The sequence below is a fragment of the Telopea speciosissima genome, chromosome 2 (genome assembly GCF_018873765.1).
Source record: "Telopea speciosissima isolate NSW1024214 ecotype Mountain lineage chromosome 2, Tspe_v1, whole genome shotgun sequence".
Taxonomy (NCBI): Eukaryota; Viridiplantae; Streptophyta; class Magnoliopsida; order Proteales; family Proteaceae; genus Telopea; species Telopea speciosissima.
The window spans coordinates 56,867,031-56,973,305 of record NC_057917.1 but is presented as its reverse complement, the minus strand read 5'-3'; the positions used below and the strand labels follow the sequence as shown (position 1 = coordinate 56,973,305).

At 39.7% G+C, this 106,275-nt stretch overlaps 1 protein-coding gene across 2 annotated transcripts; it reads left to right on the top strand.

The window, feature by feature from the left end:
- The first annotated feature begins 13,688 nt into the window (after positions 1-13,688).
- LOC122650237 (probable serine/threonine-protein kinase SIS8) lies at positions 13,689-100,630 on the top strand. 2 transcript variants are annotated; one of them, XR_006331400.1, is made up of 14 exons: positions 13,689-14,415; positions 49,284-49,721; positions 55,916-56,019; positions 56,594-57,963; positions 58,070-58,110; positions 61,904-61,972; positions 80,190-80,290; positions 92,304-92,382; positions 92,499-92,597; positions 92,688-92,756; positions 93,683-93,732; positions 93,827-94,003; positions 94,720-94,832; positions 100,170-100,297. XR_006331400.1 is itself a non-coding variant. In XM_043843586.1 (13 exons), the coding sequence occupies exons 1-13, from the start codon at positions 13,924-13,926 to the stop codon at positions 100,321-100,323; spliced, it is 3,243 nt and encodes a 1,080-aa protein (XP_043699521.1). In that variant the 5' UTR covers positions 13,689-13,923; the 3' UTR covers positions 100,324-100,630. The 2 variants fall into 2 exon arrangements, 1 of the variants encoding a protein (XP_043699521.1); XM_043843586.1 differs by lacking the exon at positions 94,720-94,832 and having other exon boundaries at positions 100,170-100,630.
- Positions 100,631-106,275: the final 5,645 nt, after the last annotated feature.

Below are 106,275 nucleotides of genomic sequence, written 5' to 3'. Positions count from 1 at the left end.
GAGAGCAACTCCAAAATCGATTTGGAAGGGGGGTTTTATCCATGGGTTGTGTTCTTGATACTGTGAATTCTGATTGTGGATCTTGGTGATTGTTTAATGAAGATAAGTACCTAAACCACACCCTATGACATGATTTTAGATTGTTGTGCTAAAACCTAGATTTCAAAAAATGAGATGTTTTATGATTACAGATTTTGGAGTGATTTAGATTTTTTTTCTCCTAAATTTGTTTATTGGGGTCATTGGAATCATGAATCTGAATATGGTAGTGAATTGTGTTTCTTCTTCTTCATAAATCTGTATATTGTATTTGCTGAAATTATGAATCCGAATATGGTGATGAGCAACATTTCTTTTCTTTCATCAATCTGCACACGGTATTGCTGATAACTCTAAAATTGATAATGTTTATTTCTCTATGAATTCATGTGATTCGAACTTGGAAAAGTTCAATGAGGGTTTATGACCAGTGGATGTTTTGGCAAAGCCCCACCCGAAACGTCGGTTGTGGGTATGTCGTATTGAGCCCCACCCGAGACGTTGGTTGTGGGTATAAGATTCTTTTTATTCGATTATGAGTATATGTTGAGCCTCACCCAAAACGTCGGTTGTGAGTATATACTAATCCTCATTTGGGACACTTGGTTATGAGTATATGTTGAGCCCCACCCGAAGTGTCGATTGTGGGTAAATACTGACCCCATCCAGGATATGATTATAGAAATATATGTATATTGAGCTTGTTTGACTTGTCAGTGGGGTGTGCTTGTGGGACTGGGCCCTCTTTTGATGCATCGATGGGGTGAGCCCCTAGTAAGGTCATCGTGCCTTCATTTGATTTGTCAGTAGGTATTGAACCTCATTGAGTGTTTCCATGTGGGTTGAATTGATATGTAAATTGAATCCCTATCCCCTTATAGGAAGTGAATCGTTGATATTGACAAGTGAGTTAAATCTTTTTTCCATTGATGTAATTGGCAATTGAATGAATATGTGAATTAAATCCCTATCTTTTTATTATTATTGAATCATTATGATTGATGTATGAATGGAATCTTTTCTTTTCTAGATCTGTAATTGGAGTAAATGATTGAATTGTGTCCCTTGTTGGGTAATGGTAAATAATTTATGATTGAATAGTTGTTAATGATGTGAACCAGTGAATTTAGGTAAACATGTTTTGGATTATTCCTATTGTGAGAATTGAGCATTATAAATGAAACGAAAATCCAAAAAAATGTGTATGTATGTGAATAGGTCCAAATCGGTTTCCCTATTGAAATCCTAGGTCTAAAAATCTCTCATCATACTTGAAATCACGTTGATGCTGTTTAAATGTCTTTGAACTGCGATTCTATCTTCCAAAGTGAGATTTATCTTTCAGGCCACAATTTTATAATATACTGATGAATATGTAGTTTTGTGGTCTGTGAATTAGCTATTTACTGCGCAAGTTGTGCTCATCCTTATTGTTATTGAATCTTTTTCAGATTGATGACTAGAGCTCTTAGAAGTGATTAGTTCTTTGAGATAAAACTGTGTGGAGATTTTTTAGAAGTGGTCATTTGAGATAGAAGTATAAATTTTTGGAAGACAAATATATATATATATATATATATATATTTATGGCAAGGAAGAAAAGTTTATCATTAGTTAAGAGAAGCAGATGTACAAGAGTCTATACAACAAGGGGTATGAGGAGCAGAAGCTATAAAATACCTAAACAGTTAACCAGAGAAAGATTAGTAATTAACTTAAAGGAGACATCATGAGTTTTCGCCGAAATCTTCAAAAAATAGTTTAAAACTTCAAGGGGCCATGGGGAAAGGGATGGAGTTGGAAGAAGTCCTGGTAGCACATCATTAGAGCACCAAACTTCTTTTAGCTTCAAACCTCTTAAGGCAGCAAAATCTAGTCCGTTGAGAATCTCAGTCGGCTTAGGTTCCAAAAATGGTTGTTTTTACTTCGGCCAGCAGTCAGAAACAGAAGTTTACCATCTACCAAAAAACCAAAGACCCAGCCAGGCTTACCTAAATCTTTGCAATGAAACCCTGCGCATAACAAAACAGGAAAAGCAAGGTTAGTAAAATCCGAATAATCCAAATGAGAGGAAGAAGACACAATATTTGAATTAAAAGAAAGGGGTGGGGAAATATTCAAATCCAATAACCACTGGTTTATTCTTCGAAGAATCTGAGTAGGGTTAGGTCACATAGAATTAAACAGAAAATTGTTTCTAGCCTGCCAAATAACATAGCAAGTAATAATAAAAACAGAAAAGAACCAAATTAGAGAGGGCTCCTCAAGCTGTCGGTCCAAGAAAGCAGAGATGCAGAAATGTCTGAGAGAAGGAAATTAAATGAATTCAGTCCTCAGACCCAAAGGACCAGCTACCCAGATGTGCTTAACCCAGTCACAAGAGAGGAAGATATGCCAGAGGGTCTCATTACAAGTGCCACAGAGAGCACAAGTGGGATCGATCTGAGTCCATTTCGAAATAGAATCCTCAACCAGAATCCCTGCATTTAATACACGCCAGAAGAAAAATTTAAGCTTAGGAAGAAGTTTGAGTTTCCAAAAAAATTTCCACCAAGCGATAGAAGAAAAGTCAATTAAAGAATTAGTAGAAATAAAAGAATCCGCTAATTTGGTTTTAAAGCGACCATCCCTAGCAAGCATGCACCACCAAGAGTCTGGAGACTCGGAACAGGGAATTTTAAGAATCATATTCATCAGAGATGGAGAAGCATCTCTAATAAGGTCCACCTTCCATGATCGATTTGAGAGAAACAGATTAACCTTCTCAGCGTAGACTCTATGAGAGGAGCCAGGTATAATGGTGAATCCTGGAATTGAGGGAATCCAGGGGTCAGTCCAAAAACATGTGTCCCTACCATTACCAATCCTTCGAAAGCAGAAAGATTGGAGGGGTCCCATGATCTTGGAGATACTATTCCAACACCAAGAACCTTTTTTCAACCGAGTAGCAGGGTCAAAAAGGGAGGTCTGAGGGTAGTTCTTAGCTTTCTGAACCCTAGCCCAAACAGACTTATTCTCAAAAACCAAACGCCATCCCAATTTGAGAAGGAGAGCCAGATTCTGGGTACGGGTTGGGTGAAAGCCAAGGCCCCCAAGATGGATGGGAGCACTCAAAACCTTCCAAGAAATAAGAGAACTTTTTTTATGCTAATTAGTCCCATCAGGCCAGAAATTGTAGCTAACAAAATCAATTTGCTTACAGATGGATTTAGGAAAATAAAAGCAACTCATGAGATAAGCAGGTAAAGAATTTAAAACAGATTTTATAAGAACACCACGCCCTACAAAAGAAAGATGATTAGTTTCCATAAAGATAGTCTAGAAGAAATCCTATGCACCAGAGGGGTTAGTTGTTTAGCCTTAGATCTCTTAGGAAAGAGTTTAGTTCCTAAGTAGGTGGAATCAGGCTACATCTCAGGAATTCCCAGAATTCTACTCAACTAAATTTTCTCGGTCTTGGAAACATTCCTGCTAAAATGTACACCACTTTTGGTGAAATTAATTTCCTGGCCTGAAAGATCTGAAAATAGATCCAAAATGGCCTTAATAGTAAGTAAATCCTCAGAAGTGGCTCTGCAAAAAATGAAGATATCATCAGCAAAAAGTAGATGAGTAATCTCAGGGGTACCTCTGGCAACCTGAATACCTCTAAAAAGATTAAGATCTCTATAGCCAGCAATCGAACTGGAAAGAACTTCCATACCAGTGATAAACAGATAAGGACTCAAAGGGCAGCCTTGTCTCATTCCTCTTGACCCCTTAAAAAACCCAAAGGGAGTCCCATCAAGCTTGACAGAGTAAGTCATGGAGGAGAGAATTCTCAAAATGAAGTCACACCATTGTTGACCGAAACCAAGGAATTTGAAAATGGCAGAAATGAAAGACCATTCCATGAGGTCATAGGCCTTAGACATATCAATTTTGATAGCAACCCACCCCCCCCCTTTCCTTTCTTGTGGTTAAGGTAACGGAAAATTTCATGGGAAATGATTATATTATCAAAAATTTGTCGGCCCATAACAAAGGCACACTGAAAAGGGGAAATAAAGGAAGGGAGGGGATTTTTTAATCTATTACCAAGCAGTTTAGCAATAATCTTGTAAAGAACAGAACAAAGACTGATAGGCCGGAATTCACTAACAGATGAGGCAGAATCAGATTTCGGAATTAAGCAAAGAAGTGTGTGATTGATTTCAACAGGGATAGATTGAGTGGAGAAGTAATTACAGACAAAGCACAGAAGAGAATCCTTGATGTCCTCCCAGAACTTTTAGAAGAAATAGGCTTGAAAACCATCAATCCCAGGTGCTTTAAGAGGCCCAAGAGAGAACACCACAGACTTTAATTCCTCGAGAGAGGGGGGAACAAAGGGAGGAAATAGCTGAATCAGGGACACAGGGGGAAAAAAGACACTCAACAAAGTCAGCATCCAGAGGGGAGGAAGAGGTGAAGATTTTAGAAAAGTGATCAACAAAGGCCAGGGCAATCTCTTTGGGGCTGGTAACCCTCTCTCCATTTTCTAAGCTGAGAAAATCAATTTTACGTCGCCTGGTATTCTGTTTAGCCATGGCATGAAAGAATCTGGTATTTCTATCCCCAGATAGGCTATAGTCCTGCAACAATTTTTGCAACCAAAAACACTCTTCAGCATCTAAAATCCATTTAAGCTTATTAGTAGAAAGAAGCAAATCATCCTTACAAAGAGGGGAAAGTTCTTCCAACTTACCAATTTCACAAACCAGTTGTATTTTAAGAATATCAATATGCCCAAAAATGTTACGGTTCCAACATTTCAAAAGATTGAAAATGAAGATAGCCTGCAAGGGAAGGAGTCAGAGGAATTCATATTCCATAAGTTCGAAACAAAGTTATTAAACTCAGGATGGTGAACCCAGGCAAGTTGAAAGTGGAACAACTTTTTAAAGGAAGTCCTAGAGGGATAGGTATTCAAGAGAATAGGGTGATGGTCTAAACATAGGGCAGAACCTTTCCTCAAAGAGGTCAAAGGAAAGAGGTTAAACCAGGTGGGAGAGCAGAAAGCCCTGTCCAAACATTCCTTAATCAGATGAGGGAGGTTTATGGTGATTAGACCAAGTAAATGGTGAACCATGGAGCTTAATTTCCTCAAGTGAAAAAGATCTGATCAAGCTAGAGAGAAGTGAAGAGGACGTGGTAGGATGAAAAGGGTTTCCACCCAATTTGTCACATTGCCCCAGAATTTCATTGAAGTCACCTATAACACAGAAAGGTTCCAAGATAGAATAAAGGAAGCACCTCGCAGGTGGTGTTGGGGCGGGGCATATATAAAAACACACCAAAAGGCACCCAAGTATTTGTCCATAATTTTAACGCCAATAAACTGAGTATTAGTAACCAAATCCACCACAGACACATCATGCTTAACAAAGGGGCAAATGCCCCCTTTACCCCGAGCCCCAGCAGGACTATCAGAAAAAGTAACAAGCTTATAGAGGGGAGAGAGCCCCGGAATTCGAAGAGCAAGGTGGTTCTGACATTTAGTCTCACACAGAAACAAAGGTCTGGGGTAAAAATTTTAACATTTAATCCAATACAATGCCGAGAAAAGGGGTTGTTAACACCCCTGATATTCCAGTAAAAAATAATCATCAGAACAAGAGAACAACGAAAGGAAATCAACAGAAACATGCAAGATTAGAAAGCAAACTAAGAAAGCCCGAGAACCAGGTTAATAAGATCTTCTAGGAACAAAAGCACGGGAAAGAAAACGACAGTTAAGTACACAAATACTCACAGAGGCACAAAACATTAAGGTAAAAAGGACTAAGCAAAAGTTAAAAAAATCAGAGTGGAGAAATGGAACCTATACCGAACTAGGGATGCGCGGCTCCTATGTCACCCCAAGGTCACAGCTTAGGGACATGCCATCCAAAAAAAGAGTGTCAGCATTGGAGGACGCATGAGACGGGAGATCATTCATCCATTCCTTAACCAAACATATTTGGTTTATATATTTGAAGGTATTGTAATTTTATATACTTAAAGGATAATTGTATAACATAATCTAGCTTGAGACGGATCCTTGAATCCCAGATGAGTTGCAGATGTTTTATTTAATTTTCCCAACTTTCGCTATAGATTGATTAGTATTTCAAACCAACAGCTTTGGGCCTTGCTTAGGTCAGTGGGGTGTGACATATAAATTCATCATTATTGTCATTATTACATTTATTTATCTTATTATATTTTTCTTTTCTTTTCTATCAATTTCTTACCAACCAAAGTACCCTATAGAAAAAGAGCCCATGTCACTCTTAAACTAAAATGAATTGTAATTACATTTTTATGGGTTTGGAGGTTTGGACCCCTCTTCCCTCATATGTTGAAATCTAAAAATTTTAACTGCATCCTGGGTCTAGAACTAAGTGTTTGAGTTTAGATGAGAAGCAAAGATTCACAATGAAAGAGAAAGCAAAAGTTTTACAGTTAAATTTACAAATTGTGTTTAGGGGAAAGTTTTCATACACGACTGTGTAAGCCGTGTATGTGAGAGAATGAGAGTTTCAAGGTATTAATTAATGGGTGGGGGTTTATGATGTTTCCAACTCTTTGTGAGAGGGGATACGACCGTACATGCTTACACAGCCGTGTATGAAAACTTCCCCCTTGTGTTTAACTATACATATATAATACAGAGAAGGGTTACCTGAGAAGATGTAACTAAGTTGTACTATTATTTATTGCCAATGCAAAATGACTTGCTGATTATGACAAAAAAAAATTTCTTAGTTCCATACTTTTATAAAGCATTTTTCATCAAGCTTGTATTGCGTCTTGTTCGAATTTTACCTATGATTTCAATCCAATAAGAATGTCACACGGTAACACAAAAATTCAATTTAAGCTGACAGTTTCATTTTTTTTTTCTTCCAATGGATAACAGTCAAAATCCTTCTTTGCTCCCTCCTCTCTTCCTCTTTTATAAAGTGAGTTGCCCACTATGAGTGGGCTGCCCTTTTACTGTGTCATTGGGATTCTTAATCCCAATATAATTCTAAATACAATATTTGGTTAATTCCTTTAATGATAAGTGTCATAGTCAACCCTACGATGACAAGTGTCATTGTCAATACACATATTCTTGTTTGCTACAAAGTGGGAAGAAGTACGATCCCATTGGATATCTTTCCTAATCCAAACATCTCTCTAATATAAATAATCTCATAAAAAATAATATAAAGACATTAATAGATGAGTTAATATCATTAACTCCCCAAAACAATAGATATTCACAATTTAATCTAATTAATTGCATATTAATCCCTCCATTAATCTATCACATAATGGATTATTTGGCCATATAATTTAATTACTATCAAACCCTAGTCCATCGAACATGTTTGCACAAAGATTATATGTCGATGATTGTAACCAAAACATTTTTTAAAAACTTAATAAAATAATATTATTAATAAATAATATTAATTTTCAAAATAATTTGTAAATACTTTACAAAACTGTTATTGGATCCAAATTCCCATCAAATCATACACAAACATTCTCTCTCCTTGATATTCTGCAAAAAGGCATTGGATTTCGTGTTGAGCATTTCTTTCGTTCACGATCAAATATTATGAGTCTATTACATTGATATATAGTAAGATAAAGACATCAACCATTGATGTGCCAAAACCCATGATTCATAACCACAATTACAAGGACCTCTTAGGTCAAGAGACCAATCAAGTTCTACTAACAAGAATCTTGTTCCATACCAACATGCAGTAACACATGCAAGACTCGAGTGATCTTGTACAATGCACACACCGTCACACCGTCACACCGTATAAGCACTCACACTTATGTTTTGGAATCACCATTGCAAAGAGTACATAGGGTGACGATCATATGAACAAGATGTCCAGTTTTATCCTACTCAAGTATGATTTTTTTAGGTGAAAACCTAAGGACAACCATAACCTATTAATGATCATGCAAATTAATTAAAATCAAATATTAATAAAAAATTCCAAATTTAATGGACACATATCCAATATAATAGTTTACCAAAAAATATATCCAATATAACTTACCCCCCAAAAAAGAAACTCTCCAATACATACTGAGTTAAATGGTTGAGATACACAATTGTTTCTTCCTTTCAACCAGTATTAGATCTTTTTATTAATCGAGTCCTTTAGACAACAACATTAAATACAAAAAGTCTCTCATCTCACGAAGACAGGATGAAGTCTAAGAGGCTAAAAATGAAAAGTGATATGGATAATTATTCACTATTCTTGAATAGCCAACACATGGCACAAAGGCATGTGTCAAGTACTTTTCTTGATTCTCGAGATCAATGACATTCCATATTATACCAGGTTTCTTTTCCGTCCTTGTCGGGCAGTTCGGCCATATCAAGAGTTCAGGACCTTTTTTCCGAGACTTTCCGTGATAATATTCTACCACATCAGACTCTTGCGAGGATTCTCCTTACTTGAAGAGACAACATGACATCATTGGACTCCTAGCACCGCCTCTCGGTAGGTTACAAAGGTTTTCTCTATAAACACAAAGGTAATCCTCCATGTAAGGTGATCGACGATTTTATTTTTTTATGCTATTGCTCTGCAAATTCATGTAATTGCTTTGAGAACTGACTTAAGCATCAGAAAATCCCCTTGGAATCCGTTCTGGTGCTTTCTTATGTCCTTTGTTTCCTAGTCTTACAGGAACTTTCTTCTATAATAGCTCGATCAGTTTTCTACTGCAATAAGAAAAAAACAACCCATTTAGATAAACAATGGATCTCTCGATTAGCTCTAGGGTTAATGTAAGCAAAGCTATAATTTGAAATGTCCCTATTCCTAAGGATGATCATAATGAATTTTCTTTTGCGTGAAATTTTCCTCCATTGCCAATATAAAAACCTTTCTTTGTTTTTCCCTACCTTTATATTTTCTTTATTAACGCAATATTTGCTTCTTTTTAGTGTAGAATTGTTTGGCTTAAAAGGGGCTTGAGGATCCAAAAGCGAAAAATGATCGCATTCTATTGAAACAATAAAGAACCGAAATTGCATCGAACATCTATAATAGACCTAAGAAGACATGATTCTGGGCAGATTCTCCCCTCTTCCAAGTCCATTAAAAGGGAAATGAAAACCAAGATTTGCTTTATCGGGATCCATTTGTGGATCATTAACCCCTCCAATTCGCTGCCCCCTCTAATTCCTCCAATTCCTAACATGGGATCATAAATGACCACCCTACCCCCTGCCCGAAAACACTGCCCAAGGTGGGGTCCACTTCCTCCTATTAGAGGAATTGGAGGTGCCCGCGAATTAGAGATGATAAGTAATCTCCATTTGCCAACTTATTTGGCACTCAAACTTTATAAACATTTTGTCCACATCATATTTATTTTTAAAATTAAAAAAAATGATGGACCATATGGTTGAAATGGGTCTAAAAATTTAAAGTAGGAATAATTATGAATTGTGTAGTTTGATTTTGAATAGAGTTAAATGGCAAAATCGAAACCATATAGCCGAATCATTAGTTGGGATACGGCTTAATTGAGTTGTAGTTGTAGGTACTAATACATATGTTGGACTACCTTGATCCAATGGTTCATTTATTGAGTTCAACCCTTGATGTGACTCCAAATATTTGAATAGGGAAAAAGAACTCTGTCTAGGAGTGCTGGTGTGTGGCGTACACCAGCACTCCCATGAGTTTATCTCTCTCTTTCCCATATGAAAAGACATCTCTGCCCCTTTGCTTTGAAGAGGAGAGAAATAGACACATGGGTGTGTTGGTGTAGGCCACACTTCTGGACAGAAAACTACTTCCCATTGGAATATTATCAACAAGTTCATTGAGACGTTGTGAATTAAGGAAAAACTCACTTAAAATATTAATATGGGATTGAGTTCTTTGTTTGGGAGCATAGCGTATGTTAGCACTCCCTGATTCTATATATTTCCCTCCCACAAACGATGGCAGTTTCATAAGGCTTAGGGGGGGAGGAGAGAGATAGACATAGAGAGGTGCTTCTGTACGCTTCACTCCCAAACAAAGAAAGAACATTATCTCTATTAATATATCGAAAAAAAATTCCCAGCCAATGTATTACACCCTCTCACAATGAATTTGAATTGTTTTCTATATCCTCTTATGATCATATGGACCCCATGTAGATAGATATATTCTTCTCCAAACCGTCATTGATGTGGCGTGGGAGATTCCCCAAGATGATGGAGTGGGGAACCCTCTCTCTATATTTTAAATATGATTTATATAAACTAATAATTTTAAATAAATTTACAACAAAGAACTTGTAACATGGAGGGCCATCACTGAGTGACATCTAAAAGATCAAGTTGGTAATAAATCGCTCTAAGACTTCATATATCAGATGGCCACAATTCATATTATAATAGATTAGGAGTGGTTTTGGTTCTTTAATTCTTGAAGCTGCTTAAGTGTGGATGCATTTTTTTTATTTTTTATTTTAAGCTTCTATCTTGGCAACATTTTTTTTTAATGAATTTTCTGTTTATTATAAAGAAAAAAAAAATCAGATGATCATAGCAAAGCCAATAATTCGATTAAGATAGGGTCTTGTGCTTATGAATTGAAAATTGTAGATTTTTAAGATGAGAGATTGAAGGTTATGCAATGCCATACCAAAAGCCAAGACGATTCTTTTTTTCTTATTATGTGGGCAATCATCAATGAAATAAGATAATGCCTCTTTTTCTTCAATAAATACTACAAGTTGAGAAACAGATAAGGATGGGTGTTGGACTGCTGTTATGGGATGCACCATACATGATTATAATTTATACAAATGTTATAAATCTCAGTTGACTTGAATTCTTATCATCTCATTCATCAATTACAAATTTTCTTCAACCCTTAATTAGTCTTCTTTGCCTAAGTTCTTCTTGCCCATTGAGGGTTTTAAAAATCGGAATCGGATTTGAATCAAAATTATTCGAGCTCGATTTTGATTCCTGTCGATTTGAGTTTTGATTAATTTATACTTGATTTTTAGGGTTCAGATTGATTTCGTCTGATTTTATTTGAATCGCAATTGACTTAGGTCAATCGTGTTGCCAATTTCCGCTTACTTGAACCTTAAGCCCACTGTAATGTAACTGTAATAGACATGTTCACACCCTAAAAAAAAGGCAAAAAAAAGAAAAAGAAAAAATGATTTACAAGAGAAGGTGAAATTAAAGATAAATATAAAGTACAATTTCCTAGATCTACGAGACAAGAAAAAGTATTACAAAACAAATAGGTTTACAAGAAAAGCAAACCTAAAACAAAATCAAATCTACTTGATTTGTAATTAATTTTCTTATCTAGTAGATCTAGGTAATTTCCTCAATAATAGGTCAATATTTTGTGTGGGGAAACGTGGCCCTTGCATGCATGGGGGCCAACGAAAGCGCGCGTTGGCATCTGGGGTGGGATTTCCGCCTTTCATTTCTCGAGAGGGGGGGCTTTATGTCACCCTCCTCTATGTCTGGGCTTGGCAATATATTCCCCCAAAGAGAAATTTTATCCAATAAAAATTCACTCTCTATTTTCCATTTGAACTTTCATGAGTGAATCAGAGTTAAGGCTGTCAATCGGTTAGGTTTTGGCTCGGTTTAAGAAAAAAATGTAAAAATCAAAACTGAACCAAACCAAGAATATTAATACATTTTCAAAACAAAAAACGAATCAATTTAGTTCGATTTTTATTTGATTTTGTATTCAGTTTCTTAGTGATTTTAATTTGGTTTCATATTCGGTTTAGGTCCTATTTTAAATGTTTGGGCCAACTTTTTTTTCATCTTCAATAATAAAAAAAAAACCCTTATTTATTAGGATTATAGTCCAACAAACTTTTCCCAAGCACTAAAATAGAAAAGAATTTATCATCCACATTTGATTAAAAAATAAAAAAGAATATAATTTTAAACGGTTCCTTATTTGATTTGAAAATAGGCAATACGATTTGGTTTAACTAAAATCAAACTGAACTTAGAAAAGATTCAAGCTTTGGAAACCAAAATCAAATCAATTTACTTCGATTTGATTCAGTTTGGTTTTAAACGATCGTTTTCGGTTTCAGTTATAAATTGACACCCTTAATTAGAGTTTTAGTATATGGTATAGGTCACTGCCTATATTGATACCGATGTGTCTATATCGATACCAAAATACCCTTTCTCAATTCAATTGTAGGGTCAGATCCCATGATTAAGTTGTTCACTCTTCACCATAGATGAAGGGAAACTCGGTCTTTTTGTTTTTTAAATGACTGGATGAGAAGAAGAATTTTAAGAGAGAGAGAGTTCCCCAATCAACACAAGGGCAATGCTATTGACCAGACCAGTGCTCAGTAGAGAGAGAGAGAGAGAGAGAGAGGATGGTAGTCCCCCTCCAATCAACACTAGGGCAATGCTATTGACCAGACCAGTACTCAGTAGATGCAGCATTTTAAAAGCTGAATGATCCTTATCACTTGCTATTTATTGGCACTCCAATTTTAGCTCCAAATACACATCTCTTTTGTATCTGAAGTCTGAACACAGGTAAAGGGTGTATGTACTGTTGCATCCAGAGTGTCAATTGTGGCCCAGCTTTTCTTACTGTAAACAACTGGCCCTTCTGTCCTGATTCCATTTTTTCTCCAACTCAACCTTCCAGTGCCAACTGCCAACTTTAAAAGGAAGGGAGGAACCTGCCATGGAATCAAAACCTTTCTATTTATAATGAAATGAAACCAGAAAATTTAGTGAGGTCAAGGACAGTACTTCCTAATAGCCCACCTCCATGGTGTTAACAAAAAGCATTATCACTAAACTTGGTTATATAGTTGAGATCTTGAAATAGCACAAAAGAGAGTTACAGTAAAGGAAGGGAAAAGAGCTTTTACTGTCCAGAAGTAAATTTGATTTCCTGGTTTGGGTCTGAAGAAAGAAAGAAAGAAGAGAAAATTGTATTGCTTATTGGTTCAGTTATCCCAAAGGCCAATAACTGTAGGCATTTAAATACTAATAACTTGACTATGTTAGTTAGAAAAGTTATCTTCTATTCAAAAGATAAAAAACATAGGAATTCTTAAATTTTCTTCTCAAATGGTCCAATCACCAATCTTAATCCACCACAAAATTCCAACTCATGTCTCATGCGGGGTCATGCCCACCCTTGAGACTTGGGAGTCTCAGTTGCCTCTCTGCCCTCTCGCACTACACAATTAAAACACTTTTTTTTTTGGGAACCGTGGAGCCTCTCATATTCAAGTGGGTCGTCGTCGTCTTCAGGTCCCACACCAACTTGTTCGCTTTGCGGTGTGTGTATGTCTGTATTACTCTCCTACCTTTCCCTGTTGCAGACTTCCCACTCAAGAGTTTCCTCTGGCCCATCTGGGCTCCCGCAACAAAGGCTGAAAAATGATTCCTAATCGAATAATCGATCGGTTTCTGTCAACCTTCAATACAGATAAGAAAAATTAATTTGACCCAATCCCGATATAGATACCTTCTGATAGTTTTTGCTCTTCGAGGTAAGAAGATTCAGTTATTTTTCATCTCTTCTTCATTTCAAAGTAGCTGTTCTGTTAATCTTCAACTCCTCTTCCGTATGTTAGTATCTCCTGGTTTGGTGTGATGGGTTCGTCGGTGGAAGTCTTTTGGGGGTGGAGGTGATGCTTGAGGGAGAGGGCTTTCTAGGTTGGCAGTAAATGGTTTTTTTGTCTGTGCTGACAGTGATTGCTAGAGTTTTGAAATTTTCATGTTGGTTGATGAACATGGAGAGGGTGCTATGGCTCCACTGTTACTGGCTTTTCATCTTCTGACATCTACTTTAGTGAGCCTCCCAGAAGCAGCCCAGAAGCAGCATGAAGAACATTCTGAAGAAGCTCCATATCGTGCCTACCCAGTCAGAAGATGCCGAAGGGCCTCCATCGGTGAGGGGTAATCGATCGAATGATGATTCCTCTTGCAGATCATCGCCTCGCTCATCTCCATCCCATCATTCTGAGCAGAAGCCGTTCTCTAGTATCTCTGGATGGTTGAATTCTGTTACTAACAGAAAAAGTCCTAGTCCTCCCTCATCTTCGAATGTAAGAGGGAGAGGAGAGGCAAGGGACCCTTCGGATTCATTGGACAGCAACACTTTGGATATTGTATTGGATGCGGTGAGACGGGATTCAGAGTCGAGCAATTCAAGGGATCCTGAGATGGAAGAAGAATATCAGATACAACTGGCTTTGGAGTTGAGTGCAAGGGAGGATCCTGAGGCAGTTCAGATTGAGGCTGTAAAGCAGATTAGTTTGGGCTCTTGCCCTTCCCAGAACACTCCAGCAGAGGTTGTTGCTTACAGATATTGGGTCAGTTTCTCCCCCCTTCTCTCTATCCCTCTTTGGTTTGATTTGTGGTTGTTACATTTGCTTATTCGCTTTTCTTTGCGAGCATCTCTGGTAAGTGTCTGTAGTCTAATGGCCAACAAATATGACACCTGCATTCATGGTACACACAACTTAGAAGCTGTAGGGAAAGCATTGCAACTTCCAACTTTGAAGGGTATTGTTACAGCGTGGATGGTCTCTGTAAAAGCATCAACTTATCCGAGCGATTGCTTAAGGCGTGCTTATGGAATGTTCAACCATACAGCAAATTATAAAATCTCAGTCACCTTGTAAATGTTGCACTGCATGCACTAATCAAATCCACTTGCAAGAAACATATCACTAGACTAGTGATGGTTAATATGGTCACTTCTTTACTCCTTGAAGCAAGTTGGAAGTCCCCAATGTTTTAAGATGAAGAAAGAGGGATGAAGTTGTCCTAGTGTGGATAACTATCAAGCTTAACTTAAATGGATATTCAATGGTGAATCTTGGGCCTTCTAGAATTAGTGGGGCCTTAAGAGATGGTATTGGGTCTATCTTTCAGATGCATTCCAGTCCTATTTGGAGAGATCCAATTCGAGCAGAGATCAAGTTAGGGTTTGACATTTCCTAGTTCTTTGAAGCTTCAAAGTTTGGAGATTGAAAGGAACTTGGCCATTTTCGTTGTTTGGTTATCTTTGACTATTGGTGTCCCCTGGCAAATTGATTTTTTGTGTAGATAGACTATATAAGCTTGTAAATTTGCTTCTGCCATATTCAGGAGACTCCCCAAGGTGGCCATAATGTATGATTAGGTGCCCTATTGAATAATGAGCTCAATATAGATTCTGGGTGTCTCTAAATAGCACCCCTAAAGAACTTCCAAGTTCCAACACTGAACAAACCAGAAAATCCAGAACTCTGTAGGCTTTGGTCAAACTCTGTAATGGAATTAGTGAAAATTTTCTGCGAGTAATCTAGAGTTAGAGATGAAAGTTGATGAGGTTCACCTCTTCAAATCTTCAAATTCATTTGGACTTTAGGATGTTGTCAAAGCAATTTCCACTACAGGTTGACTATTTTGATAGTAGATCACTGATAGTTCGCCTTCTCTGAAACTTTTAAGGATGTAATGGCAATTTTTACAATGGTTTTAATCCAACAGATTTGGCCCAAGCCGATAAGTCAAAATAGGTCTATGTTGTGGTCATATTATAGTTATACAATTTTGTTTTCTAAAAATCAACAAACTGTTGAATTTTTCTTAAAATCAATAAATCATCCAAAGATATGAAGCTTGTGGGTTTGATAGAGGACTTTTAGAGTGTCTAATCTTAGCTTGGTCTTACAAACCTTGGTAGTGTTGACCAGACTATTTTTTTTTTTGGGGGGGGGGGGGGGGAGTGTGGAGTTTCTTGTATTCAGCGAACAGTTTGTTCCTTTTGGCATTAATATAACTCAAGGTTTGAAAAAAACCCCACAGGTTTCTGGTCTTTCGGTCGTATTAAGCTTCTTCACAAAGTTTGAGTTTGAAATAGAAGGATTTGATGCAGTTTGAAGACCTTACTCATTCGCATAAAAATGAAATAACATAGAAATGTCTATTGAACAGCTTGTAATTGATCTAGCGGCAGCAGTAAAGAGGCAACAGTGACATTACATCGACAGTAGAGAAAATATAAGAAACAACAATGAAGCGCTTAATTTTTCAACTCAAACTATGGTGTGTGTATAAACTCTTACTTCTACTTTCTAAAACACAATTTAGAAAATAAGAAAGTTAAGAAGACTGAATAATTAGAAAGTAACGTACTATAAATAACTCTTCTAGCTGGAACTTTCTAAATGAACATCAAACCAAAACAAATCCACCTCAACTAACAGTGGGAGCCCTTGTGTGTCTTTTGGATTATAACAATTAAACCCCCTAAAAAGTGAGTTTTACTGCCTAAAATATGACTAAAAATTCTCTTCTTCTTTAAAATCTTTGCAATTTAGCCATTCACCATTGAATTGAATCCAAATGGGCTATTTGATCATGGTGGCAACTAAGTGGTTTCTTAATCAAATAGCATTTTTCATCCCAAAGTGCATAAATGGCCTTGTCTTGGCGTAATAATGCCTTAAATTATACAAGCTGCATGAAGAAGAGTTCAAGATGATGGAGAAAATTTATGAGTACTCTTAGTGGAATAGGATGGTTCTGCGTGAGGCCACTGTTGATCATCTAGCTAAGGATGTTACCATGGAGAGTAAGTGTATTTGGAGACAACTATTGTCTTTTGCTTCTATATTTCTGCTCTCACTGTTGTACTTTTTCCTTGTAAATTGTTTTTTGAGCTTGGCCACTTGGCCCCTTTTTATCTCTCTTTCTCTCTTTTGGGGTTTCTATTAAATGTTGTTATTTCTTTGAAAAAATGTGTTGAGATGAAGAAAGATGGAAAGGGATTGATGCTGTTTCCAGTCACCTAAAGATTAGGTTAAGAAAACCAGCAATAAGCCAGAATCGCAGACTTAACATAACTTTCCAGAATTTGAGAGAAATTAAGTGTCAACAAATCAACCACTCAGATGTGGCCATAAGTCTGGTCGAAGATACCATTCAATGGAGATAATAATAATAAATCAAAATTTAGGACCAATCCAAGGGCTGGATCACTATCTATTGAAGGATCCTGCGGGAGATATGAAGCTTCACCAACCAGAAATCAATATCTGATTTGAAGGAATTCAATGCACAGTAACCGATCAATAGACGAATGAAGTATTATCAGCAGCAGATACTCAATAGTGATAATAGAAACAAAAATCTGAAATTTAATTAGGGAAAACAGTTGCAAAACTGAGACTTTCTATGAGTCCTATTTGAAGAATGACTCTTAGAAATCGATGGGAATATCTGGCATTCAATCAGAAAGCAGCAGCATAAAAGGAAGTAGAACTAAAAATGGGATTGTGGAAGTGATTAACAGATTAAGAGAAAGCAAACAGAACCAACAGATTAGAAGATTAAAACTTGCCCAGGGATAGTACTGACTTGAGTTTTAGGATTTTAGCAACTAAAAGAGAAGAACAAGATGGGAAGAAGGGACGATATGAACTGGGAAGCAGCACCCAAGGCCTAGGCTGGAATCACCACCAACTAATCTATTGAATCGCTACAACAGAATTCTGATTCATCTCAGAATTTGAGGTAGCAAATCTAATGTAGGGCTAGGTCACTGGTGTCCTATCCTACAGTATAGGATGATAGTGTTAACAGTATGCTTAGAATGTAAGTCCAACAGAACGGAAACAAGGAATATTCTAACTGTTAGATATATGGCCAGAATACCGTGGGGGGTATTCTGGTTATGAATTAGAACCATCCACGATTCCCTCCCCTTCTCTAATTCTCGATCTCTCTCCTGTTCTCTTCTCTCCTCTTCTTTCCTCTGTTTTGCATTGTTCTTCTTTGTCCCATAGGGCAGCACTGATGAGATGATCTATTGTTCCAGCTGCTGCCCTCCCTTGTTACCTCACTTCATGATATGAAGAATTGATTGATAAGGTGCTGCCCTCCTTTGCTGCGAATATTGAAGACTTCAGCCTTCATTGGACAGATTCACACTATATTACAAGGATTTTGTTCGCTATATTGGAGCTTCAGACCTGCGGCAGATCAGTATTCCAGCACCTACATCAAGCTACATCAAGTTCCAGCCCTCAAGATCGATATCTCTTCACACTTTCAAGGTTTTTTCAAAACCCTGACAATTGTCGATCTTGGGGTTCCACTTATCAGTTAATTCTGATTTTTTGAGGAGTGCTTCACATCTGTTCAAGTGTCCTTCGACTGCAATTTCAGCCTCATACAGTCATTTTTCAGGCCTCACATCATCTTATTGATTTCAGCAATTTCAGGGTTTTTTTCAAAACCCTGAAAATATCGATCTCAAGGTTTTCTCTGGCTGCTGTTGCTGATTCTTGGAGACACTTATTCCTTCATTATTAGAGGGCTTTCATCCTTGTTTCAGCCCTTAACTTGGAGGTGTTCTTGGTTTTCTCTTCACAACAGCCCTCTTCTCCGATTTGGGATTCTTCACTGTCTCCATGGGTGACTCTGTGGATTAAACTGCTACTTATGTTGGTGATGGAAACAGCAAACCAGAGTATCATACTTTCTCTCCAAATCCAATCAAGTTGGATGGCACCAATTACCTACTTTGGTCTACGTCTGCCTCCTTTGCCATTGCTGGCCGTGGCCTTACTGGTCATATTAGGGGATCCACTGCTATGCCTACTGAGGTTGGGGCTGCTCAAGACAAGTGGCTTGCCAACAATGGAGTTCTTATGTCCTACTTGATTGGTTCTATGGTTACAGATCTACAACACAATTTTCTTCTCTTTGATACAGACCTCAGAAATTTGGGCTGCTTGCAAGGAGACTTATGGACAGCTTGGCACTGATGCCCAGGTATATGAAATCAGGAAGAAGGTCCTTCACACTACTCAGGGAGAATTGACAGTCTCCAAATACTATGCTACCTTGCGCAGCCTTTGGCAGCAATTGGACCATTTTTCTGATTTTCACCCAAGTACAGCTGCAGATATTACTTCTTATAAGCAACACATGGACAAGATCAGGGTTTATGATTTCTTGGCAGGATTAAATGTGGAGTATGATCAGATTCGGGTTCAAGTGTTGGGTCACAAGCCTTTTCCCACACTTGAACAGTCATATGCCCTAGTCTCCTCTGAAGAAAACCGTAGGGCTGCCATGTTGCACCCTCCTATTTGTGAGATCGGCTCTTGTTGCTGCCCCTGCCACTCCCGCACCTAGTGGCATTGCTTCTCTTGGTGATTCTACTACAGGGTCTATTGTTTGTGAGTACTGTCACAAACCTTACCACACCAAGGAGAAGTGCTGGAAACTTCATGGGAAACCGGCTGATTTTGAAGCTAAAAGGGCTGCCAAGACTAAGATAAAGACAAAAACCAAGGCCCATCAGACTGAGACTGTTACTGCAACTCCTGCTACCTACACTGGTCTATCCCAGGATGATCTACAGGCCCTCCTACGTATGCTCAGGACTTTCCGCTGCTGCTGCCTCTACTACATCAGCTACTGCCAATTCCTCAGCTCCTTCAGGTTCACACTTTGCCCGGTCAGGTATTTCATTTGTAGGTCATTGTGCTTCTGTGGCTTCCCATCCTTGGATCATAGATTCTGGAGCTACAGATCATATGACCGGTTCCTCTAGTCTGTTTCACAGATATTCTCCCACTTCTGGGAAAGATAAGGTCAAAGTGGCTGATGGGTCCCTTTCTTCAATATCTGGAAAAGGACTCATCAACTGCACTTCCTCTTTTCCCTTGTCTTCTGTTTTACATATTCCTAATTTTACTACTAACCTTCTTTCCATTAGTAGTATTACTCGTGATCTTAACTGCAAAGTCACTTTTTTTCCATCTCATTGTGTGTTTCAGGATCTGGACTCTGGGAAGACGATTGGATTGGGTAAAGTGCATGGTGGCTTGTACCTGCTTGATGACGGTCGCTTCTCTCCACCACCATTGCCTTCTCCGCTGCATCAGAACTCCTTGGTCTCTTCTGAACTTTACCAGTGGCACTCTCGGTTAGGTCACCCTCCTTTAGGAATTTTAGCTCATTTATTTCCTAGTTTGGTCACCCTACATACTAAGGATGATTTTTTTTGTGAGGCTTGTGTTCTGGCCAAACAGACACGTTCAACTTATCCTATTTCAAATAAAAGGAGTTCTTCTTGTTTTAATTTGGTACATTCTGATGTTTGGGGCCCTAGTTGCAAGCCCTCTATTTCTGGTCATCGCTGGTTTGTCTCTTTTATTGATTGTCATTCTCGGAACACTTGGGTATATCTTTTGCACACTAAAAATCAGGTTTTCTCATGTTTTCATCATTTTCATAAGATGATTCAAACTCAGTTCCAAGCTACTCTCCAAATATTGAGAAGTGATAATGGAACCGAGTTTACTGAATCACAATTTCAAAAATATTTGGCTGATCATGGCATTATTCACCAAACTAGTTGTGTTGATACCCCTGCCCAGAATGGTGTGGGAGAAAGAAAAAACCGCCACTTGTTGGAAATGGCCCGGGCGTTGATGTTTGCGAGGAATGTTCCTTCTCAATATTGGGGGGATGCGGTTCTCACTGCCGCCTATCTCATCAATAGGCTCCCTTCTCGGGTTCTTAATTCCCGTACCCCCTCTGATATTTTACTGGGCCATTCCTCCTTTATTGTCCCTCTCAAAGTATTTAGGTGTGTGTGTTATGCTAGGAATACCAGATCTCCAGGTAAGCTTGAGCCTCGTGGGCTCCGTTGCATTTTCTTGGGTTATTCTCCAACCCAGAAAGGCTATAAGTGTTACCATCCCCCTTCCCGTCGTACCTTGGTGAGTATGGATGTTGTTTTCCATGAGACCCTTTCTTATTATTCTTTACCACCTCTTCAAGGGGAGAGTTCTAGTGAAGATGTGCCCTTTGAGATTCCTCCACTAGAGGTTCCTCTGGCTGCTGTCCAGCCTCCTTTGACGGCACCCACGGCTGCTGCCCAGCCTCCTTTGACTGATGCCCAACCTCCTTTGGATGATGTCCAACCTCCTCCGGCTGTTCCTCCCTCACCTAATGGGAATCCTTTACAGGGGGAGACCATAGAAAATAGAGTTGTTAATGTTCCTATTCAGGGGGAGCCGACTCCAGTCCAGAGAACTATTGGTGAATTTCAGAAGAGAATTGACAATTCCAACATACTCACCTACACAAGGGGCAGAACCAACAGAGGGCAGTTGCAATCCACTTTAGCACCAATACCCATCCAATTGCCGGCTCCACATCCAGATCCCCCATCTCCTGGTAATCCCTCTTCTTCCGACCTACCTATTGCTCACCGCAAAGGTACTAGGACTTGTACTTTACATCCCATATCTTGTGTTGTTTCTTATAGTTCTCTTTCTCCATCTTTTCGTGCTTTTGTATCTTCTCTTTCTTCTGTTTCGATTCCTAAAACTTGGCAGGAAGCATCTACAGATGGAAAGTGGAAGGCAGCAATGTTGGAAGAAATGAGAGCACTACATAAAAATAATACATGGGAGCTTGTGACTCTTCCTCCGGGAAAGAAACCAGTTGGATGTAGATGGGTCTTCGTGGTCAAACAGAAGGCTGATGGTTCTGTGGATCGATATAAGGCACGTCTGGTTGCAAAGGGGTTCACTCAAACTTATGGAGTTGACTATCAGGAGACCTTTGCACCAGTGGCGAAGCTCAACACTGTCCGGGTGCTATTATCCTGTGCTGTAAATCTTGGGTGGGATCTTCAACAGTTAGATGTAAAGAATGCCTTCCTCCATGGGGAGCTTGAGGAGGAGGTATATATGGACATTCCACCAGGCTTCTCTGATGACAGGACCAAGGGCAAGGTCTGTAGACTGAAGCGTGCACTTTATGGGCTGAAACAGTCACCTAGGGCATGGTTTGGCAGATTTCACAAGGCTATGATTTCAGCAGGTTATAGGCAGAGTAATGCTGATCACACTTTGTTTATCAGACGAGTTGGTGACAAGGTAACTCTTCTCATAGTCTATGTGGATGATATTGTGGTCACTGATAATGATGGTGATGCTATCAGGGATTTGAAGCTCCTCCTTGACCGTGAGTTTGAGGTCAAAGATCTTGGTTCTCTGAAATATTTTCTAGGGATAGAAGTTGCTCGCTCTTCAAAGGGCATCTTTCTTTCTCAAAGAAAATATGTCCTTGATCTATTGACTAACACAGGGCTGCTAGGCTGTCATCCTTCGAGATACTCCTATGGAAGCTACTACAAAACTTAGGGAGAAAGAGGGTGAGCCTTGACAAGGGTATTTATCAACGGTTAGTGGGCAAGTTAATCTACCTTTCTCACACACGACTGACATTGCGATTCTTTGTGAGTTTGGTGAGCGATTCATGCATGATCCCTATTCCTCTCATATGGATGCAATCAGTCGTATTTTGAGGTATTTGAAGTCTCGCTCCGAAAGGGAATCCTTCTATCTCCCACGGGTCACCTTAAGATTGAAGCCTATCTGATCTTGATTGGCTGGTTCTCCGACAGAAATCTATCTCTGCAGTTCTTGTTCCTTCGTTGGTGGGAACCTTGTCACATGGCGTAGCAAGAAGCGAATGTTGTGGCAGGTCGATCTTGAAGCCGAGTTTGGTGCGATGGCCCAAGGAATTTGTGAACTTCTGTGGCTTAGAGGGTTATTACAGGATATCCGTGTTGCTGTCCATCTTCCCATGATGCTTTATTGTGACAATAAAGCAGCCATTAGTATTGCTCATAACCCGTCCCAAGATGATCGTACTAAACACGTGGAGGTTGACCGACATTTCATCAAGGAGAAGCTTGAGGCCGGCCTCATTTGTGTTCCTTTTGTGAAGTCTCACCGATCAACTAGCTGATGTGTTCACTAAGGACCGAGTAGCAAGTCTGTTTCATCCTATCTTAGTCAAGTTGGGCATGCATGATATATATGCTCCAACTTGAGGGGGAGTGTTAGATATATGGCCAGAATACCGTGGGGGGTATTCTGGACCTTTTCTTTGTTATTTTATTAGTTTTGTATTATGTGGTTTAGTCCCACATTGCTCATGTACATATTTTACTATTCTATTATTCTTATAAATAAGAATGAGCTTGGGATGAATTAATCATCCAAGCATAGAGTTCTAATTCAGATCCACTTAACACTAACAGTAGGTCAATACTAAGGACTGTAATAGCCTATTCTCAGGTCTAAACACAGGTTGATAGGGGTACTCAATCACAGAAAATAATATCAGAATGAAACCCACTGTCAGCTGCTGAACAGAAAAGGTTAAAAAAAACTCTGGAATACACCAGGTTCCCAAAATAGTAAAGTAGTTGACTTGGATGGGAAGATCCTTCCAGTCGAAGGCTGGTAACTTTGGATGGATGAACTCTTCAAAATTCCAGCCAAAGTTAATGGCTAGGTCAGGAGATAAATTAGTGACTCAAATTAGAAAGTAAAGGATCAGTTCAGAATCAGAGTTGGGAGAATAATATGACTTGTTATTAATGACAGAAGTCCACTTTATTTATAATGAGAATTACAACCTAAGGGTAAGCTAGTCAAATAGGAAAATATTAATAAAACAAATAAAACCCTAAAGTAAAGAGAAATTATTCCAATCCCACGGTCCTCAACACTCCCCCTCCAGTTGGTGCAAATATATCAAACTTACCCAACTTGGAGACCAGTGGGTGGAACACCTTACAATTCAAGCCCTTAGTGAAGACATCAGCTAATTGATTGGTAGAATTGACAAAGGGAATGCATATGACTCCTTGTTCAAGCTTCTCTTTGATGAAGTGTTTGTCAATCTCGACATGTTTTGTCTGATCATGCTGGACAGGATTGTGAGCGATACTGATGGCGGCCTTGTTGTCACAGTAGACCCGCATAGGAACTTTAGAGACAATTCCCAAATCACTCAATAATCCCTTGAGCCACATGAGTTCACAGATCCCTTGTGTCATGGCACGAAATTCGGCTTCTGCACTGGAGCGGGAGATGATTGACTATTTCTTGCTACGCCATGTGACAAGATTTCCTCTAAGAACAATAGCCAAAAGTGGATCGTCTATCATCAATGGATCCAGCCCAATCAACATCTGTGAATAATTCCAATTTTAAGTTCCCATTGAGATCATTCCCCATCCGGGAATAGGGATCTTTGGCCGCTTTCCAGATCTTGGCAGTAGTATCCATCAACAAATAGGCCCTTGGAGTGCATAGCGTTGAGAAGAAAAGACATTACCAGTGAGTTGTCTAAACTCCATTTCCTTTGAGATGGACCATCAACAGTAGGTTTCTCAATTTCACTTGTAAGATACCCGACAGACCCTCAAAAATCAATAGATAGGAAACAAGAACGAAACCACATCAGGTAATTGCTCCCATCCAACTGTGGCATAAGGGTTTGGATCCCAAGGTGGATCCTTGCTTTGATACCATGAAGATTTTGGGGAATTGTGACTTGTGTCTATGAGACACCTGTTAGTTTTATTTATAATAGAATGATATGAGGTACAAGTACAATAATGCCCCTAGGGTAACACTAGAGAAATCTCAAGGAAAGTTCTACCCTTATACTCATATTTCAACAGATCTGAATTAGGGCTTTCAAACCCGTGGTCGCATCATAAAACGATTAAACTACTTATATTAAGACTAATAAAATAAATCCTGTAATCCTACCTCCTACCCATAGTTGTCACGGTGTCTAGGTGACCCAAGGCGTTGCAGAGGGTCCAAAATCAAGGCGAGACCAACAAGCCGACCTAGGCGCCGAAGTAGACCAAGGTGCCTAGACGCCTAAGTCGACCAAGGCGCCTAGATGCCTTGACAACTATGCTCCTACCCATAATTAGGCCCATTAAAGTGGCCCATTACAATGAAAACCCATTGGACCAAAGGCCCAACATGTATAGAACCCAACCCAAGGTTAATTTCCACAAAACTAAGCCCACATCTGTGATTTATCTGCATCAGGGATTGCTATTGAAGAATCTCCTTTTGCTTTCTGTTTGTTGGAGGATATGGAAGGAAGGTAATCACAGAATTTCAAAATATAGTAGTTATGAGGCCATGATCTCATGGACAATGGTGAACTGTTTTTCTTCTGGTCTTCTATTGTAGTGAGATTTGATGGATTAAATTTTATGAGGTTGACTGGTGCCTGTGATGTAATTTTTGTAGATTCAATATTTGTTTAAAATACTTGGCTGGTTCCTTTCCAGGATCTGCTTTGTTTTTTATGTTTTTATTTTTGTGTTTTGGGGTCTCCCTTTCTCTAATGAATTTTTATCCTTAAAATGTCAAAGGGGGGGGGGGGGGACAAAGAAAACAAAAGATGGAAAGTGGATTAAGCTTGATTTTGCCTTCATGTTTCTGCTGCTACATAAGCCACACTTCAAAAAGGGCTGGTCAGTGTGGTTGTGAGTTGTGTGATGATGGAGAAGGACCTTCCAACTACCTTGGTGAGAGGTTCAGATCCTCATTTTGATGTACTGGTGTTTGATCTGGACCATTAGGCATCACCTTCTTGTGATGTAAAGGTAGCTCTTGATGGCAGCTGTGTTTGAAAGTTGTCCCTAATATTGCTGTGCTTCCAGTATAGACTGCAAGTTTTATATGATGATTTGGATTATGTTAAATGCTAATTGTTGCTTGTGGGTACATACTTTGGTCCTGGACCATATTGAATTTACTGTAAAGGAAAGAGGTGGTAGAGGTTAGGGACACTGTGGGGTCAGTGTAATGTTCGGCAATATTCTGATAGAAGGAAAGAGTTTCTCCTTCTCAGGTTTTGACTTGGGATGATCCAAAATTGTAAAGTATTGAGTTGGATGGGATTGTTTAGCTGGAGAGATAGAGGTATTGGAGCACAGCTATGAGGAGTTGCATGAACAGATGGAGATTTGCAAGAAAGTTGGGACTCAGATTAATAAAATGCTAAATAACTTCTCAACAGGTTGAAGAAAGGTATGTTCTTGGTATCAAAGACTATAGCCCTTTGGGGAAGGCCGACAATTTGCTGATGATGCAGATCGGTTGATGTGGTTGTCCAGATGCAGCCATTGATGCAGTAGACTTTGCTTGACCACTGGAGGTACTTTATCCAGACGCAGTTGAAAGGGAGACATTCATGTAACAACATAGAACTAGGTGCTCCTTTTATCTAGGGATTTGAGTGGGAAAACCTGTAATTTTTATTTTAGGTTTGAGTGCTACTATATATGTTGTCAAATAACCTAATATTTGGAAATGTAGATGACTCTTTTGCGGGGGCTCTTGTTGGACCATCAGTGGATCCAGCTTAGCACTTTTCTTTGAAGAGAACTGAACTACTGCACTGCTTGGATCTTTTAGTCCGTTTAATTTATTTATTCAAAAATCTTTGATTGTGAATGAAAGAGATTTTTGTTTATCAATAAGGTAGTTTGTGAAACAGAAAACTCTACATATAATTCTGTGCCTTGAAGGTAATTTTGTAAGGGAGTGGGGTTCCTATATGCCTGTTTTAGAAACCCTTTCCTTCACGCCTTCTATAACTGCCACTTGGAAATCAGGTAAGAACCCAAATTTGAGTCATGTTCAGTTCTAGGATAATCGTTGTCTTCATATGGTTATAATGCTCTGATAATTGTTTGAAGAAGTGTGATTATTTAAATAAAAAGTACCATTAAGAATACATGGAAAACCCTATGCATGGTGGCGATACGGTCGAGATACAACAACAACAACAATAACAACAAACTCAGCCTTATCCCAACTTAATGGGGTTGGCCACATGGATCCATCCAAAACAAAGTAGGTAAAACTGAGGTCTAAACAAAAAAAAGGGATGAGAAAAGAGGGATGGTAAAGGAGATGAGAAATGAAAAATGGAAAATGACAACTGAAAGGTTGAAAATAAAAAGGAAAATGAAAGATGAACATAAGAGGAAAGAGGCACAGCCCAACATGGTTGAGATATACCATCAAATTTGACATGTGGCATTTCTAGGGGATTCCCTGCCTATCCAACGGTCAAAAGACTAGATCATCTGGTCCACATGGCAAAAGACTAGAGAGTGGCTGGAAAGGTTCCTACAACGAGCGTGTAGGAACACTTTTTCCATTTGGCAACTTCTCAACTTTGGGTCATTATAAGTCTATGTTGGAACCGCTTCCTCTAAAAGGCCAACCTTATAGGAAAGGGAGGAAACAATATGTATATCATACAGGAGCTCTAACACGACGGACTATCCAAAGGGGGACACAGGTGAATAAATAATTTTTTAACACCTGCCCGTTCCCAAGGGGACTGGATACCGTGACCCTTGCCTGCTTTGATACCATGTTGGAACCGCCTCCTCTAAAAGGCCAACCTTTGGGTTAGAAAGAGAGAATTAGAGAATAGAATTTGTTAGATCCATTGATAGGTAAGCCCCTCTATTTATAATAGGGGGGAAAGTTACAAAGAGACTGAAATAGACATAATTACCCCTAACTAGTAGACTCTATAAGAGCAGCAACTTAATCCTAATATCATAAGAATAAATCTACCCCAAAAGGACCAGAATACCCCTACAGTATTCTGGATTACATATTCCAACATTCCCCCTCAAGCTGGATTATACATATAAGTAAAGAAGGAGGATCCAGCTTAAACTAATAAAAAAAAAAAAAAAACTCCATAATAATGCTAACACTCCCCCTTAAGTTGGTGCGTACAAGGCACTAATGCCCAACTTGAACAAAACGGGAAGAAACAAAGTTGCAGTTGAGTCCAGCTTGACAGATGAATGCAACTCCTAAATAAACCTTCAAGAACTTGAAAAATAGATCTTCAAAACCTGGGTAGACTTGATCAGTAAACCGGGACTGGAATGTCTTCCAAAAAAGGCAGCTTTTACCAATTTTCTATAGCTGTCCAATGATGAATCTTTGACTGATAATCTTGAAGATAAGCAACTAGGCAGCAAGCAGCGGAAACAAATGAATCAGGCAGTGGAAATGATCAACCTAATTGTAGATCCTCATATAGGCACTGTAAATCTTCAAATAGGCAGACAATAACCAAACATCTTCAATACTCTTCATCTCCCCCTTACGACAAACTCAACCCAATAATGAAGGATACCCAATAGCAATGGTGGAGAAGACTGACCTTCTGTATTTTGCACCAACGTTCCTGCAAGTTCTGCGTTCTGCAATGGCTGCAGGTGTATTGTATATAATCTCACCCTCACGTGTAGTGGTACACGTGGACAGATAATGGAGATGATGTAAGAAATAGTGCAAAAGTATAATACTTCAGAATTTTCCAAAAGGTGCTAAGGGTAATGGAAAAGGAAGAAATGGCAATTTAGAGAATACGATAAACTTCCAAAGTGGTTATGGGCAAGGTTTAAAGTATCGGTATCGGGTATCGTATCGGTCAGGTGATTTTAAGAGACGTATCGTATTGTATCGTTTCGAAGATACGTATCAAACAATACAAATACGCATAGAAATGGTCAAGATACACATGGAAATACATTTTTGGAACAAAAAACAATATAAATAAGCAATATATAATAAGTGTCATGCATAAAACTTAAAATGGTGAATAATGTATAACCAAACAAGTGCATTAAATTGAAATTATTATAAAAGATGAAGTTTCTCACATGTTGTAATCGTCGATAGCTATGAAGAGTATTGGATGATGCAAAGGATGATGTCGTAGCACTCCTTCATTTGTTTTTTAGTTTAAAAGTGTGAAAGACCAAAATTAAATGTAAGATTTTAGACTCTTGGTTGAGAGTTTTCCTTCATTTTTTCGTTAGATTAGGAATTGTATCGAATCTGTGATTGAAAATGGCTTTTTTATGCAATGTATCGATGGTATCGATATGTATCGGTATGTATTGGTGCGTATCGGTATGTATTAGTACGTATCGGTATGTATCAAGCCGTATCGATACGTATTAAACCATCCACTGAACCCTTTACTGGACGTATCCATGGTATCGATACGTATCGGTCGTATCGTATCGTATCGTATCCCGTATCGGTCGATACATTTCGATACAATTCGAGACAGTTCATTTTTTTTAAAAAGGAGACGTATCGGTATGTATCGTATCGGTATCGATCGATACCGATACGTATCGGTCCGTATCGTATCGGTCGATACTTTAAACCATGGTTATGGGTATATGCCAAAGGTATGGTATGGGAGGTGGTGAAGTGAAAAAGAAAGCAGTGGGATAATGAATTACGGAGAAAAACAATGCAACATATAAATTGTCAACCATCTTCAAATGATCAAACAAACTCCTTAGATGGAAACTTCCGTAGGGGAGAGACATCAAACCCCAATATTAAATCTGATAAGTAAACAAATCTGATTTGAAGTAAGGAAAGACTCCAATCTTCAAGGCTTGATCAATCTTCAAACAAGGAAGAACCAGTTTGCAAAACTCCAATCTATAAACTCCCACATGCTAAATAGAACTGACGAAGATATCTGGGCAGAATTGATGTAATAAACTGCTCGAAAACTTGGATCAAATCTAAATAAGAGAACAATAATGCTTGGAGCAGTCTCCCAAAGTATGCTGAATATAAACTTGTAGAAAAGCTTCACACAACTGAATAGATTCGTAGTCGCAACCAATAACCATGGATCAACTGTCGTAATCCCAAATAGAAACTGACCTCCAAGTAGTAGATTCAATTCTTCAATAAGGTGAAAGAAATTTCATCTCCAATATTAGGCAGACACAGTCTCAAGACCAGGGCAGCAGTAGTCCTCATAAAGGCAGCAATGACACCTTAACCAATCATGCTTACAGTGGCCAATCAACAGAACCAGCAAGGGATGAATGAAAGCTCAATAAAACCAGCAAATAGGAGACAATAACTCAGCAGGTCCAATAGTAAGTGATGCAGCCAGCCACATAGGAACTAGGAAAAAAATAGGTTTATAGTTGGTGAAATCGAGCCATAAGAGTGAAACCTGAATTTTTTCAAAAATAACTCCATAAATGATGCTGAAACGTGGGTCAAATACTCCTCTGATATGTATAAGACTCTCCTAAAAAAATTAGCGAGAGAGGACTGTCCTAACCCTTAGATCGATTATAGTCAGGGTTTGTAAAAAACCCTGAAACTTGAGTTCGATTGTAGGAAGGGGGGCTTCGTAAAAACTGATGATGACTTGTCAAAGTGATGATGTCTTGGCATAGATGCTGTCCACAGTTGCTTGAATGGATCTCCAATACGAACACCCAATCTCTTGTAGGGTTTGAGACTTGATCTTCAAGTGAGAGAAACACCAAAAAGTGCAGAAAAAATTGGGCAGCAGCTATCTTGTGTAAAAGAACTTCTTCAAGCCATGAATAATTGAAATAAATTGCCTCTCTTGATAGTAGAAACACCTCTAAAAAATTCCAGAAGCAGCAGGTAACCCTAACCCAAAAAATCGATTAATGTCAGGGTTTTGGAAAACCCTGAAAAGTAGAGATTGATTGGGGTAGGGGTCTTCTAGAAAACTTGGATAGGTGCAAGATTGAGGTCGAGTGGTCCTAGTAATGGAGGGAAGCAACCCACAAAAAATCAGCATGAACTGAAAGGAGGAACCCTAAAATTGATTGGAAGCAACCCTGACAAGTTGAGATCGATTAGAGTATCAAGGCTGAAAAGGTGAATGAAAGTTGGAAAAAAAGAAAAAAAGGGAAAAAGAACAATGGAATAGGGTAGATAGGTGCTAGAAAAGAAAGCAAAGGGAGCTCTAATGGTGGAAGATCAACCTTCAATAGTGGTAGAGATATGATCTTCAAAAAAATCTGGAAAACTCCAATATCGCAGAGATGGTTCCAGCAACCATCGATCTGAAAAAAAGGTAATGAAAATAGGTAGGATGGAGGGAGAGGGCAGCAATTAAATCATTGGTTTAGGTTTTTACCTCATTAGTGCTGCCCCCTTACAAGGATGAGTAGAAGAAAAACCAGTAGAAGGTGAAACCGAGAAAGAGAGAAACGAGGGAGAAGTCGATTGAAGAGAAGAAGAAAAGGAGGGTTTTTTTTTCTTTCTAGCCAGATCAGACATACTTTGATACCATGTTGGAACCGCTTCCTCTAAAAGGCCAACCTTGTAGAAAAGGGAGGAAACAATATGTATATCATACAGAAACTCTAACACGGTGGACTATCCAAAGGGGGACACAGGTGCATAAATAATTTTTTAACACCTGCCCACTCCTAGGGGGACTCGATACCGTGACCCCTGCCTGCTCTGATACCATGTTGGCAGAACCGTGGGTTAGAAAGAGAGAATTAGAGAATAAAATGTGTTAGATCCATTGATAGGTAAGCCCCTGGAGAAAGTTACAAAGGGACTGAAATAGACATAATTATCCTTAACTAGCTGACTCTATAAGAGCAGCAACTTAATCCTAATATCATAAGAATAAATCTACCCCACAAGGACTAGATTACCCCCACAGTATTCTGGATTACATATTCCAACAGTCTATCTGTGGTTCTGGCCCTATTTTATGTTTAAGTTTAGTTTGTGGTTGATTTGGGCTAGTCTTAGTCATTGTTCTGTAAAGGCCCATAATTATAGGCCAAGTTTCATTAGGTGTCACTTAAAATTGTGTGAGTGGGAGAAAAAGGAAGCTTGATGCAGATAAGTCACTTAAAGGGTTTATTTTATTGGAAATAAAACTTGGGGGTTATGTAGGTGTTGGGCCTTTGATCCCATTGGTTTTATTTGTAATGGGCCATTTTAATGGGTTAAGAATATGGGTAGAAAGTAGGACAACAAGATTTACTTCATTAGTCTAATAAAAGTCTTGTTTTGAGTCTTTTCTTTCATTATTTTAATTTCCTAGTCAAATTATGTTACCTTATTAGTTGGATTGGGTTAGGCCTTTTCTTTTAGTGTTTGAGTATGTTTTTGAGTCTTTTATACAAGTTTGTAAGGGGCTACAGCCTTGTACACTAATTTGATTAATGAGATTTGGCTTGAGCCTTTTCTTTTATTTTGTGAGACTCAGATGGCGGTGAGATGTAGTGATATGTGGTGGGATACCATTCATGGTTGGTGGGATTCCAGTCGAGCCTAGGTGTGATGCGTAGTCATATCTTTTTCTTGTCCATCAATACTCAAGTTAGTAATCCTTTTGTTTTCTGCAATTCTGCCATTGTTGCTGCCTGTGATTTGTCAATCCTATTACTACTAGGATTGGAGTTTGAAGGTGAATCTCTACTCTGATATATATTCTGATTTCAGTTTCATCTTCCTCATACTGTATACTATCAAAACCTATTTTTAATTTCTTATTCTGTTGGCAAATTAGAACAGCCCTATTCATACTAGGAATGCTTGATTTTTAGAGTTTTATATTGCTGATTTCAATTCTGACTTCAGAATTATTCTGTCGACATTATTAGCTTTCATATTCTATAATCAATTTTAGATTCTGTTAAGTATTTGATACAATCCTATTCCAAGTAGGACTACGTCTATGGGCCTTGAACCTGAAATCAATTTATCTATTCTGCTGGTTTGTTTGATCTGAAATTAACACTGTTTACTGATATTCTGCTGGGTTAACTAAGTCTGTAATCTGTTCTTTGATCAGACTCATAGTTTGACAGATTTGCCCTTGTCCTAGTGTCACTAGGATTCCTTGTTATTTTCTGAGCTACCCGTTGGATCAGTCTGAGATTTTCAGCGAAGGTTTCTCTTTTTGAGAAGAGAACTTGACCTGAATTTTGGGTCCATCTGATTGTCTGATTTTATTATGAGTTTTCTCCTATTGCTGGACTATTTTTCTCTGTTTTCAATCCTGCTTTGGTATTGTTTTGATTACTCCAATTCAGTATTACATTAAAACTCCTATCTAAATTAACTGACCCAAAATTGTTGGGTTGGGTTATTCGGGTGTTGTTTCACTGGCTGTCTGTGTCGTTTTCATTGGGAGGTGTTATGGTTGATTAGGTATTTGGTGTCTCTTTTTGGGTAAACTTTTTTTGGCTCTTATCAGCTCTAATTTATTTGGGATTCTGCTAGAGCCCAAAGAAATTCCCTGAGTGCTGCATTTCTCTTGTTTTCACTTTCTTTTTACTGAATTTTTTTAATGGGGACAGGTTAGTGTGTGTGGAAAATATGGCTTTGAAGTACTATTTTAAGAATTTTAAGGTTATGGGATTGAGATTAAGGTTCAATTGTGTGAAAATGTAGGGTTCTTACTAGGAATTATTTGCTTTCGTGACATATCAAAATATTGAACTGACAATGAAAGGAATAAAAGATATGAACATTAGAACTGGAGGATCTGAGCTTTTACCCAAGGTTTAAGATCTCGTGATATATTGGTATCTCGGGCTGGTCGAGATATCTGAAATATCCGAAATTTTCTGAAATTTTGCCGAAATATGGTATTTTTTCTGCCATATTTCGGCATTCCATCTCGGTGGGTTTTTGGCCATATTAAGGCCTGATACTTCCATAGTTGTCATGGCGTCGCCATGGCGACGCCATGGCGTCCTGGCGCTGGAGAGGGCTGCATGGCGACCTACGCCATGGCGACCTACGCCATGGCGACCCTCTTTGATTTCTTCTTCCTGACTCTCTTTCCCTCTTCGATTTCTTCTTCCTGTCTTCGATTTCTTCTTCCCTCTTCGATTTCTTCTTTCCCTCTTTCAATTTCTTTCGATTTCTTCTTCTGTCTTCTTTCCCTCTTCGATTTCTTCTTCCTGTCTTCTTTCCCTCTTCGATTTCTTCTTTCCCTCTTCGATTTCTTCTTCGATTTCTGAATTTTCTTCTTAAAACTTGAGAAACAATAGAGAAAAAATAAAACATGGCTTGAGTATACATCTATTAACACATTAAAAATAGAGAAAATAAAAAATAAAACATGGTCGACATGCTCGCCATGGCAACGCCATGGCGGGCGACATGTCGATATATCGACGTGACACCCCTCCACCGACTTGGATCGCCGTGACGCCGTGACAACTATGGATACTTCATGGACACCCTTATTTAAGCTAAATAAACACATTTAAACCTTTATATTGCAAAAAAATGAACTCAAAGTGGTGTTTTGGGTATGCACCCTTGATTGACAGCGGTCGGACCCTGAGGTATAAATTGTTAAATACACATTGTATAAGTACTCAAAGACATAATAACAAATTGAAACAAAGTTATGAATAAAAAATAAAGTCAAATGTAGCCTTTAGTTTAAACCTTAAACTAAAAAAATCAGAAGTGCATAAAGTCATTAGTTCAATACTCAATAGTTAATACACAATGTCAGAAGTTCACAACTCACAAGTCACAACTCATAACTCACAAGACTCACAAGACTCACAACTGTCATGAAACAAATCCTAATAATAATTGCTATGCCTTCCTGGATCGATCCCACTCATGCTCCGCTGGAGTCGACGTCCATTGCTCTCTGTCTGAAGGACATACGTGGACCACGGTATAGTTTCGGAGAAGAAACTTGTGTAGTCGTCCACTATTGCCATGTAACTGGAGTCATCAACATACTGAAGGTAACCTATCCTAGGATATTGGTTACCAATCTGTGACTGTGAAGAAGAACCATGACTACCCACTGATCTAGTATGATGTGATGTCGGCGTTGGCAGCATGTATGGCTGGTGAGTTGGGTAGCTAGGGTATGAAAAGATGTTGTCCACAAAAGATGATCCAGTATGTCTTTGGGGCTGGTACTGGTACTGGTACTGGGACTGGGAGTCTTAGTTCCCAATGAACTGCCCATATCTATATCCATATCCACCTTGAGGTTGTGATGCACTATAATCCGATGACGATGGAGTGGTATGTGAGTCAAAAGATGGGGCACGCCAATGCCCACTCGATCCTCCCTCCCTATTACCTATACTTAATCCGCCAACAGAGCTAGATAACTCATCAATATCCATATAATCAGCAGCCTGTGTCTGCTGACCCCCACGCTTCCTGGTATATGATAAGGGGGTACATGAGGGTGCGGGTGCTTCCTCACGTGCACCGTGGTCCGTATCTTATGTGGCATAATTTAAAAGAATAAGATATTGAATTGAATACCAGCATCACCACGTGCTCTGCCTTGTACTGTAGCATCGGTTCCAAAACTTCCCAATGCATCCCTAAAATCTTTATCTATACTCATGTGGAAAATTAGTAATGACTCATTAACTAATTACTACTTACTAATTATATTCCAAATGAATTATAAGACTCACCTCATTGTTGCATATAGATTGTAGTCTACCATTTGGCTTTAACTTTTTTACTACTTGTTTCACAGCATCAATAAGTTGAGTATCCAACCCAAGCCTATTATTATATTGATACTTGGGGTTCAAGTAGTATGCTGAAAATTGACATATAGAAATGAGATATTGTAATTAGTGATATTACTAAGGATCTAATATATGAATTAGTTGCATAAACAAAATTACTCACCAGCCTTATGCAGTGGATGCATAAGTTGATTCTCCCAGCGAGCATTGATAATATCCAAGAAGTGCTTGCTACTACGAGGAGCCACATTGTAGACACTATCCTTTATCAAGTCAATGGCAACATATAGGACTGGCATGGTAGGGCCCTTGAGAGCGGAGTTTGCTATATGTAGAACTTTAACTACTGGCTGCAAAACCTTCACCACTTTGCCTAGCTTTGTCCAGAATTCCTTAGAGTACATGGTTGCCTGTGTTTCCCTCCCACTTGCGGTATTGGAATCCTTCCATCCAAATCACTTTTGAGAAGCAAACATAGATCTTAACCTGACCTTCTTTGTCTCAAAGCTTTTTAGGGCAATGTAGTTTGTGGTGAATCTAGTGATGCCCGACCTCACTAAGTCACGCCCACATTTTTCCCTCAATAGATTTAGTGCAAAGGAGTGGTGTATACAAAGTTGGTGACTTGTCTTCCACTTTCCACTACAGTCTTCACCAACTTTAACTTCCCCATATCTTCAGCATTAGATCAATGCAATGAGACGCATAAGGAGTCCAGAAGAGCCGATACTTACTGTTATTCATCATCTTCTCACCGGCCTTCTTGAAGTTGCTTCGGTTATCCGTTACAATCTGGACAACGTTCTCTATTCCTACATCTTTTTCAACCATTTCCTTCAACAATCTATAAATATATTTTGCATCCTTTATCTCTTTGGATGCATCCACAAATTTGAGGAAAATTGTCCTCCCATTACAATAGACCATAAAATTGATGATAGACTTTCTTGTAGGCCCAGTCCAAGTGTCCAACCATCTGCCATTATAGTCACCCCATATGTCTCCCACATACTCCTTATCTCCCCAATGTACTCATCAATTTCAAACTTTTGTAGAGGTAAATAAACATTCATTAGCTTATATGGGGTGGGCCCTTTGAACCCTAGGCCAGCCTCTGCAATTGTATCAATCATGGTATCATAATGGGGGCCTTGTGCAGTGTTTGCTGGGATGGTATGGTATAACATCCACTTAACTATTGACTCTTTCACTAACCCCTTCATATTTTTCCATGCTCCTTTAATTTTTGGTTGACTGCTTCCTTTCTTCCTATGTAGTTTAGGATCTGATGCTGATGGTGGTACTGGTACCGATAGAGGTGTTGGAGCTGCCTTCATACTTTGTGATCTTTTAAAAGAATTCAACAACCCACCAGTTCTAGAACCTCTAGATGTGCTACTTCCTCCACTATCCCCTACTCTCTGTCTCCGCTGATCCTCTTGAAAACTAGCTGTGGGATAACCTAGAGGGGGGTGAATAGGTTACCACTAGTGAAATGTTGTCTTTTTAAAATTTTCTTTAAATTAAAATAAGATAGAGAGAGAAATAGCGCAAATTGAGGATACACAGAATTTATAGTGGTTCGGCTAAACTAGCTTACGTGCACTCCTCTCAACCTTGAGAGAATTTCACTAGTTACTTCCTTTCAGTACAGTAGATGGGAAGAACACTTTTACAATCTTTTTCCACGGGATAACAGGATCCCAATCTTTTAAGGATAAGAGAATCCGAATCTTTTAAGGATAAGAGAATCTTTGCAATTCCTAAGTATAGTCTAGGCTAATGCAAACAATGCTTTATAAACTTAAAAGCATAAACTAAAACAAGAGTGAATAAAGGTAAAGATTACCTAGGCAAGGAGTGTGATGTGTACTCCTTGCAAGTGTCAAAATGATATAAGAATGAATGCTTGTAATGATGACCTTCTTCAAGACTATTCTTTAGAGTGCAAGCATATGAAGGTCTTTAAAGCTTTGAAGTCAACCTTGGAATGGACTTGATGAGGATAAGAAGACTTCAATAAATAAGAGCTTGAATTGACTTTTCACATTTCACAAAAGTGCTAATTTGGACTGTAATGGATAGGTGAAAAGGTCTGACATGTTCTCTATTTATAGGCTCATTAATGGCCTTTAGAACATGTGCAAAAAGTGCTCTAACGGATCTATTTTTTACCAATCCGGTCGACCTGAAGATTGATCTGGTCGACCGGATCATAGCCATTGGAAAAACTAGCTGTTTGAAGGCATAAGTGTCATCCGATCGATGTCCTGTTGACCGGATCATCGTCCCACTTGATCCGGTCGACCGGATCATCTATGGGAACGTACCCATGAGGCTGTTGTGAAGCCCGGTCGATGCACACCCTGAGATCCGGTCTACAGGATCCCAGTCAAGGCATGATTTAGACGGTATGCCTGAGGGGATTGGTCTGGGGCTTTTTCCAACTGACTCCAACATGTTTAAGGGTCAAGGAGAGTTCAAGTTTAACCTCTTAAGGTCTCTAAATGATGCATATGCTTTATCATTTATTAAATGCAAATGCAATTACAAGTATGCAGTGAGTATATCTAAGTATGTGCACACGAGCATCTTGTTCTAGATTAAAATCTTGGTCTCTATCTTCGAGTGATGTTCTTCAATCTTCAAAAGGTTTTCCAAGATCTTCTTTTCTTGAAAAGCTTAACATGCCTTTGATAGCTTAGCCCTGTTGACATATAGACATATACAGGACCATGTCTACATGTTTGTTATCATCAAAACATTTATGGAGGTGGGGTTAGAATTCCCCAACAATCTTCCCCTTTTTGATGATGACAAACATATGATTTGGTAGTACCATATAACATAGCATTCATAGCATAGCAATCATAACTTTAAAGCAGTAGTCAAGTCATTTATAGCATAGCAATCATAACTTTAAAGCAGTAGTCAAGTCATGTATCATAATCATGCATCATATAATCAAAAGGTCAAATGCATCCAAATCATTATATCTTCTCCCCCTTTGTCAACAACAAAAAGGTATAGAGAAGGCTCCCCCTGCAATAGCGAGTCATATGTAAAAAGCAAAGGATGGCAGTAGTCTAAAGCAAATAGTCCAAATCAAAAGCACTCTCCCCCTAGAGAAGTGTAACAGTTTAAAAGTTGTCTCAAATCTAAATATTACAACCCAAATTGTCTTTTTGAACGAAACATAACTAAAAAGCACTAATCATCTGCAGGAGGGGTAGAAATGTGGAAATGCTGAGTGATCATCCGAAACTGAGCCATGATCTCCTTGTTGTCTCCGCGAAGTGCTGTGAACTGATTATCAAAGCCCTGGAGGCGGGAATCAAGCTTCTCCTGGTACACAGCAAATTCAGCCCTGGACGCATATTCTTCATCCTCACTATCATCCTCATCAGAAGCATCACTGTCAACAATAGATGAAGAGGCTTGCTTGTGCCTAGCTTGGCGACCTGGAGGAGGAGGAGCATCAGAACCACTAGTGGGAATAGCCATCTTCTTCAAGGTAGAAGAATAAATTGCAGAAGGATTTGAAGTTGGAACTTCATCTGAGAGATCAACTTCAAAATACTTGAAAATGACAGTCAGGAGACGACTATAAGGAAGGCTAGCCTTGGAGTCTCTTTCAGTAGCCAACTCCATAGTCTTCATTATCACAAATGGAAGACAGATTTGATTGGTATTGGCAATGCCCCAAATCAGATAGGCTTGGAAGCGGGTAACAACATCTCTATGCCCGCCAAGAGGGAGGATATTGTAAGTAAGAATAAGATTCACCACTCTTGGGATATCTCCTAGATGAATGGCGGTGAGACCCTTGGTTTCTCCCAAATAATTCTTAAAAATTGAACCATACACCTCATCAACATTTATAAAACCTTCTGGAGAAGTCTTGGTACGGAGATACTTGCAATCTCCAGAGTCATCCACCCCAATAATCTGGGCAAGCTCCACAGTGTCAAAAGAGATATGTTTTCCCTTAACAAGGGAAGTGATGGTATAGTTTCCTTCAACTCCAACCACTTGGAGATTGCAATAAAACAGTTGAACTAGCCTAGGATAGGCCTTCTCTTGGGGATAAAGGATGGAATCCCAACCCAACATCTCAAAGAAGGTATTAATCTCACTAGGGAGAATGCTATTTAGTTCAGTGACACTTACTAACCTTTCCCTAATATGTTTCTTGAGTTGGAATTGTCTCCACCAAATCGAAGCCTCCTTCGAGATGAACAAAGTGCCATCATAAGCATCATTCTTTGAAGCAATCGTCTTTCTCTTCTTTGAGGATTCTCCTTTGGAAGCCATTGAGAACAAGGGTTTTGGAGAAAGAGGGATTTGAAAGGTTTTTAAGAAAAGAAGAGGGAAAGCTAAGAGATTTGATGGTGAAAATGAGTTTGAATCACCAAAAGTGCAAGAATCTGTTAGGGTTTTGCAAGATTTTGCCCTAAAAACTCAAGAGAGAAATTTTGGAGAGGAAGAGGAAGGGTTTTGGATAAAAAGAAATGATCCAAATGACCCACGGATTGGGTTTAAAAACAGATTTTCCGTGATTGGGTCGACCGGTTTCGACTATCTGGTCTACCGGATGACTTAAAGTACGCTTTTTAAGCCAGTTAGGCCCAGATTTTGATCGTAAAGTCGATTAGGGCAGGCTCAGGGGAATTTTCTCATTCAAAAGGGTTACACATACCTAATTCTTGTCGAAGATTGCAGAATTGTTCTTCGGGCAGAGGTTTGGTGAAGATATCAGCAACTTGTTTTTCAGTCTCAATGTGTTCGAGTACCACTTCTCCCTTTTAGACAGTGTCTCGAAGAAAGTGATGGCGACCATCTATATGCTTTGCTCTTGAGTGAAGAATGGGGTTTTTACTCAGATTTATGGCGCAAATGCTATCACAGAAAATTTTGGAAGGATTGAATTGGAGTCCATAATCTTGAAGAATCAGACGCATCCAAAGAATTTGGGCACAACACCTGCCGGCTGCAATGTATTCAGCTTCAGTAGTTGAGAGTGCCACACAGTTTTGCTTCTCGCTGAACCAAGAAACCAGACAAGATCTAAGAAAGTGGCATGTACCACTTGTGCTCTTGCGATCAATATGACAACCAGCAAAATCAGCGTCAGAAAAGCTGAGTAATTCAAAATCATTGAGCATTGGATACCATAATCCTATATTGATAGTTCCTTTTAAATACTTGAAAATTCTCTTAATTGCACTCAAGTGTGATTGCATAGGACTAGCCTGAAATCTAGCACATGCACAAACACTAAACATGATGTCAGGTCTACTAGCAGTTAAGTATAACAAGCTTCCAATCATACCTCGATACCGAGTAGGATCAACAGGAGTTCCATTCTCATCTTTTGAGAGAGTTATGGAGGTACTCATGGGAGTGTTAGAAGCCTTTTGAAAATTAATGTCAAATTTCTTCAATAATTCTTTAATATATTTTGATTGATTGATAAAAATCCCATTTTCAGTTTGTTTGATCTGAAGGCCTAAAAAGAAGTTGAGTTCACCCATTAAACTCATTTCAAACTCATTTTTCATATAAATGCTAAATTCAATGCATAAGGATTCATCAGTAGCAACAAAGATAATATCATCTACATATATTTGTACTATGATTAATTTGGAGCCTTTACGCTTAACCAACAATGTAGTGTCTATTTTACCAATGATATATGCATTTTCAATAAAAAATGTCTTTAATCTATCATACCAAGCTCTTGGTGCTTGTTTGAGTCCATACAATGCTTTCTTTAATCTAAAAACATGATCAGGATGAGAAGAGTTTTCAAAATCGGGAGGTTGAGATACATACACTTCTTCTTCAATAAAACCATTCAAGAAAGCACTTTTCACATCCATTTGGTAAAGTTTGAAATTTTTATGACAAGCAGATGCTAAGAGCATTCTAATGGCTTCTAATCTAGCAACAGGTGCATAAGTCTCATCAAAATCGATTCCCTCTTGCTGATTATATCCTTGTGCCACTAGTCTTGCCTTATTTCTAATAACAATTCCATTTTCATCAAGTTTATTTCTGAAAACCCATCTTGTTCCAATTATGGATTTATTTTTGGGTTTTGGCACAAGCTCCCATACATCATTTCTTTCAAACTGATGGAGTTCTTCTTGCATGGCCAAAATCCAATCATTATCCACAATGGCTTCTTTTATGTTCTTGGGTTCTATCATGGATAGGAATGCAGCAAAGTTACAAGTGTTTTGAAGTTTAGACCTAGTTTGAACACCTGATTCTAAATCACCAATAACTTGTTCTAATGGATGATTTCTTACTGGTCTAACTTCTTTAGGAAATTCTAATGAGTCTTTATTTGATGTGTCTCGAGGAGAGTTATTCTCATTTAAAGAAGTTATCTCAACTCTCTTTGAGATTTCGGATATAGCATCCTCATCATCATCAACTAGAGGTTTATACTTTTCTTTTGGAGGAGAAATATCAAATCTAATGTTCATAGATTCCTCCACTACTAAGGTGTTTTTGTTGAATACTCTATATGCACGACTATTGCTAGAGTACCCAAGAAAAATGCCTTCATCTGATTTTTCATCAAATTTTCCTTTGGAGTCTTTACAACAAAAAATTTGAAAATAATCATCTTTGGGTTTCTTTTCAAAATATAACTCATAAGGTGTTTTGGATAGGATCTTTCGAATCAAAACACTGTTTAAGACATAACATGCAGTATTCACAGCCTCAGCCCAAAAATATTTGGGTAGAGAATATTCATTAAGCATAGTCCGGGCTGTCTCTTAAAGAGATCTATTCTTCCTTTCAACAACCCCATTTGATTGGGGTGTTCTAGGAGCCGAGAAATTATGAGTGATTCCTTCATCATCACAATATTTCCCAAACTGGTTTGAGTTGTCAAACTCACCACCATGATCACTTCTTATTGTAGTGACCAAATTGCCCTTTTGGTTTTGGATTTTCTTACACAGTTTTGAAAATTCATCAAAAGCCTCATTTTTATGTCTAAGAAAGGAAGTCCAAGTATATCTAGAATAATCATCAACAATGACAAAAGTGTATACTTTTCCACTCAAGCTTGGAGTAGGGATAGGGCCAAAAAGATCTAAATGGAGAAATTCAAGTGGTCTAGTAGTTGAAACAAAGTTCTTAGATTTGTGAGAAACTTTAACTTGTTTACCCTTTTGACATGCATCACAAAAATGATTCTTGTTAAACTTTAGTTTAGGTAAGTTTCGGACAAGATCCTTGGAAGCTATTGATTGAATCAATTTAATATTTATATGTCCAAGTTTTCTATGCCAAACACTTGAATCTTCATATGAAACTAAACAAGTACTGCTAGAACTAGCTTCATCAATAATGCAAGTATATATGTTGTTATTTCTAGTTCCCTTCAAGATTACTGTATTATTAGCATCCATCACTAAGCAATGTGAAACATCAAAACTTACTTTATATCCAACACTACATAGTTGACTTACACTAAGTAGGTTGTAGGCAAGTTTGTTTACCAGATAGACGTTTGAGATGGTAGTACCTCCTATGTTGATGTTTCCAATGCCGATTATCTTTCCTTTGCCATTATCTCCAAAGGTCACCCATCCTCCATCATATTTTCTCAACTTTGTAAATAATTTTGTATTTGCAGTCATATGCTTGGAGCATCCACTGTCGATGTACCATTCAACTTGTCCTTTGCTCTTCAAGCATACCTACAAAACAAAGTTTACACATGCATTGGTCCCCACAATCTGTGGGGTCTACCGTTGTTAGAGTTAAGAGATTCCTTAGGTACCCAAACTGTCTTGTATGTAGAACTATAGTTCTTAGGTCGTTGGTACCTAGGGTCACAAATGTCAAATGGAGATGGTGCTCTTTTCTGCCTTTGTGACCTTTGCCAATCAAAGGAGTTTTGAGTCCTTCTACCTCTTTGGAATCTTTGATGGTCATAAGGTCTATATGAGTTATACTTCATATATGGCCTATGGTTTGGTTGAGATATATATCTTCTTTCCATTGAGTATGGAACATATGGTCTATGATATTGGCCTTGGGGTCTTTGAGGTCTTTGAGGAATATATTCCCTTTGAGGTCTATTCCTTCTTTGAGAGGTATATTGAAATGCATGATGATGTTGATTTCTATACCTTTGATTTCTATGCCCTTGATTTCTATATCCTTGATTCGTTGAAACGGGAACATGAGAAATTGATGTTTGACCTTGATTTGTTCTTCCTTCTTCTATGTACACCATTTTCTCTTTACCTTTGGCATGATATGGGATTCTCCCATTATAGCCTAGTCCTTCCTTGTCTTGTGGTGCTTTTTGAGGTGTACTAAGAAGAGTATCTAACGATTTTTGTCCCTTGGTAAAGGTTAGCAAGGCCGACGTCAATCTCTTATTTTCTTCTTCAAGTTGGGCAATGTAGATGTGAAGATCATCTATTTGATCATGCAATTCTATTACTTCTTTCTCTAAAACAGAGTTTGAAGGTTCAAGCTTGTGACTTGCCTCATAGAGAGCTTCAAAACCCTTTTCAATATCATCTTCATCTATGTCATCCGTATCTATCTCTTCAATTGAATCACTATATTTAGAATTAGAAGTAAGATAGGCTGAACTTACCTCTATGTCATCTTATGTTGCCATAAAAGCTAGATTTGTGACTTCTTCATCTGAATCTCCTACCACTTCTTCTTCACTTGAGTCCCATGAAATTTCAGCGGTATATGCTTTATTCTTTTCTTGTCCTTTTGGGCTCTCAGTTCTAAAGTGGCCAGGCTTTCTGCAGTCATAGCAAATAATATCTTTCTTAGAAGGAAAAGTTGTCTTTGGATAGATTCTTACATTTGTTTGCTTGTCTCTTGTTGAAATATTTTCCTCCTTTCTTTTGGAGGAATTTTTGAAATTTCTTAGTAATAAGAGACTTTTCTTTTTCTGAGAGGTTGATATCCTCTTCTTCATTGCTCTCTTCATCAGATGGACTTGTTGTCTTGAGAGCAATGGTTTTCTTCTTCGGTTCTTTTATTTTCGACCATTTTTCGTCTTCATTCAATTCAACTTCGTGAGTGAGTAAGGATCCAAGCAATTCATCCAAGCTCACCTTGTCAAGATCCTTTGCTTTCTTTATGGCCGTTACCTTCGGTCTCCACTTGGGGGGAAGTGACCTGAGAATTTTTCTGACATTTTCGGATTTGGTATATGTTTTACCTAAGCCCTTCAACTTGTTGGTGATGTTAGTAAAGCGCAAAAACATATTGGAAATATTCTCATTTTCTAACATCTTAAACAATTCATGCTCATGCATAAGCTTATCACTTTTAGATTCTTTTACTTGTGATGTTCCTTTATATGATACCACAAGTGTATCCCAAATCTCTTTTGCCGTTTCACACATGGCAATTTTGTTGAATTCGGAATCACTTAAAGCATATTGTAGGAAGGTGATAGCCTTAAAGTTATATTGAATTTTCTCCTTTTCAGCAGGAGTTAATTCGGAGGTTTCCTTAGGAATACTCACATCTTCCATAATTTTAGTGAAGGAGTATGGTCCACGTTCGATTACATTCCATATCTCAAGATTATGAGCACAGGTAAAGTTCCTGAATCTAATCTTCCAATATGGAAAATTATCTCCATTGAACAGAGGAGGTCTAGAGACATTCAGTCCCTCAAGTGGATTGTTGTAATGTGATCCCATAGATCTTAAGTCTCAAATTAAATGAGCTCCCGCTCTCATACCAAATGTGGGATAACCTAGAGGGGGTGAATAGGTTACCATTAGTGAAATGTTGTCCTTTTAAAATTTTCTTTGAATTAAAACAAGATAGAGAGAGAAATTACGCAAATAGTGGACACATAGAATTTATAGTGGTTCGGCTAAATTAGCTTACGTCTACTCCTCTCAACCTTGAGAGAATTTCATTAGTTACTTCCTTTCAGTACAGTAGGTGGGAAGAACATATTTACAATCTTTTTCCATGGGATAAGAGGATCCAAATCTTTTAAGGATAAGAGAATCCTTGCAATACCTAAGTACAGTCTAGGCATGGTACTAAATCTCGTTTCGTTTCGGTGTTTCGGTCTGACCGAAATTTTCGAGATACCAAAATTTCGTCGAAATCTCGGTCGAAATATGGTATTTTTCTCTGGGTGTAAAATGACAAAAATGTCCAAGATTTCCGAAATTTTTGAAACGAGATGACCGAAATTACCGAAACGAGATGACCGAAATTTCATCGAAATTTCAAATTTTCGAAATATTCGAAATATTGCATTTTTTCATTTCGGACTTGCGTTTCGTTTCGGACAGGTCGAGATACTCGAAATATTCGATATCTCGACCGAAATTTCGCGAGTTTTAGTACTATGAGTCTAGGCTAATGCAAACAATGCTTTATAAACTTAAAAACATAAACTAAAACAAGAGTGAATAAAGGTAAAGATTACCTAGGCAAGGAGTGTGATGTGTACTCCTTGCAAATGTCAAAATGATACAAGAATGAATGTTTGTAATGATGACCTTCTTCAAGACTATTCTTTAGAGTGTAAGCATATGAAGGTCTTTAAAGTTTTAAAGTCAACCTTGGAAGGACAAGAAGACTTCAATAAATGAGAGCTTGAATTGACTTTTCACCTTTCACAAAAGTGTTTATTTGGACTGTAATGGATAGGTGAAAAGGTCTGACATGTTCTCTATTTATAGGCTCATTAATGGCCTTTAGAACATGTGCAAAAAGTGCTCTGACGGATCTATTTTTTACCAATCCGGTCGACTTGAAGATTGATCCGGTCGACCGGATCATGACCGGATCATAGCCGTTGGAAAAACTAGCTGTTTGAAGGCATAAGTGTCATCCGGTTGATGTCCGGTTGACCGGAGCATCGTCCCACCTGATCCGGTTGACCGGATCATCTATGGGAACGTACCCATGAGGCTCTTGTGAAGCCCGGTCGATGCACACCCTGAGATCCGGTCGACCGGATGCTCAGACCGGATCCCAGTCAAGGCATGATTTAGACAGTATGCCTAAGGGGATTGGTCCGGGGTTTTTTCCAACTGACTCCAACATGTTTAAAGGTCAAGGAGAGTTCAAGTTTAACCTCCTAAGGTCTCTAAATGATGCAGATGCTTTATCATTTATTAAATGTAAATGTAATTACAAATATGCAGTGAGTGTATCTAAGTATGTGCACACGAGCATCTTGATCTTGATTAAAGTCTTGGTTTCTATCTTCGAGTGATGTTCTTCAATCTTCAAAAGATCTTCCAAGATCTTCTTTTCTTGAAAAGCTTAGCATGCCTTTGATATCTTGATCTCCATGGCTTTGTCCTGAACATCTCGACTTCGTACTATATATCTTCTACTCCTTTGGCTTTATTAGCCCTGTTGACATATAGACATATACAGGACCATGTCTACATGTTTGTTATCATCAAAACTTTTATGGAGGTTGGGTTAGAATTCCCCAACACTAACTTTACTCCTCGAAACTGACCGTCGGAAGTCCCTAGCCTCCTGTGGTGTTTATATATCATCAGGCATATAGACGGGGTCATCACTGTCATCATCATCAGAGTCATCATCATCATGGTATTGTCCTTGTCTTCCCATTGAACTCCTCGCTGCCTTCTCAAGTTGTTCGCTTATCCTCTGCTTGTCAGCCTTCCTCTTCATCTTTCCCCGCAAACTGTCACCAACTTCCCTAGCAACTTGCACATGGACCATATGACAACCTACAACATCTTTAGATCCTCTAGTCAGATGTTGTTTAAGTCTACTGGACCCACCTCCCAAAAACTGCATGTCACAATAGTTACATTGGGATTTTCTCTTATCCCCATCAATTGGAGTGCCATGTAATCATACAATGTCACCCCTAGGCTGCCTGGCTGGCCTCTGCTCTCTCTGCTCCCTCTCCTCCCTCTGTTGACTACTTTCCCCTACCTTTTGCTTTCCTTTCGCACATTGTCTTTCACGATCAGCCACAATAATGCTTGTTTACTGCAATGTAAGTAAAACAAATAATTGAAAACTTAATGTAGAAGCACTTCAATTGAGACTTTGAGAATACTAAAACAATTGTATAGCTATTTAATATTTTCCCTTAACCCTTATATTTTTCTCATAATTAAAAATAATTTTTTATAAATAATTTTCATACAACTATTGACCTAACACAACAAACCGAAATGGTTAAACATAATATATATCTAATGCACTTAAAAAACATGTAGAAATTACTTTCATATTTTTTCATGATTTTTCAAACAAAAAACTCATATTTTTCCTTATTTATTTATTTTTTGTTTTTTTGGAATTTTTAAATATTTTTCTTAATTTCCAAAAATAAAATTAGTTATTTATGGGCAGAAAAATATTTTCGACATCGTGAAGCCGTAGATTGGCCATTGGTGTCTAACACATATTTAATTGATCCCCATCCAATTTATATTACCTCTAATTTATAACTATTTTTGTTGTAGGAAAATCAATTTTTCAAATAAGAAAATTTTAAAAATAAAATACATATGAAAATTTTTTTTTGACATCGTGAGGTTGTAGATCAGCCTCCGGTGTCTAACATATATTAATATCATCACTATCCAACATGTATTGAACATACTATTTTCAAAAAAATTAGTTTTAGTGAAAAAAGAAGTACCTTACATAGTGAAAAATCCTTGGAGGATGAGCTTGGATGAGGCTCCGACGTGTTTCCGGCGACAATCTATTGAAAATGAAGAACAATGCTTGGATCCAAGTTGGAAGAGTGGAAGAAAGCCAAAAACTGCAGCAAATAGAGGTCTCTGCAGGTCTTGGTCGTAATTTCGACCGAGACTTGCAAGATTCTATATTTAAACCCAGAGTCACTTGACTCTTTAAGTGAATGTAACCTATTTCGGCGACATACTGAAATATCCCGAAATTTCGTCAAAATCTGTACTTTTTCCAATTCGTTATCCCATTTCGTGTCGGTACTCTCGAAATATCCGAAATTTACAGATATATCGGCGAAATTTCTTGAAATCTTGAACCATGCTTTTATCTCATGCTAGAGTTAAATACAATATTATAATTGGCTTCTGTTGGAATCCTCCGTTGAGGATTTAGAAATTTCTTTGTATTCCTGTGAAAGAAATCATAGCTGTTTTTGTTTTTCTAATAAAAAACGTGATAATTTTGTTGAATATGTATTGGGCATTATACAAACTGTCAGATGTATGTTGTATGTAGGATATGCACACGCATAAGCAAATTAAACAAACATATATCTATAGTTAAAAAAGAAATCCTACTATCTCCATTTCAGGCCCATAACATGGACATAATCCTGTCGCCCAAGTATTCCAGCTCTATTTCCTCCGGCACCTTAGTTGCAGTAGCCCATTCATTAAGTAATTCTGTTCCCCACAGCCTCCGAACTTTATATCCTCTAACTGCTTAGTTCCAGATCCTTTACATTATCCTTGAGCGCAACCCCCAAAATTATATCCTCTAGCTGCTTAGTTCCAGATCCTGTACATTATCTTTGAGCTCAACCCTTTCAATAACATTTAGTATTCTCTTTTCTTTCAAAAATCCTGCTGCTGCAGTCTGTTTGTTTGCCCCCGCAGACCACAAAAGGGAACAGATTCCAGAAGAGACCACCAGCCTCGAAGTGATCCCAAATAAGTCTGTTTCATTGTACTATGCCTGAGTGTGCTGTACATATTCGTTTCTCACTTTACTTTTATTTGCTATGATTTATTGATAAGAGAAATAGATGTCAGACATCTGTTCTCCACTTTCATTAGGCATTTGCATTGTTGTATGACATGGTGTTACTGCTTTTGTTTCTCACATTTCTGACATCACTTTCTTATTTAGCCTGTAACTTGGGTTGTATGCTACAGCCAACTGTTTCTTTTGAATTTTGTTCCTTTCCAACGTATCTGATGTAGGAGGTTTGTCTGTGAGTTATAGAATTACAATGCTCTTAACTACGATGACAAGATCCTGGATGGTTTCTATGACCTATATGGCATTGTGGCTGAGTCTACTTCAGAGAAGATGCCTTCCCTTGTTGATTTGCAAGGAGCACCAGTGTCAGATAGTATCAGCTGGGAAGCAGTTCTAGTGAATAGGGCAGCTGATTCGGATCTATTAAAGCTTGAACAGAAGGCTCTAATGATGGCTCTTGAGTCAAGGCCGGGATCTTTTGGTTCTGTAGGTACTGATATGGTACAACAGCTTGCTGATTTAGTTGCTAACTACATGGGTGGACCAGTTGGGGATCCGGAGAGCATGTTGAAAGCGTGGAGGAATCTTAGTAACCGTTTAAGAGCAACTATTGGGAGCATGGTGCTGCCTCTTGGTTCTTTGACTGTTGGTTGTGCTCGCCATCGTGCCTTATTGTTCAAGGTAGTGGCTCCTCCTAAGTATTGAAGCTGCTGATATGTGTAAACACTAAAACCTGTTAATCCTGCAAAAAGCAAAGCTTTGATTATCATGTTACCTGTATCCATTTAACTTTATTTGACGTTTCTTTTTGGCATCTCTTTCTCTCTCCTTTTTTTCTTTAAAGAAAATCATTTCATGTATATTTCTATCAAAATAACTTGATTGTATCTTGGTTACTAATGCCATCTTGTGTCATCATTTAGTAGCCTTATTGCTTTTCATTTCCTTGTTTTGCTCCATATACCTTTATTGTCCAGTCAATTGTATGCTATAATTTTACTACTTTTTATGACAATCATATATTTTTGTAAATTACATGATATGAACATCAGGTTTGGCACACTAGCATATTTATTTATTGTCGAGTAAATTGCAAAGCATGTCCTTCACATTTGCCATAATAGTATTCACCAGCCCCCATTTCCCCGAATAGTCTGCGAAATAACCTATATTTTTTTGGATACGACCATTCTGCCCTCAGCTAGGAGCTAAAGTTCTCTCCTGTGAACCTGGGAATGGGACATGAGTCTGCTCAATTGTCCCTCCTCCCCGGATTATTAATCTTTTATTCATAGAAGAAAAATACAACCTGTTAAGAGTACATGTATCATTCTCACGCATCCATTCCTCATTAGGCTTTAATATCAGCAGGTTCTTTGGAATCAGCGGAAGGAGGATCAGATTGAAGGTACTTCAGCTTCCCCGTTGCATTAATATAAACCTTGACTGCCTGAGCCCATAACAGATAATTTTCAACTCAATTGAGTTGTATCGTGGTAATCTGGACATTGACATTGTCCGTGGTAGACTTAGGATCAGTCATCATGCACAATAGAAAAATCAGCAATCTTAGAAATCGATTCTGATAGGAGAAAATCAGAAAATAGCTGATTTCAAATGCCAAGTTCTGGAGGTGTCTGATTGACACCAACTCAAGGTGGAAGGACCTGTTATAAACTAATAGAGGAATAAAACCCCACAAAATCAGGGGAATATGCCGGATGAATCCCAATTAATTTAAGAATCAACAGTTCTAATTATCACCAGAAAACAGAGTACCACTGGAACATAATCCAGTCTGCAATTCACGGAAAAGAGAAGCCCAAATTGGCTTCAAACTGGGATCGAGAGACCCTTTATAGGGGGTAAGCAAAACCCCAAAAACTCAATATGATCTGCTGAACAGAGAAGGATTAATTAAAGAAATAATTTGCCTGAAAATCTACCCTAAAACAGGGTACCGTATGGAGTATATGTGAGCAGCAATTATATAGGATCAGCCATAGCTGTCAAGGCGTCGCCTAGGTGTCCAGGCGGATTTCTAGGCGCCCAGGCGGCTGCCGCCTTATTGTAGGGCGCCTTGCATTGGTTTAACTGGTATCGAACCAGGTTCTGACACTTATTTATGCCAAATATCATCCAAGTAAATATTTACATTTACTTAAAATATTATTCATAAATAAGCAAATACCCCCCCATTTGAATCCAATAAAAATAGTTAAAAAAAATAAAATTCCAAAAGGATAAAAAAGTCAACCCCCCAGTTCAAGAACAAAAACTGGATTTTTGACGGTAGGTGAAATTTTCAACTTTCTAATGTTGGGGTTTTTCTCAAATCTAAAAAATCCATAAGTCTTAATATGGTAAAACATTGCTAAAAATCAAAAGTGTGGTAAAATATTCATTTATTTTGATATTTAAAAAAATATTTTCATCCAGAGCAATTTTGAGAGCATTTGCGCACACCAAATGGGGTTTCACCGGAACATGACTCCTTCAATATAAATCAGATTTAAGCAATCTTGGATTTGTTGGAAAGCTGGTTTTAAGCTCTACCTATTACAAAAAGTCTCATGTAAAAATAAAATCATTTGATCAATCAAATTTCTTAGAGACCAAGAACATTTCTCTAAATCAAGAGCAGGTTAATTACTTATTGATAACATCATATTTTCTAAGAACAGTGTAAACCAAATGTGAGACTAGGTATACCTGAAAATGACCAATTCCAAGAACATACAAACCAAATGTGTGTTTTGATTGTTTCACACATACAACTGATATATTAAAAATATAATATTGGAATGCGATTTAGGCTGCCTAGGCACTGCCTAAGAGCCTAAGCGCTTAGGGAGGACCTCGAACGACTTGGATCGCCTAGCGACTTGACAACTATGGGATCAGCAAGGTTGATCTGCTTCAAATTAATGTTGAGTGGCTTTCCAATAAGGGAGGATAAAACCTGAAAACTTTATGATGATCTGCTGGGAAGATAAAAAATAATTGAGGATCTTATAATTCTTCAAAACCTGAAATCCAGAACTGCTGCAAGTCTGAATATGGAGATAACTGCATCCAATCGACTGCTCACTCCATGTAAACCAATAAAAGGATAGTAGAGACCCTAGTTTATCATTGTATCGTCATCAACTAGGGTCTGTAAAATAAATTAAGCAGCATAGGTTGCTGCAACCATAGTTGTCACGGCGTCATGGCAATCCAAGTCGGTGGAAGGGTGTCACGTCGATATATCAACATGTCGCCCGCCATGGCAACGGAAGGGTGTCACGTCGATATATCGACATGTCGCCCGCCATGGCGTTGCCATGGCGAGCATGTCGACCATGTTTAATTTTTTATTTTCTCTATTTTTAATGTCATTTAGTATGCTATAATATATGTCCTATGACATAAAAAATCAACATGAAAGTGTACTACACTACTACTAATATACTATGCCACTATGGTTTAATTCATGAAAGTGTAACTAATATCCATTAGTGTATATGAAAGTATGAAAAATTGAAAATATAGATTAACCTATCAAATAATTGAAAGCAAGCCTGCAACTGCAAGGCAAGAAGAAGCAAAAAGAAAAAAAAACAGAGTAGAGGTCTGCTGTAAGCAAGCCTGCAACTGCAAGGCAAGAAGAAGAAAAAAGAAAAAAAACCAGAGTACTATGGCTGTAACTGGAATAAATCCCTCCCCCCCCCCCTCTGTCTCTCGACTATCTCCCTGTACAAGTAGTTGCGAAGAAGAAAAAAAAAAAAACCGAGAGGCTCTCCTCTGTCTCTCGAGTCTCGACTATCTCCCTGAGTCCCTGTTCACAGGACTGAACAAAGAGGTTGCGAAGAAGAAAAAAAAAAGAGAAAAAAAAAATAAAATGAGAGGCCCCCCTCTGTCTCTCGACTATCTCCCACTGTACAAGTAGTTGCGAAGAAGAAAAGAGAAAAAAAAAACAAAAAAAACCAAGAGGACTACTAAGTACTAACTGAAATAAATCCCCCCCCCCCTTCTATCTCTCAACTCTCTCCCTGTCTCTGTGTGTAACTGCGTATGTGTGGCTGTGCAAGACAAGAAAGAAAAAAAAAAAACAAAAAAAAACGATACTACTACTACTGGCTGTAATCACTCATCATTACCGGAGGCTGGGAGGAGAAGAACTGAAGAAGAAGAAGTTAAGATTAGAAGAAGAAGAGGACTGCTGGGAGGAGAAGAACTGAACTCAAAAATCGAGTTGCAGAGGACTGAGAGGAGGAAGAAGAACCAAATTAAACAAAAATACAAATTACAAAATAATAAAAACTTACAGGAATGGAGTCCTGGAGGTTGCCGGAGATGTTCGCAACTTCGAAGGAGTGAAGAACTGCTGCCGAGAGTTGCAGGAAGCTTGCCGGAATCTCGTCTCATGAACTCTTCCTCACTTCCTCCGTCTCGACTCTCTCCTCTCAACCTCAAAGTCTCGAACTGTTTAGCCTTTTGCGATTTCTATTTCCCCCCAAGTATTAGGGTAATATGTTTATTGTTTTTAAACTTTATGATAAATTGATAATGTGTATTGCAGGTGTATACTTTTAAGTTACACCTCCAATAGACATTAATAAAAAGCATCTAAGCTATGAAATGGTTTAAAAGAAAAAAAAATTAAATCTAACTTTTATATGTACAAATATCGACCGATATGCCAACATATTGTGGTATGGCGTCCATGGCGACGCCATTGCAGACATATCGAATGATATATTCACATCCACCATGGCGTAACTCGATATGCCACCTCTCCCAGCGCCAGGACGCCATGGCGCCGCCATGACAACTATGGCTGCAACCTTCAACCAAGAACTTGGAGATCTGTAAAACCAGATTTGTGTGTTAACGCAGGCTATCAAAGGTGCTCTGATACCATGTAATGATATTAGGATCTTAAAGAAGCAGAACCGAGAGAGAAAACTGCCCTAGTGATACAACAATGACGACAACAACAACCAAGGGCCTCAACAAAAAGCCCTAAATGACTATACACCCATAAAAGGACTCAGAGGAATCATAAATTCATAGTTATCCTCGAAGCCCACCCCATTAGCAAAATCTAGTTTTCAACTGAAACTGGAAATGCATTTGAGAAATAAGAAGTCGAGTGGGCTTGATGTAATGACTATAGCTCCATGCTTTTTCCTTCAGATTCTCCACCCAAAGAATAACATTCACTGAATTTTCTTCTGTAATCCTAGAAGTGAAAACCTATCTGATCATCATCTCAATCTCAGTTTTAAAATCCAACTCTGCTCTAATAGAGTCCTCTTCTCCTATTGGACCAAGAAAAGCTCCAACAATTGAACTGTCCCATCTTCGGATAATGCTGCCAATACCCAAAGGCTGCCAAAGCATTACTGGTCCAATACCTATATCTCTTCCTTGAAAAGATTTAGAGACCTCAGTCTCTATATAGCTGATCAACCTTGATATTTTTAAACATATCGTCCATGTTTTCCCAGCTTGATAACCAGCATTTAATCTCATCAAATACCATGCCGATACTGCAAATTGAATCTGTTCAATTGTTAATGATTGCTTGGATCTGAGGTTACGCTGGAAAAAAGAAAGAAATCCTTCATCCTTCTCCTTTTCCCACTCAATTCACCATTGAGTTCATGATTCCAGCAAATTCATCCATTTTCAGGCTAGACATTCATGTTCCGGTCACAGCATTTATATTCAGGCCCTGAAAAGCTCCAAACCCATCTTTCCCTTCTCAAAGCATAACTTGAATACCTCCCACCCCCATTCTAATTCTTCTAATTCAATCTGTAAGGAAGGTTTTAATCAATGCCTGAAACAGTGTAAATGTCGAGATCAAGAGACTGGTTAGAGAAAGCAACGGGAGGAGCAATTGGGGCTTCTCAGCCCTAATTCAGACTCTGAGGAGGATTTGACCCCTAAACATCATGAGATTGCTCCATGAGAATTCCCTCCTCTCCCCAAGGAGAATATTGCCTAAACCAAATTATCCCCATAATATCCTTGGAAGTTACCAAATCGAGGTTGAACACCATAAGCAAATGGTGCCAGATACTTGATGCAAAAGGACAACAAAAGGCAGAAGCTCGAATGGCTCCCCATTTGCCTTAAACATGAAACAAACATGAGGAAGTAGATTCATTCAGTAGTGTGTTGCTTGTGTAAAAAATTTGGGAAGAATCTCGCAAACAAGTTGCTTTCAAAGGCACATGGGTTACCCAAATAGCTTTGTGCGAATAGTATGGTCTTCACGTCAGTGTAGGCAAATGAACCCAAATTTTTTTTGGGGAACAGAAAACCCTAATGGAGTCTGGGATTCATACTTTCCTATCCTGATGCTTCATTGAACATAAACCCCCTGATATGTTAATATAAATCATCATGGATGGTATTGGCTGCTTTTGGATTTCCTAGGTATCGTAGGCATCGCCTTAACCCAGGAATTTGTTTAACCCTCAACTGGTGAACCCAGTACTAGGGCCTATAAAATCAAAACCTGAGTTTTCCCTGGAAGAGGATCTTGAGAGGGGGGGGGGGGGAAGGGGAATTAATCAACTGAAGCCTGTTTTTGGGTAGCAAGGTTTTATTTCAACTGCAGAACTCAGCCTGGTGTCATTCACCATCCAGTAATTTTCATATTTCCTATATCTATTGATGGTTTTATTAAATCAAACCGCTTTGCTTTATCATCTTTCTTACCTTGATATGTAAATGATGGCTCTCTTAATATTTATTTTAATTGGCTATTGACATTTGGACTAATTTCTGTTTAGCATTACTACACTTTCCATTATGAAAGGCGTTCTTATTGTTTAAGGAGTCATAATGCCTATGTAATGCTTATTAATGGGATGCAGGTTTTGGCAGATAGTGTAGGCATTCCGTGCCGATTAGTGAAAGGGCAGCAGTATACGGGCTCCGATAATGTGGCGATGAACATTGTAAAGGTTGGGGATGGAAGGTAATTCTATCCTTCCAGGTATTTTGCAGTAGAGGTGGAGGATGGATGATAACTTTTCTGCTTTCAAGTATTTTCCTGGTCCAAAGTTTCCTCCTTCTCATGTGATTAAACTGCTTTAGTTCTTTATCTGCTTGTGGTGCAGTCATGATTCATAATTGATCCTAATTTTTGCGCTTTACTACCATCTCGTTGTGGAGGTGTCTTAGCTTCTCTACCATTTTTCACCTTTTGATTTTTAATGCTTAACCATGATAAGATGTCAATTTGCTTACTTCTGTGGACTAACGGACTAAGTGACTAAAATAATGTCTTTTAAAGATTATATTTGACACTTGTCATTTAAGGTGAATCTTTTGCTAACGGAGATGATATTAGCTCAAAATATGTTCTGTTTCTCTCTGGAATATTTATGGTTTTTTTTTTCTTTCTTCTGAAACTTGGCTTCAAATAGACTTGTAGCAGGAATGGAAAAAAAAACATAATTTTCTTTTCTCTTTTTGTTATTTTGATTACTAAATTTAGACTTCTGAAACAGTTGGGTGTTCAATATGCTGATTGTTAACACGCATGGCAGGGAATACATTGTTGATCTGATGGCTGACCCTGGCACACTTATCCCATCTGATGCAGCAGGACCACAAATAGGATATGATGAACCTTTCTATGCAGTCAATCCCTTACTTAGAGATGTTGACCAATCCATGGTTGAATCCTCTAGCAGTGAGTTAACAAGTGCTGTTGGAGGATACTTGGATTTTGAGCCTTTGGACAGGAGATCCAGGTCCAGGGGTCTTGCCAGTAGAGAAAAGGACTCTATTGAAAAAGACAATTCAGGTGAGCTAATAGACATAAAGAATCCAGGAGTGGGATCTTCACAAGAACCTCCACCAGAGCCAATGAAGGGTGAGATCTTATCCAAGTTAACATCCAATGATTCCAGGGATCCCTCCAAGGTTGAGAAGGTGCTTGCTTCCGGGAGGCCTAGCCATCCTTTTATGCATGCAAGATCTCCTTCATGGACTGAAGGTGTCAGTTCCCCTGCTGCACATAGAATGAAAGTGAAGGATGTTTCACAGTACATGATTGATGCTGCCAAAGAGAACCCACAATTAGCTCAGAAGCTTCATGATGTGTTGCTGGAAAGTGGTGTTGTTGCACCTCCCAATTTGTTCACTGAAATTTATTCTGAGCGGGAAGATAACTCAGTTGTTGAAGCAAAGAAACAGAGAGAAGATAAGGATGAAAAGAAAAAGCGGAGGAATGGAACCCGGCATGAGGCTCATGCTGATCGTGGTCCACGCCAGTTTTTGCCGCCTCTTCCTTACCATGGTGTGCAGTCAAAAGCAAGTCCTTCAGGCGTTCATGTGGGGGGTTTGGATGTTAACCAACCTCTGAATTCAGGCGAAGCATCAGGACTACCTTATTCATCAGGGTCTGAAGTATCTGCTGCTTTAGCTCCCGACACTTCCCAAGTGAAATTTGTGCCTTTTGCTGCGGCTGCTGCTGCTGCAACAGCAGCTGTTGTTGCATCTTCAATTGTAGTTTCTGCGGCCATGTCAAGCAATGACTCAAATACCGTAGTTCCTGCTACTGCTGCAGCCACTGCCACTGCCACTGCCACTGCTGCGGTTGTAGTTGCAACAACAGCAGCTGTCAATAAGCAATATGAGCAATCGGAGTCTTGGGTCCTGTTGCCTGGTAGTGCTTCATGTTTCAACCAACTGGGTGGTGTGCGGAGTGATGGTGATGCAGATCATGCAGGGTATGCACCACGAGGAAGTGGTGACCGGGAGCATGATGCTCTTGCTGCTCATGCAGAAGGTGAGAGAAAATCAGACAGATCAGCAGGTAATGATAGTTCAAAATCTAACAGCACACTTGATGATGTCGCTGAGTTGGAAATCCCATGGGAGGAAATCATCTTGGGTGAGCGTATTGGACTTGGTAATAACTTATGCTTATTGTTCTGTCAATTTTACAAACTAACTTCTACAGAATCTCATTCGCTTCATTATCCATTCATTTCATTTGTGTAACCTTTGTGCTTCAGGGTCATATGGAGAGGTATACCGTGGAGACTGGCATGGAACTGTGAGTTTCTTGTTAGTAGAGACTGAAACTTCACCTTGTCTGCTATCTGTATTATTGGCAGAATGATTTTCTTCTAAATGGAAATTCCCTAAACATGTGAAGATTTTCCAAGAGCTCTTCTTTATATTGGACAGCTCTTGAGCTCAGTTTTTTTATTTATTGTAGTGTACTTATTCAGTTGTTCGATGAGTTGGTGTTTCATTAATGTTTTCTATCGCAAGTCAAATTGTGTGGCTCTCTCATCCTCATCCCTCGGACATGCTTACTCTCGGTTAAGGAGTTTTGGAGGGCCTATTCATAACATGACCTTATGTTTGAAGGTCTTGGTTTCACCATTCCAATAAGGCTTTGGTCTATGTCTTACCTCATTGGGGGGAGGGGGGTATGGCCTCAGTTTGGTTGAGTTGGGTTCACAACATGGTTCTAAATCTAGGTCGAAACCAGCATTTCGACTGAGATATCTCGGTTTCGTAAGAAACCGAGACGAGATGAGGGTGGAGTTTAAAAAGTAAAGGTTTCGATGGGTTTCGACATGTTTCGACCGAGATATCTCGGTTTCGGGCAAAACTGGTCGAAACTTGGTTGGACCAAATGACAGCCTATATAAATCACTTAACTCGATCGAAACTTGCCATTTCTCGCAAGTTTCGAATCCTAACTCCTCTGATTGCTGGTTTCGACACTGGGAGACCTAGTTTGGCTCAAAACTCTTGATTTCTTCGCATTGCTTCGCCGTTTGGTGCATCTACAAGCTACATTAAGTTGATTAATCCAGTTTTTGAACCTTCAAGCTCCAAGGTAATAGTGTTTTCTACCCAACAATCAAATTTTTTTGTACAACACATATGAATACATGGTAGAATTTATTGAAATTTATATATGTTAGCAACAATGACCCAATCTACGCGTTAAGAGATTAGAGGACTTGGTGTTTGTGCACTATAATATGAGATTGAGAGAGGCGCACATACGACTCGGCATGGAACATGATACAAGCCCAATTGAGCTGGTAGAAATATTCCAAGTGGATGAAGATGATGAGAATCCCCTTTATGAGTGGGTCAGTGATCGAGGTGAGCCTTTATTAGATGAGGATGGGGGTCGACCCAGCAACCATATTGCTTCACAGATGGGTGCTAATGTTGATGATTATATGACAACAGAGGGCAGAGTTCATTCACAGACCCCACATCCATTTGAGCTACACCCTGGTAGTAGTGGAGCTGATGATGATGACTGGTCCCATTCCTTTGATGCCACTCAACCACCTACCCAGACTCAGGGCCATGGTGGTGGTGGTGATGATGATGATGATGATGATCATGATCATGGTGGTGATGGTGGTGGTGGTATGAGGACTGGTGGGTATTATGATGATAAAATCTCATATTAGATTCCTTATGCAATGAGGAGGATCAGATGTTTTAGCAGCAAGAGGCAGAGGCAGAGGCAGAGGCAGAGCCATATCCACAGAGATTCACAGGGGAGAGTCAGTTTACTCATGCAACACAAGATGAGAATCATAGTGCACGTACCTATAGTTGACGTCCTTGCAACATGGACTTGGACCTACTAATGAGGCATCTGGGATGGATATATCTAGCTTGTTTGGAACTATGGAAGCCATGAGTTTGGGGGAGACTAAAGGATCTGGGTATTAACGCGCACCATCCTTCATAGCAGAGACCCCTAGTCCAGCACAACATCATGATAGTGGCTTCGAGAGCATTGGATCAGCATCATATGCTGGCTATGGACTGTATGGTGGATATGCTGGTGGACCATCTTTCAAGAGCACCGGTTCATTGGATTATAATTGGAAATGGGAGTGATCATGATACATCTTGATGAGGACATCACTCAAGGATTTATGTAGCCATATGTAACTTCATTATGGATAAATGACCAGCATTATGTGTAGTCTTTTTATTATTCTGTTGTATTTTTATTTGGGGAAAGAATTGTTGTGTACTAATGTTGTAAGGGAGTTATTGCTGGAGAAGTAGTTATTAGGGAGTAGTTGTTGCTGGAAAAGTAGTTATTAGGCTGGCTTGCTTCCTTTTTTTTTTTTTTTTTTCCCTTTTTTCTTTTTGGGGTTTAAAAAGACTATTTTGGAGATGGAAGATAAGCAAGCCAGCAAGGAAGGAATGAAAGCATGAGTGATCTTATGCAATTCAAGATGGTGTGAAGCCAAGATGCTCTTCTTCTTCTATACCTACAACAAACTATTCTTATTTGATTATCATATTTCTCCCAACCCCCATTCATTTCTTAAGTGCATTCCATTTGTTCTTTTAAATACAGCAGCCCATAAACCCCTATAAATCCTACTTGTTTGGCTGGAATAGGACTGATTCTGATGAAAGATGTGGTTTCCCAAACCTGTCCTATATCACATCTGCTGCTGCATATAGATATGGGGATGGTTCAGGTGCTGGGTCATCCTTTGTCGACAGTATCTTCGGGTATCCATCCCAGCCATGTGTGTCGGTTCTAACTTCTTACAATCTCGGTGAGCCCTTCTCTAGATTGAGGTATCTTAAACAAGTTGATGATGGGCTTTATAGATTGGCAGTTATGGACTATCAGAAAAATTGGGCTCAAAGCATGTCATGGGATACATATATGGTACATTTATAGGAATGGCTCCGAAATATTCAGTGGTACGCAGCTCGTGGATTGGAGCCACCAAGAAACTCCGCTTGGAATTGAGAGAGTGTTGAGCACATTAATGTTTTATTTGGCTAACATGAATTAGTTAGTGTTAGTGTTCTTGTACTTTAACTGTATGTGAATTAAGTATTTATAATATGTTCTTGTACCTGATCCTTCAGCGTACACTAGTTAACTTGGGTCAAAAATCACAAGTGTCATTTTCAGGTTTTTGTGTGTGTGTGTGTGTGTGTGGAAATAGTTCATGCATTGTGTCTAGAATGTAAAACATAGGCTTATACAAAAAATCAGATAAAAAAAAACATTTCTGGGCCATAAAACAACCAACTCGAGTTGGCTGGAAAAAATCACAGGTTTCTACCATATTTCGGTTTCTGGCTGGTCAAAACCCGAGTTTTAGAACCTTGGTTCACAGTGAAAGACTTGAAGTAACATGTGCTTAATTTTTCTAAGCAATAAGCATTGGGTTGACTTTGATAAGGGGCTGTTGCTTAGTGCTCAAGCTTCCAGTGTGAGGTTGTGGACTCAAGTCTTAGAGCAGCCATTTTGTGCAAAAATGCTGAAGGTTTGGACTGTCTCCAGTCAACACCTCCCAGGACCCTGTGAAAGCAGCAGGGCAAGTGCCAGGTTGCAACCCTTAACTGGGTGTGTTCCTTGACCAGTTGACTTATAATATGGGAATGAAAAGGAGAACAATTTTGGATTTGTTCTATTTTCTCATAAGTCAAATGTTCTACAAGGCTACAACTTCTGACTAATTCTTATGGTAATCATTTGAGTCAGTCCTGTTGGAAGATTTCTAAATAAATTTAGCTTATTCTATTTTCTATTCTCATCATATTATAGGCCTTAACTTATATAGAAGGATGATTTTCTTATGTGTAAACTTCAAAGACTATGGATAATCTAACAAATCTAATACTCGAAACACTTCCCTATGTTAGCAAGAATGTATGGTAATTACTCAGTTGTATGAGAATTTCATTTGCATGCTCTGTCAATTTTGCTTCTCACTCGTTATGTTCTAAATTTTCGAGTGTAAAATTCCGCCAATGTCTGTTTCGCACTCTTTTCCTGTTCTGGTTCTTTTGACCTAACCATGGTTCTTGAATTTCCTTAGGAAGTTGCTGTGAAGAAGTTCTTAGACCAGGATATTTCTGGTGATGCGCTTCAAGAATTCAGAAGTGAGGTATCTCTCTCTCTTTTGGGCTTTTAATTGGGGATTCCTTCCTTCATAAGTGAATCTGAAAGAATTGTCATTAGATCGTAGACTTAGGTTTGTCAGTTGAACCAGCTGAGGTAGTTGAATCTTTTAAATGAGGTGATTTTTCTGTCAAAACTGGAATACGGGGTTGACTCAGCCCATTCCCCTTGGTGCGTGGGGATCAACTGGTCCACTTGTCTAGGCCAACCTGGGTCTTATGAATCTTATGGTAGTGATTATTCTTTCTGCGAAAACTACAGATGAAATCTCAGAAAACAGTACTGACATGAAAATATTCATACTAGAAACATTTATTTCTATAATGGGAATTGGAAATTTAGAGCATGGCACCTTTTCCAATGGGTCCTTGCACATCAAAGCCATGTTTAGCCTTGTATTTCTTGTTTCTGCTCATCAACCATGGTGCTGTATTAACCAATGTAATCCCCACATGGCTCCAAGATAAAAAATTCTGGTCATGTTGCATGACTACATAACATACTTGCAGTTGAGCTCATAGGCCTTTTCAAGTTGAGACCTGAGCCAAAGTAGATTAAAATTTCATGATTTCACTATAGTGTCTACAAATATTGATGAAAACACAGACATGTTTTGTCCCCATGTTACAGCGCACAGAATCTTTATCCATTCTTATGACCTTAGGATTCCCCCCATTTTTGAACTCAGTCCAGCAATTTGCTTGATAAAATTTGTTGCTTTCTCCCCCCTCCCCTCCCCCCTACCCCATGATAAGTACTTAATGCAGGGGCAAGATCAGATGTGTTTGATGTGGTTTTATCTCAAGATCAACGTCTTGGATTTGAATTTGTTAATTGGGGGTAATATAATACCATGGGCCCAAACATTAGGATACTTGTTAAATTAGAAGTGGATTAGTTTTTTAATTGTTTATGGGGCCATGTATAGTGGAGGTATTATTTTATTTTTGTTAGTAGTTTACTTAGATCAGGATTATCCAATTTGTGGGGCCCATTTGAAGACGTTAAATGGCTGCAGTTATAGGTTTCCTGAATTTCAGGAAACTTATTGGCTCAACTTGCGTGGGACCCATTAGGACCTTATTTTCAGCAACCTTGTGTGTGGAGACTTTGGTCCCCTTAAAACAGATCATGGGATTAGTTTTACAGCCTTATCTCTTTATTTATTTATTATTATTGAAGTGTCATTTATTTTGCTTTTAGTCATTAAGTTAATGTAGAACTTCTCTTTTTTAGCCGGCTGGAACAGGGAGTTAGTGTTAGCTTGGGTTGTTTTTCTTTATTATTTAATTGTGGTTGTGTCTATTTAAGAGTCCATGTTAAAAAAAAGAGCAACCCAGTGCACGAGGCTCCCACTACTGCAAAGTCTGGGAGGGGCACTACGCAGCCTTACCCCCGCTTCGTGGAGATGCTGTTCACATGTTTTGAATGCGTAAGAGTCCATGTTTGCGTTATTTAATTATATAAATACATATAAAGGCTAAGAGTCTCCCTATGAATTGATGAATGGAATTAGTTGAGATCAGTACCTGCACATGAAGGAAAGAAAAAAAAAGAGAAGTAGAAGATCGAAGAAGAGAGAAAGAGAAAGAGAAGAGAGAGTGGAGAGACAACACTCCACGATTAGAGAGAATTGAAATTCTCTCCAATCGTGGGTGGGAGGCAATATTATATTAATAATAGAAGGTCCAAATTTTAAGTAAGGGCAGGAGATATAACTTATGTGTAAGTTGCACATGAGGACAAAATTACAAACTTAATAGTGAAAAATACCCTTGCCGACACTAATGTCTCTTAGCACTCCTCCTCAAGCTGGAGCATAGATATCACCCATGCCCAGCTTGCGACACCTTTGGAGAAATACATTTTGATACAAGGCCTTGAGAAATAAGTCTCCAAGTTGATCACTAGGACTAACAAACAGAGTAAAAACAATTTCTTCATCACTGCATCCTGGACAAAATGATAGTCCACTTCAACATTTTTGGTTCTCTCATGGAAGACTGGATTATTAGCAATATAAATGGCTGCTTGATTATCACAGAACACTTCCATAGGCTTACTAACCAGAAACCCAAGTTCTTGAACAAAGGATTTAAGCCACATTAATTCAGTTGCATTATGAGCCATGAACCTATATTCAGCTGCAGCACTAGATTGAGTTACTGTAGTTATGTAACAAGATTGCCTCCAACGTACAGTAACTTGTAATAGACCTCTAATCACTATCAACACCAGCCCAATCCGCATCAGAATAACCAACAATATTGGTGTGTCCGTGATTGTGATAAATAAGTCCTTTTCCTGGAGCACCCTTGAGATACCTCAGGACGCGACATGCTGCCTCCCAATAAACCTGCCTAGGCTTCTCCATTAACTGAATAATCATACCAACAACAAAGATATATCAGGTCGGGTAACAATAAGATATATGAGTTTGCCAACTAACCTCCGATACTGATGTTTGTTTTCAAACTCCTTGTCATCAGAAGCTTCAAGTTTTATATGTGGAACCATAGGAGTATCTTCAAGCTTACAGCCTAACATCCCCATCTCGCTCAGAAGATCAAGCACATACTTCCTCTGAGACAAATTAAGACCTTTCCTGCTGCAAATGACCTCAATACCAAGAAAATATATAAGAACTCCCAAATCTTTCATCTGGAAGTACTGTTGTAACTTGTAATAAGACTTGACGTGTTCGATTCCAGACAAGTCAATTACTAGAGACAATAATATCATCAATATAAAAATATCAGTAGAAACTGATGCTGGATTTAAAACTATATTAATTAGAAATAGAAACAACAGAAATTAGTAACAGAGACAACTACTTAATCCCGTATAGAACTTAAATCCCTAATATTTGGGGTTATAGAATTAACCCATTACAATAGAAAACTCAAATTAAGCCTATTAATCAATTCTTGGTCTAGTTTGATGACTTGGTTTGCTGGCCTTCTTGTTCTTTTGATCTACATCAACTCTCCCTGTCTTGGAAAAACTCGTGCATGAGTTTGGTAGTGATGCCAAATTAGACCTGCACGATCATTCTTCAGTGGGAAGTAGAATTTAACAACCGTCAACTCCATTTGCCATCCCTCCATGTCTCTGATATCAAAATTAATGGGATCCTAACTCAGTCAAAGGTGGAGGTTAAGATTCCAAATTGAAACCAGAATCGCAGGGCTATGTTGAACCAGAATTAAGAGGTTTTCTATATCTCACAGCAAGTCACCCTAATGAGGACAGAGGTCAGGTCGAGTGTCCTATTTAGGGTGGTGAAAGAACCCTCAAAACCTCGTCAGGATCCAACTTGGAGTTAAGGCACTTATATGAAAATAAAAAGTTCCCAAAAAACAGATTTAGAAAGCAGTTAAAATTAGCAATAGATCTCAGAAACTAAACAAATAGAAACTGATGCTGGATTTGAAATCATGTTAATCAGAAAACAGAAAGTAGTAACAGAAACAACAACCAGAATAGCAACTGTAGAAGGATGACTTAATACTTTAGAATCCCAGAAACAGTATATACACAGCACTGCAGAATCAGTAGATGATATCAAGAAGATCTCAGTGCCTGTGAACAACCAGAGTTAATGGACAGGTCTGAAACAGGAAACTGAGATCAGACCTGATTAAAAAGCTTCCAATGGAAATTCGCCTTTGTGACTAAATAAACAAGCAGATTCAGAGAGGAAACTGATCTTACAAACCATAGGATAGAGGAATCAGGATGCTAACCTTTGTTCATTGAGAAGAAGAAAAGAAGAAAATAGAAAGATATGTTAGGCCTCTCACCTAACTGTGGAGAAGGAATCTTACCAACTCCAGCCTGGGCATACCGCCAAGGTTTCCCCTATTGCATCCCACAGTTGACCAGTTTTGAATCCCACAAAACCGTGCCCCGTTTCTCACAGAAATCACAAGCTCAAGTCTAAATTATTTCTCAAATCATTGGTAGTGGGTATGATCCCCTACTCTTTATTTACAACTTCATGGAAATAAGCAAAATAGGAAACCCTTTGTATGGCAGGGAGAATCCTTTCCAACTTAAATTTCTCTTCGAAATAGAAGCTATTCTAGAACATTACAAAATAGAATCTTACTTAATCCTGTATAGAACTTAAATCACTAATATTTGGGTTTATAGAATTGGTGATGTAGGACAAAACATGAAGAAAAAGAAGCCAAAACACTGTTCACGTGAATAGTGTCACATTCCCATATTGCCTTGGTGGGAATGCTACTAGAAGATCCTGTGGGGCCCAAGACCAGATCGTGTTAATACTTTTTTAGAAGAATCAATTTTGTCTATGCGTGGGGATTTAGGAGTTAGTTTAGTTTCTATTTTAATAGTTATTTGGTTTCTCTTTTCTATTTTAGTAACTTAGTCAAGTAGGCTTTCTATTTCAGTTAGTTTCTTATTCAGTTTAATACTTGTAAAGCAAGTCTCAGCCATATAAGAGATTGCTATTTTATTTCCTTCTATTTTTGACTCATCCCCTTGAGTCTATTTATATGTAACAGCCCATAGAGGCTCCCCACGATTTAGTGAATGATTGAGTATTGCTTTAAGCAAATTTCTTATCCCATTGTGAGGATGAAAGGCAGAGGGCCTGGCTGGTGGGAGCTGAAACCCATGAATGGCTGAGATAGCCTGGCTGGTGAGAACTGAATCTCCTTTCTCCCTTCTCTCTTCTTATTCCACTCGATCTCCTTGACCTGCTGCCATTGCTGTAAGCATAGAACTAAAACTCGAAACTCGGCCAGGTTTCGACCCTGGGAAAAACCGAGTTGACTCGAGATCTCGCGAGATCTTGGTCGAGTTGGTGCATTTTTTTTCAACTTGAAGGCTGGTTTCGGTGGGTTTTAGACCTAGTTTGGGTCTGAAACTTGGTACTCAGCCTATTTTAGGCCAGTTAAACACAGTGGAACTATCAGATTTTGCAAAAACAAATTCCAAATAGGAGATCACTTAGTGAGAAACCAGGATAGACACTTATTACATATACCAGAAACCAGGATAGACACTTAGACACTTTTATGCCTAATATCAGTTAAGTAAATGTTTTTGTATTTGTATTTCATTTAGTTAAGATATTATTCATAAATAAGCAAATACTCCCCTATTTAAATCCAATAAAAATAGTTAAAAAATCAAATTCCAAAAGAAAAAAAAAGTCAACCCCCCAGTTCATAAACAAAAACTTGATTTTCGGCGGTAGGTGCAATTTTCAATTTTTTATTGCTGGGGTTTTTCTAAAATATAATGTTAACAAAACAGTTTTTGGGGAATAATGCTTGAATGATCTTAGATAGACCCCAAGCCTTTATTTATAATAAAGAGTCAAAGTTACATGGACAAAATTGTCCCTAACATAGCTGACATGGTTGTCCATAAGATAGAACATAGTAAAAAGTTTAGAATACCCCCCACAATATTCTGGCCCATACAATTCAACACTCCCCCTCAAGTTGATGCATATATGTCATGCATGCCCAACTTGACTAAAATAGGATGAAACACTTTGCCACTTAGTCCCTTAGTGAACACATCGGCTAACTGATCAGCAAACTTCACAAATGGAACACAGATGAGTCCGGCTTCGAGCTTCTCCTTGATGAAATGTCGGTCAACCTCCACATGCTTAATACGATCATGTTGGACAGGATTATGAGCGATGCTAATGGCTGCTTTATTATTATAATATAGCATCATGGGAAGGTGGACAACAATACCAATATCCTGCAACAATCCTCTAAGCCACAAAAGTTCACAGATTCCTTGTGCCATGGCACGAAATTCAACTTCAGCATTGGACCTTACCACAACATTCTGCTTCTTGCTACGCCATGTGACAAGGTTGTCACCCCCAAAATAACAATAGCCCGAAATGGATTTTCTGTCAATAGAGCCAGCCCAATCAGCATCAGTATAAGTTTCAACTTTTAGATGACTACTGAGAGATAAAAGTATCCCTTTTCCTGGAGCAGACTTCAAGTATCGCAAGATGCGAAGAATTGCATCCATGTGAGAGGAATAAGGATCATGCATAAGCTGGCTTACCCAAACTCACGGCAATGGCTATCTGGTCCTGTATGAGAGAGATAGATCAACTTGCCCACTAATCGCTGATAACAACCTTTGTCAACAGGTCCACCTTCTTTCTCCCTAAGTCTAGTAGTAGCTTCTATGGGAGTATCTGAAGGATGACACCTAACATTCCAGTCTCAGACAATAGATCTAGGATATATTTTCTTTAAGAAAGAAAGATGCCCTTTGAAGATCGAGAAACCTCTATCCCTAGAAAATATTTTAGAGTTCCCAGATCTTTTATTTCAAACTCACCGCCAAGGAAGAGCTTCAATTTGTTGATCTCATCACCATCATTGTCGGGCACTACAATATCATCAACGTAGAGTATAAGGATAGTTACCTTATCACCAACTCGTTTGATGAGCAAGGTATGATCAGCATTGCTTTGCTTGTATCCCACTAGCCTTATGAAATCTTCCGAACCAAGCTCTAGGTGACTGCTTCAATCCATAGAGAGCATGCTTCAGTTTACACACCTTGCCCCTGGTAGTATCACCTGAAAAACATGGAGGAATGTCCATATATACCTCTTCCTCTAGTTCTCCATGGAGGAAGGCATTCTTCACATCCAACTGCTAAAGATCCCATCCAAGGTTCACAGCACAAGATACCCTTACAGTGTTGAGTTTTGCTACTGGTGCGAAGGTCTCCTGGTAGTCAGCTCCATATATCTAAGTAAAACCCTTTGCAACCAAATGTGCCTTGTACCGATCCACTGTTCCATCTGCTTTCTGTTTGACTACAAACACCCATTTATATCCCACTGGTTTTTTCCCTGGAGGAAGAGCCACAAGATCCCACGTATTATTTTTTTTCAATGCTCTCATTTCTTCCAACATTACTGCCTTCCACTTTCCATCTGTAGATGATTCTTGCCAATTTAGGAATGGAAACAGAAGAAAGAGAAGTTACAAAGGCATGAAAAGAAGGAGAAAGAGAACTATAAGAAACGAAACGAGATATGGGATGCAGAGTGCAAGTCCTAGTACCTTTGCGATGAGCAATAGGTAGGTTGGAGGAAGAAGGCTTACCAGGAGAAGAAGGATCTGGATCTTGAGTCGGCACCTGGATAGGTATTGGTGCTACAGTGGATTGAAGCTGCCCTTTGCTGGAACATCTCTTTTTATAGGTGATAATGTTGGAGTCGTCAATTCTCTTATGAAATTTACTAATGGTTCTTTGTACTGGAGTCAACTCCCCCTGAATAGGAACATCACCACTACTTGTTTCCATGGTCTCCCCCTGTAAAGGATTCTCTTCGGGTGAAGGGGCAGCAGTCAAAGGAGGCTGGGCAGCAGCCATAGAAGGCTGGACAGCAACCATAGGAGGCTGGGTAGTAGCCATAGAAGACTGGATAACAGCCGTAGGAGGCTGGACAGCAGCCATAGAAGGCTGGACAACAGGCATAGGAGGTAAAAGAAGGGGAACCTCAAGAGAAGGAACCACATCTTCACCAGAACTCTCCCCCTGAAGAGGTGGTGAAGAACAATAGGAAAGGGTTTCATGAAAAATGGCATCCATACTGACCATAGTACGACGGGAAGGAGGATGATAACATTTATAACCTTTTTGGGTTGGGGAATAACCTATAAAAATGCATCTTAACTCACGGGGTTCAAATTTGCCATGAGATTTTGTATCTCTAGCATAACATACACAGCCAAACACTTTGGGTGGAATCACAAAGGAAGAATTCCCAAGTCAAACATCAGTAGGACTATGGGAATCGAGTACTCGGGAAGGCAATCGATTAATGAGATAAGTTGCAATTAGGACAGCATCACCCCAATATTGGGATGGAACATGTCGAGCAAACATCAATGCTTTGGCCACTTCCAATAAGTGGCGGTTCTTCCTTTCAGCCACACCATTTTGGGCCGGGGTATCGACACAACTAGTCTGGTGAATAATCCCATTATCAGCAAAGTATTTTTGAAATTGGGATTCCTTATACTCGGTTCCATTGTCACTTCTCAAAATTTTGAGAGTAGTCTTGAACTGAGTTTGGATAATTTTATGAAAATGCTGAAAACATGAAAAAACCTGACTTTTTGTGTGCATAAGATACCCATGTGTTTCTAGAATGACACTCGATAAAGGAAACAAACCAATGATGACTAGAATGAGAAGGTTTATGACTAGGCCCCCAAACATCGGAATGCACCAATGAAAACAAGAAGAACTCCTTTTATTTGATAAAGAATAAGTAGAACGTGTCTGTTTGGCCAGAACAAAAGCCTCACAAAAAAAATTCATACTTATTACATTTGGTGACCAAAGCAGGAAATAAATGCGCTAAAATTCCTAATGGAGGGTGACCTAATCTAGAGTGCCATTGGTAAAGTTCAGAAGAGACCAAAGAGTTTTGGTGTAGCGGAGAAGGTAATGGTGGTCGAGAGAGATGGCCATTATCGAACAGGTACAATCCACCATGCACTTTACCCAATCCAATCATCTTCCTAGATGCTAGATCCGGAAAAACACAATGGGAAGGAAAAAAAGTTACTTTGCAATGGGAGGAAGTGCAATTGATGATTCCTTTTCTGGATATAGAAGAAAGGGAACCATCAGCCACTTTAACCTTGTCTTTCCGAGAAGCGGGAGAATATCGATGAAATAGGCTAGAGGAACTAGTCATGCAATCTGTAGCTCCAGAATCTATGATTCAAGGATGGGAAGCTACAGAAGCACAATGACCACCAGATGGAATACTTGACTGGGCAAAGTTTGAACCTGAAGAAGCAGAGAAATTGGTAGTAGCAGCGGATGTGGTAGAGGCAGCAGTAGCGGAAGTCCTTAGCATACGTAGGAATGCTTGTAGATCATCCTGGGATAGACTAATGTCTGTAGCCGGGGCTGTAGTAACAGATTCAAAGTGGTTTGCTTTGTTTTTTGGCTTCTTCTTGGCAGCCCGTTTAGCTTCAAAGTCAGCTGGTTTCCTATGAGGTTTCCAACATTTGTCCTTGGTGTGGTAAGGTTTGTGACAATGCTTACAAGTAACAGTGCTTGGAGTAGAACTACCAAGAGAGATATTTCCAACGGGTGCAGTTGGAGCCGGGGCAGCAGTCTGTAGGGCTGATCTTTCAATAATAGGAGGGTGTAACATAGCAGCCCGTCGGTTTTCTTCAGAGGAGACCAAGGCATAGGACTGTTCAAGTGTGGGAAAAGGAGAATGGCCCAACACTTGAACACAAATCTGGTCATACTTAACATCCAACCCGGCTAAGAAGTCATAGACCCTGATTTTGTCCACATGTTTCTTATAGGCAGCTATGTCAGCAGTTGTAGTAGGGTGGTAATCAGAAAAGTGATCCAACTGTTGCCAGAGGCTGCGCAGAGTAGCATAGTATTTAGAGATCGATAAGTGTCCCTGAGTAGTATGAAAAACCTTCTTTCTGAGTTCATAAACCTGAGCATCATTGCCAAGCTGCCCGTATGTTTCCTTGCAAGCCGACCAAATCTGAGAAGTTGTATCAAGGAGAAGAAACCCATGTGCAAGGTCTGAAGTCATAGAACCAATCAAGTATGACATGAGAACCCCATTGTTGGCAAGCCATCGAGTTTGAGGACCAACTGCAACCGGCATAGTACTGATACCATCAATATGGCCAGTAACTCAGTAAGGCCACAGCCAGCAATGGCATAGGAGGTAGACCGAGATCACAGTAGGTAGTTTGTACCATCTAGTTTGATGGGATTAGGAGGAAAACTGTGGTATTCTGATTTGCCAAGGCCATCATGATCAGAAGTAGCAGTGGAAGTAACAGAGTCACCCATAATTGCAGAGAGGGGCTGCTATGAAGATAAACCCAACTAATACTCCAATATAAGGGCTGAAGGCAAGGTCGAGTGGCCCTCTTGGATGGGGAAAACACCTCCAAAAAAACAGCAGCAAGGAAGAACCCTAGCCTAAATATCGATGGTGTCTGGGTTTTGAAGAAAACCCTGAAAGTTGAGATCGATGTTGGGGATGTGCTTCAAAAAATACTTGTAGGAGAGCTGGATATGGGCTGGCTAGGAACCAGTAGATGACTCGCTTGGTGGTAGAAACTCCTCCAAAAAATTATAGCAGCAACAAGCAGCCCTAAACCCAAAATCGATAGATGTCAGGGTTTTGGAAAACCCTGAAGAAGGAGATCGATTGGGAGTAGGGGTCTTCAAACAACTAGTAGAGGTTGGATAGATGTTGAGCAAGGGTGCAGATGAAGCTCCAATAAGGGAAAATCAGCCTTCAACAATGGTAGGGGCCTGTTCTTCAAAAATTCTGGAATTCTTCAATACCACAGAGGTAGTTCGAGCAGCTATCGAGCAAAGCTTAGGACATGAAAAAAGGAGAAGAGGCAGGGAGGAGGGCAGCAACTAGATAATATGATCACCTCATTAGTGCTGCCCATGGGGAGGGATGAGAACCAAAGAGAAAGAGGCGAGAAAAAAATCGAGAGAAGAAAGAGAGAGAAGAAAAATCGATGGGAGGATGGTGGGTTTTGAAAACCTAAATCAGAAAAAGTGTTGGCTCTGATGCCATGTTAACAAAACAGTTTTTGGGGAATAATGCTTGAATGATCTTAGACAGACCCCAAGCCTTCTGTTGCTTCGCCGCCATCTTGATCCCCTAGATTCTCTCGCAGAGGAAGATCTTCCTCTCGCCGTAGCCGGAGACTTCACCGACGTGATCCCATCGCTGCTGGTTCTCGCCATCAGAATGTGTCGCCTCCGCCTGCTGGTCCCGAGGCCCCCCTAGCTACTGCTGATCGTGACGTCTCATCGATTTCAAAGCCTGCTCCTCTGCGCTGCAACCTGGACAAGAACCTCTCTTCATCCTATGCTGTTGCTCCTCTGTCCTCTATCATGAAGGCTAAGCCTGCTCTTGCTGATGCTTCTGCACCTGGAGACGAGGTTCCCCTCCTGCCGACTGTTTAATCTCCTTTGTTGACTGGCAAAGCCCAAGATGATCTCTTTGCTGATAATGGAAGATTCGCCTCGCTTGCTGCCTCCTCCACTGTGTCGCTGAATCACGCTATACCCAGCCTGACTCCTACTGCCACTGATGCTGCTGATGTTCAGGTTTGCGATTCATCTATTGGGTCTTCTCTTGCAAGGAGTACCTCTCTGCTGCGATCGTCTGGTAAACTCTCCCCCTCCCCCCAACCCCTCTCCCCTTTTAGTAGTCGCTCCCCTTTTCTTTCTTCCCCTTATTCCCTTTTACCCCTCTTTTACCAAACCCTTCTCCCTTAACCTTTCTGGGCCCCACCTCTTCCCCCCATCCACGTGTCCTCTTAACCCCTCCTCTAGTACGAATTCTCTCCAGCTTCCCAAGCCCACTCCCCACTTAAATCCCATCTGGCTCATCTCCCTGGCCCTTAAAACAACACCTTTACCAAGCCCATCTCCCCTTCTTAACCAAGCCCATCTTCCATCTGTTTCCCCTAGTCTAACCCATTCCAACCTTCAAGCACTCTTCTCTTCTAACCTGGCCCATTTGCCCCCATCCCCAACAAATCCTTTTTCGCTTACAACCTCCCCATCGTAACCCCCCCAGCCCACCTTTATCATGCTCACCTCCACCGCCCCCCCCCAGCCTGCCCTTACCCATTCCTCCTCTGACTCCCTCATCCCCCTCCCTCCCCTTCCCTCTGACCTCCCCGAGACTTCTACCTTTTCCGTTGAGCTGGCTCCCCTTCCCCCGGGTCCTTCCAGACCCGCTACCCCGGGTCTTGCTAGACCCTCCCCCCTACCACCCTTATGTTCGCTGCCCGGCTATTGCCTACTCCCGTCGGAGATACCGTAGTGTCCCTCCTAGGAGATCTTTGCCCCTTTCTCTTTAGTTCCCCATGTTTGCTGGTTTCTTTTGGAATGTTAAGGGTCTCAACTCCCTAGCTAAACACCAGGACATTAGATCTCTTATCAAATCCACTCACCCCTCCTTTTGCACCCTTTTAGAAACCCGTGTCATCCAAGAGAATGCTTCACGCATTGCTGCCTCCATTACTCCCTCTTGGTCCCTCCTCTCCAATTATAACCACTTTCCTAATGGCCGTATTTGGATTCTTTGGGACCCCTCTAAAATTCACATCTCCATCTCCCACTCCTCCTCTCAGCTCCTCCATCTTCATATTTCCTTCCCCAATTCCTCCCCCTCCCTCTTCCTCTCTGTGGTCTATGCCCATAATCTGGCTGCTGACCGTTTGGCCCTTTGGAATGATCTCTCTAATCTTAAAACTGGGATGGATTCCTCCCCTTGGGGAGTGGGTGGCGACTTCAACTTTGTCAGATTCCAATCTGAAAAAGTTGGAGCTCGTGCCCTCGATCTTCCTTTTGCCAATGCCTTCAATAACTGCATCGAGGATCTCGGTATTAATGACCTTAGATGGTCAGGTTCTCCTCTCACTTGGCATAATCGGAGAGGCACTGATCACATTGCATGCAAGCTCGATCGGCTCCTTGTTAATGAAGCCTAGCTCTCCACCTTTCCCCATTCCCATGCCAACTTAATCCTCCAGGGCTTATCTGATCACTGTCCTTGCCACCTCTTTATTCAACCTTACTCCTCGGTCCAAAGCCGTTCAAATTTTTTGATATGTGGATCTCCCACCCCCTCTTCCTCCCCACCTATTTCCAAGCATGGCGCCCTCCTATCTTCTGCCCCTCCCTCCCTTTTATTGCCTTTGCCAGAAAGCTCTGCCGCACTAAAGCTGCTCTTAAGCTTTGGAATTTGTCCACTTTTGGTAATATTCCATCCCTAGTTTCCTCTTGCCGGTCCGATCTAGCCTGTGTCCAATCCTGGCTCCAATCGGATCCTCTCCTCCCTGGGCTTGCTTTGGAAAAAAAAAAAACTCTCTAAAGACCTCTTCTCTCTTTCTCTCCAAGAAGAAAGCTTCGTGTGCCAAAAACCCAGAATCAAATGACTGGAGTTGGGAGACTCTAATTCGGTGTTTTTCCATCGCTCCCTGCGAGCTAGGATGAATTCCAACTTTATTACCCAGCTCATTTCCAGGGACAGTACTCTCATCTCTTCCGTCTTTGACATCAAGGCTGAAGCGGCCTCTTTCTTCTCCTCCCTCTTCAATCCCATCCTTACCCCTCCCTCCCCAATTCCCCCGAACCCCATTAATAAGTTTGTCCCCCCCTCCATGACTGACTTCCTTCTGGCCATTCCCTCTGATGATGAGATCTCCAAAGCTATTCTCTCCCATAAATCCAACAAAGCTCCTGGCCCGGATGGATTCAGTATGGGCTTCTTCCTCAGCTGTTGGGACTCCATCAAAGGAGAACTCTTTAAAGCCATTCGTAGCTTCTTCTTTAAACCCAGCCAGCTTACCCAGATCAACCATACCTTCCTCTGTCTCATCCCTAAAAAAGATGGAGCCTCCTCCTTGTTTGATTTCAGACCTATCTCCCTTTGCAACCTTTTCTACAAGTTCATTGCTAAAATCCTTGCCAATAGGACTCAGCTTGTCATCCCCTCCCTGGTCAGCCCCAATTAATCAGCCTTCATCTCTGGGAGAAGTATTGCGGATAACATCATTCTTTGTTATCGTGCGTGGTTTTGATCGCAAATCTCATTCGCCCGCTGCCCTTATGAAGATTGACCTCCACAAAGCCTTTGATTCCTTCCGCTGGGACTTCATTTGTGATGTGCTCTCCCAAATGTGCTTTCCCCCTGCTTTTGTCCGTTGGATCTTCGCCTGCACCTCCTCCTCCTCCTATTCTGTCCTTGTTAATGGTTCCCCTGCTGGCTTTTTCCACTCCAAAGTCAGTATTCGTCAAGGCTGCCCCCTCTCCCCCTTTCTTTTCTCCCTTGCTTTGGAAGTCCTTTCTCGAAGTCTTCAAACCAAAACGGACCTACATCTTATCTCCCCCATCCCCAAATGCAAGCATCTCAACCTCACCCACCTCGCTTTTGCAGACGATCTCATGATTTTCTCAAAAGCCTCCCTCTCCTCGATCTCCGCCATCATGTCTTCCCTCCACCTCTTTGAGGTCCTCTCTGGCCTTTGTATCAACCTTCTCAAATCCAAAATTTTCCTAGCCGGCATCCCTGACTCTGACAAAGATGCTCTCTTGCGTCTTACTGGCTTCTCTCTTGGAGCCGTCCCTGTTAAGTACTTGGGCCTTCCCCTCATTCCTGCTAGGCTTTCCAGCCACCACTGCACCCCTATGCTTAACAATATCCGCAAGCGTCTCCAGCTTTGGAAGGGCAAACTCCTCTCCTATGCGGGAAGGCTTGAATGCATCAGATCGGTCCTCCAATCTTCCTACACATACTGGTGTGGGATATTTGGCATTCCCAAAGCCACTATTAGATTCATGGAGAACCTTTTCTGTGCCTTCCTCTGGAAAGGAAAAGAAGTCTCTAAATTTCTGCATCCTCTCAGCTAGAAATCCATTTGCCTTCTTAAGGCTAAAGGGGGCTTAGGCATATGCCGCATTCGGGATTCCAATACTGCGGGAATCCTAAAGCTTATCTGGAAAATCTCTTCTAGGCATGACTCCATCTGGGTCAACTGGTTCTATTCCCATCTCCTAAAAGAGGACTCCATCTGGACTGTCCCCATTCACTCGGACTCCTTCTGGGTTTGGCGTAAGATTCTTCTCCTTCACCCTTTTGCCCTTAGAGCCACCTCCTCAGTCATTGTTGTTGGTTCTAGGACCTCTCTTTGGCTAGACCCCTGGCACCCCCTTGGTATTCTCTATAATGTTTTTGGTCCAAGAGCGATGTACTCCTCTGGCATCCCCAAATCTGCCCCTTTATCCTCCATCTCTCTTGGCTCTTGGCTCCCCCCATCCCCTCCCACCCCTATCCTCTCTCAAATCTGGCCCACTCTCCCACCCCTAGCCCTCTCCCCCCAGCTCTCGAGGATAAGGTTGTTTGGCTCCCCTCCCCCTCAGGTCTCTTTACCTTTAGTTCGGCTTGGAACTTTGTTGGCAACCCTAGCCCCCCCGTCCCTTGGCACAATCTTGTCTGGTTCAAAGGCCTCATCCCTCGCTATAGCCTTTCGACTTGGAGATCACTTAACCTTTGCCTCCCGACCTAAGCTTTCCTCCTTCATTGAATCATCCCTGTCTCCCCCTACTGCATTTTCTGCTGGAATGGTTTTGAGGACACTGCCCACCTTTTCTTTGCTTGTACCTTTACCTCTACCATCTGGAAAAAATCCCTCTTATCCATTTTGCCTCGCAGCAGAAGACACTTACCTTTTGATAGAGAATGCCTATGGTTGAGCTCGACCCTCAAAGGCAGCACCCTCTGTGATATAGTAGGAAAGTTGGTTTTTGGCTCTGCCGTTCATCACATTTGGATGGAGAGGAATCTTAGGAGATGGACTTCCAAATCTAGATCTATTGACTTGATTTGGAAAGACATCTTTTTTGATGTCTCCTCTAAGCTCAACACCTTCCCCCAGAGTTCTTTTTTTGATACCCCAAAGGAACAGGCACATTGTTGTTACCTGGGGTTTAGATCTCTTTCTTTTGCGGCCTCCCCTTACTAGGATGGCCTGATTCTCTTTCCCCTCCCCCTCCTCTCTTCCCTCCCCCCTCTCTTTGTATGTCCCCTCCCTTTTTTTCCCTCCGGCCCCCTCCTGGGGTTTGGTAATATATTTTATTCACCAAAAAAAAAAAAAAAAATAAAGAGTCAAAGTTACATGGACAAAATTGTCCCTAACATAGCCGACATGGCTGTACATAAGGTAGGACATAGTGAAAAGTTCAGAATACCCCCACGGTATTCTGGTCCATACAGTCCAACATATAAAAATTCCATAAATCTTAATATGGTAAAACATTGCTAAAAACCAAAAGTGCGGTAAATTATTCATTTGTTTTGATGTCTAAAAAAATATTTTCATTCAGAGTGATTTTGACAGCATTCGCGCACAACAAATTAAGTTTGACCGGTACATAACTCCTTCAATATAAATCAGATTTAAGCAAACTTGGACTTGTTGGAAAGCTTTGAAGAAGTTATGTACCGGTCAAACTTAATTTGGTGAGCGCGAATGCTGTGAAGTCACTTTAAATGAAAATATTTTTTTAGATATCAAAACAAATAATATTTTACCGCACTTTTGGTTTTTAGCAATGTTTTACCATATTAAGATTTATGGAATTTTTATATTTTAGAAAAAACCCCAACATTAGAAAGTTGAAAATTGCACCAACCACCAAAAATCCAGTTTTTGTTCTTGAACTGAGGGGTTGACTCATTTTCCTGTTGGAATTTTATTTTTTAAATATTTTTATTGGATTCAAATTTGGGGTATTTTCTTATTTATGAATAATATCTTAAGTGAATGAAATACAAAAACATTTACTTAAATGATATTAGACATAAATAAGTGTTTGTCCTAGTTTATGGTGTAAGTGTCTGTCCTGGTTTCCCACTAAGTGAAACTCCTATTTGGACTTTGTTTTTGCAAAATCTGATTGTGCCATTGTATTTAAATATCCTAAAATAGGTTGAATACCAAGTTTCAGACCCAAACTAGGTCTAAACCCACCGAAACCAGCCTTCAAGTTGAAAAAAAAAAAGTGTCTGTCCTGTGTCTGTATACCAAAGTTTGCATAGATAGGTGTATGTATTATCATGGAACAGTCTCTCGGTTGAGATATCTCGAGATCTGGAAGTTTTGTAAGGTGAGTTGGGTCGAGATCTGGGTTGACCCGAGATCTCGTCGAGATATTGCACTTTTTTGTTTCGTATGCCATCTCGTCTCGACCTTGGGAAAAACCGAGATCTCGTTCGAGATCTTGCGAGTTTTAGTTCCATGGCTGTAAGATCCTTGAAGGTTGCAATCATTCTCCATACTCCAAGTTGTTGCTGCTGTTGCTGATTCAACAAAAGGGAGACTACACACCCTACGGTTACAGTTCTGTCCTGGGTTTTATTGCAGATTTCAAGCTCGCATATCTCCTTATTCCACCATCAGAATCTGCTGAGTTTTGGAGCACAAACCACATGTATCAAGGTCTCCACTCGGTCCAGATTTGAACTCAAGTTGTTGGCTGGCTTGGCCTGCAGGGCTTAACTTTATATTTTGGTGTCACCTCATATCTCTCAACCTAGCCATTGGAATTGGCTGTGAATTTTAGTAAGGCTCGCCATCACTACAAGCTCCACTTGATCCAAGTTTGGATCCATTCCCACTGTTGGTTTTGTTTTACACCCAGTTCTATACGTTCTAATTTTGGTGCTCTGTTGGTAGTCTTGTTTCTGGCCATTCAAATCAGCCCCTACTTGGAGGGTTTGTTGAGCATTCTTAGGCCTGCACTCGACCTTGTTTACAGTTCCATTACTTGACTGAAATCTGAGTTTCTGGTTGCACCCTAAATCTGATTTTTGGGTCTGGTTTATACCTTACCGACCTTACCGTTGGGGTTAATGGTAGTTGACTCCTGTGAATTATTGTGGGTTTAATTGGGGCTAGGTTAACCCTAATCTAGTCTTACATTAATTGGCCCATTACAATAGAAAACTAAAAAAATATAAGCCCATGGCCCATACATGATACAACCCATTGGGCACTCAAATTAAGTCAATTAATCCATTCTTGGTCTAGTTTGATGACCCGGTTTGCTACCTGGCATCTTGTTCTTTTGAACTACGTCAATATTAGATTTAATCCTGTAGCCAAATTAAGAACCACAAAAAGTGATATTTATGTTGATGAACCTCAAATTAAGTCAATTAATCCATTCTTGGTCTAGTTTGATGACCCAGTTTATTGCCTGACTTCTTGTTCTTTTGAACTACATCAATATTAGATCTAATCCTGTTGCCAGATTAAGAACAAAAAAAGTGATATTTATGTTGATGAATAGTGATGACCTCTCTAGTTTATTTCTATCCATCCATTGATCAACCTTCTATGAATCACTATCACATTATGTACGTACTGGTATATTTATGAATAATTCTGATGACCTGCTGTGTCGTAATGATGTTGGAGAACCTTCATATTTCTTCATCATGAGGTGGTTTCTGTTATAGTGTATATGAATGTTTGTCCTTTTTGTCTTGTTTATCATTGCTAGTATTGTTCTTTTTAACTGGTGATTTATTATCTAAAATCTAAAATTGGGCTGTTATTTTTGTTTCCAAGGTCTGGATCATGAAAAGGTTACGGCATCCCAATGTTGTTCTCCTCATGGGTGCAGTGACTCGTGCTCCAAATCTTTCAATTGTTACGGAATTTCTTCCTCGGTATGTGTGCATAACATGATTCCAAACTATGTTCTAATTATTAATCATTTACAATCTTGTTTTTGTCTTCAATCATTTTTTTCTCTGAATGTTTGTACAAAGCTCTAATATTAGCTAACTTTATTGTTTTCGGACTTTTTTAAGTTGTTTACTTGTCTTCAGCTTGTTTCTACTTTTTCTAATGTTTGAATAAACTGTGAACATCATTAATTGAGAGCAGATAATTCTGTACCTCTCCCCCTGGCGATTACTGATGACATTGTGTTGGGAGGTAAGGAAGCTGAGGATTACTTTCAAACTTAAAGTACAAATAATTCCAATGCCAAACAAATTAGTGAATGTGTATCTCAAACAGGTTCATATACTTGGATTTCGATCTTGTTTTGGCCTGACTGAAATCTACCATAATGGGCGAAATTTCACTGAAACAGTGCATTTTTACTAGTATGTTTTGGTAGGCTATTTTGGGGGGGGGGGGGGGGGCAAATGCCCATATTAAGCTCCGATGCAGCAGGGAAACCTTATTTTAGCCTATATAAACATATGTAAATCTTTATATTGCAAGAAAAGTCATAGACAGTGGTGGTTTGGATTTGCACCCGTGGTTGGCAGTATACGCCAAACCCTATTGTGCACGGTATACCTTGTGTAATAATGCCTATTTTACACATTGTTTTAGTACTAGAAGACAAAAAAGAAAAGTAAATTATGCACCATGAATGAAGAAACATAATATTGATTTAGGCAAAAGTTTTTGTGCACGGCCTTGCATGATGCACAGTCGCACACAAGGCCTTGGATGGGGACAAAGGTCCCATCGAAATGACAAAACACCCCTGCCCCCTATTTACGGGTCGTCAATGTGATTCATGCGACCGTGCATGAATCCCTTCCCCATTGATTAATTATGAAATAGTATAAAGTACATGTAACATAGACTCATAGTGACCCAAGTCCCAACAATACACCTCTGTGTGGTATACAAGAGTACAAAGTGGACCCTCTCAGGCCATCCTAATGTCTAATACCACGAACTATGAGGTGGAAGGATTGAGCCTTGTCGTGGACCGATGGTGCCGACACCAATTTTCCTCTGACTATATGACAAATGCAAGCCACGTCATAGTGTGCTGGAAGAAATGCTCGAAGTCCTCCACACCTGCCCTATAAATGGCCCCATCTACATACTGGAGGTAACCTATCCTAGGGTATAGGTCACCATATTGTGAAAATCCAGCCACTGTGACTTGATGGTGTTGCCAGCTTATACAGTTGGTGGGCCGGATAGCAGAAGTGGTTGTCCATAAAGAACGATCCAGTCTGTGACTGTGAGTGGGCTTCATACTCATAAGCACTGGGAATGGATGAAGATCTATGCTCCCCCATGCCAGTGAAACCACCATAGCCGCCTCCATACACATTGAACTCTGATCTGATGCTCTCTACGACAAAGGATGGGGTTCACCACTGCCCACGTCTAGTGCTATCCCTTATACTCAATCCTCCAACACTGCTAGACAAGCTATCTACATCGATGTCCAAGTTACTACAATGAACCTGCTCATGTTTGGATCCGACGACGAGGCCCTCTCGTGTAGCCTGCATGTGAGGAGGATGGACATCCATCGTGGTTCATATCTTGTGTGGCATGATCAAAGTGGGTCTCCCCAATTAATTGAACCGGCTCCTGCTCCTCTGCCTGTTTATCCCCTCTTGAAGGGAAGTATATCTATCACTACCATCATCATCGTCGCCGCCATCATCTCCACGAGTAGACGGTGACGGTGTGCGAGTATGACCACTGGAATTGAACCAATCAGGGCTCTCATCCTCCATGCCAGGTGCGGGGCTCGAACGATCAGGGTTTCTATGAGTGTATGCGAGCCCTTGAAGCCATAAACTCATCCACATCAGCACCCATCTGACTAGCTATATGGGGGTCAGCCTTAGGTTTACCCCCAGCCTGATCCATCACCGACTCACCTTTATCCCTCACCCACTCCACCAAGGGATTCTCCTCTTAACTCCACCTCGAAAATGTCGGTGAGCTCGATCGGGTCCCTGTCGTTGTCCATACCCATGTGTACATGCTGCATCGTCAGCCCCATATTGTAGTGCATATACACTAAGTCTGCCAGACATTGGGAACCCAATTGGTTCAGCTTCTTAGAGTGGATGAACGAAAACATACTCCAGTTTTGCTCACAGTCAGATGCAAACATGTCTAGGAGAGCACCTTGATTGCTTTTTCCTCAATTCTTGTGCCACCCCCATACAACATCCACCATTCAGCTACATTACAAAAATAAGACTTGTTATTTGCATTTTGCAAGTCTTAATACAGATGTATTTAAGAGAAAAAGGAATTGCGTACCAGAATCAGTATTTGCCTGGCCAGTCAATGCAGTGGGGGTTCCAAAACTCCCCAAGGCATCCCTTAAAGTTTTAATCTATACCCATTCGGAAAAATGTTAATGTTAGCAACCAATACCAGTTGGATTAATTACTTATTATATTCCTAATGAACTAAAGAACTCATCTAATTGTTGCAAATAGACTGTATTACATCACTTGGCTCCAACTTGGCAACCACTTGCTTCATTGCTTGTATAAGGATTCAACCCAAGTCTATGGCTATATTGATACTTGGGGTTTAAAAAATAAGCTGAAAATTTACATAGATATTATTAAAGTATAGTAATATATTTTTTTAAATTAAAAAAATTCAATGTTTAGTAGGTACATTAAAGAAAATACTCACTAGCCCTATGTAGTGGATGCATAAGGTGAAGCTCCTAGTGATCCTTAATAATCTTGAGGAAGGTCCTGCTGCCACATGGCATCTCATTTTGTATGGGCTCCTTCATCATGCCCACAACATCATACAAGTGTGGCATTGTGAGCTTGAAAGCAGAGTTCACCAACCTCGGTACCTTGACCACTTGCTCCAAAACTTTCACCACCTTCTTCAGGTTCTGCCAAAACTCCTCAGATGCAATGGTAGACTGTGTTTCTCTACCACCAAGGGAACTCGACTCCCTCCACCCAAACCAAACCTCAGATGCAAACATAGATCTGAGGTCGACTTGCTTCGTCTTAAAGCTCTTTAGTGCAATGTAGTTTGTGGCGAATTTAGTGACGCGGGCCTGACCTAGTCCCCACCACACTTGTCCCTTAGAAGTTGCAGTGCAAACCTATGGTTGTAGACAAAGGTGCTTACCTGTCTCGCTCTCTCAACCACACTCTGTACCAATTTTAACTTCCCCATGTCCTTCAACATGAGATCAATTCAATGGGCTGTACAAGGGGTCCAGAAGAACCGACACCTACTGTTATTCATTAACTTCTCATCGGCCTTCTTGAAGTTGCTTTTGTTGTCCGTCACAACCTAGACAACATTCTGCACTCCCAACTCCTGATGCTCTTTTTATTGTTTCCTTCTCATCAATCGCATGCCTACAAAACTCCTTGATTCCTAATCTCCTTTGGAAACATTGTCACCTCAGGTTTCTGCTTTCTCTCTTCCCCCCAAGGTCTTTTGGTGTGTTTGTTATGTCCATGTTAACAAATCCTCTCAGACTAAACTTGACCCAAAGGCTCTCAAATGCCTCTTTCTTGGGTATCCTCTACTACCAAAGGCTACCATCCTTCCTCCCATCGGCATCTCCTCTCCAAAGATGTCACCTTCCTTGAATCCGTGCCCTTCTTGGCTCCTAATCAACATCCTCTTCAGGGGGAGAATAGTAGGAGTGAAAAGGCTACTGATGATATTCCCTTTCTTTCTCCCCTACCTATTTCTTCTTTTATGCTTGACATTGTGAAACACAAAGAAGTAAATGTGGTTGATATTGGTGATCAGTTAGGTGGTGGTTTTGGTAATGAGAAGGTGCCAATTTTGTACAAGAGAAAGAAAAAAAAAGAAGACCTGCCACGAGTCCTCTTTGGATCTACATCTTGAGATACATCCTCCTCAGTCAGGTGACATCCCTTCTCTTCTTTCTGATTTAGACCTTCCTATTGCTGTTAGAACAGGAAAGTTGCACTAATCCTATAGCTCAGTTTGTTTCCTATGATGCTCTCTCTCCTACAGGTGTTGCTTTTACTGTTGCCTTCTCTACTTCTTCCATTCCCAAGAATGTCACTGGGGCTATGTCTAACCCAAAGTGGAGGCAAACCATGTTTGAGGAAATGATGGCTCTTGAGAAAACATGGTACTTGAAAATTAGTAGATCTCCTTAGGGGAAGGGTTCCAGTTGGATGTAGGTGGGTCTGCACAATCAAGTATTGGTCAGATGGTACAATTGAGAGGTACAAGGCAAGATTGGTGGCTGTCAATTATAAGAGAAAAAGAAGAAGAAGGGAAATCGAGAGAGAGAGAAGAGGCGATGTGCAACTTGGGGAGTTACACGATCTGTGTATCTCCCTATAAACTTCATTATATGTATATTACCACTAAGTGTAAAACAGGAAACATAAAATAAAAAGGAAATAAAATACTAGACAGATCTACCCTCCTCACCTATCTCGATATTAGTGTTAGACACCGATATCAAGAATAATACAAATCTCGATAAAACTCCCCCTCAAGCTGGAGCATAGATGTTAATCATGCCCAGCTTGTTACAAATATAATCCACTCTTGCACTCCCCAAAGATTTTGTGAACACATGTGCAAGTTGTTCTTATGTACGGACATGACAAAGAGAAATCAATCCTTGTTGTAGCTTTTCTCGAACAAAATGACAGTCAACTTCAATGTGTTTCGTCCTTTCGTGAAACACCGGATTTGAAGCAATATGGACAACAACTTGGTTGTCATACCACATTTTCATTGGAGAATCATCAACAAAACCAAGTTCAGCCAATAACTGTATCACCCACATCAACTCATAGGTAGCATGTGCCATAGCCCTATACTCTGACTTTGCACTGGAATGAGCAGCTACTGTCTGTTTCTTGCTCTTCTAGGACACCACATTCCCCCCAACAAACACACAATAACCGGTAGTAGACCTCCTATCAACTGGAGACCCTGTCCAATCAGCATCTAAAAAACCCTCTATCCGCCCATGGCCATGATCACTATAGAGAAGATCACGTCCATGAGCCTTTTTTAAGATAACGTAAGATATGTATAACAGCCTCCCAATGAGATGTTCGAGGAGCAGACAAAAATTGACTCACCACACTAACAGGAAAGGCTATATCAGGCCTAGTCACTGTTAGGTAATTCAACTTCCCAACTAACCTCTGATACTTCTCAGGATCTGGCAAGACATCACCACCATCAGCAGTAAGCTTCAAATTGGGATCTATAGGAGTATCTAGAGGTTTAGAACCCAACATTCCTGTCTCTGAAAGAAGATCAAGGACATATTTTCGCTGTGAGAGAGAAATTCCTTTCTTTGACTGAGCCACTTCCACACCCAAGAAGTACTTCAACTTTCCTAGATCCTTGGGTTGAAATTTTTGCTGCAAGTGAACCTTCAAACCTTCAATACTAGAAACATCATCTCCTGTAATCACTATATCATCTACATAAACCACAGGAAGTATTTTTTCTGCACCAGAGTGGCGAAAAAATACAGAATGATCACTACCACACCGTGTCAGCCCAAACTCTAACACAACCTCTGTAAACCTGCCGAACCAAGCCCTAGGTGACTGTTTCAGCCCATACAGAGACTTCTTCAACTTACACATCAAGGCACACTCCCCCTAAGCAACAAACCCAGGAGGTTGCTCCATATAAACTTCTTCATTCAAATCCCCATGCAAAAAAACATTCTTGACATCTAACTAATACAGAAGCCAATGGTAAGTAGCAGCAAGATAAATCAAAATGCGAACAGAAGTAAGCTTCGCCACAGGAGAAAATGTATCCAAGTAATCAACACCATATACTTGGGCATAGCCTTTCGCCACAAGTTGGGCCTTCAAACGAGCCAAGCATCCATCCAAGGTACTAAAACTCGGATCTCGGTACCAACTCGACTCTTGGAAAAATCGAGACGAGTCGAGATCTCGCCGAGTTGGTGCATTTTTATTTTTTTTCAACTCGAAGCCTCAACTTTGGGTCAACCCGAGATCCGAGATCCGAGATCTCGCCCAGATATGTCGAGTTTTGTCCAATTAGGTAAGGTATTTAAGTGGTAGGTGGGTTAAAATAATGGGTCGAAACCGAGATCCAACCGAGATCCGAGATCTCGCCGAGATATTGCATTTTTGAGACTTGTAGGCAGTCTCGTCTCAGCTTTTCCAAAAACCGAGAAACTTAGCAAGATCTCGGTGAGTTCTCGAACTATGGATCCATCAGGGTTCACTTTCACCACATACACCCACCGACAGCCAATTACAGATTTATCTGAGGGTAAGGGAACACGATCCCAAGTCTGATTTTCCTCCAATGCTAACAATTCCTCATTCATAGCAGCCTTCCAACCAGGACTGGACAATGCCTCTGCAATAGACTTAGGAACAAGATGATTTTCAACAGTTTGTAAACAAGAATGAAAGGTGGAAGACAAACCAACATAGGAAACAAAGTTAGAAATGGGGTGTTGGGTATAGGCCCGAACACCCTTACGATGAGCAATAGGAATATCAAGATCAGAAGGAGGTTCCAAAGGAGGAGTATTACCTATTGTAGGATCTGACAGCGAAGAAGTGAATGGGGCAGAATTCACAGGAGGGGGGGAGCCCATACTTTCTATTGGTGACGTTGAAACACAGTAGGTGGAGGTGTCGGTGATGAGGCATCCTGCGGAACATGGTGAACAATAGACTAAACAACGGAAACGGGGAGATCATCATCCAAGTCAGACACAGTAAAAGACGAACTGTCATAAGGAATAGACTCAAAGAATGAAACATTAGTGGTAACAAAATATTTGCGCAACTCAAAAGAATAACAACGATAACCTTTTTGAGTGCGGGAATAACCAACAAACATACACTTGAGAGCCTTAGGATCCAAATTGGAAAATGATGATCACGACTAAAACAAACACTCCCAAATACTCGTGGTGGTAAAACAAACAATGGCTTAGAAGGAAACGACAAAGAAAAGGGAATACCACCACCTAAAACAGAGGAAGGCATGCGATTAATGAGGTAACATGAAGTCAAAACAGCATCAGCTCAAAAGGATTTAGCCACTTTCATCTCAAATAAAAGAGAACAAGTAACTTCCAATAAATGTCTATTCTTCCTCTCAAGCTACACCATTTTGTTGTGGGGTGCAAGTGCAAGAGGACTGATGAATAATGCCATGTTGAACCATAAATTCAACAAAAGGGGTATAAAAATATTCCTTAGCGTTATCACTACGAAGAATATACAAAGGAGTCTGAAATTGATTATTTATTTCATCCACCAGCACAAAAGATGGAAAATAACTCGGAACGATCTTTCATAAAATAAAGCCAGGTAACCCTGGAATAGTCATCAACCAAAGTAACAAAGTAACGAAACCCCAAAGTAGAAGTGACAGGACACGGACCCCATACATCTGAATAAACTAAAGAAAAAGGTTGGTCAAACCGTTTATTGACTCTAGGAGGATAACTCACACGATGAAGTTTCCCAAACTGACAGGACTCACAATTTAAACTAGAAAGTGACCGAAAGCGATTATTTAAAAGCTTTAAACTCACCAACGAAGGATGACCCAAACGACAATGAATCTGGTGGGGTGACGCCACGCTGGTACACGCCATAGATGAAGTGTCCTCAAGTATGTAAAGCCCCCCCGACTCACGACCTCTACCAATCATCTTCTTTGTCGTAAAATCCTGAAATACACAAGAGTCAGAGAAAAAGGTTACAAAACAGTTATGAGATTTGGTAAACCGGTTAACAGAAAAAAGGTTGAAAGGAAAATCAGGTAAATAGAGAACGGAAGACAAAGATAAAGAAGGTGTAACATGAATAGTATCAGTACCAGTCACATCAGCTAAGGAACCATTAGCTAAAGTAACACTAGAAGAAGATTTTTCAAAGGAAGAAAGAATACCTAAAACACTAGTCATGTGATCCAAAGCCCCTAAATCAGTGATCCAGGGACGAGGAGTAGCAGTCAAAATACAAGCAGTAGCATTACCTGTCTGAACAAAGGTGGCGGTTGGAGGCTGGGCTGACTGAGAAATCTGAAACTAGATGAACCAGACATATTCCTCATCAGACATCTTCATGGTCTTACCCTCAGGCTATGGAGATGCAGAAACTGTAGACTCAGTAGTGGTAGCAGAATTGGCAAATTGTTGCTGACGTAGTTTTCCATGAAGTTTCCAACAAAAAATGCTGGATATGTCCTGGGCGACCACAATGGTGACAAGTCCTCACCAAATTTGAACCATTAGAAGCACCCTGAGTACCCAAAGTAGGTGGTTTTCCAGAACCAGCCCCACGTCCACGACCACCACCACTATTACCACTACCACCAGTACCAGCCCCACTAGTAGGCCCACGGTTGGGTGGAAAAGATGCCAAAGTTGTTGTATCAACAGCAGTAGTGTTCTCACGGGAAACACACAAAACTCTGGAAAAGGTTTCAGACAATGTGGCTACCTTGTCACCACCAAGAATTTGGGAACGGACTGAATCAACTCCTTCCCAAGTCCTCCCAAAAATCCCATAACAGCAAGCTGCTTCCGTTGACTTTGCATTTCTTCCACATTAGAAGTAATGGGAAGAAGTGAATTAAGCTCCTCTTATATCCTTTTAAAATCAGTAAAGTATTGAGTCAAAGGACGACCCTTTCGATCAACCCTATAGAACTCCTGGGACAACTCATAAATGCGAGGAAGATTGTTTTGTCCAGAATACAAAACATTAAGGTACTCCCACAACTCCTTAACATTCTCGATGTGTGTCACCAAATCGACAATCTGATGTTCCATAGAATTCAGCATCTGTCCCAAGATTCTAGCATCAACAGTGTCACATAAGGGGTCATCATCAGGTTTAATCTTAAATAAGTGATCCTGCTGATCACGTCCCGTCAAAACCAACTTAACAATTTTCCTCCATTGTTGAAAGTTGGTAATCCCCTCCAATTTCTTTTTAGTAATACGATTGGAGGAGGAGGAGAAAACTTCAGTCATCACTGATTTCGAAGTATCACCCATTATACAAAATCAAACGACGGAGTAAAGATGTAAGGACAAGAGATAAAAATCAGGAAAAATTTGAATCACAAAACCCTGGCAAGAGATCGATTCCAAGAGAAAAATCTGCTTCCCATGAAAACTCTGCTCCCACAAAAAATCTGCTCTCACGAAAAATCTGCTCCCAAATTCTGCCTCCAAACAATAGCCAAAACAGTCCAGTATACCTCCAAAAATCCAATCAAACAAATACGATCCAAAAAACCTTGTGAAAAATTGATTTTTCTCTCCCTGAAAAATCGATCTCAGAGAACCCTGACAAGTGCTGTTGATTTAGTCGTCAGCTTCCAATGCAATCCTTACTCCATTAAACTCCACAAAATAACTCTATAACCAGAAAAGGAGACGTAATTCTTAATTTATACCATGAACTAGTCTCTAAACAGTCCCAAAATACAGTATAGGGTGTTCCACCCCTTCAAACAAAAGATAGAAGAAACCGCAAGCCTTCAAGTTTTCTCACACACTTCAATCTTCAATTATAGGTTGTAGAAAGGAGAAGAAAAATCCCACCGAGAGCCATAACAGTGCCTATAGCTCTGATACCATGTCAATTATAAGAGAAAAAGAAGAAGAAGAAGAAGGGAAATCGAGAGAGAGAGAAGAAGAGGCGATGTGCAACTTGGGGAGTTACACGATCTGCGTAATCTCCCTCTAAACTTCATTATATGTATATTACCACTAAGGGTAAAATAGGAAACATAAAATAAAAAGGAAATAAAATAGTAGACAGATCTACCCTCCTCACCTATCTCGATATTAGTGTTAGACACCAATATCAAGACTAATACAAATCTCGATAACAGTGGCCAAAGGGTACAGTCAAGTGTATGGGATTGACTATCAGGAGACATTTGCTCCTGTGGCTAAGCACAACTCTAGAAGGATTCTCTTATCATTGGCAGCTAATAGGGATTGGTCGCTATGTCAGGTGGATGTGAAGAATGCCTTCCTCCATGGTGACTTGGAAGAGGTGGTGTACATGCAAACTCCACCTGGCTTCAAGCTTCCTTCAGTTGAAGGGAAAGTGTGTCTTCTCAAGAAGGCACTATATGGTCTCAAACAATTCCCAAAGGCATGCTTTGAGCGGTTCAAACAGGCTCTTCTGAAGAATGGGTATTTCCAAAATCAAACCGATCACACCTTATTTACTAGGTAAGGTGATGGCATCATTACAACTCTAATTGTCAATGTTGATGACATTGTTATGACTGGAGATGATTGGGATGAGATAGCTAGGTGACCTATCTGGCCCAACAGTTTGAAATCAAGGATCTAGGACCCTTGAAGTATTTCTTCGGGATTGAGGTGTCAAGATCCAAGAAGGGAATCCACATCAGTGAACGGAAGTTTGTCCTAGATTTGTTGAAAGAAACAGGGATGTTGGGTTGCAAACCAGCAAGTTCTCCTATTGAGCAGAACCACAAACTAGGAGAAGATTGTGACCCCTCTCTTGTTGATGCAAGGTAGTACCAAAGGCTAGTGGGGAAGCTCATCTATTTGTCTATGACTCGCCTAGATATTTTTTATGCAGTGGGAGTAGTGAGCGAGTTTATACATGCTCCCAAGAGTGGCACTTAGAGGTTGTATACGGCATTCTCAGATACTTGAAGTACTCTCTAGGGAAAGGACTGTTGTATGCCAGACACAACCACTTGAGGATATAGGGTTTCACAGATGCTGATTGGGCTGGATCCATCTCAGACAAAGGTCTACATCTGGCTATTGCACATTTATAGGTGGTAATTTGGTCAAATGGAGAAGCAAAAAATAGCCTGTTGTAGCTAGGTCCAGTGTAGAGGCAGAATTTAGTGCAATGGCTCATGGAGTTTGTGAACTCATATGGTTAAAGTGATTGGTCCAGGGGTTGGGGTTTGATACTGAAGGACCTATGTGGCTCTACTGTGATAGCAAGGCAACTGTAAGCATTGCTCACAATCCGGTGCAACATGACAGAACAAAGCACATCGAAGTGGACCGACATTTCATCAAGGAGAAGATTGACTCTGGCTCCATTTCCACCCCTGTTGAATAATGTATACTAGGGTATTCTGGACTTTTGGATTTATTGTTTTATGTACTGCAATTCTATCCTATGTAACTTCATTCACTTATTATAAATAAAGAGCTTGACTGATCATTCAAGCATTTAGTTCTAATTGTTCTTCTAACAACCCCTTTTGTGAAGACTGATGATCAATTGGCAGACATCTTCACCAAAGGGCTCACCTCTCACCAGTTTAGTGCCCTATGATGCAAGCTGGGAATGCATGGCATTTATTCTCCAGCTTGAGGGGGAGTGTTAGAGTTTATGTAATAAGGGTACTTTAGGAACTAGTTTGTTGTCTAGTTGCCTTATATTGTAATTTTTCTTTTTTATTTTTTACCTCCCTAGGGAGGTGTATGTAATTCCTTTCATATTATTAGTGAAGTAATATAGGTGTGGTGGAGACAATACTCCAACACACAACATTCCACCAAATTCTCTTCTTCTTCTTCTCCTCCTCCTCCTCTTATCTTCTTCCTTCTTCCTTGCTCACCTCCATCATCTAAATTCCAACTGTTTGAGTTAGATTTTTTGTTATGTACCCAGTGACTTGAAATAATATCAGATTCATTTAAAAAGAAGGTGGGGGAACCCCTTGAAATACTCTTGCAACTTGGAAGTACAGGTAGTTGCTAGAGATCATAAACCTTCTTGAATTCATTTCCTTGTTCTGCATGGATGTTCATTTGCACTAGGGACCCTCATGGTTTTTGGTTAATTTAAAAGAGAGATCAGTTGTTTTTCACAAGGTTTTCATTTTCGTCTTTCTGAAGTTTGAAGCATTACTCATGTTTTGCAGAGGTAGTTTGTATAGATTAATTCACCGGCCTAACAATCAATTAGATGAACGGAGACGTTTGAGGATGGCCCTGGATGTTGTACGGTTCCCTAAATCCTAAACTTCTTTTATGTTATTTTCTTTTCTAGAGTTTGTGGTAAACGTGGTTATTGCAGTGGTAATAATGCTTGTTCCTTGGTATAAATGGATTTTCAGGCTAGAGGGATGAATTATCTGCACAACTGTTCACCTGTAATTGTTCATCGTGATCTGAAGTCTCCAAATCTTCTTGTTGATAAAAATTGGGTTGTGAAGGTAGCATTCTTGTCTCACATATGAGGTTATTGTTGAACATAAGATCTGAGCCTGATTTAGCTCGAGTTGAATTGTTTCCCAATCATTTAGGTTTGTGATTTTGGGTTATCACGAATGAAGAATAATACATTTCTCTCTTCGAGGTCAACTGCTGGGACGGTAAGCTACCTTATTCATTCATTTTTTTCCTCCATAAATTCAAGCAAATTTAAATGCATTAATCTTTATTTATATTCTTGTTTTGAACCTTTCCTGTATTGGGATTAGTTTCCTTGCCATTGGTGCCTACGCCTTACTTTCTGTTCTGTCCTTTAGTTTCATGTTATCATGCTGGTAAATTAATTGAATTCCCTTTACCATATGACTACATCCTGTTTTAATCCATCTGCAATCTTATATGGTGCAGTCCTGCATTATTGTTCCTTTTCACCCATGCATTACCTTAAAGCAGCTTACAGTCATTTATTTGCACAAATCAATGTCCAGTTAATCCTGGGCCTGTCTTTTTATTTGGAGGGCAATTTGTGGCATTGAAAAACTCTCTTGAAGATAATCAGGATAAACAATTGTGAAGATGTTCAAATATATGTAACGCCAAATGAAAAAAAGGAACTTACTTAACCATGACCCTTTTTCTGTGTATTTCAGTGGGTTGCTGTCTGAAACTCCATGCGTGTCTCCCCTGGGCAGTAATGTCCATATCTGCAGACTTATGGTTACTTTATGCCTGTATAAGTAATCCAAATTTAGACATGTTCACAAAGTAGGATTCTAACACATTTATTTGAACAATTAGAAAGATATATATCTCAAATATTGTGTAATTTGAAATACATACACCAGAGCTATAGTGTGACATCTTTTGGCTTTAAAGAGGGGTAATTGATTTATAAACTGTTCTTCTGTGAAGATAATAACAATGTTAATGTCTTCTGTGAAGTACCCGTTATCTGCCATATCATTTTCTTTTCTTTTCTTATGTATCTCTCTCAAGTACTTCATATTCTTTTCTATCATTTCATTGATGTTGATGCTTCTCTTAGTTCAAATGATCTAATTAATTCATTGATGCCTCATTTCTTTAGGCTGAGTGGATGGCTCCTGAAGTATTAAGAAATGAGCCTTCAGATGAGAAGTATGATTTCTTTCCTTATATTTACCAGGAACTTTTCTACTATGCCTTTATGAATTTTGGATTTCAAATTTGAGACTGGTGTGGAAATTTGTAGGTGTGATGTATATAGCTTTGGGGTTATATTATGGGAGCTCTCTACAATGCAACAACCTTGGGGAGGGATGAATCCCATGCAAGTTGTTGGTGCTGTTGGATTCCAGCATCGCCGTCTTGATATTCCTGAAGATATGGATCCAGTTGTTGCAGATATTATCAGGAAATGCTGGCAAACGTGAGTATTTCGATGACCTTGTTGCATTTCAGTCATAGTCTTATTAATATTGAGCACCAGATATTCCAAATAGGGGTGTAAATGAATAGCCGAAGTCCGTTTCCGTATCCGTGTCCGTATCTGTTCAGCACTATCCGAATCCATCCGAAAGCTAAACGGATGCGGATATGGATAGGCTATAGCTATCCGAAAAGCTATATTTACATGTAAACGGATAAAATATCCGGTCCATATCCGTGTCTGTATCTGTTTAGCACTATCCGAATCCGTCCGAAAGCTAATCAGATGCAGATGCGGATATAGCACTATCCGAGCCGAATCCGATCCGTTTACATCCTTAATTCCAAACAACCTAATCGAACTATTGGTCATTGCTGCACCGACCAAAAGTTACTAACATAGATTTTCTCAATAGCTTTTAATTTATTGAGTCATGTATTTCCCTGATCATCTATGAACTGGGGAGAGATTATGCTTGTACTTTTCCTTGTTTCATTCAAAATTCCTTCTAGTTTCAGTACTCTCATGCTTCTCTCTCACATACTTTGCTCTACGTTCTCTCTTACATTCTTTTCTTGGAGTGAAAATATTTGGTTTTTAGAAACTCCAAATGCAAAAGCTTCTGCATTGTGCTATTAAACATGCTTTATCCTATGTATGTTTTCAAACTATATTTAGGCAATGAATGTAAGATATTCTGTTTTGCCATTGGCTAGGTTCTGACCAAGATATTGTTGAAGGGATTGTGACCATTTGGCCATGACTTGTGATGCCCAAGATGAGGCTATGAGGTAGTGGAGAAGATTCTGACAATGGAAGTTACAAATAGGTACTGTATGGATAAGAGTGCATTAACTGTGATAAGGGCATGAAAGGTGTATTTTGTCTTTATGCTTCCTATGGATTGCTTTGTGGCATTTGAGGGCACATGTGCCTTCATCAAGCTATTCTTGTGGATTAGGATGGCATGGGCACCTTCATGGGCCCTTGGCAAGTTTGGACTACAGACTGTGAAATACGCGGACAATGCAGTAAGAGAAAGAGAATGCTTCCTACTGTACTGCCTTGTGGACTGATTTGTGCATCCTGAGTTTGACTTCCTTGAGGTGGAAAGATGCTGCTGCCAGGGTCGAGATCTGGTTTAATGCAAAGTAAAGAAAGGCCACTGTTGGAGGGATTTATGAAGATGAAGGCTGCAAATGAAGGGGAATGAAAGGAAAGATGGTGATGAAGATGTGATTGATGGTGGATATGGTAAGGATGATGGTTGAGGTTGAAAAGAAGATAAACAGAAATTTAAAGATAGTTTTGGCTAATAGAGATCCACTAGAGCCCACCTTAGGAGTCCACCTAGGTCCACCAAAAGAGATCCACTTTTGGATGTAGTTGCTGAGATCCACAGCCCACCTGAGTTCCACAGGATGTAATCTTTAAGAGAAGTTCTTTCTTTTTTTAAATTCTGGTTGTCAAAGAGGGATCCCGTGATTTCTTTATATAGGGGAGGAAAAGGTTCAGTTGAACCTTTGGTTACATGAATCTTAATAAATAGACTTTTCGAATTCTCAAGCTAGTGGAATTCCAATACCTAGGAACAGCCCCCCATACATAGAAACAAACCCTAAAACATTGAAACTAACCCCAAGAAAACTAAAGGCCAGTTCCAAGACTTTGGAACTAAAAACAAGACCAAATTAAAAGAAAGCAATAAACCTGCCTAGGAATATGAGAAGACACTTAACTAGAAACTAGGAAAATTAAAAGACACTTAACTACCTTGATATATGAAAAGACATTAAAATAAGAGACTAAAAAAAAACTGGGCCACACATTGGCCATTACAAAAGCTGCACGCAGGCTAGGCCTGGCCAGACCACGCAAAGCCTGGGCTTGGTCTGATTCTCTTGGGCTGCAGGCTCAATCAGGGGGCCAAGGAGGCCTGGGCCTACGTTGGTACCTCGTGGGGTGCTTGACTGGGCCTGGGCTGGGTTTGGCAGGGGCTGCCAATGGCCCTGCATTAAAGGAAAGGTTCTCGAATGTTCTTGTGAACCCATCTGGATTGCAAGCTGCTTCTATTTTAAAATCTAGGTGGAGAATATATGAATCTGGAGTGCAAGCTGCTTCTATTCTAAAATCTGGGTGGAGAATATATGAGGGGTCAGAGCTCTTGCTGTATCATACTATCATTGCACTCTTCAGACTCTATTGAGTATTTGTGATTCATGAATAACCTTGATTTGGAAAAAAATGGATAAACATCAATAATGTTTCTTGATGTTTGTGATGATACTCCAATGGATAGCTCTGCTGGATAGTTTGATTTGGGGTTGGCATTGCAAGAATTCTTATTTGAGTTTAGCAATCTAACAACATTCCTTTGTCTCAAAATCTTGGTGTCATGGACTGTGATTGAAGGGATGATGTGGTTTTGCTGAGATTTCCCAAGAATTACCTTATTTTGTTCCACCTGTTTGTGGCATGGGCTCCTTATCCTGGTTACAGGACTTGGCCCCAAGTATGTAACAGATCACTACTTTTCCCTTTGAGAATGGTTTCCAGAGTGGGTAGGATACCTCTGAGATACTCCTGGCAACATCCAGCTATTCAATCCTGTTGCTAGATTGATATGACTCTCAAAGTGGGCTTCTTTGTAATTTAAGTAGGTTGCACCTCAACCAGGGGGGGGGGGGGGAGGAATCAAAGTCGGTTGGATTCTGGACATACCTCAGTAGAGGATACATGCTCTCTTATGCATGTAGAAGGATGCCTAGATGGCTTGGCCATGGTTACAATTTCAGGTCGACCTGGGCCATATGTGATGCACGATAGGTTTGACAACTATGTGAATTTGTAGGTTATGGGCCCAGGAGAGTAAGCCCTAGATAAACTAGGCCTGAGGAATAAGGTTGGAGGGTCTTCAGACTGCGAACAGACTAGCAAGAACTTTGAGACAAATACCAATGGAAGGAGAAAAGAAGTATGAGAGAGAAGTTCAAGGCAATATGACAGAGTAGGAAGGAAGAAATTGAATTAATAGAGAAGTAGGCCTGCTAAAATTGTGATAATTGAGATGCCAATATTGTAGGACCTATTATGTCATGTGGCAAAGGTAGATTTGATTAGAAGTTATGATGTGTTGGGGGAAATTTTCTTCTTGCTTCCCTCCCAACCCGACTGTATATCCCTTTTATGCCTTGAAGTTATATATTAGATTTTAATCTTCCCAATCAAAAATAAATAAAGTAATTGGGACATTCGGAACTAAATGTGGTACAAGTCTGCATGGACTTAGAGTGGAGTAACTGTGAGGTTTGCAATAAATTAAAACAACGCATATGCCAACTGGAGAAACCCTATGTAGAAGCAAGTTCCCCAATAGGAAAAGGCTAATCTGACAGATGCTGTGATGGGATCACCTTCACCATTTTCCTATTCTGGATAAATACTGAGGCAAATGGTGTTTGCCACATGGTATTGGCGAACTGGTTTACCTAAATAATCGTTTTTACTTTCTTATGTAACTTCCTTTGGAAGAATTCAAACCCATGCCTCTTTCCTCTCTAGTACCTACATATCAGCAACCCTTCCATGCCCCTATGAAGTTAGCTCCTTTCCCATTTGTGACGAATTTTTTTATTTAGTAACTGGCATATCAGCGTAAGGGATAACGCTAGCTACTTGCTAGCCCTATTGTAGTGGCAGATCCTTCGACTCTATTTATCGTTTATTGCTATTTCTTTATTGTCTTCTGCTGTGATTTTCTTGTTAGGGTGAGATACTGAGATCTTGTTTGGAGCTTATCTCATCATGTTCACATGTTGTATTTCTCTGTTCTTTTAAACTTAGGCTTCTTCATCTAGTTGATTTTTGTTTTTATTTTTGTTGGGTAAAACCTCTTCATATTTTTTGCAGCTTCTAATTTTCTATTTCAAATTTTTTTTATTGTGTTTTTATGCCTTGGATTTGCCTTAACAGGCATTTTCTCAGACCCTCTTCTAGTTTTGCCACGTGGACGAGTGATGTGGATATCTAGGGAATGGTTTGAATAGGCCATGTGTCAAATTTCAGCCTCAAATTCAACCCTTCACTCTCCCATCTGATGTCATACCCTCCCGTGTATGTCCATACACCCCCACTGTGGTCCTGTGCACCTTCTTGGTAGTCCCAGATTTTTCAAATTCCTTGTTTTGCCACTTGGAAACTCAGATTAGTCTAAAGTTTGGCATGTGAGTGGAGGATCTTGGGGTCTACTTGTCCACAAAATTTCACCCCCATCTGACTTGCCTTGTGGCATATCCAGGTGCCCTTGAAGGAGATTCGTTCATTAATGTCTGTAGGAAAACCAGGTCTGTTTATTATTATTATTTTTTTTATGTGTTTAAATCTCCTCAGTCTTCACATTGTTTTCTGTATTTATTTTATTTCAAAATTTTGATTCCATTTATTGATAGTTTGGATCTGCTTTCTACTTTTTGTTCAGAGAAAATGATTTTTGTCCTTTTTTTTTTTAATATTTGAGGGTATTTAAGCTGCATTTTTTAGACAGGAGGCAAAGGCATCTTCTCTCATTGTCTCCAGCGATGAGAGAAAAATATCCTTGCAATCAGATACAGCAGGAAAAAATCTGGTGTCGCCGCATCTAAGAGGATTGTCCTTCATCATGCCTTTTTCCTCTCTTGTTTCTTAAGAGTCATTTCCAAGATTTTAAATTCCAGTGTCATTATGGACGTTGATCTGCATGTAATGGAAGTACTTCCTAGAAGCTTACTGAAGTCCTTGCAAAATTCTTTAAATCACTTAAATCCATCTTATTCCTTAGAAATTGTAATTTCAAGATGGAACTTCAGGAAAAGCTAGAAGAAGCACCCATTGCAAAAGCCAGAGAACCATCCATGACTCTGTAGGAAGGTTAATACCTTTTCAGATATGCTGTTGTGCATGTCTGAAATGCTAAGTTCATTCTATACATAATAGGTCTACAGCCATAATACATTCCTCCAATGGAAAACTGTACATAAAAAGTGATACATACTTCTCTATAGCCTTATTTATATTCTAGCTTCAGTGCTTCCCTTAATTGCACTTCTAGTAATCCATGGTATACCCATACTGCTACCATAAAGAGAATTCTTTGGTCAGTTAACAAGATTAGTAGACCCATCCATATGTTTCGGATGTGTCAACAAAACCTTTCTAGACCAACACCTTCTTAACCAAATCCTATTTAAGTTTGACCAAAGTTCTGTCACTGGAAGCAATTAAGTGTTGGTCCTGATGGAAGTGGAAGTAGGCCCACTTTTGGAACCATGGCCATTTCTTTTCTCTCTTTCTCGAGTTAAGTTTGTTTAAGTAATCTCATGCTTCCAAGCACATTTTATGAACAATTTACCTTTTATTAATTACTTTGGTTAGTGAATCGTCATAGAGTTGGTAAACCATTAAAGAGCTTGTCATCACCCTATTGGAGTTCAATCATGTGAAAGGCCTCTATGTCATAACTTCTGGTGTTACTTTGTCTCGCGACGTGTAAACTGTTTTAACTAGGATTCATTAATAACATTGTCTTTCTTTCTTCAGAATTTTCAGTGTTTCATATGAAAGAAATCATTGAAGTGGATGGATCATCCTGTTCTTCAATGACCTTAAATAAGATCTCAACACTCGTCAGTGACTGGAGCAATTTTTTTTATTTGGGGGGAGCAGGGGGGGGGGGGGGGGGGGTTGCATTGTTAAACAACCTCTAGGGATGGTGGTACAGTTGGCTAGTGTGTGGATCTCATACCTTTCATGGGTTGATATTTTCTTTTTCTAAATATTGATTTCAGAAATTTAAATTAATAAGCTTATACATGAAAAGGGATGAGTAAAGAGACACAAAAATGCAGAAAACATCATCCTCCAATTTCACACTGTAATTAGAGGGTACAATACAATAAAAGATTGGAGAAAAAAAAATTGTACAGGAGTTTGGATGTCAATCTTAACTAACAACTTGCTTGAAAACTACTTGAAGCATCAGGTGCATGGCCATAAAAATTACGCTTTTGCGCTTGTGCTTTTGGATGCAGTCTGGGAATCAAACTATGCAAGTTTCTTTTGTTATGTATATTGCATCTTCATTGACAGATCAAAGCAAGACATTTTAACTTGCTTCCCTGAAAATTTTTAGAAATCCGAAGATGCGGCCTTCTTTTGCTGAGATAATGGGAGCACTGAAGCCATTACAAAAACCTATAACAAGTGCTCAGGTGCCTAGACCCAGGGCATCACTAAGCAGTGGCCAGGTGAAGGGGGAGATATCACGGGGTACAGAAGACCAATGAGTCTAGAGGAGCTGAGGATTGAATTGCAACTGGAGTTGTCAACATTGCAAGTCGGCTAAGTAGCAAGTGTTGTGTCGTCCTGGATGATGTTAGAAAGATTTATCAAAAGTTTTAAAGGATACACCAAATGTATTCTGCCAGGTTTTGGAATGTGAATTATTTTATTCTCTCCCTCCCCCCCCCCCCCCCCACCCTCTCCTGCCGGTTTATATGTGGCTAGGTTCTGGGCCATCCTCAAGGTTGTATATTTGTTGTATTGATCCATTTAAATTGTTTAATCCATGTTTGGGTTTAATTTTGTTGATGAGGACAATAATTGTTACAATTCTTTGCAAACTTTTTTAGAATGTGAGCCAAGCCAGCTGATCAGGTCAAATGATAGGAAAATGCAATCTAAACTATGATTAAAAAGAAAAAAGTTAGTTGTTGACCAATCCAGTATGACTTGATGATGCAAATTGAATTTGTTCATTAGTTTTTTCTGCTGCTAGAGGAAACTTTCATCTCATGTTGAACAACTTCATTTTGCCCTAATGGATTTGGGAGACCTGGCTCTCTTCCTGATTCTGAACTCAACTAGCTGAGTTTCAGGGGTTGACTTGGTGTTTATAAGAAATAGCAAGAACCATCTGATCAATATTATAAGATTCAATTAGGAGAAATTTTAAGTACCACTCACATATCAAACACAAACTATATATGGTTAGGTACTATTAAGTCAGGAACTAACTAGTGTTTCCTCCAAATCTTTTTTGAAGTCTAATAAATCCCATACACACTGTCAATGTAGCAAGAAAGATAAGTTGGGGACTGGAGTCGCTGTTGTATATCAGATTCTCATTATGTGGTTGGGGAAATTAGAATGTGTTTGTTGATAAATCTCTTTCTTCATGTTTCCTGCAAATAGCCTCCTTTGATCTCCAACCTTGTCTTCCCTTGTATTCCTCACAGTTTATAGTGTCACCTCCTCCACCACGGTCCACAAGCTCAATCTTTATCTCCATCCCTGTGTGCAGATGCATTGCTAGAGTTGTAGACGTCAGCCTCAGCTACAGTATAACAGAAACCCATAAAACCAGTGACCTCCATTGCCACTAAGGTTGAGTCTACTTACTGGATGGATAGCTTCCAGCTTGACCAGGTGGTTTGGACTCGGAGTTGGGTTGCTTGGGCTAGCTTCCTTACTGTGGTGTAATCTCTAAACAGATCAAGACCGGCTTCGAAGTCTCCCAACAAGAAGCTAACACAAGGTTCGTTATCAGGCTTTGAACATATCAAGCTTCATCATTGTGGTGAATCTGACCAGGTTGTTTCATTCCTCTTTGTTCCAGTAGTCTTAAACAGGTCTTCTTGTTCAGAACAGGAACGTCGAGAAGGAAGAAGAGGTGACATTGCCCAATGGCTCCAGGTATTTAAATCAAACGTCCATATAAAAATGTGTATTCCTATTTTCTTTTTTTATAGCTGTTTTAATGGATTGAGACACTAATTGATCCAGTGAGTGTGGTTTCATGGCTAGGAATTAATGTTTTAGTCCCATATCGGTCGAGTAGTCTGTGGTTGCTAGGTTAGACCTTTTCGTACCCAGTGCACGAGGCTCCCACCACTGCAGGGTCTAGGGAGGATCATAATGTGCGCAGTCTTACCCCTGCTTTCACAAAGAGGCTGTTTCCAAACTCCAACCTGTGACCACTTGGTCACAATGGAGCAACCTTTGCTGTTGCACCAAGGGCCACCCTCAGCCACCATCACTAATACTAAAAACAATAAATATCAGCTACTATGAGATCAAAGTAGTCCTAAAAACATATATTGTACTCGTATTTTTTTTATGGGGGAGGGTGGGGGCTATGCGCACGCACCAGCCAATGAGAGCGCATGTTGTGACATCTGAGAGGGTGAGATTTCCGCCTTTCATGGGGGTGAGGCGGTCATTTCACCCCCTCCCACTTCTTGGGGATTAACGTGTCAAGATCAAAGGAGGGAAATTTTCAGATTTTGGTGGGTCCGAGATGAGATGGTAGGTCGAAATGAAAAAATGAAATATTTCAAAATTTTCGGTCATCTCATTTCAAAAATTTCAGTCTAAAAAATGCATTATTTCATCGAGATTTCAATTATGTCGGTCATTTCGTTTGTATTTTGCTCATTTCAGCATTTTACACCCCAAAATGGCCAAGCAAAACTCATAGAAAATATACAATGTTTCAGCGAAATTTTGATATCTTGGAAATTTCGGTCTGGCCGAAATGGCCTTCCGAGACGAGTACTATGCATACACCTGACTGTATCCTTTGGCTATCATCAGGGCCTTATATCTCTTCACGGCAGCATCAGATCGGTACTTGATTGTGTAGACCCACCTACATCCAACTAGGACTCTCCTCCTGAGAAGATCAACAAGTGTCCAAGTACCATTCTTCTCAAGGGCCCTCATCTCCTCAGACATGGCTTCTTCCACTTTGGGTTAGACATGGTCTTAGTAACATTATTGGGATTGGATGAAGAGGAAAGAGCAGTAGAAAAGGCAACACCTGTAGGAGAAATAGCATTATAGGAAACAAACTTGGCTATGGGGTTAGTACAAGCTCTCTTTCCCTTTCGAATGACAATGGGAAGATCTAGCTCAGAAGTAGGAGAAGGGAGATTACCTGATTGAAGAAGGTGGACATCAGGATGTGGATCCAAAGAGGACTCTTGGCAGGTGTTCTTCCTCCAGCAACCTCTTTTGTACATATTTAACTCTTTCATATTATTAAAACCAACACCTAAATGTTCATCAATGTCAACAACATCCACTTCTTTATGTTTCCCAATATCAAAAAGGAATGGGGAGATAGGCAAAGGAGAGAAGAAAAAAAAAGAATGACATCAGCAGCTTGTTCATTTCCATTACTCTCCCCCTGAAAAGGATGTTGATGAGAAGCAAAGAAAGGTATGGATTCAAAGAAGGTGACATCTTTGAAGAGAAATCGTTTGTGGGAGAAAGGATGGTAGCACTTATATCCCTTGGTAGAGGAAGAATATCAAACGAAAAGGCATTTGAGTGCCTTGGAGTCAAGCTTAGTTCGAGTTGATTTATTAACATGGACACAACAGATACACCAAACACCTTAGGAGGAAGGGAGAAAGCTAGAGCCTGAGGTGATAAGGTTTCGAAAGGAGATTTGGAACCAAGAAGTTGAGTGGGCATGCGATTGATTAAGAAGGCAACAACAAGAAGAGCATCAGACAAAAAAGTTTTGGGGACATGCATGACAAACAAGAGACTCCTAGTGACTTCCAACAAATGCCCTCCATCCCCTCTATTTTCCTCCCCAACCTGCTCTACAACCCTGTTGCACTCCCATTATTATTCCTCCCTAACCCCCACCCTGCCTCGCCCCTTATGTTCTTCCTCCTGACTATTAGCCATCCCTGATCCACCCTTATTCCCAAGCCACTTTTATGAATCTCTCCACACCACACCTGTCACCTACGATATCACTATCCTCCTGCTCCCTCTGCTCTCACCTCACTTCCTGAAAACTCCTGCCCATAGGATAACCCCTCTCTCTCATCCCTATCCCCATCCCCATCTATGAACCATCCCCTTTTGCCACATTCTTGTCCCCAATCCCCTTTTGCGAACCCCCACTTCAAGCATTTTTTGTTTCAATTTTTCATTTTAATTAACTTTTGATAAATTGGGTTTAGTTAGGTCGCATCACTCATCACTTTTCACTTGTTTTGGGATGAAGGTTTAAGGGTTTGGAGGCATTGAAGGGGTACTATAATAACTCGGAGTTCGATTGCAGGATAGGGAAGTACTTGCTAGTAGTGTTTTCATTATTTTGAGATGGGAAGCAATTGATGGAACCTGTGACCATCGTCGGTCAACTTAAGCCAGTGATAAGATTGGGGGTTAATAGGGGAGAGAGAGTTTGTAGACCTGGAGGAAAGACGAGGAAGAAATGGGTCCCACTTTTTATATTATATTAAAAAATAAAACATGTAAGAGAAAGTTTCCAGTCAATGGTTTGGCACACATTAGCAAACCAATGTGTTATCCTTGTACAAGGACGTGTTCCAGACTCCTCATTAGGCAGTTGCGGCTATTTACCTAAAGCAATAAGACTCTATACCCCAACAATCATAACAAAAATTATGTCCAACCTCATTGGGGTGTTGGGGCTAAAGGATGACGATGATTTCTAAAGGTTGATTGTCTGGCCAGAAGTTTCTCATAATAGAGTTTTAGGATGCCCTTTAAATGATGCATGGCGCTAAGGGAAGACTTTAAAAATAGAAGGCAATCATCTCCAAATAAGAAGTGGATATCTTGAGGGCTATGTCTTTGAACTGTGATACCTTAAATGCTATTTTGGGAAGTGTAACTGCTGAGATCAAAGATGTTTGGCATTGAGAGCATATAATGAATAAGTTAGGGGAGAAAGGATCACCTTGCCTCAAACCTCTAGATGGAGTGAAGTTGCTCTTTTGGAAACTATTAATATGGAAGAAGGATACAATGCTTCTACATTGATGAATGAAATTGGACCCACTTGTTACAAAGCCTATTTTCAAGAGGGCTACAATGAAGAAATCCTATTCAATTTTGTCATAAACCTTTTTTTCAGATTCAACTTGAAAATAGTAAAATAGTCTCATCACTCTTTTTGTTCTTTATGTGATGAAAATTTCCGTGATCCGAATATACTTCGTCTTTCCACAAAAACAATCTATTTTGGAGCAATGATATGGTTTAGACTCTTTTTAAACTTACAAACAAAAACCTTTGCAAAAATTCTATAGCTCATATTGCATAAGTTAATCGGCCTAAATTGATTCACTCTTTCAACCACCTTGCCTTTTAGGACAAGGAGAAGGTTAGTGTTATTTATGTCCCGAAGAAGAAAACCGGTCTCAAAGAATGACTGCATGGCTTGGAAATATCTATGCCCATTGTTCCCAATATGATTGAAAAAACACCGGGACATACCATCTGGCACAGGGGGATTCAAAGGTTTCATGCTGAAAGCTGCTTGTTTCACTTCATCCTTAGTAATGGGGAGGCATAGTTCCATATTCATTTCTACAGTGATCTTTGGGGAGATGTACGGGAGAGTTTGTTCAAGGTGGGATGACCCTTCGGCTGTATACATGCTTTGGAAGAAAGAGAAGGTCCTCTTATCAATGTCCTACTCTTTTTCAAACTAATTGCCCTTTTAGGTTTTGAACCTTAAAATCTTATTCGTCTCTCTTCATTCAAGAGTAGTGGCACAAAAAAAGCCTGTAATTCTATCCCCACATTTGAGCCATTGGATTCGAGACTTTTGATTCCGATGGGTCTTGTTGCTTAAGTAAGGAATTGAGGTCTTATTTGGGTGCCAAACCATTGACTGTTTTTCAACTCTTACATTTTTGTAGCAATTTCAATAGCAATATTTGGAGCATGTGATTTCTTCTAGTGGGCAAGCTTAGTTCTGAAGTTTGTAATTTTCTTGTGTAATTTGAACATGGCGGAACCCTTGAAATGTTTTGTTTTTTCTAGCTATGTTTGACTGTACCATCGCAAACCAGTATGGCTCTTCATCTAGCCTCAAAGCGAAGCAAGCACTTCCACTTTGGGGTTGGGGAGAGAGGAAAGAACAACCGTTGCACAGTGGTCAAAGCCATAGGTTAATTCATAGATGACCCCTACATCACAAAGAACCCCCTCCAATCTATGGAGCAAGGAGACTAATCCAACCTTTTCCGAATCAAACCATGTCTCATCTCCTATTAGACTATGTGTAGAATGGTACAACCTGATTGCATTAGGGAGGGATAATTTTGACTTTGTATATAAAGGGTGAGAGTAAAATGATGACAAAAGAGTCTAATCAAATGGTCACATCACAACTAAAAAAGAGATTTCTCTTTTTCTCTACATGTGAAAAAAACTTGGCACTTTGAATAAACAAGTTGGGC

Excerpts from the sequence above, each read along its gene's own strand:
- LOC122650237 (XM_043843586.1), top strand. The coding sequence starts at position 13,924 with ATGAAGAACATTCTGAAGAAGCTCCATATCGTGCCTACCCAGTCAGAA. Across the intron at positions 80,291-92,303 it reads GTTACGGAATTTCTTCCTCG|AGGTAGTTTGTATAGATTAA; the intron begins GTATGTGTGCAT and ends CATGTTTTGCAG. Across the intron at positions 92,598-92,687 it reads ATAAAAATTGGGTTGTGAAG|GTTTGTGATTTTGGGTTATC; the intron begins GTAGCATTCTTG and ends CCAATCATTTAG.